The 144,179-nt window shown below is 43.0% G+C and overlaps 3 protein-coding genes and 1 pseudogene across 5 annotated transcripts; 3 read left to right on the top strand and 1 right to left on the bottom strand.

Moving 5' to 3' along the window:
- Nucleotides 1–60,307: 60,307 nt before the first annotated feature.
- LOC114709679 lies at nt 60,308–60,777 on the top strand (annotated as a pseudogene).
- Nucleotides 60,778–91,804: 31,027 nt separating this feature from the next.
- On the top strand, nt 91,805–100,778 carry Sox17 (SRY-box transcription factor 17). 3 transcript variants are annotated; one of them, XM_028893662.2, is made up of 4 exons: nt 91,805–95,460; nt 95,702–96,587; nt 96,794–98,529; nt 98,996–100,778. In XM_028893662.2, the coding sequence occupies exons 3-4, from the start codon at nt 98,223–98,225 to the stop codon at nt 99,943–99,945; spliced, it is 1,257 nt and encodes a 418-aa protein (XP_028749495.1). In that variant the 5' UTR covers nt 91,805–95,460; nt 95,702–96,587; nt 96,794–98,222; the 3' UTR covers nt 99,946–100,778. The 3 variants fall into 3 exon arrangements, with proteins under 3 accessions (XP_028749495.1, XP_037058344.1, XP_037058345.1); XM_037202449.1 differs by having other exon boundaries at nt 95,702–98,529; XM_037202450.1 differs by lacking the exon at nt 91,805–95,460 and having other exon boundaries at nt 95,468–98,529.
- Nucleotides 100,779–109,620: 8,842 nt separating this feature from the next.
- Nucleotides 109,621–110,123, bottom strand: Rps12 (ribosomal protein S12). The gene has a single exon (XM_028893647.2). It carries the CDS (start codon nt 110,038–110,040, stop codon nt 109,642–109,644), a length of 399 nt encoding a protein of 132 aa, XP_028749480.1. The 5' UTR covers nt 110,041–110,123; the 3' UTR covers nt 109,621–109,641.
- On the top strand, nt 110,039–143,792 carry LOC114709685 (probable UDP-sugar transporter protein SLC35A4). The gene is given in 5 exon segments (XM_028893651.2): nt 110,039–110,055; nt 114,672–114,858; nt 142,113–142,384; nt 142,689–142,900; nt 142,903–143,792. Coding segments are annotated over 5 exon segments (1,488 nt in total). The 3' UTR covers nt 143,703–143,792.
- Nucleotides 143,793–144,179: the final 387 nt, after the last annotated feature.

Here is a 144,179-nt window from a genome sequence, read left to right as displayed (position 1 = left end):
AATCATGCATCTCAATCTCTAACTGAGGAGCTTCTGAGAACTGAAAGGTGTCATTAGTTGTTGTTGTTTTTAAGGCATGGCCTCTCATAGACTGACCACACTTCAGTGAATGGTGCCATGCTCATGAGAATATGAACAGCACAGTTTGGATTCACTAGGTTATTCGGCGGGGGTTGGGGGTGGGGGTGGGGGAACCTAACATGAAGTTGGAAACAAGTAGGACTGGGTCTGGGAGGAGTTGGGGAGCAAATGTGATCAAAATATACTGTAAGAAGTTCTTAAGGAATTAAGAAAATGTTACTTAAAAACAGTTTTAAGTACATTTCCCTTTAAAATTTTATTTTGCACAGTGGACAGAGATGGAAGAGATGAAACCCTGTCATCGTTCTGATGCAGCCCATGTGCTGATGCAGTTTTAAACACTCACGGGGCGAGGTTTGGTATTGTTTCTTAAAGACATTGTTTTGTATACCTCAAAATCCTCCTGTGAGGAAGTTAAGTTTTATTCATTTTCTATTTTAAACTAACAAGGGACCACTGACTGTATATTCAATGTGAGAAGTAAAATAGGAGTGGTCTGATCCTGGCAGAAACACTCTGAATTAATGTCTTAGTTGGACTGAACTCTTTGGGCCAATGTAAAGGGCAGTCTCCTCTCACCTATAAAATTATTTCAGGCATCGCTAAGTTACTAATCTTAATCCTTTACTCATCTTTTTCCCCAATCCTTGTCCAAAAGGAAAAACAGGATCATTGATTAGACAAGCTGAACATCAAAGGACCAATCTTCCCCATAAATCAAGCGGTTTGTTCTCTGAACTGCTTTGTTGATTTCACCCAAACTTCCCCATTTATCTACTGAGCTGTTCATTCCTAAAGCTTCAGGTCTGTTGTCTAAATTCTCCCTTTTATGTCTCCTACCTCAGGTTATTGTCCAACTAGGGGTGCTTGGGAGTAAATCAAGTGATTCTACCTGGTGACCAGCAGAGAGCATGTGACGACTCAGTGGGCCTCAGCACCTCAGTACCTCAGTGTGGGTATCACTGAAACCATAGAAAACACAAAGGTGAAATTGATGTAGTGACAGCCTCTTCTACAGACATGACTATTGATTCTGCCTCATTTCCTGGCTCCTCTTTTCTATTCTGAAGACATTAGCAACAGGCACTATTGATCAACAAGCTGCCTGTCACTTCTTTGGGTGCAAAGGACAACAGCCCTGTCACCTCCATGCCCCAGAATAGACTGAGAGGTAAAGGGTCAGAGATGAAAGGCTTCTGATTAGCTCTTCTCTGTAGTCAGCCCCCCAGGAAGCTCCTGAGCTTCTGTTTACACATGTCCTTGGGGTGTAAGATGGAAAACTTTTACTCCCAGCACCTTGCCTGATGTAGGTGAGGCAGAACCCTTATCTTCCCCGGTGTGGTGCACATGGGAGGGACAGCTTGTTTGTGGTTAGGGCTGGTTTTAGGGAAGAGCTCGTGTGTCCCCAGGCTCTTCATTTACTGTGGACAGGGCTAGAGCCTAATCTGTCTGGGAAGTGCAGTGCTGTTTGGCATTGACTGAAGAATACCCAAATCAATTTCCTCTGAGAAAAGAAATGGGACCCCTTTTTTTTCTCCTTTAAGATCGGATGACGCCATTGATTTCATTGTTGAACCAGAGCAGAGAGGGTCAGAGGGGTTCATGGAACCAAGAGAAAGAACACTGGAAAAAATGTGATTTCTTACCCTCCTCCACACAACTCTGAGGAGAGGTCAATGAGCCTTGGCTTAACCCAACCCTTCTATCTAACTCAATGAGTAACTTTAAAAACAAGGTCACACCATGAAAGCCTGTAACTTCTGTTAATACTGCATTCCTTTTTGAATTGTAGTTTATTTTGGTTCATTCCCTTGGTCCTAGCAATGCTCCTACAAAAATCCTCTAAGGGATCTCTATTACCTTTAGGAAATTTATATACCCAAGTCCCTGGCGTGGTTACAGTGGCCTTCACTCTGGGCCTCCGCACACAATGACACCAAGCCCAGCTTCTGCCCTCCTCACCAGAGTGCCGATTTGCTGTGAACTTGGTGTAGCTTTAATTTTAAGATGCCTTATTTCACGTACATTTCTCAAGTCCATCACCTAATGGATCTTCCTCTTCAGATCCTCTTTAAGTAAACCTTCTAAGTTACCCAAGCTTCAGGTCCTGCAATAGGAACCATGTAGCCCTAACTCAGGCCCTGGTTTGTACTGAGCCTGTGGTTTTCAGCATTCGGCATCCATGCTGTTTCAGTCTTTCTCATGCCTATGGTTGCCATTCCCCACAATGGACTTCAAGGTCTCCAAGATCAGAGATGGCTTTTGTCCTTTCTGTATCCTTTCTGTATCCCCAGTGCATATAGCTGGTGGAAATTGGGTGTGGGCAGGAGGCACAAACTAATGAAAGGCAGATGTCATCATTTAATTACATCATCCAATTTATCTAACAATAAAAGTGGCTGGTTGGGGAGATGGAAAAGTGCTTGCTTGCCTTAAGAGCAGGGAGAACTGAGATCTTCAAAATCCCCATAAAAAGCCAGGCATAATGGTGCATGCTTGTAACACCAGCACTGAGGAAGTGGAGACAGGCAAATCCATAGGGCTCACTGGCCAGCTAGCCTACTGGTGAATTCCTGGCCAATAAAAATCCTTCTCAAAAACAAGCAAACAAACAAAACAGGTAGATATGCCTAAGGAATGGCACTTGAGGTTGTTTACAGGCACCTAAGCACAAGTGTACCTTCTCACACATCAGCATGCCCACATATGCATGTATACACACAACATCTAACATTAACCAAATGGATATGATGTCTAAGTTAAGGAATTTGTGTATTATGTCTTATTAATCCTGTGGTTCTCGACCTGTTGGGCGTGACCCCTTTGGCAAACCTCTGTCTCCAAAAATATTTACATTACAATTCACAACTAGCAAAATTACAGTTACGAAATAGCAATGAAATAATTTTATGGTTGGGAGTCAGCACAACTTGAGGAACTGTATTACAGGGTTGTAGCATTAGAAAGGCTGAGAACTACTGACTTAATTCACTTAAATAGCTCCAGGAAACCCAGTATGAAGATGAGGAAGCCAGCACAGAGTAACCTAATTGCATGTGCAAGTCACTCACAGTATATATACAGTAGTGCTAGGATTTAAAATTAGACAGAACAGAACCAGATGTAGTGGCTTAAATCCCAGCACTCAGGAGGCAGAGGCAGGTGGATCTCTGAGTTCGAGGCCAGCCTGGTCTACAGGGCGAGTTCCAGGATTGTCAGAGTTACACAGAGAAATTCTGTCTCAAAAAGCCCCAAAAGAAATAAATAAAATGAGTCAGATTAATTCTCGAACACTAAATTATACTGCTTCAAAGAATAATGGTAGCCCTCTTGCACTCTGAGTTCACTTTCTTCTGACTTTTGGCTGGGAACTGGTACCCAAAAAAAGACCGCCCTGTGAAAACACAATCTAGACGGAAGCCGCAGGCATCAAGTAGGATGCACTGGTTTCAGACACGCGGGACTCAGAGACAGAGGAGGAAGTACTGTGTACTTTAGAACGTTCAGAGTCCCCCAGCTTTTAGTACTGTGAATGTATCAAGTAACTTGCTGAGAAGGAATAATGGAGCGTGCGGTCCCCTACTATGTGAGTCTTCATGTGTTCACTGCGGTGCTGCCGGGGAAGTGGCAGAGGGCTGGAAGTCAGGCTTTGGACAGCCTGCCTCTCCTGAGTTCCTTCCCTGTCCCCTCTGCTAGGCTTCGGACAGCCCGCCTCTCCTCAGTTCCTTCCCCGTCCTCTCTGCTACCCACTCTTCCGACAAGAAGAATTAAGCAGGCTTCTCTTATTACAGATTAGTAACTTCGTCTCCTGTTCCTTCTAGACCCTGCAAAACTGTCCCCCAATCCAGACCTGTGTATTTCCTGACTGTGGGGGTTTCTGTTCTGGCCTACATGCTCCCATGTGGATGCTGTGGGGATATGTTTGTGCTCGGATCTGCAGGCCAGCCCTGGAACGTCCACTAAAACCCGTGTGTAGGAAACTTAACTGGAAACCATTTCTACAGCCAGCTGAGAGTAACTAAGTTAAACCAAGGCACCCTGGTCGTGTGCTCAGACAGGACTAACTGCAGGCTGAGGTGGTGATCACGTCCCAGCATGAGATCACTTGGTGAGAAGCCAAGGGCACTGCTCTGCTCAGAAGCCAATGTCTATTTGATCTATATTCCCCAAATTTTCATTTATACGCCTGCACTTTCTTCTCTTTTTTTCAAGTACTAATTCATTTAGTAATAGAAATGCTATTTGACTATGTGGATATTTTAAACATAGAAATAGAGTGGCCACACGGAGCTGGGTCTCGGGTAGGCACTTTCCACTCTCCTTCCTCTCTCTCCTCCATTACAATCTCTCCAGTCTCTTGCCCTGATCTCTTGTAGAACTCCCTTTCTACCCCAAATGTAATCCCAGGGGACTCTGCTGAACCTTCCTAAGGACCCAGATTTCTCCCTGCCTGTGGACCCTCTCAGGCCGCTCTCTCTTCTAACCCATCCCCATTCATTTGTGTCAGCTGCTGAACCCAGAAGCACTCTCTACTTGGGACCCCCAGTGACCACACCTGGCAGGGACTCAGAGGGGTGAATCTTATTATCATCCTCTACTATAAGCTCTCCACTATCACCCTCAGCTCTGTAGCTTACAGGTGCGCTTCGTCCCACCTCACCTTCATTTACTGGAGACTCCAACTCTTGGTTCAGATACAGGATCTCCCTTTCACCCCTGTCTCTGCAGATTTTTCTTTAAACCTACTTGCAGGATCCCCTCTTACCAACACACTTCCAACTCCCTGGGACCCCCACCTCTTGTGTAGAAAGGATCCCCTTCGTTCTTTCCTGAAGCTGCTCTCAGTCTTTTTTCCTAGTCAACCTCTCTTCCTCTCTGCCACCCACAAAGCTGCAGATGCACTCTCTACTAGGCAACCCACAGCCACTATACTTTCCTAAGATCAAGACAGGGCATCAGAAACCAAGGAATGGAACACGCACCCAACAAAGACAAACCAGATATCAACTCTCTGAATTATCTCAGTCATCCTAACTTTAGATGCCTACATATCAGCTCATGGACTGGTAGAATTAATATAGTGAAAATCGCCATCCTACCAAAAGCCATCTACAGATTCAATGCAATTTCCATCAAAATTCCAACACAATTCTCCACAAAACTTGAAAGGACTGTTTTTTGTTTCATATGGAAACACAAAAAAGTCTGGATAGCTGAAACATTCCTTAACAATAAAAGAACTGCTGGAGGTATCACCACCCCAGATTTCAAGTTGTATTATAGTGCTATCATAATAAAAATAGCATGATATTGTCATAAAGTCAGACATGTTGATTAGTGGAATCAAACTGAAGACCCAGACATAAGGCCACACACCTATGGATACTTGATTTTTGACAAAGATGCCAAAAATATACATACACAAGAGAGAAAAGATAGTATCTTCAACAATTGGTGCTGGTCTCACTGGGTGGCTTACAGGTAAAATAATGCAAATAGACCCATACTTATCACCCTGCACAAAACTCAACTCCAAATGGATCTGAGACCTCAATGTAAGGCCAGGTACACTGAATCTGAGAGAAGAGAAAGTGGGGAATAGTTTTGACTCATTGGCACAGGAAAAGACTTTCTGAATAGAGCACCAGTAACATGAGCGCTAAGAACAACAATAAATAGGACTCCGTGAAACTGAAAAGCATCTGTAGAGCAAAGAACATCACCATTCAGACAAAATGGCAGACAAAAGGATGGGAAACAATCTTTAGCAATTATATACCTGATAGAGAGTTAATAAAGAACTAAAAACAAACAAACAAAAACCCCTGGACATCAAGAAAACAAATAACCCAATTAAAAGATGGGTTATTTTAACTAAATAAAGAGTTTTCAAAAGATGAAATACAAATGGTCACCAGGGAAATGCAAATCAAACTACTTTGAGATTTCATCTTATACCAGTTAGAGTGTCTAAGGTCAATAAAACAAATGACAGCTTATGCTGGTGAGGGCATGGGGAAAGGAGAACCTCATCTACCACTAGTGAGAGTGTGAAATTGGATAGCCCTATGAAAATCAGTACAGCAGTTCATCGGGAAGCTGGGGATAGGTCTATCTTAAGATCCAGCTACACCAGTATTGAGCACATACCCAAAGAACTTTCTATCCTACTATAAGACACTTGCTCAACCATTCATAATAGTCACAAATTGGAAGCAGCCTAGCTGTCCATCAACACATGAATGGATAATAAATATGTGGCATACTTAAACAACGAAATAGTGTTCAATTATTTTTTTTCCATCACAGGCAATTTATTTTGTTCTATTCATTCACAGTTAATACAGAAAATACTTGGAAACATTTCCATATAATGTTTGACACAGAAATCATCAAATAGAAGTATACAATGTTGACAGGAGGCAGTACATTTATAATTTATAACCCCAAATGTATTTATAAATTAGAAATGGAAAGATCTACAAATGAAATTATGAAGGTTCACCAAAGTCATTTAATCTGTCAGTTTCTCATTCATTTTTATGTCTTAATAATCTTCTATTGTATGAATAAGCCACATTTTATTTCTCTCCAGTATTTGATAGCTATTTGAGTTGTTTTAACTTTTTTACTATTAGCAACACACTGCTGTAAACCTTCATGTACATGTTTCATAGGTGCACATTTTCAGTAGTTTGAGGATATATTCCTAAGGGTAGAATTGTTGAGTAACAGAGTAACAATGTTTTGCATTTTGACCAACCACCAAACTATTTTGCCAAAGTGGCACACCATTTTACAATCTCACCAAATCCTTGTTTTTAAGACTCTGATTTTTGTACAAAAGCATTCAATCATTCTGTCAGACCAAACCAGGAAAAGCAAGCTATAGTTCAGAGCTGTTCTATTCCATTTACTATGCAAAGCCATTCTTGGCGTTTGCAACTCTCAGCCCTTTTGAGTATTCTTGCAGTGTTCACCTTTTCCTCCACCACTTTTTTTTTCTTCTTCTTCTTTCTGGTTTATTTCTATCTATTACAAATGTATAAAAAATCCTCCATCAACGCTGCTGATAGCAGCAGAACCTTGAGAAATATACCTTTGGTTTGCCTCAGAAAAGGAACACATATTGCACTGTAAAGTTTATAAAATTGGCGCAAAACATTGTGATAATGTTACAATACCAGTTTTAAGAGTTCAGTGACTAATGGGGAAGCCGATGGGATACATGCAGAACTGTGAAAGCGATCTCACTTAGCCAGCTGTACACGTAGACTGTAAATCTACATTCAGATCATTTCTGAACTAAGACTATCATCTCAGTTTATCTGTTGAGGTCAACCAGGAAACCCTAGAATATACCTTGATTTTTGCAAAAAAACAAAATAGGGGGAGGGGTTTCTTCAGCATTTCAGTCCACGAGTAACAGTATCCTAACAGGCAAAGTGTTCTCTCACTGTCAACATAGAATGAACTGCTGCTGGAGGTCAACTTGGGCTTTAATTTGCATTAGCACTTACATGCATAGTAGTCCAAGTTGTTGACCTGATGACTTTTAAAAGTAACTCTAAAAAAGTAAAATGGCCCTTCTTGGAAGACTAAAGAAAGACATCCAGCCACAGTTGTAAAAAGTCTCATCAAAACAATATACCCTTTTATGAATTACGCCTCAATTAAAAAAAAAAAAAGTAGCCCCAAATAAGAAGCAGCTCTGAAAAGAAAATATAACTTAAGATATTTGAAAAAAACAAGGTGAATACAGGTTCAAAAGTAATTAAGATACATTTTCTTGAGGCTATCTAGAATTAGGCTTTAAAGAATTCTACCATTTCAAGTTTACCACTAGTTACTAGATACCTATTTACAAACAAGATGTTCACCTTTTTTGTTCCTTTATCAAGAGAAAAATCTACCTTCAGACTATGAGCGTAGTGATGGGGAGGGACTAGAAAACAAGATTCAAACAATCCCATGCAAATATCACATTTTTCAAATGGAAGAACTCCAAACTTCACTAGAAGTTCCAATCACTAAGACACTTTCCACTGAAATGATTTAAGTACAACTACATGCCACCAAGGTTTAGGCCTAATGTAGGCCTGACAACCAAGTCCTTGTTTTCTGGAAGAAAGGCCTCAAAAGTCCCACTCAATTCCACATAACAATACTTCAAAGATCAATTAGGTTTTCCTTTCCTTAATATTTTTGTTTTTGACTTCTAATCTTTTTTTTTTTTTTTAACATTTCACATCAATTTATTTAAACAAAACTCTGTTTAAAGTAAAATAAATCCAGGGTCTTCTCTAGCATTGTTGTGAGTGTATTTCAGTTGAGGTGTACTATAATACACACAGATGTTCATGAATATGATGAGTTCAATTGAATTCTGGCTTGTTGATATATGTTTTTTTTTTCTTTTTTTTTTTCTTTTAAGTAAATTTATTTTACAACATCATTTAGTTCAACATAATAGCCACAGATTCCCCTGTTCTCCTACTCTCGCCCCCCTCCCCCTCCCCCCATCCCACCCCCCATTCCCACCTCCTCCAGATCAAGGTCTCCCCTGAGGACCGGGATCGACCTGGTAGACTCAGTCCAGCCAGGACCAGTCCACCCCTCCCAGACCGAGCCAAGTGTCCCTGCATATGTCCCAGGATTCAAACAGCCAACTCATGCAACAAGCCCAGGACCCGGCACCAACACACGGCTGCCTCCCAAACAGATCAAGCCAAATGACTGTCTCACCCGTTCAGGGGGCCTGATGCAGTTGGGGGATCAAGAAAAGAGAGGGAGAACAACGAATAGGAGACCATGGTAAATGAAGACCACATGAGAAGGGGAGGAAGCAGAGAGCTAGGGAGGCCCACGGAGATCCACAAAGATACCGCCAGAAAAGACTGCTGGCAATGGACAAGAGACGGCAGGAACTGACCTACCCCGGTGATGGGATGGCCAGACACCCTGTTAGTTGTGCCATAAACCCCATCCAAGGAAGGTCTGAGGAATCTGGATGCAGACATCCATGGCTGGGCCCCTGGTGGAGCACTGGGAGTCTAATTAGTGAGAAAGAAGAGGGTTTATATGAGCGAGAATTGTTGAAGCCAGGGTTGGATAAAGCACAGGGACAAATAGCCAAACGAATGGAAGCACAGGATCTTTGACTTCTAATCTTAGAGACTAGATTAAAACTTAGCTCATTTCCCAGAAGGCATTGCTTCCCTTTGCTCTATGAAAGAGTCCACCAAGACCTCTTCTCAAAACCATCTAGCCCCCAGCCTCCAGCCTGTGCTTGTGATGCATCTTTCTCAACATCCTGAAAAGGTAATGTAGGTAAAATATGCTCATAAACATTAAAACTAGTTGTTAGAAAGACGTAACTAGCTTTATAATTTAAGTTTTAAAGCATAAATACTTGCAGCTTAATCTGCACTGACAATGATTGTCAATGCCTAGAATTCAACATTTACAAATTCTCATTCACACACACAAAACACACTATTATCACACAACTTGTGTCTTGAGAGAATCTTCTGCTTTTTAAATCTTTGGCCTCCCAGTCAATTACAAGTTCAACCAACTTTTCCGAGTTCTGGTAGTTACCTGGACCACTGAGGCATTGCCACAAGACTTCTTCTCTTTTGAAACATCCTTTTTCTCTAGATATTAGGATAGCTACACCAGCTTGTTTCTTCTGTGGTGTATGTTGGTGTGGGATTATCTATTGCTTGATTTTTCATGGATGTGTTTAGCTTCTTTGGGTTGAATTTTCCCTTCTAGTGCTTTCTGTAGGGCTGGGTTTGTAGACAGGTATTGATTAAATCTGGTTTTATCCTGGAATATTTTGTTTACTCCGCCTATGGTAATTAAGAGTTTTGCTGGGTATAATAGTCTGGGTTGGCATCCGTGGTCTCTTAGTGTCTGCATGAGATTTGTCCATGATCTTCTAGCTTTCATAGTCTCTATTGAGTAGTCTGGTGTTATTCTGATGGGTTTACCTTTATATGTTACTTGGTCTTTTTCCTTTGCGGCTCTTAATATTTTTTCTTTGTTCTGTGTGTGTTTAGTGTTTTGATTATTATGTGGCGAGGGGACTTTTTTTTTGGATCCAGCCTATTCGGTGTTCTGTAAGCTTCTTGTATCTTCATATGTATTTCTTTCTTTAGGTTAGGAAAGTTTTCTTCTATGATTTTGTTGAATATATTTTCTGTGCCTTTGAATTGGTATTCTTCTCCTTCTTCTATCCCTATTATTCTTAGGTTTGGTCTTTTCATGGTGTCCCAAATTTCCTGGACGTTTTGTGTTACGACTTTTTTGTCTTTAGTGTTTTCTTTGACTGACGAATCTATTTTCTCTATCATGTCTTCAGTGTCAGAGATTCTCTGTTCCATCTCTTGCAATCGGTTGGTTATGCTTGTTTCTATAGTTCCTGTTCGTTTTGTCAGGATTTCTATTTCTAGCATTCCCTCAGCATGTGTTTTCTTTATTGTCTCAAATTCATTTTTCAGATCTTGGAATGTTTCTTTCATCTGTTTAATTGCTTTTTCTTGGCTTGATTTGATTTCTTCCCATTTTTTGTTCGTTTTTTCTTCCATTTCTTTAAGGGAGTTTTTAATTTCCTCTTTAATGGAGTTTTTCATTTCCTCTTTAAGGGAAGTTTTTATTTCCTCTTTAAGGGAAGTTTTTATTTCCTCTTTAGGAGAGTTTTTCATTTCCTCTTTAAGGAAAGTTTTTATTTCCTCTTTAAGGTAGTTTTTCATTTCCTCTTTAAGGAAAGTTCTTATTTCCTCATTGAGGGAATGTTTTATTTCTTCTTTAAGGGCCTCTATCATCTTCTTAAAGTCATTTTTAGGGTTGATCTCTTCTGTTTCTTCTGTCATGGTATGTTTAGGTCTTGCAGGTGTAGAATCACTAGGTTCTGATGTTGCCATATAGGTCTTTATGTTGTTGCCTGTATTTTTGCACTGGCGTCTACTCATCTTTTCCTCTGTGCAGTGCAGGTGGTGTCTGTGTCTGAGAGTGCCTCTCTTGTTCTAATTTTTAGTCTTGGTTTAGTAGGGGTTCTTGGTTAAATTGGTGCTATTGGGCTGTTTCTTCAGGGACAGCTGATTTCAGTCAGTGAATTATATACTCATGATTCTGGTGATCTGGTTTGGTGACTGGGTAGCGCCTTCTTCTGTGTTCCCAGGTCACGTTTTGTTCATTTGTCAACTCCTCAGCTGATCTTATTTCTTCAGACTTCAAACTGTAGGCATCTGAATCCTCTCCCAGATGGGTTTTAGCTGAGCAGGGTAGTCTCACCAACACCTCCAAGTTGTTGGGTTTCACAGGATCAGCAGTTGGGCCCTGGGTTGTCCCCAGACGGAGTGTCCAGACTCGCCCTGGTTCTGACCCACAGAGATAGCCTCTTCTCCAGGTGTTGGGGCTAGGGGCGTCCCCGTTCCAAGCTGCATCCGCCCCTCTCTGTCCCCGAGCCTGTCCACCCCTGTGGCCCGCCGCCACAGGCCCACCTGCCGTGTTCAGTTATTTTAAAAAAAGAAATTCATAGGTAAATAGATGGAGCTAGAAAAAAATCATCCTGGGTGAGGTAACCAAGACCCAAAAGATAAATATGGTATTGATTTCCTCATAGTGGATGTTAGCATTTAAGCCTTCAGTGCGCATGCTAAATCCATATAACCAAAGGGGTTAGGTAAGAGACTGGGGGTGGGGAAGATCTCCCAAGGAAGGGGAAATAGAATATATAGTTATGGAGAGACAGGGATAAGACTGGAGTGGGAGGATTAAATGGGGAGGGGAAGGAAAGGCGGTAAAGAAGGGAATACAGGGAGGGACATTTAACACTAAAGCCATTTGAGGTGTCATATGGAAACCTACTACTGTAAAAGCTCCTTAAAAGATACACACATATGAAAGAAATCTAAATGGAGTCACCAAATAATAGGGGAGATCATGTCTAAATAGACATCTTTGCCACCAAGTGAAGCTCCCAGTGCCAGGAATTGGTATATCTAATTGATTTGTTGGCCAACAGGCCCTCATGGAAACCTCCCAACAACTCAGGCTGTTGCCAAGACCATTGATTGCAGTCTACAAACTGATGAAAGAGTTCTATTATTGAAGACAACACTTACACACCTCAATGAACAGGGAGAAGTCAGGTTGGTGCCTACCGAGAGCCTTTACTCTTTCTGCCTCGTGTTCATGGTTCTGGAAGGCACTCTGCACACTACCAGAGGAGAAAGACCTATTCACCCAGCTACAAACCCTGCAATCTACAGGGGTGACCTGCCTGCATGCTATGCTGGTGATCGGGTCACAAACTTTGTGGGAGTGGCCAACCACCATCTGATTGGATTTAAGGCCCACTCCACAAGGTGGAACCCATGCCTGACACTGCTCAAGTGACCAAGAACCTGAGACTACATAGGCCATGGACCTAGGGGAAAACCAAACACCACTGTGCTGCTAAAAGAACTTAGCAATAAAATGGCTCCTAATGACATTCTGTCATGCTCAGCCACCATCAGAAAAGCTTCCTCTTATAATAGATGGAAACTAAGTAGAGACTCACAATTGGAGAATGTTCAGAAAGTGAGAGAGGTTGGAACTCAATCCTAAATGGAATGTCTTTATCAAAACCATCCTCTCCGGGCTCAAGGAACTATGTGGAAGAGCCACAGGGGATGGATAACACCAAGGACACAGCATCTTCCAGACACAGCAGGACTGACACATATCTGAATTCACAGAGACTGTAGCAGCATGCACCGGGTGTGCACAGGTTCAAGAAAGATCGGGTCCCAGTGCTGGGAGGGGAAAGTGGAGATGAACTCTCATCCCTAACCAAAAAGCTATCTCCAACTGACAAATGCTCGAAAAGAAAAAATTGATTTTCTCCAATGGAGTTTAACTGGTTATATGAAGTGCACTTAAAGGTAGGCTCCATACCCAGCAGCAGATAGCCAACACAGAACAAACTCAATGGTATTTTTGTATTTTTTTTCTAACCATGCTTTGTTTTTATGCTTATTTTTTATCTTACTGGTCTTTTGCTTATATATTTTGGTTTCTGGTTTTATGTTTTTATGGTGTGTGTGTGTGTGTGTGTGTGTGTTTCTTGTGCTTTTTCTTTGTTTTATTGTTTTCTGGAGAGAGAAAGAAAGAGAGAGAGAGGTGGACTTGGATCCCTGAGGAGATGGGGAGAATCTGGAAAGAGGGGGGAGGAGGAACCATGATCAGAATATATTCTATAAAATTATTTTCAATTTAAAAAGTGAAAATAAACCAGGTGGTGGTGCCACACACATTCAATCCCAGCACTTGGGAGGCAGAGACAGGCAGAACTCTGTGAGTTAGAGGCCAGTCTGGTCAGAGAGAGCTCTAGGCCAGTTAAGGTTACACAGAGAAGCCCTGTCTCAAACAAACAAACAAGTAAACAAACAAAAAGTATAAATATTATTTCAATTATAACTTGCTTTTTTCTACTTAATTATATAAGCTGTTGCCAAAACAACTACTATAGAGCTATATTGTCATGCACAGTACGTGTTTTCCAACATCTTTCATGTTTTTTAATACAATTTTTTCTTTTTTTTGAGACATGGTTTCTCTGTAGCTTTTGAGTCTGTCCTGGAAGAACTCACAGAGATCCTCCTGTCTCTGCCTCCCAAGTGCTAGGATCAAAGGTTAGCACCAACACCACCTGGATGAATGTAATTTTTTAATAATTAATTTTTAGAATATAATTTTCCTTGATTTCATACATGATATAATGTACTCTGATCACTTTCAACCACATGCCCTCTCCCATCTCCCTCCCATCTCATAGACCCCTTCCTTCACTACAAGATCCTTTTTCACATTAATCTATTTGTTTTGTCTTGTGACTCACTGAGTTTAACCAGGGCTGTCTGTGTGACTGTGGTTTTGAACTCTCTGTAGGAACCCGGTCAGTTCACCTATGGTGCACAAGTGAAGATAATGACTTCCTTTACCCCCGATTCCACCAATATCCGTGAGTTTGGCAAGGTGGGGTATGACCCCATGGGTACCTTCCTGGTCTGTGATTGAGTTATGATAGGCTGGGTCTCGTGCAGGCAGTAGTGGCTGCTGTGAGGTCATGAGTGCAATAGCTGTGCCATGCCCAGAAGACAGCATTTCACAGTGCTTTCCCCATTTTCTACTTCTTGTTTTTCCTGCCCTCCTTTCACATTGTCCCCTGAAACTTAGAGGGTAATATAAGTGTCCTGTTGAGGATTTAATTCTCTCAACTGCTACTTATTCTCAGAACCCTTGGGCATCATAGTCTTTGCATTCATTATGATTCATTGCAAAGAGAAGCTTCTCTGGCTAAGGCTGGATGTAGTATGAGTACAAACATAAATGTTTAAGAGGCAGTTTGGCACCACATCTCTTTAGCTAACAAACTATAGTAAGTTCTTCCAAAAGCCTAACACCCCCTCAGCCATGGAGTTTTTGATTGTATCTACACCACAAGGCATGGATTCCCTGTGGATTGACCCTCAAACTCAACCAGACACTGGTTAGTTATCACCCTAACAGTCATGCCACTATTTGCTCCAGGGGGTTCATCTTGCCTGGCAAATTGGTATAGTTCATAGAGTTCCCAGGCTGTTGGTGCCTTTTCTACTCCAGCAGTCTGAAAATCACCTTTTGCTACTATGAAAACTAGCTACGGAGAAGAAATTTCCTGCTCTACACAGGTGGGTGGTATCTTCAGCAATATGCTCTTATCAAGTGTCTGTAGTGGCCAACCAAGAGGAATGGTATTATTTTGGTGGCCTTATTGACCAAGAACTCATAAGGTGGTACCCCATTCTTGGAACTGAGATTTTTGTTTAATAACCCATAACATTAACAAAAAGTATTATTCAGACATGCATGAAAGTGTGCCATCTCTTAAAAAAACTTATTTTTTAATTGGCTTACAAAATAGTAAGTTTCCATGTGACCTTTTCAGGCTCCGTTCATTTTGAATAGTTCCCCACACCTTCATCTTCCTCATTCTCCCACCCCAGTTTTTCTTGAAACTTGATTCCCTAGCACTCTCTCTCTCCACTGTCATATTATAGCTGGAAAGTTTTCTCTCCGGGTCCTACCAAGCCCCGGCAGTCTGACAGCCCACTTATAAAATAAACACACAGATGCTTATATTATTTAAACTGTTTGGCCTAATGGCTCAGGCTTCTAGCTACCTAGTTCTTACATCTTAAATTAATCCATTTCTATAAATCTATACCTTGCCACGTGGCTTGTGGCTTACCAGCATCCTCACATGGTGCTTGTCATGGCTGCGGCTGGCAGTGTCTCCCTCCGCCTTCCTGTTCTCTCAATTCTCCTCTCTGTTAGTCCCGCCTATACTTCCTGCCTGGCTACTGGCCAATCAGTGTTTTACTTATTGACCAATCAGAGCAACACATTTGACATACAGACCAACCCACAGCATCATATAATCTATGTTCTGTTATTTCCCCCTCACTTACATCATTATCCACCCCAATAGCCCCTTTTTAGTTTCTTGGTTTCTACAGATGTTTCAATGCAAATCCAAAAATTCAAAACTAGGATTGACATGTGAAAGAGAACACATGGATCTGTGTTTCCATGCCTGTGTTGCTTCATCTGATTTTTTTCCTGATATCATTTTTCTTCACAACTGAACAAAATTTCTTTGTATCTTTATACTACATTTTCCTTACCAGTTCATGGACATCTAGGCCAACTGCATTTTTTAGCTAGAGCAGTGGTGAACATTGACGAACAAGTATCTCTGTAGCAGGATGTAGAGTCCTCTGGGTATGTGCCTAGGAGGCTGTAGCTGGTTCTTGTGGTAGTCCTATTTCTAGCTTTTAAATGAACCAGACTGATTTCTGTACAGGCTGTACCAGTTCACATTCCCACCAACAGTGAATAAGTGCTCTTCTTTCTTAGCAGCATGTATTGTCTTATTTCTTTACATTAGCCATTTTGAAAGGATGAGATGAATAAATGCTTAGTCATTAATACAGATGGGGTAAAACTGACATGTGGAGTTTAACAAGAAAGCTGTGTCTATGTTGTAGATGGTAACAAACTAAAGTAGCCTCACATAAGAGCAAAGGAACTCTTTCTCTGCTCCTCTGCATCAATTCCATGACAACATGGGAAAAATTGGGCTGTTTCAGGGACTAATCTGCAGATATTGTCTTTATCATGATAATCAAGGAATCTAAGTGATGTTTGCTTTCAAATATTTCTTATTAACATCAGGCTCATCTGGTGACCCACCTCAGGTCATAAAACAATTCTTGAAGATAGGAAGACTAAGAGAGCTTTGAAGACAGTATCAAACAAGATGTCATTTTGTACTCAAATGCTCTAAATCCTACTGAAGGTGGACTCTTCCAAGTTGTCACACAACTCTAAGGTCACTAATTAACCATGCTTGGGCATTCAAACACTCCTTGTCCAATGAGCACATGATGAACTCAAGCTAACTTCATTAGATCATGTCACCAGTTAGAAAAGGTTCGCTTTAGAATTCACCAGCAGTGGTTAGGCTAGGTCGATATGGTGTTTACTCCTCGATGGTTTCTCTTGTTTGTTCTTCACTACAGATGGCTTTGGGGTGGTTTTGCCAAGGAGTGAGAGCCCCAGTGTCCTTGGAAGGAAGATCATATTCCGCTTTCCTAAAGAACTTAGAACTTCCTCTCCTGTCCCCTTAACTGCACAGGTGACCTGGATGAGTCACCAAGACTCACTGGTCATATTTACTCTTCTATTTAATTAATCCCTTTATTTATTTTCTTGGAGACGAAACCTTGCACACACTAGGCAAATGCTCTTCATTGAGCTACCTCTGCATCCCAATTTACCTTATTTTTAATGACAACATTAAATATTGTCTTTAGGTCAGAAATCTTCTGCAGTCAGAAATCAATTGCCCTGTTGGCTGGTCCTCCAGCTTATATGCTAGTTTGGCCTGGTGGTACTGCTTTTACCATGCCTTGGCTAGGCACTCATGTCAGGGGCTTTTCACATCTGGTCCTTTTTATACCAAAAGGACTTTGCCTCATCCCATGGTGGCACATCTTGATTGCCTTCGGTGCTGGTGGATTTTTTTTTTTTTTTTTTTTTTTTTTTTTTTTTTTTTTTGGTCAACTTGACACAAGCTAGAATCATCTTAGAAGAGAGAACTTTATTTATTTTTATTTTATTTTATTTTATTAACTAACCAGAGTTTCCCCTCCCTCCCCTCTTCCCACTTCCCCCTACCTCTCCCCTCACCCCATCCATTCTTCAGAGAGGGTAAAGCCTCACATAGGGAGTCAACAAAGTGTGACATATCAAGTTGAGGCAAGACCGAGCCCCTCCCCTCTGTGTCAAGGCTGAGCAAGGTATTCCTCCATAGGGAATGGGCCAAAAAGCCAGTTCATACACTGGGTCCCACTGCCAGGGGCCCACCAACTGCCCAAGCCACACAATGTCTCCCACATTCAGAGGGCCTAGTTTGGTCCCATGCAGGTTCCCCAGCTGTCAGTCCAGAGTCTGGGAGCTTCCACTAGTTTGGGTCAGCTGTCTCTGTGTGTTTCCCTATCATGATCTTGACCTCCCACCCCCACCCCGCTCCTATAATCTCTCCTCCCTTTTTTCGACTGGACTCTAGGAGATTCTGCCCAATGTTTAGCTGTGGGTCTCTGGATCTGCTTCCATCAGTTACTGCATGAAGGTTCTATGACAACAATTAGGGTAGTCATCCATCTGATTAGAGGGGAAGGCCAGTTCAGGCACCCTCTCCACGATTGCTTGGAGTCTTAGCTGGGGTCATCCTTGTGGGTTCCTGGGAATTTCCCTAGCATCAGGTTTCTCCCTAACCCCATAATGACTCCCTCTATTGAGATATTGAAGAGAGAATTTTAACTGAGAGGATTTCTCCATCAGATGTCTGTGGGAACATTTTTTTGAATAATGATTGATGTGGGAGGGCCCAGTCCACTGGGACAAGTGCCACTCCTTGGCAGGGGGTCCTGGGTTGTATTAAAAAGCAAATTGAATGACTCTTAGAGCAAGCCAGTAAGCAGCTCTCCTCTGTGATTCTGCTTCAGTTCCTGCCTCAAGTTCCTGCCCTGACTCCCCTCAATGATGCTCTGTAACATGGAAGTGCAAGCCAAATGAATCCTGTCTTCCCCAAGATGCTTTTGGTTAGAATATTTTATCACAGCAATAGGAAGCAATCTGGACACCTTTAAAAGTCTCACCCTGTAGAATTTATCATTTCTTCCTTCTTGATTTTGAATGGCACCCAGCCCCAAGCACATGCTGAGTGAATCCTAACAGGAATCTTACAAACTTAGGTTTATCTCTCCCACTTGCTATGAGTCCATATGAGCAGAGGCTCTCTCCTTCATGGCCACATCTTTGGATCTGAGAGGCCATAAGCTTCCAGTGCAGCTCAGCAAGTACTGGTTGAATGAGTGTCCAGAGAATGTCATGTGATTGTCTCCCTGTGCTCTGGTCAGTTGAAGTCTGTCAGTGATCCTATCACTTAGAATGACTGGACTTATTTGAGTTTTGAGAACTCAGAAGTGAGTTTTGAAATACACATTTGTTTTGTTTTTGTTGTTTTGTAAACTCTTTAAATTACAAGACAATGTCAAACTGACATAAATTTGTAAGTTGGTTCAAGGAACCCTTGTATATGTTTAGTCTAAGTTTGCTACTGTTTATCATTTACTTTTTATTCCCTCTGTGTTCTATCTCTAAATGTGTCTGAACTTACTTATTTATAAATATTTTTCCTGAGTCTTTGAAAGTTGCTGCTTTTGTAATATCTATATGTATGTTCTACATGCAGATTAGCTGCTAATGTCTATGTGTATGATCTATATGCAGACTAGCCGCTGGTTACTATTCAGAGGATTTAAATTAGGTACTTCAAAACTTCAGTTATTCCTGAGTTGTTCTTTGTGGCAACTTCTTCTGAAGTAGGGTCTAACCTGGGGTCACTGCCACATTAGCTGATGTAGCTGAGTCTTGTAAGATGTAGAACAGCTCCTTCACCCGTCTGTTACCGCCTCTGAAGATGCAGGCCGGTTGTTGAGTGCCTCTCTACTTGGGCTTCTCTGGTGCTTTTCCTGGCTAGTGTCAGGGCAGGTGCTTTGGCTGGGAGCCTGCGTCCACGTCACTTCCCATCTGAGGACACCTGTTGTCCGTTCATTTGCCTATATTGGTGATATTACTTTTGATCACCAACCAGCTAAGGTATTATTTGCTTTTAGTAAAGTGTTGCTCTTGTTCGTCATTGCTAATCATTTTCTTTTTAAAAATTTACTTTCATTGCTTGTAATTAAGTTAGTTATGTGTGTCTGTGTGTGGATATGTGCATGTGAGCACAGACACCCATGACAGCCAAAAGAGGGTGTCATATTTCTAGGAACAGATGGTTGTGAGCCACCACGTAGGTGCTGAAAACTGAACTTGGCTTATTTGGAAAAGTAGCAAGTGCTCTTAACCACCGAGCCATCTCTCCAGACACACTAATCATTTTCTTAAATGATAATTTAAGACTAACTTTCTTTATTTAATTCCCTAACCACATTTTTTTGTTAATTGAGGATTCTTGTCCAGATCAGTTTTAATTGTGATAGTTGTAAAAACTCCATATTTCTTCTATTAGTTAGATTTCTGCCTAAGGAAGAACTTTTGTCATTTTTTCCTGTCTTCTTTCTTCTTTCGCTGATCCTTGGTCCTGTCTCCCTCTCTCCTTCTTTCCCTTCATCCCTCCCTCCCTCTCTCCTTCTCTCCCTCCCTCCCTCTCTCCTTCTCTCCCTCCCTCCCTCTCTCCTCTCCCTCCCTCCTCCCTCCCTCCCTCCTCCTTCCCTCCCTCCTCCTTCCCTCCCTCTCTCCCTCCCTCCCTCCCTCCCTCGTTGTACTGCTTATCAACTACCCACACAGACTCATGCAGACTCATGCATCTTCTTTTCTCCAATGGGTTATAGTTTATTAATATTATTTTATTTTAATAACAATATTACTGAATCTGTAGCCAGCAGGTGTCTTGACTGCTCTTCCAGAGAACCCAGGTTTGAGTCCAGCACTCACATGGCAGCTAAAACCCTCATTTGGCCTACTTGGCCACTATACACCTGTGATGCACAGACATATGCAGACAGAACTTAACATAAACTTGAAAAAAAAAAACCTCAAAAAAGATGAAAAAAAAAAAGTGGAGCCAGGCTTGGTGGTGCACACCTTTAATCCCAGCACCCAGGGGCTAGAGGCAGGCAGGTCTCTGTGAGTTCTAGGCCAACCTGGTCTACATAATGAGTTTCAGGATGGACAGCCAGGGCTACACAGAGATTCTGTCTCAAAAAACCCAAATTAATCAATTAATTAATTTTTTAAAAAATGGCAACCAATCGAAAAAGACACTCAGTGTCAATCTCTAGCCTATATGTGCTCACAGAGAGGACAGACACCTCTCACACACAGAAATAGTAATGATAATTATAATAACAGTAAATTCGTAGACTCAGAATCTATTTCAGATATTAAGCCACCATTTATCTTGCACTTTGATTTCCTTTTTCCTGTATTGAGGTGTTTATATCCTAGTTGACTGTCTTATAATAAGGGGTTCAGGACCTTCTATGGCACCCCACTCTTGTTGGAGTTATAGTTAACCCCTTTATTCAGAAGTTTATAGGGCTGGAGAGATGGCTCCGTGTTTAAGAGCATGTACTGCTCTTGCAGAGAATCCAAGTTTGGTTCCCAGCATCCACATCTGGCAGCTCACACCTGTAACTCCAGCGGACAGGGTACCTCTGACTTCTACAGGCACCCACACAAATACACTTATAATTAAAATAATATAATATAATAAAATAATTCCTTAAAAATTGGTGAATGTCTGTAATTAGAATGTATGTGACAGAAATGAGTGGCTTAATTCTGCAGATTGTTTTGCAATTCTAGCAAACCGTGGAATCGCAATTGGAGTTTATAGCCTGCAAAGTTTTATTTAATTTGAGGTTTTCAATTGTTTATTTCCTTCTATGCATACTTTTCTATTATAATTATTTATTTAGAATTGAGATTAAAACATACAAATGGTAAAAATAAAAATAAATACATAAATAAATTATAAGCTGAGATATTCAGAATACTACCCTTCCCCCAGTAGGCTGTGAGGCCAGAATAGATTCTGTCTGTCATGGGCGTGGGACTAAGACTTCACTCATCACATAGAAAATACTTGCTTGTGTCGACCTTCTCACTATGCAACATTTTATTCTAGTGAAATTTGACAGGGAAAGCAAACACAAAAAGCAGGCCACCGTGACCCAGCCCTGGTTAAAGTGGACTCGAATATGTGGCTTCATCTTGACTGTCTCTGGACTCTTGGCAACATCTAAAGGAAATCCCAGGAGCTCTTAGAGACAGTTTAAAAACTACCACTATTTAATGAAATATGGCATGTTAGGAAGAGTTATACCAAGCATTCTTAGTTCTCCTTGTAACTTAGAATTGCCCTATCATATATCAGTATATGTATTAAAAGTTTATCTATTCTAGAAAAAAGTTGGAATTTATCTAAACTTTCAGCCCATGTAACTACTTAGGCAATAAATTCTATTTTTCTTTAAAATTTAAAAAAAGCAGGAATGCCTCATTCAAATGCATGAATTCCTCTGCATGTTGCTGAATTTCTTCACAAAAAAGTCTATGATACTTTAGCTGATTCATAAATCCTAAAGTCTGGAGAGTTTTTAACCAACTGTCAACTATACTGACTCAGATGGGGTTCCAGAAACAGAGGCCTGTGGGCACCATCCTGTGGAACAGGCTGGTGGTGGCTAGGGTAAAGGGAGACAGGTAGACTAGCCTGTCTGTGTGTGAGGGGCTAGCTCCCCACGAGGGAGTTAACTGTCTTCTTGGTTGCTCCAGAAGGAAAGAGGAGGATATTACCTCTTGTGGCCACAGTAATAGAAAATCAGATTTGGCTCAAAAGAAAATAATTTTTCTGACAACTCTAAGCTAGTCAAAGAAACCAACCCTGCAGAGCTCTCTGCCTCCCTCCCTCCGCCTCCCCCTGCAAACCCTCTACCAGCCTGAGAGGGCATCTTTGACTGCTCTACTGAGTCTGCTTCAGTCCTCCCCACTTTTCTCCTGACTCTCCCTCATAGGTGTCCATGCTCCCCATGGTCTGTTCTTTCCAAAGTCATGTGGAAGTTCGGTCCTCATAGTTAGCTATGAGAAGGACCTTTCAGAGGCAAGTATACTCCAGCCTCCACAGTTAACTGCTGTGTCCGTGCAGTTCATGGGTTAATGGACCTTGAGAGTCTGTCCTAAGTCAGTTCACCTAATTTTCCCCTTGTTCCCTCTTCCCTCTGTGGGATGTCCCACATATGCAGCTCCTTGACCTTGGACAGAACCACGAATCCAAACAATCCTCTCCTCTTTACTTCTCACTCAAGCTGCTGTTGCCAGACTAACACAGACAAAGACAACCCAACACCTACTCACCTTCCTTCACACCATGTAGAGAGCCATTCCTGATTCATTTTCCAGGAAAGTGTGGCTACTGTCAAAGCGTGGCTGTTGCTACTCCTTCTTGTTCTTCTTTTTATAAGGAAGTATGTGCGTGTGCGTGTGCGTGTGCGTGTGTGTGTGTGTGTGATGAGTGTGCATGTATTTGTGTGTGTGTGTGAGTGTGTGTGTGTGATGAGTGTGCATGTATTTGTATGTACACATTTGTTTGTGTGTGTGCAGTACCACATGCCAGCACATGTGTGGAAGTCAGAGGACAGCCTCTAGTGTCAGGCCTCACCTTCCACCGTGTTTGCCACAGGTCTCTTTGTTTGTCCACCCTGTACACCTGGCTCGCTGGCCCAAAGCTTCTGGACATTCTCCTGCCTCCCCCTATCTCACTACAGGAACACTGGGCTTATAAACACATACTACCATACCTGGCTTTTCCTGGGTTCTGGGGAGTAAAGGGATTAAACTCATGTGTTCAAGTTTGCAATACAAGCACTTTACCCACCAGCTGTCTCCCCAGTTCCATTGCCTTGTCCAGCCCACTGCACACCCCAGAAATGCAGTTAGTTACTCTTCTCCACACTGCAGGAGGCAGTGCTGTGCAGCACCACAGCCGTTCAAGGTGGCCCAGCACTCAGGCATCACCTATGCATTGGAGGGTGCAGATAGAATACTTCCATCCTCTCAGAAAGTTCTTTTGGACAGGGCTGTCCGAGACCACACACTCCTTAAAGCCAGCGGCAGTATTTGGTCTGTCATTACCACAAATGGAGCTCAGGTTCATTGAAGACACTCAAGAAATATTTTTAAATAGATGAATTGGATCAATTAATGCAGTGCTAAACTGGGCTATATAATAAGAAGTGAGGCTCTTGTAGAAGGAACTCAAGAGGAAGATCAGTGTCAACTGCTCAGGTTTACAGTTAAAAGGACATTTACAGTCTCCATGATTTTTTAAGAAGCACTTAAGAAGAGAAGGAAGCTCCAGCACTAAGGGGTTTGCTCTTAGGACCAACTAATAGTCACAGACTGTGGATTCACTCCTGACTCAAAACATCACTTTGAGCCACAGAATTAAGAAATAGTACATTCAGACCCAGAGCTCCGATTGGGCCCAGAGCTCCAATTGGACCAAGAGCTCCCATTGGACCAAGAGTGCCAAATGGACCAAAAGAGGCTCCCTCAGATTCAGACACCATTTGCACTGATTGGAGGAAGAGATGGGTAGACGCCAGTGCAAAACTATATTCAACAACATGAAGAGCAATGTGGTACCACCAAAACCTGTGGTTCTACATCAGTAAGACCTGAACATCCCAATGTAGAAGAAGCAGAAGAAATTGACCTTAAAGATGATTTTAAGACGATGATAGAGGACTTTAAAGAGGAAATGAAAAATTTTCTTAAAGAAATCGAGGAAAAGACAAAAATGGAAGAAATAATGCATTCTATACATTAGAACTCATAAAGTTTATTCTACTTGAGGAACCCCTACCAGGACAGCAAATGAGATACAGTTAAAAATGTTCCCTTCATCTGAACACCCCGGCTGATCATTAACATGGCTTGAGGCCATGCTGAGGTTTTCAAAGAGCTCAACAATTGAATAGCTGGACGGGTGCTAGAATAACTGGAGAGCTGCCAGACAGCACCGGAAAGTGTGAGGAGCGCTGCAGGGGCAGCCACTGATTTTCCTTCTGCACATGCTGTGCCTCAAACCCCAGGCTTTATGCATGAGAGGCAGTCACCCCACCACAGTTCACACATTGGCCTTTCTGGAACATTCTTTTAACCAATAATTACTAGTCTCCACTGGAAGGCAGGCGTTTCTCTGGTATTGGGGATATGGCCATCGACTAGAAAGAACACGTGAACCACAAAGAATGTGCAATGCAATGCATCCAGTGTGGAGATGGTAATGCCTACTGTCCAAAGTCAGGCTGAGATGGCGTAGGGTCCCTTCTGCTGGTGTCCCACCACTGGAGGGCCTCTGAAAGGTGCTCTCAAAGCAATAGATCCTGCTTATGAGATGGACTAGACTTGAGAAGGTCAAGGTAGTGCTCAGTTGGTAGTATGGCTGTAGCCATGCTGAAGCATCTGAGGTAAGGAATCAGGGAGATCAGTGTATTCCAGCAGAATGAACCATGGGGAACAGAGCAGAGCATAGAAACCGGAGTTCTGTGGAAGATGGGGGCTAAGTACTACCTGGTGTGTGTGTGTGTGTGTGTGTGTGTGTGTGTGTGTGTGTGTGTGTGTGTGTGTGTTGAGGGGTACTGCTGAGAGAACTTTGAGCAAGGAATGAGTAGTGAGAAGGATAATTGATAGAGTTTGTGTTAAAACTGCAGCTTCTGGAAGTTGCGAGTGCCCTACCATGTGTGAGTTTCCGACTTCTACTCCTGGAACCACAAAAACAAATGTGGTCCTAGGGTGCTTGTATTAATGTGAATCCCTGCCTGGTTATATACAAGGTACTCTGTTTTGGTTAGTCAGGATCCAAACTCCTGTGGATCTTGCTTTCTTTGGTTATAAAAAGTGAATGGCTACCTCATGCGTCAGTGTTAAGGATTCAGTGAATATTGGTAAATAATAGGTGTCAGATTATTGACTGTTTTTTAAAAAACTATTCAAAACACAATAGCATATCCACACAATGGACTATCTTACTACCTCTAGAAAGAGTAAAATTATGACACATGTTGAGACATGAAAGAGCCTTGAAGACATCATGATTAGACATCATGTTGGTCACCAGTGAACATTATTGGGCATTGTGAACACTTTTACTATGAATACAGGTGTATTCATACTTCTTAGTGCCCCTGATCTCATATCTTTTGTGTGCTGGTTAGTTTTTGTCAAACTAGATACAAACTAGAGTCACTTGAGACGAAGGACCCTCAAGTGGGGAGAATTACCTCCTTCTGATTGGCCTATGGGAATGTCTGTGAGTGTGTGGGGGGAGGGATTAATGATTAATATGGGAGGGCCCAGGCCACTGTAGGTGGTGACAGCCCTCGCAAGGTAATCCTGGGTTGTACAGGAAAGTAAGCTGAGCAAGCCTTGTAGAGCAAGCCAGTAAGCAGCACCCCTCCACCATCCCTGCGTTTGCTCCTGCGTGAATTCCTGCCCTGATTTTTCTCCACGATGGACTGTGGTCAGGATGTGAGAGCCAAATAAACACTTTCCTCCCCAAAACCCTTTTTGCTGTAGTGTTTATCACAGCAACAGAGAATGAAAGTAGATCATTTTGTAAGTATACTCAGAAGTGTAATTTCTGGGTAATATGGCAATTCTGTTTAACGTTTTGGAAGCACGCTTTATTTATTTATTCATACTTTTAATACAAATATTCTAGATGTCTTTATTTCTCAGAACCCTGGAGTTTCTTTAGATATGACAGCAAATGCTATTCATAATGACTGTAAGCGTAGGTGGCACACATATAAAATTCTATACTATAAATTACTTTAATTTAGATGACTTTCATTTAATAACATAATTATTCACCTTTCCTATCTTCTATATAACAAGAACCATGACTAAGAACTGGCCTGATATGCTGTCCTTCATTTGGGGGGTACCGTGTCAAGGAGGTGTGGGCTGATGTGCTGTCCTTCATTTGTGGGTTACTGTGTGAAGGAGGTGTGGGCTGATATGTTGTCCTTCATTTGGGGGGTACCATGTGAAGGAGGTGTGGGCTGATATGTTGTCCTTCATTTGGGGGGTACCATGTGAAGGAGGTGTGGGCTGATATGTTGTCCTTCATTTGGGGGGTACTGTGTGAAGGAGGTGTGGACTGATATGCTGTCCTTCATTTGGGGGGTACTGTGTGAAGGAGGTGTGGGCTGATATGCTGTCCTTCATTTGGGGGGTACCATGTGAAGGAGGTGTGGACTGATATGTTGTCCTTCATTTGGGGGGTACCATGTGAAGGAGGTGTGGGCTGATATGCTGTCCTTCATTTGGGGGGTACTGTGTAAAGGAGGTGTGGACTGATATGCTGTCCTTCATTTGGGGGTACCGTGTGAAGGAGGTGTTATTACTCACTCCACCTTGAACATGTGGAAACAGAGAATCAAGGAGAACAAGTGACTTGCACTTCACACAGCTAAGAAGTGGTAAAGGGGCAGAGCCAGTTTCCGGAGTCCACAACCCACAGACCTTGTCACTGTTCTGAACATTTCCCTGCCAACCCATCTTCTGAGACATGTCAGGTTGGATATTAGAAACACTTCGTAAATCATTAAAGCCACCACGTCTTGAGCTTATGACAAGGTGGTGGCACACGCCTTTAATCCCAGCACTCGGGAGGCAGAAGCAGGCAGATCTCTGTGAGTTTGAGGCCAACCTGGTCTACAAAGCGAGTTCCAGGAAAGGCACAAAGCTACACAGAGAACCCCTGTCTCAAAAAACCAAACCAAACAAACAAAAAAACCCAAACAAACAAGGTCTTCATTGGATCCAACTTTGGCAAGTCAACTCTTATATTTTCCACACCCTTCCATTCTTCCTTCTTCAGATCTGAATTTCAAAGGGAGCTCACTCTTGCAATTGATAATTATGAAACAACCACATCTGTCCTGTATTGTAACACCGTGATTTGGACAACACATGGTCGTGGATTTCCGTATCATCACAGTAATGCTACTTGTTCTGTCCTTTTCATCAGATGTTTGTTTATTACAAATTGATATGGCATTCTGGAACATGTGAATGATACCTGGATATGCTGAGAGTCCAGTGTGTTGATTCCTTTTAAATTTGAGGTGCTGTTTACTTCTGACAGGGATAGCTAACCCATGATGTCTTGTGGCATTACTTGGAGCCATAATGGTTTTCCTTGTATTTAGTAGAAAAGTTACCCTGTTCACACAGTTTGCGGTGGCTTCCTACACACCGCATGGGACACTCTGGATGTTCTCAGCAGTCCAGTGCCACTTCCTGTGAACATCACTTCATGATCTGTTCATCTGAGTGTCTATCTCTTCTGCCCCACTCCTCTTTCCTTTTGGGGAAAATTTAACAGAGCTGGTTGAGAATATGTTGAGAGAGCACTGAACACATTTAATTTTAAGCCCTCTGGGAAGAAGTCAAAGGTGACACCAGAGCAGTAAGAGCTTGCTCTGAGGGGGCTACTCCAAAAGTCATAAGATAGAACCTGGCGGTCATGGCCATTGGCAGTCCTTTTTCTGACCCTAACTGACACTGTGTTATCATCGCACATCTCCACTTTTCTACCATTGACCCAGAGAGATTCACTGTCTGTTCACCTACCCTGTACAAAAAGCAATGGTGCTTCCCTTCTGCCCAGGCAAATATTGACCAGTTCTCTGCATGTCCAAGAGTGTCAGTATTAAGGCTGCTAAGTCATTCTGGAGTCAGACCAAAGGGACCCAATAGCAAAGAGGAGGAAGACAGGGTTAACTCCAAGTCTATTTCAATAGAAGGTGAAATGTCATTTCTGGATGCCCTGGACCCTCCAGGTAATCGATCTAGGGAAACAAGCTTGGTCTCATGGATGAGTTCATAGACATAAAATTTTCTTCCTTGTCAGCATCAGGCCTAGCAGAGTGAGAAGTGGGTGGAGAAAGGGAGGAAAGAAGAAAAAGCAATGGTGGGAAGGAGCTCCTGCGGTGGCTGACTGGAGTGGACAGTTCTTACTGTGACATTTCTGGACCTTTGGTGTTCACCAAACTGTATCATGGAAATGGCAGGGGGCCATGGGAAAATTTTTTTTAAAAAGCATATTTTTATTAGTAGGCATATTTAAAGAAGCATCCCTTGCAATAAGGATCTAGGAGCAGGTTAAAGTCAAGACTAGAGAAGATGTGTGCTCATAGCAACAATGAAAGGATAGTATTTTGATCCCACTTGATAAGAGGAGATATCAAAGTCAGCAAGAGTCAGGACCGCCATGTCAGTAAATAACACAGCCAGGTATTTTTCATTGCTCTGACTCCAGCTCCTTCCCATATTTCCCACACAGAAAGCAACTTGTGTGGCTTAGGAAATAAATGCGAATGCAAAGGTCAGGCCAGCAGGGTTGGGGACTAGCAGCCACCACGGCAGATGGGCAGGGAGAAGGCCTGGCCTGAGAAAGCTGACAAGGAAGTTCCTAGGCCCTGGCCCTGGGAGCACATTCCACATCCATTGTTCTGCCTTTATTGCACAGCTCGCGTCTATCATAGATGGAAGTGTAATTGGTCTGCAGTGGCTTCCTCTTCCCACAGTCTTGGCTGTGGACTGATAGATGGCTTTTAATTATAATATCCGTACAGATATGAAAATTAAGCTGGTCTGTCCACTTGCTATCCAAAGCTGACATTTAAAATTTCTGTTCTAAGTTGAGTGATAATGCACTTGCCTTTTGTGGATGGCTAAGACTTTCTGGCTTCATCATCGCCAGAGAAAAGACGAATTCATTTCTCTGGCCATCTGGTCATGCTTTAGGCGTGGGGCATCTATCTGTATTCTCTGCACTGCAGGAGTTCATTTTTCCTGTCTTCCCCATTAAAGGCTTTTAGTTAACTGATCCCAGCTCACTGCTTTTTAAGCTTAAACTTCTATTGACATGTAGTGATTGTGTGTTTATGGGTTCAGTGTTCATGTTTCAATACCTGTGTACAACCTTCAGTCACGCAGTGATTGTGTGTGTTTATGGGTTCAGTGTTGACTTTTAAACACCTGTGTACAACCTTCAGTGATCTGGTCAGGGTGATGGGTACGTCTCTCACTGGGACATTTGTCATTTCTTTGTGTTGAGACCACTCAAAACCCATCTTCCTGTAGTTCACAGTTTATGAAGCAGGCCCAGGGAAGACTGTCTGAGGCTGCTCTGCCTTGGTTGCAGTTTTCCTGGGCTTCCATAATTCCCACATCTTTTCCCCTGTTGCTATCTGCATCTGATGAACAATATATCAGCTTAAATAAACATGACATCGGGATCATATACTTTTTCTTTGTGTTGTCCTTATTTATCTAGAGCCAGCCTGGTGTGTTGTTCAGATCCTGCACAGCCTGGTGACACCCTGCACCTGTCATGTCTTTCTGTTAGCATCTTTTCTGTCACCTTTGATCCCCTCCACTTTCCTTGTTAGACTCAATCCCTAAGTTTCCCCCCACACACACACACACAGGTTCTTTCTGCTAATGCTTACAGCATGTTGAAATTGTCTTTTGGAAGCTCATGCTCACTGCGTTTATTTTCCTCGGCAAACCTTGATTAAGCGCCTTCATCCAATGGATGTTTTCCTGTTGGTAGAGGAACTGCATTAAGAAACATCTCCAAAAACCCAAAAGGTAGGTGCAAGTCACCACCCCACCCTTTATAGATGAGAAAGCAGACTAAAACCTGAGGATGTGGTTCAGTGGTCCAATGCTGGTATAGTGTTCACAAGGCTCTGGGTTCAACCTCCAGCATTTCAAATAGACTTTTGGACACAGTAAATAATTTTTCATTTGTTTGTACCTTATTTTCCCATTTGTAAAATTAAATCAAGAAACAAATCTGAGGGCCTGAAGAGATGGTTCAACTGTTAAGAGCACTGGCTGCTCTTCCAGAGGACCTGGGTTCAATTCCCAGCACCCACACAGCAGCTCACAACTGTCTGCAACTCCTGTTCCAGGGAATCTGACACCTCACATAGTGACACATGCAGACAAAACACCAGTGCACATAAAATAAAAGTAATTTTTTAAAAAAAGAAACAAACCTGAGATGATGAGATGATTGCCTTCTACACCATGAAATCATGTATATGCTTCTACTCTTTTCACTGAGAGGAACTTTCTGAAGGAAATGCCGTGCACCCCATCTTATTGGGAACATTTGACTAGGAACAGAATTCTTAGATGGCTTGTCCATCTTTTGAAGGTCTTAAGGGGAAACTGTCAACATAAACCTGACTTCTGTACATTTGAGCTATAATCTGGACGTGACTAGACAGGAAGTCATAATATATAAATATTCAGTAGTATTTCATATATACGATATATATGCAAGTGTTTTATTGTGGAAATGTCACCAAACATTTTGATCTTATTTTCCCAGAGAAACTTGACAGCCTGAAGAATAGGGAAGTCGGAAGGAGGGAGAACAAAACCCAGAGCCACATCCTTGAACTCTTTTGTGTGTTTAGAACAATGTCGAGTTGAAATCAAACAATATTGCGGCTAAGTATGTCTAGAACAGTCCTTGGTGAGGGCTCAGGCTTGATGGAAGGATGCACCAGAAGAGACAAGTGATGAGAGGGCCCAGCGCTGTGGAGTAGGCAGCAGGGCGCACCAAGATATTGTATCTTTGCAATAACCCTGTCATCGCTTCTGCAGGCCTGCGGCTTTAAAATTCCGCTCCAGCACCCAGTGAGCTGAGAACAAAAGCCCGGCCAGGCCGGGTGGGCGCAGCTCGTAAAGGAGAAGTCACGAAGTCTGGTGCTGTGGCCAGGTTTCCTGCGGAGGCCGAGGCGTGGCTGCGCCTCCGGGAGGGGACCGGAGGGGACGGGAGGGGACGCGCGCCGCTCGGCAGGCTGCAGCGCTGCCTGGCCCGCGTCCAGGGAGCCCGACGCCAGTGCGGCCCGGCGGTGGGAGCGGTCGCTGCGCCGGGACACAATGGCATTATCTTGGGCCAGCCGCGGCTGCAGAAACGCGCGCTTCCTGTCCTTGCCCCCGTGGCACAAACTGTCCGCCGGCGCTCGCCGCCCCGCGGGGCAGAGACGGCTGTAGCACTTTTTCCCTGGGAACTGCAGACGCTGCAGCACCGCGTTCCATTGTGCTCACCCCACCCTGGAAGGAGCACAGTTCCATTCTCAGGGAGAGGGGGATCCTGGCTCTCAGAGCAGCAGGCGCGGCTAGCCTGAGTGCTGCAGCTTCACGTGCTGTGGCTTTGCCTGGCAGGGAGAGCTGAGCCAAGGTGCTTTAAATCCTTAGATACCTTCCGCAGGCCCAGCATCTTGAATTATCCTTCTCACCCCTGAGCGTTTGTTCGAAGCAAGGTCTTTTTGTGTTGCCCGCACTGGTCTGGAATGTGTGATCATCTAGCCTTGTCCTCGCTTCTGCAGGAAAAGTGGGCGAATGTGACCCAATGATGGTTCGAGTTAACCATCAGCTTTCAGAGCCTTTATTTTACTGTGCTTGGAATGGATCCCAAGGCCTTGCACTTGTTAGTCCTCCATCACCAAAAGGTTAGGACATTCCTAGCCCACCCACCTTTATCATCTTTGATTGAATTATTTTCAAACTTTATGATACTCTTTAGCAAAGCCATGGATTAAATTATAAACATTTTTAAAGACATTAAATCTTCTTAGTAGTAATGGGTCAAAAAGGGCAAGGGACTAAGGAGGGATTTTTCTGTTTGTTTTTTAATTTTAAAAAGTATTTGATGTTCTCAGGCTTGGCATATTTCAGTTAGGTTATAAGCATCCAGAACTGGCCTATGCCAGAAAGTTTAAAACTTTGAGCTGCTTGCTCTCAGAATTCCAGAGTTGAATCCAACAGTTACCAGAAAAGCTCTCAAGCCTCTGCCTCCGGGTCAGCAGGTTATTGGCAGGCTGACATTCACCAGAGCGTCAACTTGGCAGAAGACAGGGTTCATCAAAAGAGGTTTGGGAAGCACAGCTTGAGGGTGAAACCAGAACACGCTAGGCTAAGATATTTGCTTTGTGCTTCTGAGGAGTCCTAAACCCAATTCTAGACAGAGTTGAGAGTAACAACTTCTCCATACAATGTGGCCTTGAGTGTAGTGATGCAAAGAGAATTAATTGTTGGGTCATAGGAGTTTGAGGCCTGCCTGGGCAAAATGGCAGACCTCAGCACAAAAATAAGCAGTCCTGGGGTGGAACTCTACAGTGATGCTCACCACCCAGGGTGGTGTCCTGTGTTCCTGTCTCAGCAGTCCAGATGGCCCCTGAATGTGCCTCAGTCGATGTATTCTCTCATATTTAAGCCTGAAACATCTCTGGTCCTTCTTGTTGTTGAACAGAGGAGGCTTTCTGAGCCACAATGGAAGGTATGCTGGCAAGTGTTTAAACACCAGCAATCTGCTTCACACAGGCCTGTGGTTCATAAGCTAGGACTATAGCAAGGCAGAAATGTTTTAATGATGAAAAATCTAAAGCACACAGAAAAATACAAAGGGTAATACAGTGTTAGTGCACTCACTAAACAACTGAGTGGCATTGGAACATGGTATGGTATCACCTTTCTCTTTTAAAAACTATGCTTATTTTCTTTTATGTGTATGAATGTTTGCCTTCATGTATGTCTATGCACTGGATACATGCTTTGTAATGGTGGAGGTCAGAAGAGGGCATCAGACTTCCTGAAACTAGAGTTATAGATGGTTGTAAGCAACCATGTGGGTGCCGGGAACCAAACCTGGGTCCTCGGCAAGAGCAACACATGCTCTTAGCTGCTGAGCCATCTCTCCAGCCTGATACTATTTTCTTTTGAAGAAACAGTTTAGACTTGCCTTCTCTTACTTCTCGGCACAGGAATTTTCACTGTAGGACTTTCGATGTTTTGTCTTTTCCCTGCCTAGAGGTCACATAACTTTAAATCTTTCAGCACTGTGTGAAGCCGTGCATCAGAGCAAGATTTCAACACATCATGTTCAACCCCTGCTTGCATGTTTCCAAACATGTCTTCACGTGCAGTAGAGTATTATTTCATGTATTTTTACATCTTACTAGAAATTATATTGTAATCATATATCATATTATAGTCACGTTACAAGTCTTTTTCATTTTATTGAGATAGTTCATATGGCATACATACTTCATGTCTTTAAATTGTACAAGTAGGGGCTTCTACGGTCACATAACTATCACACTGGGCATTTTCATCATCATCTGCCTCTGAAAAAACAAAACCAAAAAACTATGTACCTCTACCAATAATGGACACTTCACATCCCTACCTGAGTCTCCGGCCCAGGAAACACCAATCAGCCTTCTCTCTCTAGAGGACTGCACAGTCTCATCATTTCATACAAATGGACTCATACATCGTGGTCTTTTGAGTCTGGCTTCTTACACCTAGCATAGACATTTTGCAGTTCTCCACGGTGAGCTTGTTTTGATAGTCCAGCATATGGAAGTTTCACTTTTTTTCTTTCTTCCTTCCTACCTTCCTACCTTCCTTCCTTCCTTCCTCCCTTCCTCCCTTCCTTCCTTCCCTCCTTCCTTTCTTCCATTCTTTCTCTCTCTCTCTCTTTCTTTCTTTCTTTTTTTTGGTTTTAGTTTGAGAGGGTTTCTCTGTATAGTCCTGGCTGTGCTGGAACTCCCTCTGTTGACTAGGCTGGCCTTGAACTCACAGAGATCCACCTACCTCTGCCTCCTGAGTGTTGGGATTAATGGCATGAGCCACCATCATCTGGTTCATTTTTCATTTCTTTATATTTTTGTATTTATTTATTTATTCATTCATTCATTCATTCATTCACTCATCCATCTACCAATGGATATGGAGCTTGTTTCCGCTTTGAACTAATTATGAACAATGTTGCTACTAATATATCTTTGGTTTTTTATTTGTTTTAAGACAGGCTTTCAATGTGTAACAGCTCTGGCTTTCCAGGAAATAACTCTGTAGACCAGGCTGTCCCGAACTCAGAGATTTGCCTAGCTCTGCCTCCTGAGAGCTGGGATAAGAGGTGTATGCCACCACTACATAGCTATTATTTATTTAAACTTTCATATGAACACATTTCAATTCTTTTGGAGATATATATTCACATGTATATTCAGGGGTGTGACTTGTGGATTATATGTAACACTGTACTTAACTTTTAAGAACTTGCTGGACTGTTTCCGAACAAACAGCTTCTTTTTCAAGTCCCATTTGGATTTATCCACATCCTCACTAGCATTTCTCACCAGGCATGTTTATTGCATTTGACTCTTGATTTGTTACTATAACCTGCTTGCAAAATCTTTAGCTCCTGAAGTCCTGTAAAAGCTGGATATGGTCCTGTTTCTAGTCTCTGTCCCTGGCCTTCACTTAGGCTAGGTACTAATAGCCCAGTTCCTTCAACACTTTCTCTTACATTCCACCCAGCTCCTTAAAGACCAACCTTGAAGAATGGGAAAAAGCATTTGAAAACCAATTCATTCAACTAGAGCTAATGTCTAGAATACATAAGAACTGAAGAACTCAACAGCAAAGAATAATAATAATAACAATGGTAGGTTTTAAAGTAGACAAAGGATCTGAATATGCATTCCTGAAAAAGAAAATATACAAATGATAAAAAATATGAGAAATTCTCAGTTGACCAATCATCAAGGAGATGCATAACAAAGGTTACCATAGAGTTCATCTCATCTGTGTTACAACGGCTATGAGTTAAACAGATAGAAAGAAAGAGTTGCTTCTGGGGGTGCAAGAAAGAGAACTCCTACTTCACTTGTGTAAGTTACTTTTGTCATTAAGGAAAATACTACAAAAAAGTGTGCAAAGAAGTAAACCTCATTTACTATACGATCCATCAATGCCAAACCATTTCCCCAAAAGGATCTGAGGTCAACATATCAAAGATGTAGTCTGCAACAGACATGGGCAAGAGCAGATATCTGTTTGATGTGCTATATGGAACACAATAATGGAAAGGTGTGTCCCTTCCTGTTTATGTAGTGCTTTGGGCCGAACTAAGGGCCTTGGGCATGCTAAGCACATGCTTCAACTACCTCATGTGTATGGCCAAGATACAGAATCAATTGAACTGTATCTTAATGGATTTTTAAATGTGCTATATGCACAATGGAATAATTTCAGTCACAAGAAGTTACTATGTCATTTGTGGCAATCATGGATGGAAATCATAATGTTAAGCAAAACAAGCCAGACATAGAAATACAAATGGTATGTTTTACTCATCTGTGAAATCTAAAAACATTCAACTCATAGAACAAGCAAACAGAATAGTAGTTACTAAGGGCCCGAGAGGGGATGGAGAAAAGCTGATTAATGGGCACAAGGTTAGCCACAGCCAGAGGAGGGGCAATGCTGGTGTTATTTTACGCAGGGATTATCACCGTTTGAAATACAGTGTCACTTTATATCCACAACACCTGCAAAAAGATTCCAAATATGCCGGGCAGTGGTGGCGCTCGCCTTTAATCCCAGCACTTAGGAGGCAGAGGCAGGCGGATCTCTGTGAGTTCGAGGCCAGCCTGGGCTACCAAGTGAGTTCCAGGAAAGGCACAAAGCTACACAGAGAAACCCTGTCTCGAAAAACAAAACAAAACAAAACAAACAAAAAAAAAAAAAACCAAAACAAAACAAAAAAAAGATTCCAAATGTTCTTATCACAAAGAAATGTGAAATGTTTTCATGTAAGTTAAACTGAGTTGATTATTATGCATTGTATGACTGCCAAAACATTGCATCATAGCCTATAAAATGCACTTTCATCTGCTAATAAAATTATTTTTTAAAAGATAAGGTTTTCTGCACTGTATCTGTAACAGATACACAATATTATAAATCTTCCAAAATTCCACTTTTATGACAATAACCTAGATCACAGAGGTATTTTTATCTGACATTTTTAGTAGAATGGATTGAATTTATCAGAATTCCTGTACTTTAGGATCTCATTAAAATTATAAAATTATAGTTAACATAGCTGGGTGTGGTGGTGAATACCTTTAATTCCAGTACTCAGGAGGCAGAGGTAGGAGATTTGTGTGAGGTTAAGGCCAGCCTGGTCTGCATAGTGAGTTCTAGAATAGCCAGAGGTATGTAGAGAGACCCTGTCTCAAAAGACAAAAGAAAACAAAATCATACCTAACCTAATATTTTATAGTGTGTAGGAAAGAACTTTCAATTGGGAATAAGGTTTTTGTTTTCATGTGTAGAATTTAATTCAGAAGGAGACACAAGGTCTAAAATTGAGTTATGAAGTCTCTAAAATTTGAAATGATCCTGGGGTTCAGGGCTTAATTTCTCACGAGTTTACTCACCTGCTGTTTTCATATGTATAGTTTTAAACATAATTTATTAAAACTTCATCATAAAGAATTTGGGAATGTATCAGGCAGTAAAAAGATAGCGACTAAACCAAGAGAACCTCCAGGGCATCTTGCTTTAGAAGCAATACAGGGAGAATGTTTTCCTAGGTTCAGCTTCAAAGGTATAGAGACTGTTAAAACTGTGGTCCAAGCCGGGAGGTGGTGGTGCATGCCTTTAATCCCAGCACTTGGTAGGCAGAGCCAGGCAGATCTCTGTGAGATTGAGGCCAGCCTGGTCTACAGAGTAGATCCTGGACAGGCTACACAGAGAAACTCCACAGAGAAACCCTGTCTTGGAAAACAAAACAAAACTGTGGTCCAAGAAGACCAGCCAGTATCTTGAGCTGGCAGGAAAATTTGGTGTTGTCTAAGTGGTATTGGTTTCTTGGGCACTCAAACTACAAGAGTTATGGACTAGTGTAGGACTGTGCCAAGGTTCCAGAAATCTGTTAGCTCCAGATGGTGTACAGAAGAGTTGTACTATTTGCATGGTGCTCCTGAGTGAGCTGAGCATGAAGCTGGGAAAGGGAAGACTGAGTTTCTAAGGAAGTGCCAGGATACTGGGAGTTGTGGAACATCCAGTGAGGATGCAGGCACTAGCTGAAGCTGGACCAAGGAAAAGTCCATAGTCATCATAGCTGGAAGATCAGGGCTCCTCAAGTCCATAGGAGCCCAGATGTTAAACATGGAACTGTAGCACTTGGCGTCTTTCCTGCTGGGTTTCAGTCTTGCCTCTGGTGTTACCCTTCCTTTGTGTGCCCTGTTTCTTCCTTTAGGAATGAAAATGTCTGCTCCATGCCATTGTTTATCAGAAGTGTTTAATGTGCTGGTTTTGTTGTTGTTTTGTTTTACTTTTTATTTTATAGCTAAGAGATCTTTAACTTCTGAGCTGAATTGAGACTTAAAACTTTGGGACTTTTGAACTTGTACTAATTTTGTATCTTGGAGTCCAAGGGTGGAGTATTATAGCCTGGATCTGAGATTTGAATCTGAGTTCTGAGCTGGTAGCATTGTGTTGTGAGCTTGCTGGATATGTCAAGACCTAGTTAGAGGAAATAGGTCATGGGGTAGGTCTAGAGACATACAGCATGCCTGTCCTTTCCCTGTTTCCTGATCTGTTAAGACCCAAGGGGTCCTGGTGGTATGCTTTGGCCACAATGAAGCCACTTGCCTTCCTGGCTCCAATAATAGATTGTATACCCTCAAATCATGAGTCAAAACAAACTTTCCCCAAAAGGCTGGAGAGACAGCTCCAGTTAAACACCCTTGCTGGTCCTCTAGAGGACCAGAGTTCAGTTCTGAGAACCCAAGTCAAGCAGCTCACAAATGTCTGTAACTCCAGCTGCAGGGGATCTGACTTCTGATCTCTGCAGGGACCCACACTTGACATAGACTCACACAGACCCAAATATACATAAATAAAAATAAGTCTTAAAAACTTCCTCCCTTACGTTGCTCTATCAGTTACTTGATCATAGTAATAATAATGCCTCAGTGGTTAAAAGCATTGACTGTTCTCATGGAGGACCAGTTTCTGGCACCTGCATGCTGGCTCACAACTGTCTGTAGCTCCAGTTCCAGGGGATCCAACACTTTCTTCTAACCTCTCTGGGCACCAAGCATACATGTGATGCACAGAAATACATGCAGGCAAAACACTCATATGCAAAAAAGTAAACACATCTAAAAATATTTTAAAAAAAATTTAATTCACCTACATTGTTCAAGCACAAGAGATGCTTTTGCATAATGTTCCTAAGTGCTTGTAGGGCTTGGTGGTACACTCCTGTGATTTCAGCCTTCAGGGGCTGAAGAAGGGAATCTCAAGTTCAAATCCAAGTTGAGAAATTATATTTTAGAAAATTTGGGGGAAAGTATGATGATTAGTCAGGCATAGTTGCACACACCTTAATCCCAGCACTCAGGAGACAGAGACAGGAGAATCTCTGTGAGTTTAATGCCAGCCTGATCTACATAGTGTGATCCAAGACTGCCAGAGCTACATAGTGAGACCCTATCTTGAAAACCAAAACTGAAACAAAACAAACAAACAAATAAAAAATTTAAAAAAAAGAATGTTTACTCAAATTCAGTATTTCAAGAAGTCATTTTCCTTTTCAATTAGAAGCAGGCTCAGTAATGTTTTCTTAAGTAAATCAGAATGATGAATGAGCAAGAATATCTTGAATAAATGTCTTTTAACATTTTCTTGCCCAAAGTAAACAATTTGTTTCAGAAGTATTATCTCTGCTGTCAGAGAAATTTAAAAAAAAAATCATTCAGCTGCAGAGGTTCGCTGGTGATGAGGGAGGCCTCTGTGTGTCTTTGGTAGGTCAAGCTTGAGCAGAGGAAGCTTGGGTGAGAATGGGGTTACCCAGTCAGCACGGCCACAGTGACAGCCTCAGATACTCCGGAAACAGCAGGGAGGGTAGCCACCAGGCTGTCCTCTCCGTGTGTCTGCTCTCGGAGAGGTGAATGAACGGGAGCCGTCCTCGGACCTGCAGCAGAGTGACAGTCACACACCAAACCGCAGCGTGTCCTTTATTTACTCCTGCTCGTGTGCACACTTGGTCGGCGTGCATTCACACGCTTACACAGCACCTGCCACCCACCCACTCAGAACTGTTCCTTTTCCCAAATGAAAGCTGTTTCTGTTAAACGGCCACTCTTTATTGTGGTGCCCCCATCCCACCCGTCTTCATGAAGGCCTGTGACTCCCCTAGGTACCTCCTATAAGCAGATTCATCACTTGTGTTTATTTATTTTACTTAGTGCAATGTCTGCAAAGCACAGTTTGATGGATTTTATCAATTTGAACTCATCTTGCAACTAGAGCCCCAATAACTTGACATTGCAGGGACAGGCAGGACGGTTCAATAGGTAAAGGAGCTTGCCACAAACCCTAATGACCTGGAAGGAGAGAACTCACGCCCTCAAGTTGCCCTCCGACCTTCACTTGCACTCTGCAGCAGTGTGACAATACAGCTTCACAGAAGTCCTAAGATCCTGCATTTTGGTTAGCTTCTACCGTGCTAGGAAGGCTACAGGGACAGCCTTGGCCGCGCTCGAGGAGGGAAAGGCTGAGCTTTTTACCCTTCTTCTTTCTAATGCAAGAAGCTGTACATTCTGAGGTTTTCATGTTAGACTTTCCCTGGCTGTCAGTGAAAAGCCCACAGATCGATGTAGCCTTCCTAGTGCAGGGCTGAACTGAATTGAACAAAGGCCCAGAGACAGTCTGCATGCTGTGTTAAAGTGTAGCTGAGGCAGCGGCCTTACGAAGCTGAGCCATCTTCCATGTTTCAGACATACCCATGGGCGCACAAAGAGCCTGCAGAGTCATTTGAATTGTTCTGGGAAATGCACCTGTTACACTTCTAGGTTACTGGGTAAACGTCCTAGTCTAAACTCTTTCTTTTGTGACTCAGCGGAGGAAGCCTGTGCACAAGAAGCCTTCATGTCATGTGTCTGCACATTCTGGACACAAATTTGACTGTGAGTCAGTGCCAGACACTTAGCCCTTGGTCCTTCTACTTACCGTCTGCCACCTTCTGTAAACGCCTGTTGAATGGACATAAATAAATTACTGCCCCCCCCCAGGGACCCCTAGTGCTTTAGAAGCTGGACTTCCTGATTTGAAAACTTTTTGTCCTTGGGTAAATCACTTCATTTCTTTGTCTGAGACACTGGCAAACAAGGGATTTGTCCCAATATTAACCCGATGGGGAGGATTCCTTTAACCAAGTGTCAAGGCAACTTCTGATTAAATAGAAGCCTGTTGTCATCATGAGAGATGATGTTCACACTTGACTTAGATACAAATGACCTCCCAGTTCTGCTAGGAAAAAAAAATCTAACATTGAATGCTTGTAATCTCAGCACTCAGGAGGAAGAGGCAGGAGGATTGCCAGAAGTTTGAGGTCATTCTGGTCTACAAGGCTAGTTTCCAGCTAGCCAGGGTTACATAGTGAAATCCTGTAGCGGGAAGGTTTCTCTGGTCCCGCCAGGCCCTGCGGTCCCAAAGCCACTTATAAAATAATCATTCAGAGGCTTATATTTATTACCAATTGCATGGTTTATGGCAGGCCTCTTGCTACTTAGTTCTTATATCTTAAATTAACCCATTTCTATTCATCAATGTTTTGCTACATGTTCTGTGGCTTACTGTTCTGCTGACTTGTTGTTCCTTGGGTGGCAGGCTGGCGTCTCTCTCCAGACTCTGCCACTCTGCCTTTCTCTTTCCTGTCTATCTCCTTGGATTTCCCACCTGCCTCTAAGCTGCCTTGCCATAGGTCAAAACAACTTTATTTATAGCCAATGGGAGCAACACATATTCACAGCATACTGAAAGACATCCCACAGCAAGATTCTGATTCAAAATGCCAAAAAATGACAAATATTAATACACATATATATGTACTCAAATATATATGTAGACATATATAATATTACATGAAACAAACACATCATCCTTCTTCCTTCCTTCTTTTCATCCTTTCTGAGGTCTCTGGTCCAGAACTCACAAAGATCCAGTTACCTCTGTCTCCCAAATGCCAGATCAAAGGCATGTGAACCATGTCAAGAAATTTTTCTTTTATAAATTCGAAGTGGGGTCGGAAAAGATGGTCTAGTGGTTAAGAGAGCTTACTGATCCTGCAGAAGGCTAGTTCTACTCCTAGCTCAAAAAGGCTGCAACTCTAGCTCTGGGAAATCTAGCACCTCTGGACTGTATACACACACACACACACACATGCATGCACGCACGCACGCGCGCACGCGCACACACACACACACACACACACACACACACACACGCACGCGCACGCGCGCGCGCACACACACACATGCACACAAGCATGCACATGCACACACACAGTATTAAATTATATATTATTTATTTGGATGCCATCATTTTTGGAGAATTCAGAACATGCTCTTTCAGTGTTGGTTGCAAGGTAACGTTAAAACAGAATCCAGCAGTAGATGAAGTCATCCTTTGCAATTTTCCAAATACCCTTTCTGAGTTATTCACCACCTGTGTCCTCACAGCTAACAAAGTGAGCACCCTACAATCGGTCATGTAAGAAGCTGTCCACACAACCAAGGCAGCGTTTCAACACCCCAAATATGCCTGCTATTTAACCTTAGGTTGAGAACAACAGAAAAAGCGTTAAGTTGACATGACTAGGCAAAACTATGGACTATTAATGGATATGCTTGTGGTGATAAAAATGGGAGATTTCAGACCAGGCATGCTAATGCACAACTTTAATCCTAGTACTTAGTAGGCAGAGGCAGGTGGACTTGGGAGTTTGAAGTTAGTCTGGTCTATGTAGAGAGTTCTAGGTCAGCCAGGGATGTATAGGGAGACCTTGTCTAGCGGTTGAGATATAAAATAAAATATTAAGTGAAAATTAAAAATGAAGATTACCAATTTGAATAAAATAATTTGGGGCCTATGAAATCACAAATTACTTAAAATCTTTAACTAGAACTAGGAGCCATTTTATTTTCCTATTTGTGTTTGTCAGATCTTTTTCACTTTTTATTTTATGTTTATGGGTGTGTTGCCTGCATGTGTGTCTGTACCATGAGCATGCAGTGCCCACAGAGGCCTGCAAAGTAGTAGGTTTCATAATAAAACCCATTTTCATACAAGTGTATGATGTGCTCTGATTGTTGCCAGCTCTTTCTCTTCCTGTATTTGCTCTCAGTACCTTCTGCCCTTTACCCAGTGTACCACTGTGATGCCAAGAGGATATTGTAAGAATTTTTCTTTTCCTGTATCTTTAGGACCTTGAAGAAGTCTAATTTGTCCCACTGGGTCCTATTAGTGCCTCACTGGGTAACTTAGTGAAGTCACTTTCCACACATGACTGTGTTTCCCGGCCATGAAGCAGAAGCTGAAAACAGACTATCTCCATGTGTTATGGTAAGACCCAGCTAAGTAATCTTTACTAAAAAATTGCAACTTTTTCTGACTGAGAAAAAGTCAGGGAAACACCTATTTTATTATGTAAGAAATGTGTCTAGGAGTCATGTGACTCTAAAGCGGAAAAATAGACTTCTTCAACCTCTTTTATTGGACCAAAAGCATAACTGACTGAATTCAGATATTTTTTGAACTTGGCTGAGAAATTCATCCCCTCTGGCCCCTGAACCAATTTCTCCTGGACAAAAAGAGCCCAGGGCAGAGTGCCCCTGTTCTGTCCTGGGCTGCCATGGAGCCGGCCAGCTTGCCCTGCACGCTCTCCCTCACCCAGAGGTAAGATTATTGCTGGATTTTTTCTTACCAATCTAGTTTATAGGTGCCGAATCTTCTGACTTTAAACAGAAAACATCTAACCTATTTACATTAAAGAAACAATTTGTTCTTGGATGTGAGTGGCCAGTTCTCATAGCCAGGACTGTTACGCAGCATCTCACCACAGTAGAAAAATGCAGGGTTCTAAGGTGGCATGGAACCTGTCTTTGTCTACTGTTTTAGAGCCTCATACACTTCCTTTCAGGTTTTTATATTTTGAAAACTATTTTCTTCTCTTGATTGCCTCATGAGAGGGAAGCAGAAATCGTAGGGTGGTTGGTTGTGGTGTCTATATGAGAAGTTTCCTCATTAGGCTGGGTGAGAATGTCAATACTTGGTTCCCAGTTGGTGGAACTGTTTAGGGAGGTTTGGGTGGTTCAGCCTTCCTTGGAGGGGGCCGGATGGGCTCTGAGATTATACAACCTCACTGTCTGTGTGATAGAGTTCCCCACTTCCTGCCCCTGCTGCCAGGCCCACCACTGGCTGCTGTGATGGACTCTACCCTCTGGACTGTAAGCAAAACAAGCTTTCTCTTCCTGAAGCTGTCTTTGGCCACGGCATTTTATTACAGCAATAGAAAAATAACTAATACAGAAGTTGTCAGGATTAAAGATGTTTTACTTACTTCTTATTTGTTTCATGGAGTACATATATTTTAAGAATCAAGTTCCTTGCCTGGTGATGGGCTGTAAACAGCAAGCTCTGCTCTGGTGGAGTAAAAGTGTGAACACAGAGTGGGGTCTAGAAAACACTAGAGCTAGAGCAAGTCAGGAACTCAAATCACTGTGATCATCATCCTCTCAGTGTTTGATGAGTTCTTCATTTACCCAAAGACAAGACAAATGGCATTTTGAAGGATTATTTGGTCCAATACACTTTGAGGAGCTGTTGGTCTTATACACTCTGGGCTGTCATTGGGTCATGCATATTTTGGGGATGTCCTTGGGTGTTATACACCTTCAGGGATCATTGAATCCCACACATTTGATACACTTCAGGGGCTCATTTGTTTTAATTCACTTTGGGGGTCACTCGGTTTCAAAGACTTGGAAGAGTCACCAGGTCTCATATACTTTGAGGGGATGGGTTTATACGCTTTGTGAAGTTACTTGTGTTTATGTACTTTGGGAGTCGCTGGGTCTCATGTACTTTGTGGGAGCTCAGTTTCAAATATTTTGGAGGATCATTAGGTCCTATGTACTTGTGGAGTGTGGGTATATATATTTGGAGGGATCACTTGGTTTCCCACACTTTGGGAGGTTGCTGGGTCTCATGTTGTAAATGGAGGCAGAGTTTCTGGGCCCTGCCTGTTCCCAAATACCTGACATTCACTTCCCAAATTACCACACAAAGGCTTATATTAATTATAAATGTTTGGCTAGTGGCTCAGGCTTATTATTTACTAGCTTTTATATTTAAATTGACCCATCCCCATTAATCTGTTTATTGCCACGTGGTCCATGGTTTACCAGTCCTCCAGCATCCTGCTTCTCGGGCAGCTCTCGGCATCTGTCTCCTTCCACCCTTCTCTTCCTTTCCTTCGTTTGGCTGTCCCACCCACACTTCCTGCCTGGCTACCAGCCAGTCAGCTTCATTATTAACAATGAGAGCAATACATATTCATAGTGCACAAAAAGATTGTTCCACAGCATCAGTACTTGGAGGGTGATTCGGATCACATTGTTTCCGTTTTTCACTGCTTATTCCAACCAATATTACACAAATGCCAGGATCATGGCACTGACAGCACCCTGTCTTCTGGGGCTAATAGTCAGATGGATGGGAGACACTGAAGCTGGAGTGTGGTGAGTGTTATGTGGAAATAGAGAATGCTTCCTACACTGAATCCTGATGCGGTGACAGAGGCTGGAGTTGTGGGTCAGGGAATGGAAAAGGCCTGACGTGATGAATGCTTAATGTCTATGGCAGATATAAAACATTCGGTTCCAGCTGATGTAGGGAGGTGTTGGGAGATGCAGATAAGGGGAGTGAGGAATATCAGGGAAGTACAAAGGATCAATCTCATATATCCTGTTCTACGGAGAACTCATCTCGGACTGAGACCAGCAGAGGCTGGAGCCTGGAGGACAGTGTCAAGACTAGCAACAGTCAAGGGCTTTGTCCCACGGAGAGTGCACAAGACTGTGGCTCGTAACTGATGAGGGCAATGAGGAGAGGAGGAGATTGAGACTAGGCCTGAAGTCCCCTCTAGGATGTCCTGGTGTCATTAATATAAAGCCTTTGGCATTGACTCTTACCTCTAATGCCTGCTGACCGTGGTCCTGGGAGCATTGTCTATTTTCTGTGTCTCAGAGTCTACCTGTAAGGGTGAGCCCGACAATAACAGGACCTCACAGTGTCACTGCACTGCATGGGTTAGGTATGTTGATCCACATAAGTGCCAGGTCAGCACATAGTTCATACCAAAACCCCAGTCAGCTCTGTGGCTCTTAAGAAACACAGAAAGACAGAAACAGAGGACAGTCTTGGCTTTGGGCCACTTAATTTTGCTTAAACAACACAAAGCTACATTTAATACATTCTGATATTAAAAACACATTATCTGGAGCATGGAAAGATGCTTCAGTGGTTAAGGGCACTGACCGTTCTTCCAGAGGACCTGGGTTCAATTCCCAGCACCCACATGAGGTCTACAACCACGTGTAACTCCAGTTCTAGAGGATCCAACACCCTCTTCTGGCATCCTTGGGCTCTAGCCATGCTTGTACTATGTACATGCAGGCAAAAACATCCACACACTAAAGTAAACAGACAGCCTTGTCCACAGAAGATTGACCCATGGAGTGCTGCTACAAAAACTGAGTGACATCTTTAAGTAGAACCTTGGACTTCCAGCATGTGGAAGCATGAGTGAAATAGACTGCTTTGCTTATAAATTGCCTACTCTTCTGTCTTCTCTTGTAGCAACAGAAAATAAACCAAATCAGTTCCTGTTGACATTGTGAAAATTATCCTTTTTTAATTGCTGCCTACTTTTCTGTTTTTCTAAAATTCTATTATTCTTTTGTTTTGCTTTGCTTGTTTGGCTATCCTGGAACTCTCTCTGTAGACCAGGGTGGCCTCCAACTCAGAGATCCACCTGCCTCTGCCTCTTGAGTGCTGGGATTAAAAATGTGCATCACCACTGCCCAGCAGAAAATTCTATTATCTTTAACTTCCTTTGAAAAAAATTTCGAGTAGTTTTAGGTACATGTATTTGCTGCTTTCCTGCTGTTACAACTGTTGAATCTACTGTGACACATTATTATCACTCAAAAGCCACCATATACTTTAGTGTTCTCTGTCTCTTCACGGCACTGACTAATAACATACATTTAGCTCACAACTGCTGTGGGATGTCCTGTATGTTGTGCATAAATAAAATGCTGATTGACCAGTAGCCAGGCAGGAAGTATAGGATAGATGGGACAAACATAGAGGAGAGGCTATGAGGTGGAAGTCTGGAGGAGACTTCATGCCTTTTTTAATTGATGCTAACTCTTCTGTTAGCATCAATTTCATGGCAGCATGAAAAAGCCTGCCATCCAGGGAGTATCACGTAAAGGCAGCAGGTAAAGCCACGGAACACATGGCGACATATAGATTAACAGAAATGGGCTGAGTGTAAGAGTAAGAGCTAGACAGTGGTAGCCCTGAGCTAATGGCCGAGCAGTTTAAATAATATAAGCATCTGTATGTTTATTTTATAAGTGGGCTACAGGACTGCCGAGCCTTGGCGGAACCCAGAAAGAAAAACTCTAGCTACACATGACTTTAAAGCATATGCACCATAACTGGGAAATTGAACACTATTGTATTTCAAGGTCATCCTCCTCTTGTCTCTCCTTCATCAGTGAAGCTTGAAGAGCTGCTCTGCTGTGCCCACTGTCAGGCACTCACCACCGCTCCTGTAAAACGTGGAATCTCTTTCGCCTTTATTCTGGGCACACATGACCCTGTGATCTCTTAGCTCTTGGCCGAATGACCTTTTTCTCTGCTTAGCCTTGGCTTCCTGTTCTCACGGTGGAGACTGTGAAGTCTGAAGCACATTATCTCTTGAAATGGCTCCACCTCCATCCTCAGATTCAGACATCCTCCTCTCTGACACAGAGCCTGTCCCTGCAGATTGATCAGATCGGCCACAGTCACCCTTCCTCTCTCTAGGCCATTTTCACTCTCCCTCCCAATCACTCTTTCCCATTTATGGGCCCTTCCCTATGATGTGTTCTGATGTGCAGGTTGCATTCTGTGACCCACGATGTGAACCTTGCACATATTCCAAGCTCCATGCTCTTGCTGTACCTGGCAAACTTAAATCCAAATGATCCAATACACTCTTCATCTTGTCAAGTACCAGGCAGCTGAGGCCTGCTGAGGAACAGCCCAGCCAGCCAGACTGGGATTATTGCTGATGCTCTAACACCAGTACAAAATACTGCAGGCAATCTGACCACGCTCCTCTAATCTCCTCCCCTTTGGCAAAGCTTTAAACGTCTGTGGAATTCATCTTCGTATATCTCACCTCCACCTGTGGCTTGTCTTCATATGTCATAAGAAAATAGAAATGCCAGCCAAAACTTCTCCAAATTGTGCCACCAAATCTACAACAGAACTACCTTCCTATTTTTCTTCTCCCTCTTCTTTTACCAAACATCTGTTTGTCCTCTAAATCAGGCTTTGTTCCTAACATAGTGAGAAGTAGCCTTATAGTTCCAGCAATATGGAAGTCGTTGGTGAAAAAAATCCATACTAAAGTGAGATTAGAGGGAGCTCTAGAACATGAATAAAGAAACAACCCATAGACTACATTTGAGAAATCTGATTCTGAAGGGAGTCACCCCCACAATCTCCATCATTCCTTCTCCCATCTCTGCTGACCTTCGCCCTTTCTTTCCAGGCCATAAACATTCACAGGTCTCTATCATTTTAACTACAGCAACAGCAGGAAAACAGTAACAAAACCGTCCTTCCAGCCCAGTCCCCTGGCTATTGGCCTGTCAATCCCCACTCCTTAAATACAACTATCAAGTGAATTGTCTCATCACTTTTTCATCATCTAATCCATTCACATCCTGTTTTGAGATGGTTTTATTAAAGTTATCAGTGACTTCTAAACTGCTAGAACTATATACCAGCACTTCCCAGTTTCCAAGGGTGCTGTCCCTGAGGTGGCTGCTGTTTGGGGAAAGTGACCTCTTAAAGGAAATTGCCAAATCCATTCTACAGATAGACGGCATGTTTGGAGATTGCACATGGCGACTGGGCTTAAGGGATGAGAAGTCACCACAGCAGCACAAGCCCATCACTCCTCAGAGACCTGCATGCTGGCCTGTGGGATGAGCCAGGCACACTTGTACCCCACGTGGTACAACTCCGTCGGAGAACACACAGGGAAGAAGAGAGTGGCTCCTCTGGATTGTCAGCAGAGATCACAGACCAGACATGGTCCCAGCTGAGAGGCTGGGAGACGGTTATGAGCACTGAAGACAATACGTACGATGCACGGAGGCCTCACGCCATGTGGTAGAGTGCAAGTCTGGTTAAGAGCTGTGCTTTAAAGGAATACTACTTTTCACCAGTGGAGAGTAACATCAGAATCTCCACATATGGTCCTAGGTGTCAGAGGGACGATTGAAAGTTCACTGTAGTGTGTGTTTGTGGTGTGTGTGTGTGTGTGTGTGTGTGGTCATGTGCACACACATGTGGAAGCTAGAGGAAAACCTTGGGTATTTTTCCACAGGTGAAGACAGGATCTCTTTGGTCACCAATTAGCTTAGGCTGTCCTGCCATCCAGCCTGGTGATGTGTTTTTCTCTAGCTGTGGGATTACAGCACATGCCTCCATGCCTGGCTTTTTACAGGGTGCTGGGGACTGAGCTCGGGTCCTTACGTTTGTGGGGTCAGCACATTGCCAACTAAGCTGTCTTCTCAGCCCCTCAAAGACTATTTCAGTTCACCAAGCTGTCACATGACTTGTGTTTTTTTATGTTTAAAATGTGAATGCATTTCAAATGTTTAGAATGCAAAAGGTCACAGAGTACAAGTGGAAGTGAAATAAAATGTCCGGGGCACTGGTGGCTGACTGCCTAGGGTTCCTATCCCAGTATCACTATTTTTCATGACTTTGAATAAATTCTTTAACATGTTAGTGCAGTGTGTATACTGGAAATTATAGTAACACTAAACTGACAAGGTTATCATGAAAGTAAAATGAGTTTGGCTGCGCAAAGTCCCTAACCCAGAGCACAGTAACAATTCCCAGTAACTGCGATTGCTATTAAATAACAAAAATTCTAGTAATTTATATTATGATTAAATAACATCGCCTATTATGAATGAGTTCTGATTCCTAGCCCCCCACCCTACGCAACACCCTTTTCCTGGACTGTCCCACACACTTGTGGTGTACATCACTCTCCACATATATCTCCAACAGATGGAGCAGAGCTTCCTAGCTAGATACCCAGATAGAAACTTAGAAGCAATCATCCATAGATCCGAAGGTCGTGATATTCCAGAGTTTACATTGTACTTCCTTCTTATCCAAAGCACCACTGAGTTGACATACAGGTGTGATCCTCTGGCATTGTGCTCCAGAAGGCTAACAAAATAGCTATTTGGGGCTAGAGAGATGGCCCAGCTGATGAAGAAAGGCACTTGCTAATCCAGACTGATGATCTTGATCAGCAGAACTCCTGGTAGAGAGAATGGACTATATAAAAGTTGTCCTCTGACCTCCACAGTAGCACCATGCCTGTGTATATGCTCCTATATCCATGCACTATTAAAAACATAAAAAAAAAAATAAATGTGGAGTGTGACTGAGGAAAGATACCTGATGTCTACCTGTGGCCTCTACAGCTAAGAAAACAAAACAAAACAAGCAAGCAAACAAACAAACAAATAAAACCCCAGTGATTTGGCCTGAGTGTGTAGTGTTGAGAGTTCCCATGACATTCTCTTCGTATTTTCTGCTTATTCATTGTTGGTTTTCAGATGTTCTGTTCAGCCTATCCCCACAGCCTGAGCGTCTATGTACAGAAAAACTGTATCTAGCCAAAGCTCAGAACAACGGACAGCAGCCTTGAGGCTTTCACTTTTAAAGAGTTTCCAAGCACCCAGCCCTTTTCCTAAATGGCTCTTTTCCCTTTTATGGATGAGCACCTGGCTCCAAGACAGTGTAAACAGAACTTCCTGCCCCAGGGACGGGCTGGCTCCTGCAGAAGCCCAGGGATCCTTTGGGAAAAGTTGATAGGAACTGTGAGCTGTGTGTGACCTAAGGCTCAGGAGCCAGCTGAGCCCAAGGGGAGGAAAGAACATTTAACAGTCCCTTTGTGTGGACGCTGGTCCCAGAAGCACTTCTGGGAAAGTAAATCTGATGCTGTACACACAGTTCTTGCAAAGAATGGCAGGGAAGCTGGCCTGGCGAGCGCCAGACCCACATTAGGCGCCTGAATCCTGGACCCGAGTAATTGGAATTCAGAGATTCTGGAATTCCCACAGTTCAGAGGTCCTGTGCTTCAGTGTGTGGGGCATAACTTGAGTGGAGCTCAGTGGTAGCCTAGCATGTGCAAAGCCCCGGGGTTGAAAAAGGAAAAGACAGAAAAAAACCAAATGGGTTCTGTACAACTTAATGTTCAAATGCTTTTCGGATTGCTTACTGCTTACCACTCTTCTTTGCCTTGGACTTTAATATTCCCCACACTTTTAAATGATAATAGTAAATGGCACTGCTCTGTGGCAGGCTTGATGGTTTTGGTTCACTCTTATAATTTTGACTTTTAACTCTAGTCTACTCCATAATCTCATTAACAGCAGGAAAAAAAAAAGAAACAAAAAGCTGTATAATACTTTGGGATTTATTATAGTGATATTGTGCCTAGTATGTAAGTGTGTAAACCTTTTATAAAACATAGGCTCTACCATCAAGCTTCACTCTCAACTCCACAAATATCATTTTGATGGCAACTAACAATCCCTGAGAAGCTAATATTTCTCTGTACCAAGCGATGAATTTATCTAATAGCCTTCATCAGTTAGAGACTGTGAGATGTCTCTGTGGGTAGAGACACCACCTAGAGAGTTGATTTTGATCCCAGGAACCCACGTAAAGGTAGAGAAAAAAAAAACCCAGCTCTATGGAGTCATCCTATAACCTCCTCATGTGTGCCATAGAACAATGCTAAATCCTCTCATTTCATGCATACATGCATGCACATACAAGCAAAATAATAATACAATAAAATAAGTTGTTCCAACACAAACCAAGAAGTTGTGATTGCTAATTTAATATACAGTATTCAAATATGCTACTATATTATTATAGCATGATACTTATAAAGCATAAACAAAAGCAAAATTTGAAATGTGGCATAATTAAATATAGCTGAGTTTCGTAGATTTTATTTTCTTTTGTTCTGACAGGGCTGGAGATTGGATTAGGGCCTTTTGCACACGAGCATGTTCTCATCCACTGACCCTATCTTCAGCCCAAAAGTTTTTATATTTTCTTTTGTGTGACAGTAGATTGAGTGCTGTTGGAGTGTGGGCACCCTAGCCTGTGGTCCAATCTGCATTTCCTTTACAGATGGTTATTGTTTTCATTTTGAAGATGAGCAAATGGAAGCACGCAGATAAGTAGTAGCCTTTGCCCGAGATGGCGGGGCCAATCCTGTGGGCAGTGCATTAGTTGCAATGTTGCCTATGGCCTCATGACCTTGCTGGCTTCTGTCGCTTTTCCATAAGCACTTCCAGGAAGCTGCCAGCATGCTAGTGTGTTCCTGTTTCTGCATCTGCTAATATTAGATTCAGGGACTTCTAGCAGGGAAGGGGAAGAAAACTAGGGGTACCACAATGGGGTATAGTCATTTGTATGAAAATGTCTTTATAAAATCCAGTACTATGTCCAATGAGAATGTGCCAAAAGGGTGTGTCCAAATGTGTTCTAGACTGATCTGAGGTCTTCAGAAGAATTCGAGTCAAATTTGTAGCTTTAGTCTTCAGCCAGACATAAGAGCCTCAGAATGAACTCAGATTTGCTCTTTCCTTCTTAAGCTAGAAATGAAGCTCATATATTGAGATTGCCACTGTTAAAAATAAACATGGACTCACAAATAAAATTAAGATAATGATTCCATTTAGAATTACAAACTCTCGGGTATAATAAAAACTTTAAAACACTGTTGGAAGAAAATTCTAAATAATTGAAAAGACAACTGTTGATGAGTTTGGAGGCCTAATGTTAAGATGAGAGTGTCTTCTAATCTATCTGTAGCTTCAGGGACTTTCCTACCCAAGTCACAAGGGCCTTGTGCTCATTGATGGATAAACACAATGTGGCATATGTACGCTTTGCATTTAATTATAATTGCTTGCATGAGCATGAGTTGGGGCTCGCTTACCGAACACAGGCAATTTATTGGTGGCTACACAAAGAAAAGCTCGAGCCTCCTTTCTCCAGTACCATTAACTGCTCATGGACTCTCAGTGAGAAATGGAGCCTCAATAGCCCCTCCCTTGTACATGGTAAAATGGTGGTGGGCTCTGTCTTTCAGATCCTGTGTAGGTAACCACATCTTTAGTGAGTTTATGAGAACAATGACTATGCCATGACCAGGAGATACTGTTTCCCAGCGATCCTCCCTGATGTCTGCCTCTTACATTCTTTCTGTATATTCTCCCCTAGTGACACCCAAGCTTTAGGGGAGATAATATGTAAAACTGACATCCCATTTAGGGTCAATCACTCCACAGTAACTTACTCTTCTCATTTTGATCAACTGTGAACCATACTTCCTACTGCCCATCACAAAAAAAAAGTTTCTCTGACAAACACTGAAGAGTAGCAATAATTTATGGTGTAAAGATTCAATTTAGAGGGAAGTTTGACACCATGTGCACTTAGCAATGTGACAGTAGCAAGTTCTCCCCTAAGATTTTAGACTTCCTCACTTACCTGTTCTTGACTAGGTTTACAGTACAAAGGCATAAGTTCCCTTCTGCAGAACCAGCTTCAAACCCATAAAGAGAGCTGTTGGTTACCCCCAAAACAGTCATGCTACTGTTGCATGGGTGGGCATATCTTGTCAAGCAGGATATTAATGTAGCTTATGGTATGCACAGCTTGGGAAGAGCTTTGATGACTTATCTGTCCAGCATCCTGCATAGCATTGCAAAAGCTAGGCAGCAGGAAGGAAACCTCCAACTCAAAGGTTTCAGTGCTCTATAACCCAGGTGTGTGGTGTCTTCAGCAATGAGGTCTTATGATCTTATTTTGGTGGACAGCCAAGAGCATCAGCAGTAGCTTGGTACATTTGAGGGGCCTCTGGGGCCTCCCCAGTCAACAGCTCATAGGGAGGTACCCTAAATTGTGTGTGTGTGTGTGTGTGTGTGTGTGTGTGTGTGTGTGTTTCTGGGGCTGGAGAGATGGCTCAGTGTACAGGAACATTTGCCACTCTTCCAGAAGACATGAGTTTAGCTCCCAGCACCCTCATGTAAATTCACAACTGTCTGTAAATACCATTCTAGCAATCCACAACCTCTTGAGGTCTCATCAGGCACTGAATACATGTGACACACTTATATACATACAGAGGGAAAATACATGTAAAAGAAAAATAAAAGCTGAGAAATTGTTTTCCAAAGTGGCTATACCATTTTCCATTTCCGTCACAAATGTATCAAGATTTATTTCTCTGTGTTCTTGCCAACACTTTTCCCTGTCACCCTGTCAGTCTGATTTTAACCATTAGAGTAGGTGTATGATGATGTATTTTTTTTTTGTTTTTTGTTTTTTTGTTTTTTGTTTTGTTTTTGTTTTTTGTTTTCTGAGACAGGGTTTCTCTGTGTAGCTTTGCGCCTTTCCTGGAACTCACTTGGTAGTCCAGGCTGGCCTCGAACTCACAGAGATCCGCCTGTCTCTGCCTCCCGAGTGCTGGGATTAAAGGCGTGCACCACCACCGCCCGGCGATGATGTATTATTTTAAAATCTCCCAATAGATCCCTCTGGTTTCCGTTTTCTAGGAGAGAATGCTGAGTATGAGAGGACCCAGGAATGGTCTTGACTTCTCTCTCTCTTTATCCTGGCGTCATCAGACACCTGACAGCCTGGGAATTGAACCTGGGTCCTCTGGACCATCAGATGGTGCTCTTAACCACTGAGCCACCTCTTTTTCCCGGTCTTGACTTCTCTACTGAGGTGACTGTGGGTGAGAAGCACTGATGGGAAGCAGGAGGAAGACTTGATGATCCTCTCACTGTCTTTTCTCATAATTTCAGGAAGAAAGAGAAAGCTGATGTGTGATGGGATCAGTTCAGCTGATACCCAGTAGTGAAATGAACCTTGTTATCATTTCTGGACCTCAGCTTTCTTTACAGAGACAGAACTTTAAATATTATACTGAAGTATCCCTTTAACTCTGCCTAGAAAGTTCAAGACTATGTCTGATGCTGGGCTCAAGATGTAGCTAGGTTAGTAGACTGCTTGCCTATACTCACAAGGCTCTGGTTCAACCCCCTGGATTTCACAAACTGGCTGACTTGGCTCAACTTTTAAACCTCACACTCCTGGAGGTTACAGAGGAAATTCAGGGCCATCCTCAACTATATAGTGAGTTTGAGACTGACTGGGGCCATGTGAAATCCTGTCATACTTGACAGCTGTAAGACCAGAGATTGTAGCCGAGCGGTGGTGACACATGCCTTTAATCCCAGCACTCGGGAGGCAGAGCCAGGCGGATCTCAAGTGAGTCCCAGGAAAGGCGCAAAGCTACACAGAGAAACCCTGTCTCGAAAAAAAAAAAAAAAGACCAGAGATTGCTGAAAAATGAAAATGGCCAGTTTCCATCTTCGCCCTTATGCTGTAGTGAGAAGATGGAGCTAATATTCTGGTAATAGATTGAAAATAATGTACTTACACTGATCTCCTAACTTCTGCTATGTGGCAGCATAATTTCTACTTTCTATTATAAATTACATACAAACTATGATGTTACTGTGTGCTGTGGACCAGGATGCTTACTTCAATAGTTTTCCTATGAAAAGACAGACAGTGATATCTGGATTCCTGAATTTTCACAGCAGGAGAAAGGCTGATGCACAATTGCTTTAAATAGGTTGGCAATTTTAAGAGTTATAGATTTGACTGTGGAATCTTTTTTTTTTTTTTTTTTGTGTGTGTGTGTGTGTGTGTGTGTGTGTGTGTGTGTGGTTTTTCGAGACAGGGTTTCTCTGTGTAGCTTTGCGCCTTTCCTGGAACTCGCTTTGGAGACCAGGCTGGCCTCGAACTCACAGAGATCTGCCTGCTTCTGCCTCCTGAATGCTGGGATTAAAGGTGTGCGTCACCACCGCCTGGCTTGACTGTGGAATCTTAAGTACTAATTTAGCTTGAGAAATAATTACGTTTTACTTAAAAATGGTATTTGTGCATCTGGAGAGGAGGCTCAGAGGTTAAGAACACTGACTGCTCTTCCAGAGGTCCTGAGTTCAATTCCCAGCAACTACATGATGGATCACAACCATCTCTAATGAGATCTGGTGCTATCTTTTGGCATGCAAGTGTGCATGCAGGCAAGACACTATATACATAATATATAAATAAAATCTTTATTTTTTTCTGAGATAGGGTTTCTCTGTGTAGCTTTGGTGCCTGTCCTGGATCTCTCTCTGTAGACCAGGTTAGTCTCAAACTCACAGAGATCCTCCTGGCTCTGACTCCCAAGTGCTGAGATTAAAGGCATGTGCCACCATTGCCTGGTCTCATAAATAAAATCTTTAAAAAAATTAAAAATAATATTTATGTTGACTAAAATGTATTTGCTATTTGTATGTGTGTATGTAAGTGTAAGTGTGGTATATGTGCACACATCTGTATGGGTTTCATGCTTTTATGTGCTCTCACAGAGGAGACGTGTCCTGACCTAGCAACCATGCTCATCTTTATTCCTTGAACAAGGTCTCTTGTTGAACATGGACATGGGCTGGTGGCCAGCAAGACTCAGCAACCCTCCTGAGGGACAAAAGTGTGAAGTCACACACAGCTTTCCTGTGCGTTCTGGAGATTTGAACTTTGTCCTTGTGCTTTTCCATAAAGAACTTCAACATGTGCAGATTTTCTGTTTTAAAGACTTTATTATTTTTAATTGTGTGTATATGAGTGTGTATGGGGGTACTGGAGTTATAGGCAGGTGTGAGCCAGTGGCCATGGGAGTTGGGAAACAAACTCTCCAAAAGCAGTAAGTGCTCTTAACTTCTGAGCCATCTCTTCAGACCCCGATTTGTTACTTTAATAGATAGTTATTTTTAAAACATACTATTTTAATTTCTAATGTTGTTAATATGAATAGTTTGGACACAAATACGTAAAATATCTGGGGTTCCCGATAATTTTTAGGGTGTAGAGGGCTCCAAAGATCTCATTCTTTTGGTAATACAGCTGCCTCCTACCTGAAGATTGTACTATGCTTGCCTACAGATTCCAGAGTCCTCCTCACATTTACATTCCTTATCTTACTCAGCCACCCTTAAGCCTCTGACATTGTCCACTCCCGTTCCTTTGATGTGATGACACCAGCCCTCTCCGGATCTTGCGACTTTCATGTCTTTTCAGTCCTCTGCTTACTCCTTCCCCTCACAAGGTTCCAACCTCGGTTTTCTTTTTACCTTACGTGTGTCCCTGGGCCCTCCAGTCTTTGGCTCTAGCTGTGACCAGTACTCAGTGTTTCTAAGTCTGGCTTTCTCTCATTGGCTTTGTGTCACCATTTCCAACGCAGATTGACGCCCAGCAAGCATCCCAAAGGCAAAGTGCCAACTGAACACGTGAAATTTCCCCTGCTAAATTCACTCTTTGACTTACACGCATGCTATGGTCAGTGATATTGTTACGAATTTATTTGGAAACTCAAGACAATAGCTCTTGAAGACAAGCTTGTGAAGTTATCTTTAGTGCCTTTTTTCCAATGTCCCTAATCCCAATATGCAGTGGAGCTCTGGAACCGAGCGCAGCTTCCAGATGGCCCTCGTGTTTGTTCCTGGCTTTTCCTTCTCTTATTTATGCTCACTTCATCCTTTTCCTGGACTGCTAATCAGCTCACCTCCAATTTTCCTCCTAATTGCCCACTAGAGTTTCCTTTCAAGTCCACACAATTGCCATTGCACTTTGGGTATTTATAACTCTTCCAGTCCCCCTCCTGACCTGCAAGATAGCACCCATACTGCTAAACAGCTAGATGCACTTGGGGTCCTTTGATTTGCTGGGCTTTCAAGCTGTGTCTCCTGCCACCCTTAATTACATTGTTTCTCAGACATGCCTTTTGGCTCTGCTTTGCTAGATGGTTTCTGAATGCCTGTTCTCACTGTCAGATGATTCACCTCGAGTGTCTTTACCGTGCCTATTTGTTCCAAATCTCTTGTTAAAGTTCAGCTCCTTTCTGAGGCCTCCACCCTCTCAGCACAATGCTATTTGCTTGCCTACCCAGCCCCCAAAACTCAGTTCACATCAGTTCCCATCAACCCTTATCATATCTCACTGTAATGTGGGTACTTGTTTGCCTGTCTAATTCCCCTCTGGACTCTCAGCATTGGACTGTCTCCTCGATAATCACCTCTGGCCACACCCTCTGATAGGCATACAACTTGATTAGTTGGGTGGGGCGTTCCTTTGCTTTCTCTCTGAGCCAGTTATAGACAGTCATCTCACTCCATTTCAGACATGAAGAATGATAGCCCTATCACAGAGTCCAAAGAACATCAAATAAGGATGCTAGTGATGCAGGTGAAATGAACTTTCCCTCTCACAGACAGCAGAGATTGTTGCTTAGACTCTTCTCATTTGCTTCCTGTCATAGATTAGCAGTGTGACCCAAGATTTAGGTGTGTGTGGGTGTGTGTGGGTGTGGAGATTCTGGGTGAAGAATTCATGGGGGAAAACGGAAAATCAGATTCGAGAACTGGAAAGAAAGCACCTAAGATGTGGGAAAATGTACAGAAATGGGACCAATGAATAGTGGCTTTGCTGCCAATTGGGAGTTCTGGAAAAAGAAGCATAGCAGCATGCAGCTTTCAATTCTTTTCAGAATTCAAGCTCAGGCAGGCACTTGACGTTGTCTCTAAAGTGTGTGTGCCCAGTGCACATGTTCACTTATGCCTTCCCTGGAAGGAGCTTGGAGGTAGAAAGGCCTAGACCCCACATTAGAAGAGGAATGTGGAACACATACAGCTGATAACCCAGTTGAGGTGAAGCCACTCCAATAACAACAGGTCTGGTTGCATATATTGGTGATATGTCCATAGGCCTCATTATAATATTTGTTTTCATCACCCAGGATATTGATATGGATTTTAACAACTCACAAATTCTTATTCTCACTCATGTCCAAGATCATAAACAACTCTCTCCCAAAGAAAACATGAAAGAACAATTCTGCTGGATATGGCAGCTTGTGCTTGGGACCTGAGTCCTTGGAGAATGAAGGAGGATGATTGGGAGCTTGAGGCCAATGGGATACATAGTGAGATCCTGTCTGGAAAGACAGAAATCAGATAAAGAAGACAGAGCTATGCATTCAATCAGGGTTTTGTTTGTTTGTTTGTTTTGTTGTTTGTTTGTTTTTTAGCAGAGGGTGGCAAGATGATTCATCCACTAAAGGCGCTTACTACAAAGCCCTGAGTTTAATCCCCAGGACCCACATGGTGGGAGGAGGTGTCCTCTGACCTCCACACACAGGCACTCACACACATGTGCGCCCATTTCTCTCTCTCTCTCCCTCTCTCCCTCCCTCCCTCCCTCTCTCTCTCTCTCTCTTACACACACACACACACACACACACACACACACACACACACACAAAGTGAAAAGAATTGCAGCAAACATAGCTTACAAATCCCTTCATTTAAAAAAAATGCCAGGCAGTGGTGGTACACACCTTTGATCTCAGGCAGAAGCAGGCTGATCTCTGTGAGTTTGAGGCCAGCCTGGTCTACTGAGTGGTTCCAGAACAGCCAGGGCCACACCAAGAAACCCTGTCTCCAAAAACCAAAACCAAACAACCAACAAAACAAACAAACAAAAACACCCTTCATTTTTATGATGGCTTTTCCAGAACTGTAAGTTTTATATTGAATAAAATGGATTCAAAAACTGAAGACTGTTATGTGATAACACTTAAATGACATGCATTACTGCTTCGCCTCTCCCTATACTTACCCACTGTTAGAAGATTACCCATGCCTCATCATTTGAAAGTCAAAGGAACACAAAAAAGCTGTGTATTTTGCAAAGACATAAACTAATAATCCCTGATTCAACGTTCTCTCCCATCTGTTGTTAATGCCTGTAGGAAAATCCTGTTCATCTAGATATCATCAAGTCAGAATTGCTTCTTTCTTGTTTTCCAGTTGTCTGTAAATACCAGACTATCCTTTGGGTATCTGGAACCAAGAAGTTTCTATTATTCAAATAAGATTTTGTCAGCTCTGTACAACTCTTCTTCAGCAGGGAGATGGATTTATGGGCAGAAAATAGAGGTAAAAACATTTTGGCCAAATGTAGTGCTTGTTTATCATTTTCCCATCATTTGTTGTCTTTAACACTCTGTCCAAATCTCTCAAATCTTTTGCCATGTAAATGCAGAGTTCCCCAGCGTGAAAGTAAAGGAGACTTCTGGGCTGGTTCCAGTTTGCAGCTCAAGACACCCGAAGGCCAGAGAGCTGTCCTCAGCACTCCCAGAGAAGAGCACCAGTGGAACTCAGTGTCCCAGCTCCAGCCTGCCTGTCACATCCACCCCACACTTCCTGTACATTGCAGGCCAAACTACACGTGCTTAAGAAAAAGTGGTGTTGGTGGCCATAGCAGAAGGACACACTCAACGGTCCTCTCTCTAACACGTACTTGCATGCAATGAAAGCGAGAAGACAGCTGGGCAGGGTAAAACAGCCTCACAGGTACACAGTTCCACCTCTCCGTGAGAATCAGACCTCACCTCATACTGCCTGCTTGGCTTCCTCTTCCAGTGGAGACTTTGAGAAAGTTGTAGAATGGGGCAGTGATTGGACCTCTCTGATCTTTGCAATGGGATTTCTATGACAATTAAGTGAGCTTAAGCATTCATTGACCCTGGGGCTTGGCACATAGGCAGCATATGTGTGTTAACTGTTCCAGAAAGATCTTCACACAATTTGGCAGCACCTGATATGTCAGATGAAGTTATTGGTCCTTAAAGACACTTTCTTGTCATGAGCTCTTTCTAGAGGATACTCACTTTTCAGATTCTAACTAGGTCACATGTCACTTAGACACCATCAAATTGTCATTTCAGTACAACTGTAAGAGGTCCATAAAGAAACCAAATCAACAGTACATCTTTCCTGAGGCTGCTGGAAGGATGACAGACACTCAGACCAAGCGTGCTTACCAAAAGCAGTCCATGATCTTTCAAAAACAATAAGTGGGTTCTACTTGGGAGAAACCAGCAAAGGAGAAGCTCCTCTGGTACTACAAAAACATCAGTCTAGGCTTCATGATGCCCAAGGAGGCCCCTGAGGGCACCTACATAGACAAGAAATGCCCTTCACTAATAATGTCTCCATCCAAGGTCAAATCTTGTCTGGTGCTGTGACCAAGATGCAAGACCATTGTCATCTACTGGGACCATCTGCACTATGTCCAGAAGTACAATCGCTTTGAGAAGTGCCACAAGAGCATGTCTGTGTACCTTTCCCCTGTTTCAGGGATGTACAGATTGGCTACATTGTCACTGTGGGAGAGTGCAGGCCCCTGAGCAAGACACTGTGCTTCAATATGCTGAAGGTCACCAAGGCTGCCAGCACTGAGATGCAGTTCCAGAAGTTCTGAGAGGACATGGGTGACTCCCCAGAACAAATAAAGTTCTTTTCCAACTTAAATAAAGTAACAATAACAACAACTACTACTACTTTTTAGGACTGTAGGGAGTCAACTCAAGGAACTCCAGAATTTTTCAAGTACAAGACACATCTGCTGTCTAGAAACAAGGGAAAGGAGTTACTCCACCCCCATCAGTATTCTGGCCTCCATTAACTGAACCTGAGAAGAGACCAACCTTTGAATCAGTTTGAAAGAAAAAGACTCAGAAGTCAAGGAGAACTCTCAAAATTATCCAAAGACCTTCCTGTGCTCTTTATCTCCTAAGGCAGCATTCAGGGGGTCCGAAGGGTTTGTTTATCAGTGCTGCTATTCCTAATCAACCTGGGTGTGTGCCTTTTAGAGAAGCATGCAAATCAACAAGGCTATACATAGAACAGAGTGATTTGCTCAGCAGTCCCCACAGAGAACAGGCACACAGATTGACCAAAGAAAGGAAGTGCCATGTTTCCCTGTTTTCTTACTTGTAGGCATGCAATGCATATGCTCTATACAGCTGGTTGGCTATTCAAATAAACACTGACAAACCTTAATGCTCATTACAAGGGCTTGGTATTCCACTATTAGTGAGAATGCCGTATTACACATGTTATGCTAAATGTTATTTAGAAATGGAATGTTTAAGGGAATCACAAATTTAAACTAAAAAAGAATTAGCAAAAATAAAATATAATTCCTATATAATTTGAAAACCATACATTAACTACTGAATTCACTTGAACAATGTCCCAAACCATGGATTAGCAGGTATTTGTGAAATGCTAATGGCTTTCTCATATTTCCTTAATGATGTTATAATTGCCTGTGGAAATACAGAAAGCCACTTCCCATCTGCCCAACACAAACATGTCACCTCCTGTTTTTCATTTCCTCACAGTACCAATTACCGCTTCTCAATATTTTCTAGACAGGTTCAGTCCTAAAGTCAGAGTTGTTGATTATTAAGTTTCTGTCTTCAGGATTATCTCATAGGCTGGTATCTGTGTGTAAGGAAACAAGGCAAGTTGCCCTGCTGTCTGTCGAGGAGAGCCTCCACTGCGCAGTCCCAAGGACGCTCGCTCGCTCGTGTGCCTTGGCTTTTTCTGATTCCCTCTCAAGTACCTTTGAAATGGGTCATGCAGAGTCCAGGTGAAGGTCTGCCCAGTTTCTCTGCCAACCAGGGACCATCTTCTCCCTTTCTCCCTTTCTTAAATCTATACACAAATCTGCAGGGAGACAAAGGACTTTCTTTGCAGGGAAACTTTAGGAGAGACCCCCTTCTGGCTTACTACTGAGATAACCCTATGCAAAAGTCCATTAGATCATTATCTGGCTCTTAAAGTGAATTGATAGTAAGCACATGACATTCCTGAGATGCAAAATTTCAGGCATTACTGCTGTGAGCCATGTCTCTAGATACTGTCCCCATCTCTGGTGGAGACAGACCACTTGCTGGCTTGTCCTGGTTCCCAGTTCCCACTATAATACTTACTTTTTGAGTAGAGAAATTTCACAAGAGCATAGATTTCCAGATACCATTATGATTTAGGCAGTTCAATTATTCTCATCATCTTCTGGCACATTTTGATTCTATCTCATTCTACAAAACAATTCTGAGTCTCACCTTGAGCAAAGCCCTTTCTGAAATAACTCCAGGGTGATCCAGGAAGAGACGCCGAACACACGCACACTTCTGCTCCGCTGCTGCGTGTCATGGATGTACAGACTTAGTCCCTTGGAACTTACAAACTCTTAAGAGGACTGGGAACAGGTCTTCTCATCTCTTCCATTCAGCAGGGACCCTTCTGAAATGAATGTGTGCCTGGTGACAGGGACACACTCTGGTCTTCTCCTGAGCGTCTAAGTAGGAGGTCCAGCTAGACACTAAGCAGATAGTGTGTAAGAGCAGGCTGAGCTCTTAATCCGAGGATCAAAATCCAAATATTCCACAATCCAAACCTGCTTGAGCACTGGGAAGAAGCTACAAGTGGAAAATTCCTTCCACATATGATCTCATGTGAGAGGTTGCAGTTAAGGTGCACTACACTGTAAGTACTACATAAAATTACCTTCTGGCTACATATGTATGTGGTACATATGTATATGAATGTTGTGTTTAGAATGAATTCACATACTGAATACATCTTACTATATATATGCCATTATTTCAAAATCTGGACTCTGAAATACATCTAGTTCCAAGCATTTAGATAAAGAATCCTTAATATTAGATTACAATCTTCTCAGAGTTGTTCTTGCTCCCTGGACTCTGGCAAATAGGTCTCTATTCATTAGGTTGCCCATAGCCTGAAACTAGAGGTGGAACTTAGCTCTCCTCTCACTGGAGTATCCTTCCCCACACATACCTTCTAAATCCTGCCATTCCCATCCCTCAGATTTATCCATTATTCTTTATTTGTCCTGGTGCTGTGAATTGTCAGCAATTATAATGCTTCCTGGATTAGACTAAGAACTCCAGTGACCTTTCTCCTGGTGCCACTTAGTGCCTACTGCCAATGTCTCCACAAGGCATCGTCTCCCGATTACCCCAGGAGTCACTTGATTATTGAGTTGGTTTGGCTAGGGCTGGGAGAGGAGAAAATGTAATCCCTCTTGTACAGGGATTGTCTCAGTTTGTGGTCTAAATTGCCCCATGAAATATCAGTCATGTGGAAAACTGGCCAGGAACACAGCTCTGTCTACTGGTTTGCCAGCCGGTGGAATCCAGCCTGGAGCAACTGGTGACCACGTGGCCACAGCAAACTTCTGGCCTGCTGGAGATGGGCAGAGAGGACATGGACACTTGAATCCAGGTTTCTTCCAACCAGCTCTCCTCTAGTCTTTTCAAAACCCCAACTCTTTGTTCCTTGAATCAATTTGAGGTTTGTTTGCTTTAACCTTCCAAACTGGAGACTTTATTGTCTACAGCAGCGTAGAAACTTTGGTGGCCAGGCTTCTCCCTGACCTTTGAAGACTATAACCTTCTCTAACCTCTGGATGAGAACATTGCACCAAGTGCCTCTTTTTCTGGAATTCTTTCCCACTGCTTTGTTGAATAACTTTGATTCATTCTTCAAGAGCAACACCTGAAAATGCACCCTGGCTTCTATTGACCCTCATACCACATATATCACACACTAGCTGTCTGCATACTTGTTGGGGACTCCCCCATCAGACTGCAGTCCCTCTGACATTGGAGTCACACCTTTTGTTGTTACAACTCAAGACCTTGTATCCATCCATTCTTGTACATTAAGAAGCAACTCAAGTCTTATAAATATAAGATAAGCGATTGTCTCAATTTACTTTAAAATGTGATTTCTATGTGTCTTAGTTAGGGCTACTATTTGCTGTGATAAAACACCATGACCGAAAGCACCTTGGGGAGGAAAGGGTTTATTTCACTCACAGTTTGATATAACAGTTCATCAAAAGCAGTGAGAGCAGGAACTCAGGGAACAGGGAAGGAACCTAGAGGCAGGAGCTGATGCAGAGGCTATGGAGGAATGATGCTTAATGGTTTGCTCCTTGTGGCTTGTTCAGTCTGCTTTCTTACGGAATTCAGGACCACCAGCCCAGGGATGACACCACTCACAATGGACTGGGCCCTCCCCCATTGGTCACTAATTAAGAAAATGTCTTACTAAACATGGTATGTACTCACTCATAAGTGGATATTAGCTGTAAAGTAAAGGATAGTTAGGCTACAATCCACAGCCCCAGAGAAGCTAGGTAACAAGGAGGGCCCAAAGAGGGATGCATGGATTTCTCTGGGAAGGGAAGATAGAAGAGATCTCCTGGGTAAACTGGGGGTGAAGAGAGGGGGATGGAGGTGTGAGAACATGAAGGATCAGGTTGAGTGGATTGGGGGCAGGAAGAATGGGGAGAATAATGAAAGAGGTATCTTGGTTGAGAGAGGCATTTTGGGGTTAGGGGAAAATCTGGTGCCAGGGAAACTCCCAGGAATCCACAAGGATTATCCCAGCTAAGACTCCTAACAATAGTGGAGAGGGTACCTGAACTGGCCTTTTCTTATAATCAGATTGGTGACTACCTTAATTGTCATCAGAGAGCATTCATCCAGTAACTGATGGAAGCAGATGCAGAGATCCACAGGCAAGCACTGGGCCGAGCTCTGTGAGACCTGTTGAAGAGAGGAAGGAGGGATTGTATGAGCCAAGAGAACCCACAAAGGAGCTCACCAACCCTGGACTCACAGCTAGGGAGCCTGCATGGGACTGACCTAGCCCTCTGCATGTAGCTTGGTCTGTTTGGAGGACTCCTAGCAGTGAGATCAGGACCTATCCCTGTCGCTTTTGGGAATCCATTCCCTATACTGGGTTGGCTCGCCAGCCTTGATACAGGGGGAGGAGCTCAGTCCTGCCTCAACTTGATGTGCTTGCTTTGTTGACTCTTGTGGGAGGCCTTATCTTTTCTGAATGGATATGGAGGAGAAGTGAATGGGAGGGGGTAGAAGAGAGGCGAGGAGGGAGAGGAAAGTGTGGTTGGTATGTAAAATAAGTGAAAAAAATGTAATAAAAAAAAGCCTTACAGGCTTGCCTACAGCCCATCTTATGAAGGCATTTTCCTCACCAAGGTTCCCTCTCAGATGACTTCATTTTTCATTTTGTCAATGATTTCTGAAGACCTCCCATCAGCCTTAGTCACTCTTGTTAGGGACTCTTGTTTTGACTGTGAGTCATTCTAGTGAGTCTGAAACCTGCTTCACCATGGTTTAGTTTGCATTTCCCTGGCCAGTTATAAGGATGTGCATTTATTTCCCTGTGTTTTGATGATTCTTGCATCTTCTTTAGAGAAATATCTTTTCTGATTGTGTGTGTGTGTGTGTGTGTGTGTGTGTGTGTGTGTGTGTGTGTGTGTGTGCATATGGAAACCAGGGGACCACTCCTCTATCACTCTCCACCTTAGTTTCTGAAATGGTCTTTCACTGAACCTGGAGTTCACTAACTCACCCAGACTGGCAGCCATTGAGCTCTAGGGGTCCTCCTGGCTGTGTACCCCCAGCCCCAGCATGACAGATGTGTGCTGCCATACGTGGATTTTTATGTGAAGAATGAGGATATTGCTTATTTGGCTGAGAAAGGATAATTTCTCCTGGCATTGTCTTAGCACCCTCACATAAAAACAATTGGCCATAAATGTATTTCTCTTGTCTGTTTTACTTCACAGTCCTCATTTCTGTAGCCAGTTAGTAAATTCTGAAAGTTTTGGAATTCAAACATATAAGTCCTCCAATTTTTTCATTGTTTCTAAGATCATTCTGGCTTCTCTGGGTCCCATGAATTTGCACATAAATTTTAGGTTCTCCTTGTACACTTGTATAAATGAATTAGCTGAGATTTTAGGAGGGTGTCTCAGTTCCTTTTCATGTTGCTGTGATATAATACTCTGACAAAAAGTAACTTAAGAGAGAAAGGGATATTTTAGCTCACAACTCAAGGTCCAGTCCATCACGGCAGAGAAATGTGTGTCAGGAGCTTGAAGCAGCTGCTCACATCTCCCCACTGTCAAGCAGCAAAGAGGGCTGGGTCCTCACTCGCCGGTCCTCTCCATTGTGTGCAGTCAGCATCCTTGCCCCAGAATGCTCTTGACCACATTAACGTGAATCTTTCCGTATCAGTAACTGTAGCAAAGATGATCTCCCCATGCACATGTTCAGGTGATTCTAGAGCTGTCAAATTGACAGTTAACACAAATCGTCAGAGGTTCATGAATCCGTAGACCCCTTTACCTAACATTTCCATCTATAGTACTGAATATTTTGACTAAAAGACCTGAGCTATGTTTTCCTTGTTTAGCTGATCTCAGACAGCAATGTTTTACAGTCTCCACTGTATTTTCACTTATTTACTAAATGCATTTGTAAATGTTTTCCTATCACTGGTGTTTTAGTGTTGTAATAGCTGTTTTATAATTTCTTTTCAGGATTCTGTATTGCTGTTATAGAGAAATATAATCTTTTTTAAAAAAATCTTATACCTTGTAATTTTATAAACTCACTTACTATCTGGTAGATTTTGAAGATGTACTAATTCTGTTTTTGAAATAATAAATTTTAGGTATTTAATGTGCTATTGAACAAGGTCTTGGGACTCAGAGAAGAGCCTGGGATGGCCTTGGGAGGTTCCACCATTAATGTTTTGTTTTAAATATCTAAAGTCCTCTTTTTTTTAGGGAATGAGAAACTAAAAATGCAGTTTTAGAATTGTTTCTGAGGCCAGCTAAAAATATCTAGGTCCACTAGTGGCATGCAGACAAAGGAGGAGAGGAATTTGGAAGTGTCTATCTCCATTTCCTCCTGATTTTTTCATTGCTGACATTCCTTCTGCTCCTGCAGAGCAGGCTCCAAGGCTGCACACTGTATTGTAGCTTGCTCTCAACTATGGGGGTGCTCCAAAGTCATCAGGTATGTTCTGATGTCAGAGGTCTTTCTTGTTTCCTTTGGATGCAGTCCAACACTGGATAAGGATGTGTCTGCCCAAAGTGACTTCCCTCCTCCTGGGATTGGCCAGCTACTGAATTTCACAGATAACACAGATCTTTATACTCTAGTCTTGTGGTCCAAATGGTATGTGTTGTACAATGCACACTGTGCCAGTGTCTGTGTGGAAACCAATCAAAACATTTTGATTAAAACTTGTGGGCTCCAGAAACAACTAAGAATTGTTTTTATAGGAAGTAGGTACATAGTGAAATTTCTTTCTTCCTTTAAAAAAAATGACCCTTCTTTCTTGATTTCTTACTAAGAATCAATCAAGAATTGTAATTCTAAATATATGTAGCTACCTTTAAGTCTCTATATATGAGAAAGCGTGATTTTCATATTATAAAGAGCCATTTTAGTGGTCAGCAATTGATCTATGTCTTCTGTCAGTGAGTCATATGGAAAGAAAAACATTCTTAGACCTATTGGAAAAATAATTAAAATAATTATATTAGTAACAGTGGTGTATTCACTAAAGCCATTTCATGTACCCACCTACCAAGTCATCTAAAAATATGTTGACTTTTCTCTAGATGAAGCTTGATTGCCCTAAGTCCTTAATTTAAGTCGTGGCATAAACCATTCTTTCTGTCAGTCATTGTTCCAAGAGCTGAAGGGTTGGCCCAGCGGTTAAGAGCACTAGTGGCTCTTCCAGAGGACCAGGGCTCAATTCCCAGCACCCACATGATGGTTCAGAACCATCTGTAGCTCGGGCTTCAGGGGATCCACCATCCTCTTCTGGCCTCCACAGGCACTGCATACATGTAGTGTACAGACATACTTGCAGGCAAAACACCCATACACATAAAAATAAAATAATTTTTAACTAAAAAAAGAATATACTATTTTGGCCAGCCAGTGGTGATGCATGCTTTTAATCCCAGTACTCAGAAGACAGAGGCAGGAGGATCTCTGTGAATTTGATGCCAGCCTGATCTACAGAGCAAGTTCCAGTACAGCCAAGGCTAGTTCACAGAGAAACCCTGTCTTGAAAAACAACAACAAAATACTATTTTGAAACAGAAAAGGACTTTGGTTGTATTGTTAAAACCAACAAAGGCCTATAGAACAAACCAATTGTGGGAGCATTTTTCTGATGCTCTACCTCATCATCAGGACCTTGAGTGCCCTTTTCATAATAGGGATCTTTTTATTACACCATTCACTGGAAATCAACATGATTTCCTCTCACAACTATAAACCTTAAACTAACTGACTAAATATGAAAATTATTAGTTATTCAAAGACCTAACTTTATAGGCTGTGACCTGTGCTTTGAGAGAACATGAAGTTGTCCCTTCTCTGACTATTTAAGTCAAGCCGAGGCAAGGCACTCATGTTATGTAGATGGACTGTTGTGGGGAGCAGGACCCACACAATGGGACACCAACACTTGAGGTGGTCACAGAGCATCACAGCTGGGAGAGATGCTCTTGAAAACCTTTTAAGTTCTAGAACTCTGCACACATCTCTGAGAGGCAGGCATCCTGATTGCTGCTTTATTTGGGGGCATGACAAACTGTCTTGTGCAGGGCTGTCCCTGTTTAGGCTGGTCTAGGAAGCTCAGCAGAGCAGATATCCCACCCAGCACCCAGTGCTTGCTCCACTCCATGCTAGCTTCTGCCTGCTTGTCATCTTGGCAGGCTCTCTCTATAGCAACAGTCCTCCTCCCTGTGGCTTTCCAGATTTCTCAGTGCTTTCAGGGAAGCGGAATGTGATCTCCATAGGAACCTCTCTTTTGAGAGGTAGAACTACCTTCTGACTAGTGTCCTCCCCCATGAGTATCAGACTTCCCACCTCATCTGTGTTCCTCCCTGCTTCTGACCCCTGTCGCACTTCTGTGGCCCTGACATCTCTTAATCCCCGCTGCTGTCACCACCTTAGCCAAAGTAGCCCCATTTAAACCTCCTGGACACATAGACATTGCTCCATGTTACTGGGCTCAAGGGAGGTCTCTGGTAGCAGGAATCTTATCACCTGGCATGCTGAGAGTGCACTTTGGCTTGGTCAGGCAGGCAATGATCTGAGACTTACTAAGAGAAAATAGCTAACACAGTAGAGAATGCACACCGAGGGTGGAAATTGGTCACATTCTCTCTGTCCCTGATTGACAACAAAGCCATCACTAATGTATTTGAAACATACTTCTTTTTAGAGGTATTTTAAATATATTTTATTTATCCTTTGAGAATTCCATACATGCATATTACAGTTTTATTCACCTCCCATTCTTCTCTTAATTCACAAGCCTTCCCAACCTGCATGAGTTTGCCCAGCCTCAGAAGTTAGGGCCTGGATGAATGAAGGCTTCAAGGAAGCAAAGGAGGCAGGTAAGCCAGTTGTGTCCCGGGTCAACCTCTACAGGCTTTCTATGCACCTGTGCTGGCCCTGCCTGCGCGGGCTCCAGGTGGAATTACTCATTCTCCTGCTGATATGTCTGCTTTTTTTAAGGCATCCCCTCCAAAGGATGGCTGAGGGTAACAGAATTATTTGAAAATTTTCTGGGTTGGGTTAGATGCCGGGGTTTACACAAGTACATAGGAAGGCCAGTGCTGGCTTTACAAGATCTCGATAGAGAGACAACAACTTTAAAGATGAGAGGCTCAGAGTGATTTCCCCTGGGCCACTTGTAATAAGCAGCAGGACCAAGATGTGGTACTCTACAAGTTCAAACCTTATGCTCTCATTACCAGTGTAATGATATGCAACCTCTTTTGCTGGCTCCTCTACCCTGATCAATTCCATTTTTGCATAAATTAACCAGAGTTGATTGCTGTAGCTGCCACTCTAAGAATGTGTATTATACTCATAACAGTGGAGGCATTGTATGTAGATAAAGCACTCCACAGTTCATAGAGGACTATACCCTGAGCAATCAAGAAGCAACTGTTTTAGAACATAACTAGTGGTAGAACATGTACAAGTCTACTATCCCTTATCTACAATTCCAAAATCCAGTCAGCTCTAAAACTATAGGTAAAACCCAGCCTGACTGTGTGGTGGTATTCTAATTGTACTGAAATGTGATTTTGATTGTATGTTAATAAATAAAGTTGCCCGGCAGCTTAACAGGCAGAGGGCCAATGGCTTCTGTTGTGCAATGGAACAGCAGCTGAAAGCTCATGCCTCTCGAAAGTAGACTGGCATTTAATAGAGGGATGTGGACAAGAAGGGGATGCTGAGATGAAGCCATATATACACACCAAGAAGAATGAACAGCTGAATTAAAAAACTGTCAACAATTTCCAGAATTTAAAATCCTGAATCATGACAGGACACTAGTGGAATTCAGGTGTTTCTGGTACATGGACTGCTCTCACCCAATGTGAGGTTGAACTGTTGACCTTGTGTACATCCTACTTCACAAATGAGTCTGTCAGATACACTAAGCCTATAGGCAGAAGATGATGCCCCAACACTGCGGAGAAACCTCAGGTGACTGCCCAGGCAGCTGGCTGTTTCTGTCAACTCACAAATTTTTTGGAAGTTGCTTGCATGCACTTCCTGTTTTTATTTTTGTTAGCTAATATTATTTCCTTCTTGGGTCTCTGAGGGAGTTGAAGATTAGTTAGTTATGGTTGAAAATTAGTTAGTTATAGTTGAAAATTAATTAGGATAGAAAGTGCATTAGATACATCTTGGATTTACCAAAATAGGATAGATAATGGAATTATTTTCTCTGATTTGTCAAATACCTGTTTAGGTATTTAATACTTGTATATATTGTATATAGTTATTGTACTTTTGTATATAGTTTTTCTTTTGTTAGTTATAACCTTTTGCTTTTTTTTCTTTTTATTAAAATAGAAAAGGGGAAATGTGGTGGTATACTAATTGTACTGATTTTGATTAATGTTAATAAATGTGATTTTGATTGTATGTTAATAAATAAAGTTGCCTGGGGGTCAGAGCTATTAGAACCATAGACAGAGTGTGGCGGTAGTGGTACATGCCTTTAATCTCATAGATCTCTGTGTGTTCAGGGATACAGCCAGCATTGGAGACATATGCCTTTAAGACCTAGGGGGCTGTACATTCAGACAGTGATGAGGCAGTCACGTGTTTGGGTTTACAACCAATGAGAAGGCAGAACAAAATGCTATAAAAAAAAACGAACAGACAGGATATAGCTCTCTTTCGGGAAGCTGGAACACTGCAGGTGGAAGGGTGAGATTTTGGCTCTGAGCTCTGACCTCTTGGCTTTCTCTTTTACATTGTTTCTGTGTTTCTTATTTAATAAGACTGTTGGTTACATCTACATGACTGGAGTCGTGGCTACTCAGAATCTGTTAGTCCAGACTGTATATTGCTTTTGCAAGATTCAATGAGATGTGACTCCTGCAGTGTCATGATCGGCCCAGAGTAACAGGCTTGGAGCTTTGTCCATTTGCCTGAGCCTACTGACCTGTACCCATGGTTACCCACCGTGGGTGTCCCTGTTCCTAAGCAACAGTATCTTTTATTGATTGGCAGTAGGTGGAAGCTATGTTCTTTCCCTCAGGCAGGCTCATACATCTTGGGCTAAGTCCTGCTAAATGCAGATGCACATAGTAAGAAAATGAAAAGTCATACCTTCTGTTCCAACATGCTATGGAAAACTTCCTCTCTGCACTCCAAAGAGCATTTATTCAACAGGCAGTCTACTTTTGATGAAGACCATGTGCACTAAATGGATGCTTTGGTAGGTCCATGATCCCTCAAGTAAAATTCTAAAACAACAAAAATCAGGGACTGCAAATTACAGCAATTTTACAATCTACCAGACAGTGGGAAATGGATGTTAAGGTCTCTTCAATTTCACTTATTTTCTTCGTGAAAATAATCACATTTGTGCTCACATTTCAATGTCTGCTTGCAGGGTACTTTACCAAAGACCTCTCTAAGATATGAACATGCAGTTCATTGTTTCTATAATAGGCCTAAAGGCTTTGAAATAAGAATTTGAATCCTGTAATATGCCAGTTATCTTGGCATATGGCTGCACTCTGGAGCCTGAGACAAGAGGATCTCAGGCTTGAAAGTCAGCCTGGGCTGCACAGCAAGACCTTGTCTCAAAACAGTAATGCAACACCACCACCAAGTTCTTGTAACTTATTTATTTAGGTGCTTGAGGTACACTTATTAGTGTATGGAGAGCATGACTTTCACTAACAAAAACATTGTTTGTGGAGGCTAGAGGTGTAGCTTAGCTGTTAGAGTGCTGCAGCATGTTTGAAGCCCTGGGTTTAAGCCTCAGTACTTCTAAACCAGGCCCAGCAGTACATGTAGATCTCAGGATATACAGGCAGGAGGATCAGCAGTTCAAAGCCATCCTTGGCCAGCTGAGCTCAAGGCAAGCCTGAGATACAAGTGACCCTGTGACAAAAAACAAAATAGTATTCAAGGAGTGAGGAAGAAGCTCCATGGTGAACACTTGCCTAATGTGTGAGGCTCTGGGTACTCATTCCAGCAGTACTCACACACAGTTATTTAACATACTTTATTCTAAACAGTAAGTATATCTGGTGTATATATTATTGATACAGTACTTTCTAGTCATTTCAAAAGTGAATTTTCTGACACCTGGAGTGGCTAACCAACCACCTTGGCTTTGTAGATATATGTAATTTAAACATAAATAATCATTTACAAACATTTTTACAACACCATATATTCAGTGTAGAGTCGTTTTAAATTTTACTTTAAACTTGCCTATATTTTAAAATGAAAAGATTCATTCAAGCATAACAGTGATGACTAAACCCCACTCACAGAGAAAGAATTCAGGCAGCAGGATTGAGAATTGGCTTACCTGAGCTATGTAGGGAGACCCTATCTAAAAAGAAAGACGCAAAGACACAAAGAGACAAAGAAAGATATTAGAAAACCCTAAACATCATCTAAACTGCATTTGAAAACGTTTTTCAATAGTGAAGAAGCATTGCTAACTCCCTCTCCAGTTTCCTTTCCTTGTCCCTTGGCTGTTAAGGTGGTTTAGCTGTGGCCACTGTGCACAAACACCACGCCAGCAGGGCCACTCAGTATTGTGACCGAGACGATGTCTATGTTGAGTTTTTTAAACTGACACCCCCAAAGTATGAAATGATATAAAAATCCACACACATTTCAGGAACATATTTGAGTTTTCTGAAGTTCTAAGAACTCTGCTTTGGAAACTGTGAGGCAGTTCTGTCATATGTGAAAGCCCAAAGGAGCCTCAGGTCTAACGCCAAGGTATGTATCTTAAGATCTCCAAGCGGATGGACTTGGTCTAACCACAGTGGGGGAAGAATCAAATTATACTTGTTATTCCATGGATGCTCAATAAATTGCCAGAGATGAGTGGAAGTGAATTCAGGTGACATTTTAAAGCAATCCAATCAGTGTGTTTGCTTGGAATTGAGTTTATCTGAAATGAGAAACACCACCTTTTGTTGATTGAGGGGAAATCTCTGAAGATAATGTCTTTATTGTATTCCATGGATTTATGTAAAACATTTTGCTTATCACATCCACTTATTTCTGATTTAGTGACATAAAGCTCTGGTGCACTTTTTTTTAATTAAGAAATTTTTTATTCATTTTACATAGCAACCACAGATCCCCTTCTTTTCCTCCTCTCACTCCCCCCCCCTGAGCCTTTCCCCCTACCCACACCCCATTCCCTCTTCCGACAAGGTAAGGCCTCCCATGGGGAGTCAGCAGAGCCTAGTATGGTCAGTGGAGGCAGATCCCGGCCCCTCCCCCTGGATCAAGGCTGTGCGAGGTGCCCCCCCATAGGTAGTGGGCTCCCAAAAGCCGGCTCCTGCGTATGATGCACTTTATGTCATAGGATGCTCTGCCTGGCGCTGTTTCAAAAGTGGGGAGGCAACGGTTCTTTTGGAGAAACTGCACTTGAAAGGTGGACAGGAGAGGACAGCAGCCTCTTTCTGTCACCACAGACTCTGAAAGTAGGTGAAGAACTTGTCTCTGCTTCTAAGAAACCTGAAAGTTTCTTGCAATCTACATTCACAAAAGTGGGTGTAGGAATAAGGTAAGGCTTCAGAGACCCCTGGGGTCAGTGTTGGGCTCGGTACTCTGGGACATTTCTCACACTATCCTAAGTGCATCAAAGCTGTGAAGAGCTGAGTGCACACATGAGATGAGGAGGGTCACTGGCTTCACGGCTTCTCGACAGCCCCCAACTGTTCACCCTGAGAACATTATGAAAGACAACAAAATTAAACCACGTTTAATGGAATTCCTTAGAAGACTCAGTTGCTCTGCAGCAAGTCAAGTCACTGAGGAGTGAGTGTTCAGTGTTCTGTGGAGAGGAAGTAGGGGGCTTTCTAAATGTTGCCAATTATTGAGATTTCTTTTACCTTTTATTATATAATAAAACTTGGAGACAAATATAAAGATAAAAACCTGAGACAGTTACAACAACTTCGATACACATTGTCACCGTCAGCTTCCCAGCTTGAAAGGGGCCATGAAACTTGAGCATCCATTCGCACTGGTAATTCTGGTTGTACATGTTAACTTTCACCACCACTATCTTTTTGTTTTGTTTTTGTTTTTTCGAGACAGTGTTTCTCTGTGTAGCTTTGTGCCTTTCCTGGAACTCACTCTGTAAACCAGGCTGGCCTTGAACTCACAGAGATCCACCTGCTTCTGCCTCCCGAGTGCTGGGATTAAAGGTGTGTGCCACCACCGGCCGGCTCACCACCACTATCTTAAGTACATGGTACCACAAACAATTTAAGGATTTTTATATAGCATGAAACCATTCTAGTTTGAACTAATATAAAAAATCATATTATTACAAGTCCCAATTTTGTCTTCCAAATTGGATTTCTGTTTCTTTGCTTGCACTAAATAATGGCATTGTGTTTATTTGCCTAATTACAATCTCTCTGTGGTATCATACCACATATAAAAATAAAGCAGAGTCAAGCCATTATGTTCAATATATAATATTACTTTAATGTGTAAATTATGAAAGTAAATCAGTTTTGAAATTATCCCAGTTCTCAACATAACAATCAATTATGTACACACACACACACTTATATAATTTAATTTACCATGGATTGAGACTGACTGACACCTGTGTTACGGTAACACAAGAGATACACATATTATGCATTTCTGTCTCATCATTCACCTTATGTTTTGTCAACAGCAACCTACCTGGAGCCAGTAGATCCTCCTGTAATTCCATTTCCTTTTAAGAATTAATGAAAACACTAAGAATCCTCCAGTGTTCCCAGATACTTTTTTTCCTTAGGTAGATTCAAGAGGGAAGTGATGCATCTGTGACCACGAGGGACAACACGGACAGGACAGACAGACAGCAGGGACAGGACAGAGAGACAGCATGGACAGGACAGACAGACAACACGGACGGGGAAGATAGACAGTATGGACAGGACAGACGGAAAGCATGGACAGGACAGACAGAGAGCACAGACAGGACAGACGGACAGGATAGACAGACAGATAGCATGGACAGGACAGACAGACAGGACGGACAGGACAGAGAGACAATATGGACAGGACAGACAGACAGCACGGACAGGACAGATAGACAGCACAGACAGGACAGAGAGAGAGGGACAGCAGGGACAGGACAGACAATACGGACAGGATAGACAGACAGCATGGGCAGGACAGAGGGTTCTCTCTCCAATGTTGGGACAATTCCATCCTGGAACCATGTCCCTGCTGAGGTCAGCTGAACTGTCTTGTGGACTGTCTATTTGAATCTAACTGAATTGGGATGAGGGAAGAGGTCATTTTAGCTCATCTGTGTTTTTCTAAAGGTGGTTTGTCTTTCCAGTGAGAGAGTTTTATAGTTATTATTCTGAGGACACTGGAAACAAATGCTATGCTGACTAAATGGCTAGCGCCACCTATTGGCAACTCAGAAGCTCACGTGTGTTCACAATCCTTTTTATGGGCTGTGTGTGCTTTATGAAGCTAGTTGAAGGCTGGTAATGATGATGGTAAACACAGAAATCTTCTGAGTTGCAGCTCCTGTTAGTGCCCACTGCCTCTGTGTGCAGTGAGAACGGAAAACTACCAATCATAAGAAAGACACTTATGTGTCTTTTTTACATGGTATTTTTTTAACTGTTTACCTTGAGTACATATGGTCACCTACAACACAAATCTTTTGAAACAGCATTTTGGAATATTATTCAGCCTTTAAAGGAAAGGAATCCTGACACTGATGCACCCTGCACGAGTCTGGGGAATGCTGTGCTAAAAGAAACTAGCCATTCATAAAGGGTGAATATTATGTGATTCCATTCATATGTGGTAATCCAGTTCACAGAGACAGAAAGCAGAGAGCGGCTTGCTCCAGCTGGGAAGCAGGGGCTGGGAGATGCTGTCGGAATAGCAGAGACTAACAGCCACTCCGCATGGGAAGCCCATCTAAGGCTGTCGGACTTACTGGTTAAACGCTAGACAGTTGGGTGTGGTGGCACATGCCTTTCATCTCAGGGCCAGAGGCCAGCCCAGTCTGTAGTGAGTTCCAGGACAGAACCATGTGAAAGACCCCCTCTCAAAAACAAAACAAACAGGCAAAAACAAAACAAGGAATAAGCACAGGCATGAACAAAACAAGTAGCAGTACATACCAATGAGGATTTGGAGAACCCAAACCCAAATGTATGGCTAGTACATTTACAATACTGCAGCTGCTTTGAAACACAGTCTAGATGCTGCTTAGATGGTTACAGAGTCATTATATGGCCGAGCGTTTCCACCCTAAGGAACTTGAAAGTTTAATGTGTACAAGAAACTTGTGCATAAATGTTCAAAGTAGCTTTATCTGTAGTAGCCTCAACTAGAGACAACTGAACTGTTTGCTGAATGGTATACCCATTGATGAAAAGTAAATAAAGTGTGCCATATTCATACGAAGGAATATTATTGAATCATTGACAATATGAAGTAGGTCCATGTTAACAACGTCTTGGAAACACTGCTGAGAAAACGCAGCCACAAAGGATCAGGGATGGTCTCGTTTATGTGAAGTGTTGACAGTAGACAAAACCAGAGGTCAGAAGTCAGTTCAACGGTAAGGTTTAAGATAACTTTGAGCGACTATAAACATCTTTGGCAGATGATGAAATAGTTTATCACTTATGGTGGTGACAGATGTACATGTGGGAATACAATGGAAGCCACTGAAGTGGACACTTTAAAAGGAATTCTATAAAATGTGAACTAAATCTCAATAAGAACTGTTCCAGGGACCTAGGAGGATGGCTCTGTAGTTAAGAGCACTTGCTGCTCTTGCAGAGGGCCCAGGTTCAATTCCTAGCACCCACATGGCAGATCACAACCATCTGTAACTCCAGTTCCAGGGTATCTGATGACCTCTGAGGGCACCGAGCACTCACATAGTGCACAGACATACAGGCAGGCAAAACACCCCTCTCACACACACAAATAACAAAATAAGTCTATAAAAACATTTTAAAAAAGAAAAATGACTCACCATCATTAAATTGTAACTTCAATTAAAAATAGCTATAGAGCAGGGCAGCTGTGATGATACGCTTTTAATCCCAGTACTCAGTAGGCAGAGGCAGGCATATTTCTGGGTCTGAGTTCAGTCTGGTCTACAGAGCGAGTTCCAGGGCAGGCAGGGCTACACAAAGAAACCCTGTCTGGAAAAACCAAAACAGGAAAGAAAAAGAAAGAAAGAAAGCAAGGAAAGAAAAGGTAAAAAGGCACAATCAGAAAGGAGGCATATTCAGTGCTCCATGGTGTTAGAGCATATGCAATTATTCATGTTTAGGTTGAATAAATGTCAGGTTATTATGGTACTTACAGTTGAAATGCTTAGTGGCTATAAAATTTCCCAGTAAAGTTAAGGAGAGAAACGTCACTCCTTCTTTTATGGAAGAGCATGAAGGAGTGACTAAGTTGTGGAAATTCTCCTCAACTCTGACCCTCATTCCTCCTAAATAGATTGTCTGTTATATTTGTTAATTTACTCAATGCAAAAGCTTTGATTTTCATGCTGAATAGTAACAATACCCTCAGTAAACTCATTCACAGAGTCTTAGGCTGGGATTGTAGCTCCGTGCATACACAGGACCCTCACTTCTAGTCTCAATGCTGCCAAATAAATAAATAATGCAGATATAAATACATTATGCAGATAGATACGCAAATACATGCATGATTTTGTTAGTGGAAAGTCCAGGGTCAGGCTTTCCCATGACTGGTCTATTGAGCTATCTGGGGAAAAATTCCTTGCATGCTAGGTAAAAATGAAGATACCAGGACATAATATTGAGCCTAGTACTAGACAACTTTAAAATATGTTCTTCATTTACTTTTGAAAAATGAGAATGTTTGAAATGTACTTGCCATGCAGAGATTGATAAGAGCACACAAAAGCTGAACGGTACTTAAGAGTCATCTAGGACTGGACTGGACTGAGTGGTAGAGGGCTTGCCATGTACTTAGGCGCCTACCTACAGCACTGGACCCCCCAAAAAAACACATATAATGCACACCTATTTTATACAGGAAGAAGCAAGTGGATTACCCCAATGTCATACAAGCAACTGAGCTATAGGTGCAAGACAGATCTGGGCAGGCAGGAGGACCCACTTTTGACACCCGAAACAGCATCTTCAGTGGCCTTGGGCAGAATTTGGTTGACTAACCTCTCTGAAGTACATGATATGACTCACCATTACCTCCAATTTCAGATCATAATATAAATAACATCATCCAGAGAAAAGAAAAATAAGCCAGGATGAGGGAGGGTCTGCTACTCTCCTTGGCTACAGCTTTTCTCCACTTACCACAGATGACAGGTTTAGTGCTTGGTCTTCAGAAAACATCTTAATGTGCATATGCAAGCCTGGGGTCCATGTCTGGGTTCGTGGAGCTGTTTCCCCATTTCTCACTGGGCACTTGCTGGCACTATTAAAGATTCTCCAGATGTTGTGGCACAACTTCAGAAGATGCTTTCTCCCCTCCTTTTCTGCATTGCTGGCCCTGGAAACTGGCCAGCAGAATTACTTGCGGTTCTTAGTTGACAGCACATCTTCATGGTAGGCAGAAGCCATTTCCCTTTGTTTTTAGTTCTCAGCAGTGTGGTAGTTAAAAATTGGCTCCCATCAGCAAACTCTAAGCCTCATGTGCTATGCCTCGTACATACATGATTAACCAGCACAGCGTGTACAGCACAAGCCAGGCGAGAGATTTATCGATTCTGGCTGAGTGACTGGAAAAGCAACCTTGAACACTTTGTAAAGTCCATAATGGGCTCCACAAATCAGTGCTGGAGCCAGCTTAGCATGTCCACGTAGATGGGCAAGGAGCCTGTGTTTGATCTGATTCAATAAAGCAGCCCAAACTGACTACATTCTACAATTCAAAGTTCTTTCTTTACTGAGATAAATCATCTTTATTTCAAATGGAATTAATATTTGGTAAAATACAATATTTTATTAGATATGTTAGGGGAATACTTTCTACTGATCAATACTTTGAAACAAATTCATGGGATAAACAAATGCTTTCAATTTCAGAACCCACTCAAGGTAAAGTTCAATGATCTGGCAATGATAGAAAATTCTGATTCCCAATTCAAATTGGGCTATAAATAAGAATATGCTGGTATTTAATGAGCTGATATTATTTATCATAGACATTTGTTTTGCAGACACTCAATCCTCTTGATTCAAATATATTATCAGACAGTATTATGAGGCAATGTCTTCTGCAGTTAGTATAACCTTTCTTAAGAAGTTTAAATAACATCAGAATAGAAGACAAGAACTGTTAAACTATCTTCTACTAATTAACTTTCTGAAATCAGGAAAGGAAATACAGAGTGTAATAATGTACACATTTTTGTTTGTTTGTTTGTTTGTTTTTTTTTTGGTTTTTCGAGACAGGGTTTCTCTGCGTAGCTTTGTACCTTTCCTGGAGCTCACTTGTTAGCCCAGGCTGGCCTCAAACTCACAGAGATCCACCTGCCTCTGCCTCCCGAGTGCTGGGATTAAAGGCGTGCGCCACCCCTGCCTGGCTTGTACACATGTTTTACAGCAGTACTAAACACTGCAGGCCAGGTGTTTATGATGACCTGTTTGTTGGTTTGGGAACTATACAGGTGGTCTGTCTTTGGGTTTTAAATCTCACTCATAATGGTGTTCTGTTTAGAGTAGCGATTCTATAGCCCAATGAAAGCGGAGAATTCTTTTTATATTATCTTATTTTAGAGAAATAAGTTAAAGTGGAAAAATATAAACTATTCACCAAGAGATCTGGTGATGCATGCTATTAGTTCCAGCACTCGGGAGGCAGAGGCAGGCAGATGTCTGAGTTTGAGGTCAATCTGGTGAACAGAGCAAGTTCCGGGAGAGCCAGGGCCATATTAGAAATATTGTCTCCAAAAGAAAAGGGGGGGGGGAGGGATGGAGAGAGGAAGGAAGGAAGGGAGGGAGGGAGGGAGGGAGGGAGGGAGGAAGGGAGGAAGACGATTTTTTTCTTACTTTTTTTTCCTTTTATTTTATTTTACAATACCATTCAGTTCTACATATCAGCCACGGTTCCCCTGTTCTCCCTCCTCCCACCCCCTTCCCTTACCCCCAGCCCACCCCCCTCATTCCCACCTCCTCCAGGGCAAATCCTCCCCCGAGGACTGAGATCAACCTGGTAGACTCAGTCCAGGCAGGTCCAGTCCCCTCCTCCTAGACTGAGTCAAGGGACCCTGCATAAGCCCCAGGTTTCAAACAGCCAACTCATGCAATGAGCACAGGACTGGTCCCACTGCTAGTTGCCTCCCAAACAGATTAAGCCAATCAACTGTCTCACCTATTCAGAGGGCCTGATCCAGCTGGGGGCCGGAGGCGATTTTTTTCAGGCAGCTAGATTTTTTCCTCCTGGACCAAATTAAAAATGGCTAAGTTCTGCAAAATGGATGCCCATATAAAAAACAAGATGAGTGAAAATTCTTCATTCTGATTCTGACATACTACTATGTAGTAGTAGGAGGAGGATGGCAACTTTCATATTTCAAAATGAATGGTAAGGCTTATTACTTAATGTTACAGGGAGTCTCATTTTATCTTCTAACAAATGTTTCCAAACAGAAAATTTAGCACAATTAACTTTAGGGATATCCCTCCTTTTGAGGAAGAAAAGACAAGTTAGGTGTTTACAGGCAGCTGGCAAACATTCAATACGCCTCAGTGCTGTGGAACGTCTCAGAGCCCATACCTGTGAAACCTCGCTTGACAATGAGATGGCCACCACCTAGAACATTAGCAATTTCTACTTTTTTGCTTCTTTTGTTTTTGCGGTGCTGGCACCTTAACCCAGAACCACGAGCATGTTAGGCTGGTGACCTACCACTAAGTTACATCTTCAGATCTGATTTCCACATGTTCGTTTATTGTCACATACACTCTTAAATAAAGCCAATCTGGCTAGCATAGTAAAGCCCTTACTCCTCAGGCTCCTGCAAAAGCATTTCCCACAGAACGTGGCCAAGGCTCACTTGCCTATAAGCCTGTTCATAAGGTTGTCTATCTCAGGTGACGAGAAGATAAATATCCACTACCGATGAAAATTTTCTCCTACACAAATATTTTTCAGGCTACTTCAGCTCCTTTTCTTATATAAAATCACTCAACAGTGGTTGAAGTTCTTCTGAGCCTTGAGCCTCAGAGTGAAGAAAGGAGGGAATGTTTGATAAAAACAGCCTGGCCAGCCCGTTCATATCGAGACAAAGAGAACATGCTAAGTAGATTTCCGCCATCCTTGCAGTTACCCACACCATGTTGAACTTGATTGACTGAAGGTAAGCTTATCCATTGTTTCAGTTCCTCAGAATTCCTGAAGCCTACCTGCCACTTGATCTTAATAAAATGAGAAAATGAGCACGAGCTGCCGAAAATGCATTTCCTCACTGCAGGCAGGAAGACAGAGAGGAGAAATCTCATTTAGGACTCTAAAATATATTTGCACAATGCTTTAGGCAAACTAAAATAAAATAAAAAACCTCCTTTAGAACTATCTGTGAATTCGTTTCCAGTAAACCTTGATGTTTACAGTTTTATCTGTTGGTCTAACAGTTTATACACAGAATGTTTGTCTGTAAAATACTCGGGAGGCGGGGATCTGTTTACTCCTGGGGTGGACCATGCTGGTGGGAAGAAATCCTGACTCTGTTATCACAGCTAAGCTGGTTTTCAGCTCCAAACCAAATCTTCAATATTTGTGTTTTTTCTATATTGCCTCTCAATTCTAATTTTTAAGGTAATTGCCTTATTGAGATAAAAATGACTATGGACTGGAGTTCACTTGCTTTAAGAATACAGGTCAGTGGGCTTCAGTATATTCTGCTCTGCAATAATGACTGCTATCATATTATAGCATTTTTACCACTCCCAAATAACCCCAGTTCTTATCCCCCAGCTCTGAGTAGCCCATAGCCTTTCCCCTACCATTCAGTGCCTATTAGGGACATTTAATACCAACAGAATCAAGGATTGTGTGGTCCTCTATGATAGATTCTTTAGTCATTCATGATGTTTCTAAGATTAAATGTCTAATTTTAATAATTAACTTGGGAGCACTTTCAAACTTACAAAGAAGAATTGCTAATCTCAGAATTGGACAGCCTACTGGGTATCAATTATGTATACTCATTATCAGAAATGCAGCCCAGTCTGCATCTATTTTATAGAAATGTGACAGATGAAATTAACAAGATTCCTTCTTAGAAGCTCCCATAATTTTACAAATAGCCAGGGATTAAGAACCAAAGCCAGCAGCCCTCCTCCCAGCAGTGTTGGTGACTAGATCAGGCCCTTTAGATGCGACCACCTCCAGCCCATTTTAAAACTTTCAACACGGACCTGGGGAGCTTGCTCAGTGGGGAAAGCCCCTTCTGTACATGCACAAGCACCAACACCATCAACACCCACAAAAACCCAGAGGGAGAAACAGAAAGGTTCCAGAGCTCATGACTCAGCTAGAGTAGACAATCAATGAGCTCCAGGTTCAGTTAGAGATCCTATCTCAAAAGATAAAGTGGAGAAGCAACTCAAAAAGACACCCCAGGGTCAAATGCTGGCCTCCTCATGCACCCAGGCATGCACACACATATTTGACCTTCCCAACTCCCTCACAATAAACAAGCAAACAAATATATAAATAAATAAATAAATAAATAAATAAATAAATAAATAAATAAATAAATAATAGTCCTTATAACACAATAAAATAGCACATCCTTTGGCTAGGGAACAGAACTCCAGGATGCTTGGCATACAGACTCAAGGACCTCTGCAGATCCACTGAGAATCTCCTTTGGAAGACACTGGAAAACAGCTTGAAGCATGTGCGCTCATCAGAGTTTATAGGCCAAATCTAGTACACTCGATGTTCTTATCTTTGTTATTGGCATTTTGTCATAGTACTATTGCAAAAATATTTCATTTGAAGTATATTGTGGAGGAAGTTATATAAAATATAACTTAGTGGTCGAATATTTGCCTAACATGTATAGAAATCAATCTCCAGAACACACAGGATCACATGCTCACACTCATGCACACACACTCACAGATGCTTACACACTTGCCTGCTCACAGACTCACACACATGCACACTCACAAGAAGCATGCTGCACCACATCTTCAACCCCCGCTGGAGTGCCCTTGAAATCTAAGTCAAAGTCCTTCAGGCAATTGAGAAGGATACACAGGCTCATAGAAAGATAGTGAGGCACTCCTTTGCATGGGTAAAGCCCAATTAATGGTGTGGACTGCAGAGAAAGCACAGTCTATCAAATAAAACTGAAATTCTTGTTTGTGACTCTAGCTGAGTCACCCATCACTTGAACTCCATTTCCTTTTGAAAAAAACGGAAGCAGTAGGAACACCTATTGACGAGATTATTTCTAAATTAAATTGAAGTACATGTACAAAAAATATCTGCAAAGTATTATATAATGTTATTATATTTCTCAAAATATAATAAATAAAAATTCCCAAACCCATGTCCTTTAAGAAGCTATACTATAACAACTTTTCACAAAGCAGTAAACTATTTTAAATATATTTTGTAAACCCATTATATCAAAAAATGAATCTAGAAGAAAATTCACTTTTCTCCTTTGTGCAGTCCTCCATGCTATATCAATTATGATAACATTACAGTTTTATGCCCTGTGTCGCCACTCAAAATTCCCACTCAAAAATATGGGAAGGCAACCATGTTCAGTTTTGAGGAAATGTGTAGATATGTAAAGTAGGTAGTAAAATTCATGGATCATATGAATTCCAGAAATGCTACACAGGAGTTTTGAATGACTAGTTACATTATTCAAGAACTTTGATAGCACAGCTGATTGCAATTTCAAGTGAGGCAACTGCAGACAAATCATTCAAGCATCTGTCTGTGTACCAAATCTCATATCAAATGACAGCTATAAACTCTGACGTTTATAATAACTGTCTGGCTTAGAATGGCCATGTTTGGTGCAGAGCACTGATGTTTGTGTACTTTCCTGTGTGTGGGAATTCGTCACCACGACTGTTTGCCTGAGGTGGAGGCAAGAGAAGAGGGAACCCATCGTCATCGTAACCAAGATTTCAAGGTCACTGAGAAAGGTCGACACTGAATGTTTGTGAAGGTGGAAAGCATGTCTTTAAGCATGGCCACCTAGCCGATTCCACAAGAAGGACAAACAGCACCTCCCTGAAGTGGATGTGTCTGTGAGCCTATGTCTCTCAGGCTGAGACACAGGGGACTGATGTCACCAAAGTTGCCAGGGCAACAGATGACTGGCTTCTGATGCCAGTGCCCCAATGACCCCAGATCAGACCACCCTTCAGTCTCTCATCAGTAGAACAGAAAGAGAAATACTTTGTGTGTAGGAGTAGCTTTGGTTAATAAAATGGGTTTAAATATTTGGCAGCTGAAGAAAGAATTCAGCCATGTGGTTGAGAAGCAGGTCACTGGAAGGTTATGTTAACCTGAAAGCTCCCATTCTCCCTTTCCTCCAGCCCTTTTACCCCAGACACACCTAAACTCCATCCCAGCAGAGATGCCATAAGATCCACGCTTGCACTCCTGGGGGTGGTGATCTGACTGTCCAAGCAAAGAGCCCAGTTTTTCCACAGTGACTGTCACTTGTGCTCAGGAGGGATACAGGTTTTCCTGTTACTGTTTTGGTTGCATATCCTTTTTTTCCCTTTTAAATGTAGGGCTAGTGACAAAATTAAAATGTAAAATCCAAAATGTAAAAATGGGAGGCTGCTTCTTTAAGACCCCGTGGCCCGCTGATGAGGAGACCTCTGCCTATACGGGACCTGTAGGGGTAGCACAGAACACCCCCCAGGCAAGCATGGGGCATCTTGGGAGCAATTCCAGTTCCTGTCATTTGACTTCAACCTCCTGTCATAAACAATGTGTATTTTGTGCACTTTCATTGTTTGCGTAAAAGTATCCTTGCGAAGCAAGTTGAAAGTAAAGGACCATTTGGTATTTGTGAACAAATATACTCTTAAAAACCCTGCTTTAATGAACTTTTAATACTAAATTGTGGCTCATACTGAAAATGAGTGAGTCATTTTCTCCCTAGAAATAGTAATCAAGGCACATAGCAAAGGGGTGGAAAGGGAGGCTGGTCTTCAGATCTCCTTGTTTGCCATGGGTGTAGGAATCTTTCTTAGTGAACCTGCAGGTGGCTTCACAGAAATTCCTTCTTCCCAGCTCCTGGCTCCAGGTGATAACTCTGCTCTCATCCCCTCTGCAAACACCTTCAAAGAGGACACTGCAGATATCAGGACGGGAGATTGGCTTTCTCCAAACACAGGGAGACTGTGCTGGGCAAGCAGGTGAAAATCATATTCTCAGTCGTAAACAAACACAATTAACTGGCAACTAGATTAAGATATCAAATCAGCCAAAATTACTGAGAGACTCTTAGGAGCAGCACTCATCTTTGGAGAGTTCTTAGTTACCCTTAGAGATAACACTCTGTTAATGAAACACATGTTCATGGGGGGTGCCCCTCTTAGAGGCTTCAGTTAAATCCATAAAGGCTCTAAGAGTGAAGAGCATTTTCAAGAAAAAAAGGAGATATGAGAAAGCGCAGTCAAACCTTCCCCGGCTTCAGTCCCACTGAAGGCCACAGGGAAAATGTTGGTGATCCTTTACTCACTCAATAATCTTGGTGGCATTGTACACTGCAGCACTGAGCACAATGCATGCTGAGGCCACGGCCAACACAGTGAGTACTGAGGGAGCTGGCACTGAGGGGCCAAAGTTAGAGGGAAAGCAAGTCAATGTGAGGACGGGCGGTGGTAAGCAGAGAAAATATAACGCAGGAGGGAGAGCGGTGGCAGAAGCTTGAGGAAGAGAAAGGAGCCCGACCACTACCGGTGGGGTGGTCTCTAAGCGGATAGTGAGAATTCGCCACAGAAAATGATCTGTGGCCTTAATAACGTACACAGGGAAGAGGACACGGGCTCTGAGGGATCTCATCAAGTTCTAGAGGCCAGGGCTAGAACTCTGTAATAGGAGATGGGAGAAGAAGGCTAGAGAGCACACATGCTCCTGGAAGACAGTGAGGCTACCGTTGCTGATATGATGCTTGAATAGGGTTGGGCCAGAACTGGAGACTATGATGATACAATGTGCCCTGACTGTCCTCTTGCTCATAAGTGATGCTCAAGTCAAGCTGTGAATGTAGCCTGGTGGTGTGAAGATAGAAGGAATGCTCATCCCCTGCACTGAAAAACAAGCAAAACCAAAACCAAGGAAAGCAGTAAATGTATTCTTATTAGTCATCTTTATAAATAAACTATTATAATTTATTTGCTAAACAGAATAAGTATTGGCAAAAGCAGATTCACAGAGACCTTCCAGTTACTAACTGCTGGAGAATTATAACTGAGGTGGCATGGAAGACACATTTTGCAAGACAAGCTAAATCCTACTATGGCCATACCAGTTACTACACGCACATTTGACTACTATCTGTCAGCTCGTTTATGCATACAGTCTTTGCTTCAGCAGAGATTGCCCCTTCTGCTCTGGGGCATTTTACCAGACATGGCTGAGTCTCCTGTGCACTGGGAAAGTGAGAGACTTGTTCAGAAGGAAGAGCCTAGGTAAGTGTCTGTCTTAGTTTGGATTACTAATGCTGTGATGAAACACCATGACCAAAGCAGCCTGGAGAAAACAGGTTTATTTCACTGACAGTTTCATACAGCAGGTCATCAAAAGCAGTGAGGGTTGGAACCTGGAGACAGGAGTGCAGTGGTAAAGTTTCTCCAGTCCCACCCGGCCCCATGGTCCTGCAGCCCCGCTTATAAAATAACCATTCAGAGGCTTAATATTATTTACAAATTGTATGGCCTACGGCAGGCTTCTTGTTAGCTAGCTCTTTCATCTTAAATTAACCCATTTCTATTAGTCTATGTTTTGTCTTGTAGCCATGGCGTTACTGGTCTGCTGGCTTCTTGTTCCTTGGGTGGTAGCCAGGTGTCTCTTCCTACTCTCTTTTCTTTTCTACATATCTCTGCTTGGATTTCTTGCCTGTCTCTAAGCTGCCTTGCCATAGACCAAAACAGCTTTATTTACTAGCCAATGAGAGCAACACATATTCACAGTATATAGAAAAAATATCCCACATTGTTTCCCCTTTTCTATCTAATTAAAAAGGAAGGTTTTAACTTCAACATAGTAAAATTACATATAATAGAACCGTTATTAAGCAGGATTATAGTTACAATATCTAGTCTATTAGTATTTGGCAAAATTAATGAGAATATTTTATCTATTCTATATTTGAGAGTCTAAGGTTTCATATCTAATTTATCTTTTATCATAACCAAAGAAAATTATGATTATAATTATTTAGTTTTTAACTATATCAAAGACCCCAGAAAGATATAATATTACCTAAGTAAATAGAAAGTGCATTGTAAGCAACTTCTAAAAATCTGGAATGACAGAGACAACTGGCTGCCTGGACAGTCACCTAAAGTTTCTCAGCACTGTTAGAGCATTCGATTTGGCTCCAGGCCTAGATTATCTGACAGACTATTCTTAGAAGCAGGAATTTTGAAAGACTATCTTACTCTGTCTTGGCAGAGTTCAGTAGTCTCTTTTCCTTGTATCCCTCTCATACAGAAAGGACAGTGTGCATACTGTCAGCAGTCAAGTAAGCTCATTTTTTACGATTTCCTTGACTTATTGCCAAGTGATGGAGAAATCCTTCTTCAAACCCTTGCTATTTACATGTTTTTTTCTTATGAAACTCTGAGGCTTCTAGCACATTACCTATTAATAACTGATCAATCTCATCATTACGTTGTGCTAGAGGAACTGGAAGACCCGCATGGGATCCGATGTGATATATATATATATATATATATATATATATATATATATATATATATATATGATGTTCCCTATTTCTGATGATTTCCTGTACTTGTATGAATAATGGAATCAATTCTGTATTATCAGGAATAAATTCAGCAGTTTCAATATGTAAAACAACTCTCTCTGTGTATTGAGAGTCAATGACTATATTGAGGGGCTCCATGAAGTCCATTAGTACCATAAGAATGGCCTTTTGTACAGAATTATAGGGGCTTTGAACCATTTTGCTTAAGTCTCCTGATTTATATCCTGCTTTTCCTGATTTGTTTACATCAGTGTAGAATTTGGGGGCTCCAGAGATTGGCTTTTGCTGTACAATGTGAGGAAAGATCCGTTCAGTTTTTCATGAATATTCACAGCATATAGGAAGACATCCCACAACACAGGAGCCGATGCAGAGGCCATGGAAGGGTTGCTTCCCATCTTAGTCTCACAGCTTGCTCAGCTTGCTTTCTTACAGAACCCAGGACCAGCCCAGGGATGGCTCCTCCCACAATGGGCTGCCCCTACCCCACTGATCACTGATTAAGAAAATGCCTTACTGCTGGGTCTTATGGAAGCATTTTCTCAATTGAGTCTCCTTGCTCTCTGATGACTCTAGCTTGTGTCAGGTTGACATAAAACTGCATAGTAGAGTGTCCTTGCTGATCATGTGACTGAAGCTGAACCTGTGCACTGTTTTCAGCCTCTGATCTCTCTGAGGGACAGCAGCACACAAACAAATGCAGATTTTAGAAGTGGTTGAATACGTTTTGGAGACATGGTAGTTGGTCTTCATTTTATTTTCTTCGGTTGAACTTTCTCCTGCTGAGGATGGAAGTGACTCATGGGAATTCAATCACGCATAGAAGCAGTATAAATTAGATGGGCCAATCCTTACTCTTGGGACAAGTCAGGAAATCTGACTTGTTACACATTATGTTCTTTATGGAAGGTAATTGAGAGTGCTGGGCAGGGGGACAGGGCAGAATGGTGACAATCTAAGGTATTTCTTCAAAGATGTCTATAAATAATTCTGGAAACCTCTTTGAATGTTTGTTCTTCTTTCTTGCTATATTTTTGTTTTGCTCTTTAACTATTTATTTATTGGGTTATTTATTTATTTATTCATCTGCTGTGGTGCTGGGGGTGGAAACTAGGGCTTTGCCTATCCTAGACAAGCATTCTGCCATTGAGCTTTGATAGTTTTGAGTGAGGAAAGCCTATGAGGTCAAGCTAACCTCTAGTCTCTCATTATCCAGGACTGCAAGCCCAAGAATTTTTATTTTTGGTTTTTCTTGGTACAGTGTTATAACTTCAAAACTGTAAGGGATCATCTTCAAGCCAAACAGAAATAATGCTCTCTGATTTAATTTTTAACTAACTCCAAAAGAATTTGGTAGCCAAAATAGACACTGAACAAGAAAATGGTTTTTGTTTATGGCTACATTTGCTACTTTAATTTAAATGAGAAAATTGGGGATAAGGAAACTTGTGTATAATCACAGAATCTGTGAGGTGAGGCAAACGGAGAAGGGCCACCCAGAATTTCTGGCAGACCTGGAGGGGTGTATATTGGGAGATGGCATGGATGGGGGATGGTGTGGTTGGGGGATGATTACTGTGAGAAAGTGCACAGGCATGGAGGGACATGTGTGTCTCTCGATTTTTATTGTGAGAAATGGATTCTGTGTTCCTGCACACATACCTTGAAGGAACCTTAGGATGGGATTGGAACTGGATGTATTCTCAACTCAAGGCATATATGTGAACATATACATGTAGGCATGTATATAGGAATAGTTATATATGTGTATGTATGGACTTGCATATACAAAATTCCTTATCCGTGAGGCATATGCCTTAAGATCCTCCAGTGTACAACTAAAGTCAAGGATAATACTGAACTCTGTATTTGTTTGTCCTATACATACATTTCAATGATAGTTTAATTTATAAATTAAGACACATTGTAAGAGGTTAATAATCATAGCAATATACTATAGTAAGTTATTTAAAACTTTGAATTTTTCATTTTTAGAATTTTCCATCTAAAATTTCTAGTCTAAGACCCTTGGCCATTGAAACCATGCAAAAGAAAGGTGCTATTAATGATGTGGTGTGGAGATATGTGTATGTTTCTGTCTGCTCAGTGTGCCTAGAAATAGTGGTGCCTCAGGATCCACAAAAGCCAGGCCTTCCTCTCTAAATGCTTTCTTCCAGAAACAGACGCCTCTGACTCCGGAGACAGGGATGAGACAAGGAGAGTCCAGAATGAATCTGGAATGTCTGGTTTTGCAGGATGCATGGAAATGGCCAGAAATGACCAGGAATCAGAGGGCGAGGGGGAAGGCTCAAAGGGGGCTCTGAAGGTCAAATCTGAGGCAACAGGAGACTGTGTAATGACAGCAACTAAAGTCGGCGAACTGTTCAACACCTAACATGAGCATACAAGGAATAGCAGAGTAGAAAACCAGTCCTTCCTGACACTTGTCATGGTCAAGTGCAGGTCCAGGCCAGCAAGTGGATGTCAGAGAAGGAGCAAGATTTATCATAACAGTAGAATTTCCCCCGAAGGGGAAAAAAAAACAAGTATTAATGGGGAAATGGCGACTTCCAGGTGGAGACACTGAACAGACACTAACTTGACCAAGTGACTGAGGTGAACATCACCAGTGCTTTTCCCGCCCAGGCAGGACGTGTGGGCCATCATCTGCCTGACTAGGCTGTGGGTATTCTTGCAGAGTAAGACTCTGAAAGTTAATAGAGATTTGGGGAAAGATTGATAAGACTTGACAACAAAATATTCTATATAATTCTGTAATGCAGACCCAGAAAAAATACAGTATTGGGGCAGTTTGCAAAATATGCTAGATATGAGACTTAGATGACAGTGACATAAGAGTGTCCTGCACAGGTTTTTGTCAGAAAACACACAGTAGTTATAGAAGCTTCCCTAAAAACTTTGCAATAAACTTTGATAAACGCACGGCAATAAGATGCTTCTATCAGAATGTTAACTTGCTATGAAACACGCTTATTCTGCGGCTGCATTCACTTATGCCCTACACAATGGCAGCTTCTATTTTTCTCTCAGTTTAAATGTACACATATTAACTATGTGCCTGGCCCTATTTTACTCCCAGGAGTTCGTGAACAATGAACTTCTTCATCTTCATAAAAACCTAAGGAGTCATTGATATTGTCACTGTGCTCCACTTCTCAGGTGAGCTTTACAGAGATTTCACAGCATTCCAAACATACACAACTAGTGTGTTGCCGAAGCAGAACTCAGTCCTAAGTAGCTCATTCCCCATGTTTTTGCTCACTACCAGACAATTCGGGATGCTGAGCCATACACTTAATGGAACCAGATAATTATTTGTTGATTAAGTGAACAGTATTATCTCTTGGGATTATTGGAAGCATCAAGCAAATCACTAAATTGCTTTGTATCTTAACTTTCTGTTTCATGACAAAATAATTGAAATTTTTTCTTAAGATCAATTAGAGCACAGAGAATTTATCTAACTGCTATGACTTTTTTGCCTTTAAAACAGTTTTGATAATGTATATTGAAGGCTAGTGGTTGAAGTAGGTGATGAATGAGAGATTACAACAGTTCATGATAGACAACAAAGTCTTTTACAGCCTGAGAACATGGCACACAATGATAAAACTTGCTTTCCTTCTATGTGAACTTTAGCTCAGTCTTTGACCTCATGTAGCTCAGTGAATTAGAATTTGTCTATAGGAAACAAGAGTCAAAATAAATGAAACATTATGCAAGGCTTAGACTGTCTCTTTAAAAACTTAGATGTTCCAAATATGTTTTCCTTTTGCATTGCTGTATTTCTGATACCAAAATCATCACAACCCAGTTAATAAGAACATTGCATTGTGTTCCCAGGATCCTTAATCCCTCGCTGCCAACTTCCTTCTCTATTTCGACCTTGTAAATTCCAATTTGTCTCTCGTTATTAATAAACATGGCACAGAAATTAATTCAAAATAAGATCTGTTACTGTTTACAGTTAGGGAAATTAGATGGTCCAAGAACCCTTGTCATGTGGCTTTAAGTCTCTGATCCTCTCTACCTTAGTCTCCTCGGCCAAAGGAGACTGTGGTACTGTGGGTTCACAAAGCTCCAGGGCAGTTGTAAGGGTTAGACAAGCTAGGGAAACTGCTTTGTAAACAATACCATGTTTTTGAAGAAATTAATTTCAAAGATTACTTCCAAAATGCCCCAAAGATAGACATTTACTTTTGTGTCATAGCTATGTGTAAAATTATCCAACACTGATAGCCTCAGGACTTAAATGCTCAGTAATGTGTGATTTCAGTTGCAAACTGAATTACTGAAGAAGGGAAAAGGATATTGTTCTCCAGAAGCCTTGTGACCACGGGCCTATACAGATGAGCTGCTAAGGCCTATGGAGGTGGTTTTTAGTTTTTCAAATAGAAGTAAGACACTGGGACTGATCGGGACAGCCATTCTATTGTCTGTAAGTATTTATTAAAGACTGATGAACTGTGTGATCTAGGGTGAAAGATGAAGGGAACATAAGGGCCTGTGTTCCTATGAATAAACCAAAGAGAAAGTTGTTGGCAAGTCGAACAAATGGATAGAGAAGAGCATCCAGGTAACCGACAGTTGAAAGCAGCTGCGGAACCCACAAAGGTTTTCTAACGTTCTCCTTTCTGCTTTTAAGCTTTGGAAGATAAATTAGGGTCCAGTGAGGTGCACACAGGAGGTAATGAAGGCTGTCGGGAGTGGCAGTTCCTCCAACCTATTTAACTGGGATCTTTCTATGATCACAGAATGCACACCTTTCCCTAACCAACCATCTGGCACCATGTGGTCAGTCCTCCTAGTGGATCTTGGAAGCAGGGTTTTCAGAGTGAAAAGATGCGTATTACTTCTGCTACAAAAACAAAACAAAAGAAAACACAGTGTGCTCGACTCTCTGTGGTCAGCATCATTTTCACATGCCAAGACCAGATTATTATAGGAGCATAGACTGAGAACGTGCAGCTGGATCTTAATAAATCAGAGCAAAGACACCACACTAGACATTCCTAGGAAGCATGCCCTGTCCTTCTGCTCTCCTTTGGGTGAGAGTGCAAATGCTCTGCTCACCGTGGATCTGTTGCTAAGAATGTCACTGAGAATTATATTTCTCCAAGGAAGCGCTGGTCTCTTCTAGCGTGTGGGTGGCCACAATGGTGACAGGCTGCAGTAACCACCACCTAAAAAGGCCAAGGAAGACTCCAGAGAAATGTGAGCAAAGCTGTATTCCTCGCTCTCAGATCACCTTTCCAAGAGAACCTGAAGTTCCACAGACCAGGCAATAAAGCGAGAGTCCATACTTCATCTGGGGATCGCAGTTGGGGGTGTGGGTTCTAAGAAACATTCCTCAGACCAGTTTCTGAGCTGGGAAGTCAAGCGGGAACCGCGCATTTCCTGCTTCGCTGCTCAAACCTCAGGCAGGGCCAAGCAGCAAGGAGGGCTCGGACTTGGGAGTCGCCCGCTGCTAGAGTGGGGTTTAGCGGTTTAGGAGAGGAGCCACGAGTTAGAGGGATTCGAACAGAGTTACATGAGATCCCGCCCACTTAGGGTGCAGAATTGTGGAGAATGAGTCCCCGAAGTTAATCTTGGGGAAAACTTTCTGAGGTCCTGTGGGAGAGCTGGGTGTAGCCAAGACTGCAGGGTCTGGCCTGAAGGTCCTGTAAAATCGCCGAGGGGTCCTATATCTTTCTCTCCACTCTTTTCTTCGCTTTCTCTCCCCTCCTGGTCGCGAATTTAGATCTCCATCCCGGACCCAAAGGGGACTGACCAAGGACCGGGGATGGACGTGAAAGGTAGACAGGGGAGGAGTGACGGTGCCGGTTTAGTGCCCGGGTGCGACTTGCCAATCCACGGCGTCGCTCTGCGTGGCCCTACCTGGGAGGTGCGGAGCCCTGGTCACGACGCTCCGCGCCGTGCACTTCCCTCGTGGCTCCTAGAGGCGGCCTCTGAAGCCCTGTTTTTAGGTGGAACAGGAGTACTATTGTCTCTTTATCTTAGAGCCTGCGGGGGTGCGGGCGGTGGGGGTGTCCCCAGGGTGACAGCCAGCGCTCTCCTTTCCGCCTCCATGAACTTGTTCTCCAGAGACCATGGACCTGCCTGGGTGCCCACAGGATCCTGCGCAATGAACTTGAGTGTCCTTTTACAAGCCCAGGCCATCCAACACCAAAAAACCTCCCACAAAACCTGCGAAAAATCACCGCTCACTCAGAGGCCTGCGGTAGAGCACTGCTTTGACTCTTCCTTTACCAGTTGATCACCTACCCGCTTGCTACAGGCACCAAGCGGCCGCAGGCTCAGCTTCTTGTTACATTAGTCGCTTCCTTGCCCAGCAATTCGACCCTCGCGTTCTGCATGGGGATGTGGCTCCGTCAGTAGCCGCCCAGAATTCCTGCAGTGTGCAAGCTGCAGCACACAGGCGCGCCAGGCTCATACTCCAGATACCCACCCCCACCCCAGTAAATCTCTAGAGTTGAGAGAAGCAAGGCTTGCAGGAAGCCGCTCCGGATGTTTGCTTCTTTACATGTGGCATTTGTGGCTGGCTTTGATAACGTCGTGAGCTCCGTTTTCAACACTCATTTAGTGAAGAAACTGAAATATGGTCTACACACACTGCGGGGCGGGTCTGCGGGGCGGTCGCCCCCAACACTCCTCTAAAATATCTGTCAAGAGAATGGTCAGCAGAACTTAGATCTAGGTAAGAGGATGGGAAGGGGACCAGTCTCGGGAAAGCGCCACATTTACTGAAAGATTTGCTAAGTAAAGTGCTACCTTGGGACTCCAAGGGAGGTAATGGGGAAGAAAAGCCAAAATGTGGACGCTCCGACTCCTAGTGCCTTGGGCTTTCTCTCAGACAGATGAGTAATCGCTAGGAACGAGCGCAAATAACGGTGGGGCGCCCTTGGCCTTTCTTTTCCACCACTTTCTCGGTATTCTAGGTTCCCTTCACCGAGCAAGAACAGGAGGGACCCAGGTAAATTTGTGCAAATACATTTTCTAGACTTACGCCTGAATTACCTTTCGGAGAAATCAGTCAACAGAGAAGACAGAGAAATGCATTCTGGATCCGGTACTGCTTTCAATCTTCATTCCAAACAAAACCCTTGGTTTATAAAAGATTTCACAGAAAGGGAAAATTCAGTCCTGAGATCTTTGAAAAGATGTCTGTTAAGAGTCCACTGTGGAGGTCAGGGACTGTGATACTGTGGATGGGAGGCAGGAGGATTACATAGGGAGACCCTCTTCAAAACAAATAACAAAAAAAAAATTTTTTAAAGAGCACCTGGCTAGGGGATTAATTTGTAATATTGTTCTCTACCCCTATGGTTCCCTTACTTACACATTTGCAATGCAATTTTTGTTTTACTTTCAAGCCAATATGCTTTTCAGAAAAACATAAAGCCTTAAGGAAAAGCACATCATCAGTTAAATTTAAGATCAATGACTTTCAGATCACCAATTAAAAATAACGTTTTCTCTAATATCTTGAAGCCGATTGGCCCCCTCCCCTTTCGTATGAACCTTCCAGACCTGGAGCTTCAAGGACTGCCACTGTTGCTGCAGCACAGCTACCAGCTGTAAACGGGATGGAGATTCACCATTGCTTTACAACATAACACATTAAAGAAAAACTGGCTTTCATACCCAGAGTTCTTTGTAGAAAAAGTAATTCCAGAAACTGCAGGCCAAGAGTTAGCAAAAGCTCTGTGCTTTTTGGAATCTGCAGTAAGCCAGACTTGCTCTCTGAAACAACACACAAGAAAGCCTCAACCAGTTGTCCCCACGGACACACGGACACACGCAGGACCACCCCCAGGCAGAGGAGTAAGTGATCCTTTTCAATCAGCCCTTCATAGCAAACAAAATCTGTTTTGGAAACTACTATGTTGAGTCCCCTTCCTCCCGCCCTCGCTCCCTCTTTTCCTTCCTCTCTCTTTCAAGAGAGAATTGCATTTAGCTCAGGCTGGCCTCTGACTCCACATGTAGCTGAGGGTGATATTGAACTTATCTTTCTGCCTCCACTTCTCAAGTGCTCGATTTGCAGAATCACAGCCATCACATAGACTTTCTCCAGCTTGGTGAGTGGTTTGAGCTATGTCCCCAGTCCTTCAATTTTCCTCCCTTGAAATTATGCAAGTATGACTATGTTGGTTCTCTTAGAAAACAACACCAATATGCAAACTAACACGCATGCAACTATGAATTGCATACTTTTGGACTTCTGGTCTGAAGGTCGGCTGCTAGCTGTGAGTAACATCCTCCCAATGCATGTACTAGCCTCCAGTCTATTTCCTCTCCTGGTAACTATAGCCCTACCTACTAGAGACTGGTTGGGGGCTAAATTAATTTGCTAAGGTTCGGAGGGTGCTGAGTGAGTAGCTGCTGGGATAATCACTCTAGACCGGCATGTTTAGAAGCCCAGAGAAAAGTGCTTTCAGGTCTGGAGTAAATTTAAGGGCACTGGTGGTTTTCTTTCCAGGGTTAAGAAATATATAGAAATGCTGTAACCATCTGTCAGGGTATGGATTTTGCTGCTTAAATGGGCTGACCCTTTTCCTCCAACGAACATCACAGTGCTGCTGTTTTTGCATTTTATTTTATATTTTATTTTTGTGGTGTTTGGGATGGAACCATGGCCTCTTACAAGTCTTTAGAAATAATACCAAATCTTGCCTCTTTTACTGAACACACGCCAGCAGTTTTTGTTATATGTATTTTATGTTTAATACAGAAATTCCCAAGGGTTGACTTGAACTTTTAACTCATTGAGTAGTGAAATGTCGGTGACGTACATTTTATATTAAACTTTGGTTTTAAAAAATACAATTTACCTTCGACATTTTTAATATAATGTAAGCATGATGAGTTCTTGGGAGAACAACAGTATTTTTTTTTCTCTGAAAAACCATATGAAGGTAATTGCCTCCGGTAATTTTTTTTTATTGGAATGGATACCTAGTATGTTAATGTGAACTACCTTGTGGCTAGTACTTCAATATTCCGGTACAGTGAGCACCCCTAGACAGCTGAATTTCAGCACTCCTATTTCCCAAGACGGAGAGGACTTGGCGCCAGAGCCTGGCTCCAGCCAGTTTCTCCCCCCGGCAGGTGTAGTCCTAGTGCTCCTTCTCCGGGGGAGGGGAAAAGGGCGGGTGCGGGGCTGAACTGGGACTTGGGACTCGGACCACCGGCTGGGCGGGGGCCTAAGGACTAGGGTCCGGCCCGCCCCCGCCGCGCCATTGGCCGCATCTATAAAGAAAAGGGCCGGCGGCTGGGGGACACCCTCAGTGTCACCGGTGAGTTAGGCATAGCCCGGAGAGCAGCGGGAGGTTCGAGCCCGCGCGGACTCCGCGCGTTCCTCTGGGCGTCTCTAGGCTAGCTCCCCATTCCTGCCTCGAAGTCGGGGGAAGCGGCGTGTCCGGTGGCAGGTAGCGGAGCTCGGGGTCGGTCTGGAGCGCCATGAGCAGCCCGGATGCGGGATACGCCAGTGACGACCAGAGCCAGCCCCGGAGCGCGCTGCCCGCGGTGATGGCCGGGTTGGGCCCCTGCCCCTGGGCCGAGTCCCTGAGCCCCGTCGGGGACGTAAAGGTGAAAGGCGAAGTGGTGGCGAGTAGCGGGGCGCCAGCCGGGACCTCGAGTCGAGCCAAGACTGAGTCTCGCATCCGGCGGCCGATGAACGCCTTTATGGTGTGGGCCAAAGACGAGCGCAAGCGTCTGGCACAACAGAACCCGGATCTGCACAACGCAGAGCTGAGCAAGATGCTAGGTGAGTCGGAGCGGGGGTGGGATCCAGGCCACCCTGCGCGCACCAGCGAATCGGGTACCCACTTTCTAAAGCCAAAAGGTGTTTTTTCCCTTGTCTTGCGCCCGACAGAATCGGTGTGCTGTAGACTCTGTCCCTTCAGCTCCCGGTCTCACCAAAGCACCATTTGGCTTTGGTCTTTGGGCCCCACGAGCAAATACAAGGGTTTCTCAGCGCTTCGGAGAGGCGACCAGGACACGCCTGGTCCGACCCCTTCACAGCCCAGGGGTCTTTGCTAGTTTTTCGAATTAAGGGGAGATAAGTAAGGGAGGAAGCCCCTTCTAGGAGGCCTTTAAGGAGACCTGAGACTTTCATCTCGAGATTTTCATCCTAATTCGACTCTGCTCCTGGCCGGCTCGCCCAGTTGAAGGTTGCAGAGAGAGGGGCCTGGGCGCTAGGACTCAGGCGGGTAACTCCACTTTCCCTGCAGGCAAGTCCTGGAAGGCACTGACGTTGGCGGAGAAGCGGCCCTTCGTGGAGGAGGCCGAGCGGCTGCGCGTGCAGCACATGCAGGATCACCCCAACTACAAGTACCGGCCGAGGCGGCGCAAGCAGGTGAAGCGCATGAAGCGGGTGGAGGGAGGCTTCCTGCACGCTCTGGCCGAGCCTCAGGCCGGCGCGCTGGGCCCCGAGGGCGGTCGCGTGGCCATGGACGGCCTGGGCCTTCCTTTCCCGGAGCCGGGGTTCGCGGCCGGCCCGCCGCTGCTGCCCCCGCACATGGGCGCCCACTACCGCGACTGCCAGGGCCTAGGCGCTCCTGCGCTCGACGGCTACACTCTGCCCACTCCGGACACATCCCCGCTGGATGGCGTGGAGCAGGACCCGGCCTTCTTCGCTGCCCCGCTGCCGGGAGACTGCCCGGGGGCCAGCGCTTACACTTACGCGCAGGTCTCGGACTACACGGTGCCCGCCGAGCCGCCCGCTGGCTCCATGCGAGTGGGGCCAGAACCCTCGGGTCCTGCGATGCCGGGGATTCTGGCGCCCCCCAGTGCCCTGCACCTGTACTACGGCGCCATGGGCTCCCCCGCCGCAAGCGCGGGGCGCGGTTTCCATGCGCAGCCCCAGCAGCAGCTGCAACCCCAAGCACCTCCGCAGCCGCCGCCGCAGCACCCGGCGCACGGCCCGGGGCAGCCTTCGCCTCCTCCTGAGGCTCTGCCCTGCCGGGATGGCACGGACCCCAGCCAGACCACCGAGCTCCTAGGGGAGGTGGACCGCACGGAATTCGAACAGTATCTGCACTTTGTGTACAAGCCCGAGATGGGTCTTCCCTACCAGGGACACGACTGCAGCGTGAACCTCTCGGACAGCCACGGAGCCATTTCCTCAGTGGTGTCCGACGCTAGCTCGGCTGTCTACTACTGCAACTACCCTGACATGTGACGGTTGCCCACCAGGCCTGCGGGCCAGAAGCAGTGTTACACACTTCCTGGAAGCGCTAAGGAAATCCTTAGCGTCAAGCTGTTTTGTTTTTAAGTTGCCTTGGCATATAATTTATGGTAATTTATTTTGTCTGCCACTTGAACAGTTGAGGGGCTATATGAGATTTTTTAAAAAGTGTATCGAGGGACTTGTTCCCCCATACCACTGGTCCAGTTTCAACCAGTTTCTTAATGTCTCACCAACTTATTCCATTTCTCGAAAGTGTTTTGATCCAAAGAAATTTTGTTCTTCATTTTTTTTCAATCTTCGAAAATGTTTTGATGCAAAGAATTTTTGTCCTTACTGGTTTTTTTTCAATTTTAAGAAAATTAAAATCTAGAATCTTTTTAAAAATCAATCTATCACATTGGTTTTATAGGAAATTAATTTAAAGATACAGTGAACATTCTACAATTAGAAGTGTATAGCTAATTGTAAAATTTTCATTTTCTTATAATGGTACACCTAAATACTTTCAATAAGCCCTAAATATACAATTGAAATGTTCAGATGTGATATAATTGTTCAACTACAAAAAGATTTCTCACAGAATGAACTTGCTTTGTACACTCCAAATGATATTGATTCCTAAAAATAATGTTGTAAATGTTTATAATTCTGTTTTTTTTTTTCAGTCATAGTCTTGAGACCTGCCTAAAGGAACTTTTCAGATATATATGTTTGTCTTTTCTTCCAAAAGTCTTGGTCCCTCCTTTCACAAAATTTGCCTTTAATCCCCACATTTTTAAGAGTCACAGGAACTAATCAAAATAAAATTTGTTTTGTGACTGTTAGTGATCTTCAGTATGTATTTCAACAGTGGATTTTACTATAGCTAACAAATGTGGATAGTTGCATTCCAGCATTTTGTAGGTTTCAAATTCAGGATTCCCAGGAGTTATTTGTGTGCGGTGCACTTGCCCTGCATGCCTCCTTTACCCTCCATTGTGAAGAAATAGGTGCAAGGCTTCAACTATTAGCCCCTGCAAATCTGTGCTGATTGCTGCAGTACAGATGGAGACCATGGGAACTGATGGCCTGTAGTGGGCATTTCCTGTACCAGGTGTTTCCTCAGTGTCCTTCTGCACAATCGCCTGAGCAAGCCAGTTGGGCAATATTCTCTCGTTTTCCAAGTGATTAAAAAAAAAAAAAAAAAAGAACACATTGCTGCCACGTTTACAAAGGTTTGGCAAAGTGGATCTCTCCTCCACCCTCCATGCTAGGGACTGAAGCCGTGGCCTCTGATCAAGCAGGTAAAGCACCCGCCACCGCCGCCGCTGCCACCGCCATGGCCACTGCCACCGCTGCAGCCCAGCCCCCCCCCCCTTACTAGCTCTTAATGTAGTTACAGTCCCTTTGTGTAGGGGCATAGGTGGGCACTGGAATTAACATTCTGGTCAGCATGTAAAGCATATGGTGGAGAGCTTGAAGCTGATGGATTAGACTGGGTTCTCTTGGAAATGGCAATGCACATTTTTAAAGGGGGTTTCTGATTACCAGGCATGGAAGGGTAGACAATTCCAGTGACAAGGTTGAGCCTATTTTGTTGGACATACTAGAAGTGACTGTAATCATTAAAGAATTTCTACTTAGAAATTTAAAGTTCACTTCAGGGTGGTTCTCTAACCTATTTTCTTTTCCTTTCTCCCTCTCAGTCCCTGCCATAAACCATGGAAACCAGAGTCTTGTGCCTGTTAGGCAAGTGCCCTACAACCAAGCCAAGCCGCATCCCCCAGGCTGATTTTTTTTTTTTTTTTTTTTTTTTATACAGAGTCTTAATATGTAGCTCCCACTGTCCTGGAACTCACTATGTAGACTGCCTCCGCCTCCCAAGTGCTGTGACTAAAGGTGTGTGTACAGAGTCTTAATATGTAGCTCCCACTGTCCTGGAACTCACTATGTAGACTGCCTCCGCCTCCCAAGTGCTGTGACTAAAGGTGTGTGCACTATGCCTGGCTTCCAGGCTGATTTCTCTTTCAGTGCTCTTCCTTGTCCTATATTGTTTTCTTTCTGTGGTCCCAGAGAGAAGGACCTTAGGCTGGTCTGCTTCCAGCCTAAGGTCATTTGCAGGATTTCCCAGGAGTTCTCAGTGGACTATGTAATAAGCAGAAGGGTTGCCCAGGCTCACTTTCAAGGCCACATGGCCAGTTCAGATTTCTCTATAGACATTTTAGTGCCTTAGTTCAAAGAATCAGTGCTGAAAGCTTGGCTGCTATCTCTTAACAGAATAGTAGGAAACGGGAAAGGGAGCAAGGGAGATAGAGTGCTTAGGGCAAAGTCCAAAATCTGGTTAAGTTACATTTCTAACCACTGCTAAGGAAGACAAGACAGCAAAAATGATTAAGGCAATGTTATTATCTGGATGGAGGTCCCTTCACCCTCATGGACAACTCTTGTAGGCAGACTTCAGGCCAATTCCTTTTCTTTCTGCAAGCACTCAAGTAAAGTTAACAAAGTATCTGCTAATGATTGCCTTGCCACTGACAGTGGTCTCATTTTCCTTTCACTGTTTTATGTAGGAAACACACACATAAAGGACACCCCCTCCCCCGCCAAGACCCTTTAAAAATAGAGGTGAGCAGTCAGGGCAGCTTTTCTTTGGGGTTCTAAGCAGCCTTAGGCATTTGCAAATTTGGATTCACCTTAAGATGATTGGCTGAGACAGAAGCCTTGGTGTTAACCAGCAAACAGCACAGACATCTCAAGCATCCAAAACAAATGACAGGCTTCATATATTTGAAATTAAAGAATTGTTTCTATGAGGAGTTCCTTCTTATGACATGATTCAAGGAAAGAGAAATGGATATTATTCTCTTGTGTTTAAAAGAAACCTATAATGTATGTGCAAGATGAAGATGTGAACTTTTCTTGGTGATGCTGTGATGGTGATTGCTAAGTTCCAAGACTGGTCTCAAATGCCCACGCAGGTCATTTATACTTGTGCATCATTCCTTTCCACCCTTTATTGGGGTGGGAAGGAAGTGAAGCTATGTCCGTTCTAGGACTGACATATAGGAGGGATTTTCAGATGTTTTGTGTGTTCCTGGAATTCCTGGGCAATTGTGTAAAAAGCCTAGTTACCACTTCACCAACATGGGGACCACAAAGAGACAGAGAGGACAAGCCTTGGGGCTTCTCCAGCTCATTCCCACCTGACTGGAAGTGAAGCGACTGAATAGGCAAATACCCAGAATAAGGGAGCTAGGACTATAGTTCAGTGTCAAAGTGCTTGCCAAGCATGTACCAAGATAGATTTGATTCACATCACTGAACAAAACAATTGCAACAATAAATAAAAATCAAGCAGAAAAGTCCAGGCATACTACAAATGGGAATGAATTTTTTTTTTTTTTTTTTTTGCAACATCTGTTGTCCTTAAATTCTTGTTTTTAATTAAAGGAATAGAGGCCTTGGTGGCAAAATCAGGAAAAGGCTTTGGGGCTCTTCAGAGGCATCATTATTAAAATGAAGAAGAGTGTCTTTGGGTTACTTCGCTGTGATGAAATGCATTGCAAAAAGCAAGTTGGGGAGGAAAGGGTTTATTTGGTTTAAACTTCCACATCACTGTCCATATCAAGGGGACTCAAACAGGGCAGAAACCCAGAGGCAGAAGCTGATGCAGAGGTCATAGAGGGGTGCTGCTTAGATTGCTCCCTGTCTTTTTTGATCAGCCTGATTTCAAATAGGACAAGGTGACCCCACCCACAAAGGGCTGGACCTTCCCACAACAATAACAGATTTAAAAAACACTCTAGGGGCTTGCCTACATCCTGATCTTATGGAGACATTGTCTCAGTTGAAGCTTTCTCCTCTCTGATAACTTTAGCTGGCGTTGAGTTGACATAAAACTAGCCAGCACAAATAGGATGTAAAATGTGAACAAAAATTGAAAATTTAATTGTGACATCCTCACATTTGTAGATTGCTACGTTCAGATGAAGGGATCCAGGCACAGGCCAGTGATCAGTCATGGAGGTGGAGCTCAGCCGCCCATGCTGAACAGAAGCTCTGCCACCTGATATACTCCAGACACTAGCTAATCATTTTTATTAAAAAGTATATAAAATTAGTTCAGCTATTATTGTTTATCTTTGAAATAAATTCATTATGGGTAAATTGTTTTTCCTCATCTCTATTTTTAAGTTCTTTAGAAGTGTCCTGATGTGAGAATACAACCTCTTCCTGTCCAGATATATTCAGACTTCAGACTGATATGGCATCTACACAACTCTGAAAACAGTAATGATAAAGCTGTTTTCCTGTGAGGACCTAGAGTAATCTTTTTAAAGCTACCAGGTGCTAAACCTGAAGTAAATTTGTAAATTGGCTGTACACGTGGCTAAGGGATGATATCACAAGGAAGTTATTTCACTTACCTTCATCTCACTCTGCAAACAGCACCCATGTGGTCTTTAAGTCTGTGGTGGGCTTAGGAAAAGCACATACAAACAAAGGCATTCAGGGAAAGTGGAACGGAGAGCTAGGAACCAAATATATTTACTTAATCTTAAGTTTTTACATGTTTCATTTTGTTTTAAATACTCAGAACTGTGTCTGTCACATTCAACGTCACCCCCACCCCCCACCCACACCACGTTCCTCTGATTTGTTTTGACAGGGGGAGGTATTTTACAACCATTATTTCAGCACAAATTTATTCTTCCTGCTTACAAGGTGCTTCCTTCTGGGTCCAAAAGATTCCTCTGAAGAAAAACCGGCTTGAATGTCCTGGCTTGGAGAAGGATGAGGGATGGGTTCCTCCCACGTAATGAGCCTGTGACCCACTTGGTATTTCATTAGATCTCTGCCCTAAAGTCTAGCTGTATTTCCTCCATGTTTCACTATAGTATTTTTTCCTGCTCTTATAAATAAGAAGGTTGCTGTGTGTCCTTTCCTTCCCCCTGGATAACCAATCAGCTTTGATTTCAACTACATGGTGTCTCATACATAAAGCGTTCCCACCTTCTAACTTCATTAAAAATATTAAAAATTATCATGTCCAAGTGTTTAGTATATAGTAGATCCAAACATAATGTGATTAATAACGGTGCTCCTTATTGTACAGAGCTCTTAGTTGCTCCAAGCAAAATCAATTTGATTGAATACAAGAATAAAAGTTTATTCTTGGGCATTAAAATGGCCCAATAGGTAATGATCTTGTCACCAATGCTGACAACCCGAGCTCAGTCTCTGCAACCCATATGGTGAAAGGAAAGAACTGACTCCTGCAGGTTGTTCTTTGATCTCCATAGACACTTTGTGCCTGGCACACACACACACACACACACACACACATGCACACGCACACACACAAACATGCACACCAGAGAGATTGAGTGAGAGAGAATAATAAATAATTATAATAATAAAACAAAATTAAATTATTCTTGCTTAAGAAGCTACCTTTGGGACAGCTAGGGCTGTTACACAGAGAAACCTTGTCTCGAAACCCTCTCCCCTCCCCAAAAAAAGAAGCTACCTTTGAAGATTTTATTTCTACTTTAACTGATGTCTTATTAAACATTTTACCAAAATGATTTCAGAAGGAACATTCAGCAGATCAATGCTACTGAAGATGATGGTCTGCATGAAGAGTCACAGAAAGCCAGCGGGAAGGCAGTGAGGTCATTATTACTCAGCTGCCTTGCAAAGCAGTGGAGAAACCCCGAGAAAAGCACACTAGTGGATGTAGTTTCCCATTCAGTGGGCAGTATAAACCTGACAACTTGTTAGAGGAAGAATTGTGGCATGTGTGCCCGTCAGACTCCTCTCGCTGTCCTGAGAAGTGAGGCCGACTGAATTGTGCTCTTTGAATTCCTGCCCTGGCTCCTGCTGAACACACAGGAAGCTCGGTGTTCTGTTGGGGCATCTCAGAGACTTCAAGAAGTCTTGCTTTGCCTGTCTTTTCTACTTAGGCGCTGGTGGCTATAATCCTTTCCCTTATATAATATGTTGGGACATAAAAGTTCAACATTAGACAACAAGCTACTGGAGCTAAGAGCTGCTGAGGAGGCTGAGTTAAGGAAAGCTGGGAGGGTTCCCAGCAAGAAAAAAATCTGCATCTTCAGTCAGAGGGTTAGTTTACCTGGCTCAGGAGCATAGCTTTGTAGGTTTGGGGTAGTTACTTTTTCTGAGTTCTCATCTTGTCTTTTATTTAAAACAAACAAACAAAACAAGGAGAGGCAGGTATGGTGGTACATGCCTTAATCCCAGGAGGCAAAGGAGTTAGACTTTATGGCTAACAATAGAAGTCTTTCCAGATCTACTCAGGGATCCTAGGAAATTGTACAGACAGGAATTTATGGGTGTCTCAGAAGGTGCTCCTTGGTTCCCTGGCTCATCATTTGAACTTGGTGTACCTCTATGTATCCCTGAAGACTTGGGCTCAAACTTAATTTAAATATTCCATTGCAAAAGAGAAAGACATCTCCATCCATTTGCTCCTTAGCAAAAGTAGGGTCTTGGCTCCCTACTCGGGAAAGCTAGGGTGACGCCTCTCCCCAAGCGGTTTTTCTGCGAAGTCGGATTTTACAGTGTAATTTTTTTTCTGGAAGGGGTATGGTATGTACAGCACGCGGAACATTGGCTTATCCTTTTAATAATAATAAACGCATTTACTTTTTACAGCATTTCCCAGAAAATCAAGAGTCTCATCTTCGTAAGGAGTTGTAGATTTGCTCACTGTCCTGACGCTCAAGTAGGAACCGTGTTTGCCTAAAGCGTTACACAAAGAAAGAAATACAGTCACATGGAAAGGACAAAACCCAGGTTCACTGGTGGCGGCGTGTGGACTGGGACCCTGTGCAGGCTGTCGCAGCACACCCTAGGGGTGCCGGCTCCCTTCTGGAGTCCGCACTCAGGCAGCGGTTGATCAGAGGACATTTAAACAAGTCTCTGGGATGACATTAACTAAGAAGGTCAAAGAGCAAAGATCTGATAGTGGAGGCACAAGCGAGGAGTGTGGGCTGAGGAGGACAGCCCGGCTCGCGCTCCAGACATTTCCTGCTCGGCTTTACCGCGTGGTGCGGGGCGGTCTTCTGAGCTAGGGACGGCGAATTTGGCCCACCCGGAATCGCGGTTGCGCCAGTTCAGAAACCTGCCTGCTGAGCGCAGGCTTCCAAAGGTCCCGAAGTGACTTCTCGGACTGACCTTCCTGCTAGCAGGAGGAAATCTTTTTGTCTAAATTTCTACCCCTCCCTCCCTCCCTCCCTCCGTCCCTCCCTCCCTCCCTCCCTCCCTCCCTCCGTGTGTGTGTGTGTGTGTGTGTGTGTGTGTGTGTGTGTGTGTGTGTGTGTGTGTGAAGAGAGGTGACTTACTTTGTATGTATAGCCCAGGTTGGCCCTGTACTTACAACCCCCCTCTTCAGTGCAGGTTTACAGGGATGCTCTGATAAAGCCTGCTCAAAACGCCTCTTTAGTGAACTCAGTAGGTGGTCGGTTCAGACAAGAACCCGACTCATTCATTACCCATTCTTTTTCCTGAGAGTGAATGGGTGTGTTGCGTAGTTGCTGCAGAGTCCTAGCCAGGAGGGATGAAATGCGCTGGCGGTGATCAGAACAAGTCACCTAGAAAGCTGCGCAGGGGTGATGGTGGAGCTTCAACCCTTGGCCTGTGTCAGGGAGCCGCTTTAGGAACCCGAAAATGAATGAAGTGTACAGCAGAGACCAGTTGCTCAGGTTTCCTGTCGCATCCCTGGACTTCAAGGTTTCGAGGCATCAAGGTGTGGCTAAAGCCAAGTGGCCAGAGTCTGGGCGGAGACCTTATGGAGAGCAGAATTGGAGGAGGCGTTGTGAATGGCCTGGAACATGGGAACAGTGCGGTTATGGAGGAAAGATTGTGAGTCCTCCTAAAGTCTACACTAGTGGGAACTCGTCTGTGAGGCTGTTTTACCTTTGGGAGAATGGTGATTAAATTTAGAGTCGTGGGGGCAGGAGAGGAAACTGGAAGTGTCGGGACCACATTACCAACTCTTATCAAGGACAGCCAGGTGTTGTTGGTCTTGGGAAATGTTTTAGGGCACCTTTTAATGAGGTGGGGTTCTCCAAAGAAAACAGAATGACTTTGTTTCTAAGTTTTAGTTTTACTTAGCCTTTCAGAGATGCATTCCTTCTTCCTTTTTCAAGTGAGGAATCGTTAGTTGGGGAGTGGACAGAAAACGGCTGGTGATCAATGTCTCCAGACAGGTGTTCATGAACACTGCTCAGAAAAAAGCCAAGAGCATTAGAACATCAAGCCAGCACCCTGCAGCCTGGAGTTTTGGAGGGCTGGTGTTGCTTAAGTTTGTGTTAGAAAACTTTAGAGAAAGTGGCCTCTATTTGTGAACAGTTCAAGTTTCCAAAATCCTTGATGATAAGCGGTAGAAAAACGTTTGTAAAGAAAAAGAATGAAACATCCAGGCTTAACTTCATCACACAAATGTAAGGTCATTGCTCTTTTGCATAGTATGCTTTACCCCGAAACAGTTTAAACAGCACAGGAAAACAGTCATTAGTGCCTTGGAAGTAACTTGTCCATCACTGTATCTGCCCGGTGTTCCCTGGCACATATTTTCTCTGTATCCACAATCACGGAGATGTACAGGATCGCATTCCCCTTCTACTCCAAGGCTCGCTTTTCCAGTTAGTGGTATCTGCTGGCATCTATGGGTTCCTACAAAAAAGACCTACACTTTTTCACTCAGCTGATTCAGTACGGTCAGTGACTTCTGCCTCAACAATCGTAAGTCCGTGAAGTTTCTGATATCGCTCTGTCATGGTGGTTATTAATGTTAACTTACCCCGTATCTGTCTTCATTTGCGTGATGATGTGTGGCAGGAGCCTCTCTAAGACGCCTGCGCCCTCCTGTTGGGACAAGGTTCGGTGCCCAGCCAGGCAGGCATATGGGCAGGGGCTGCTTCGTAGATGGAGGCGGGCACTTGGCGGGGCTTACAGTGGGGCCAAATCAGAGATTAGGACTCTCTCCCCTGTCGCCAAAATCTGGAGGCCCTGAACGGTTTAGGCCAGCCTTTCGGCTAAGCCTTAGCCGGGCTTACCCCGCTCCTGCCTCGACACTACCACAAACCGCTAGGGGCTGAACATGCCTGTCTAAGCTGGTACTCTCTGCTAGCTCTAGAACATACACCCTCGGGATGGCCTGGATCCTACCTCCTGGGGAATCGGATTTGGAATGCTACAAGGTGGGCTGGTACCAAAAGCCCGCCTGATCTTCACGGCCAGACCTCTAAGCGTCCCCCAGTTCCCAGGACCTGTATATGGTGTGGCAGGTTTGCCTGCTGGGAATGTGGCTTCCAGATGCAGCCACAAAACCATCATCGGCATTGTATTTCAGCTCAGCACAGCGGCTGCAGTAGCAGCAGCAGCATGCTCGGCTCTCGACCCAACATGACCTGCTGCCCACGAGTTTTCCTGTTGGGATGGCGGGGCTGGGAGAAGCTCCTCTGCTCAGTCCTCTAAGTTCCACCGCTTGTTTACTGTGTATTATTATTGCGACTGTTAGAATATGGAAAGCGCCTATCCTTCTCAGAGGAAACATCCAGTAAGGACAGTGTTTGACTTTGTTAAATCGCCAAGGAGGCCGCGCAGAAGTGCATATGCGGAATCTATTTCTTTTTTTTTTTTTTTTTTTTTTTTTTAAAATGAGGCAAAATTTTTATTTATTCATTTCTTGCACTTGAAGTACTCCTCGATGACATCCTTGGCCTGAGATTCTTTGCCATAGTCCTTAACCACCACACAACTGCAACCAACCACTTTCCGTGGTTTCCCCTCTCGATCGATTTTACAGAGGCCTACCCATTCCCCTAGTTTCTTGTTGTCATCAACCTTAATTAGGTTGATTTGGTGTTCAGCACAAAGTGCCTCCACCAACTTGACATACATAGGCTCATCACAATTGGATGCGAGTACACAGAGATGGGCTTGGCGCTTGTCTAAGGCTTTGGCAGCTTCGCGGATGCCACGTGCGAGGCCATCGTGGATGAGGGCGGTCTTCAGCACCTCTTGCAGCGCAGTGTTGACGTCCATTACACCTCCAGCAGCAATGCCTTCCTCGGCCATGGCGGTGGATTACGGGTGAGGCCGAATCTTGAGCGCACCCGAGCCTCCGCCTCCGCGCAACTCGGCGGCGGCAGGGGAAAAGCGCGGAATCTATTTCTATTTACAGAATCTATTTCTACATTACGCCTGCATTAAGCATAGATTACATTTAGAAAGTGGAAAATAAATGTGCCATAGAAGGAAGCACTGTTTTCTTAAAAAATGGGCCTTTTAGGCTGTTTTAAAACAATATTTATTAGCCTCTATGTCAAGTTTTTATTGACATATTTATAAATTTGAAAATAAAGCTTTTTGAAAAGCCAGTGGCATCTGAAATATTGAAATCCCAGCACCTGGGAAGTTGAGGAAAGTCAGGTGGATCTTTGTTAGTTAGAGGCCAGTCTGGTCTACATAAAAGGCCCAGGCTAGCCAAGGCTACATAGTGAGACCCTCATTTGAAAAAGAAAAAAAAAGTCTGTGTAGGGGCTGGGGAGATGGCTTATGGGTAAAGGGCCTGCTGTACAACCCTAAGGCACTGAGTTCTGATCCCCGCACCCATCTGAACAGCTGGGCTGCAGATGTGGTATCTGTAACCCAGCACTACGGTTATAGTGATGAGACAAGAGGATCCCTGGAGCTCACTGGCCAACCAGCATAGCTGAATCAGAGAGACCATGTCATAAAAAACAGTGGAGAGTTATCGAGGAAGCACTTGAAGTTGACCTCTGGCCTTAAAACATACACTTATGCACACACCACACAACTTACATATGTATACACACACACAGGGAAATCAGTACATATGTACAGTTTATAGTTTTCAAAAATTACACGAAGCTTGTCTGTATCAGGGTCTCATGGGAAACAGTTGATGTATTTAGTGGGTGTTGGAAGGAAAATCAATGAAATCCTCTAACTGGCTAACTTGGCAAGGCTGGAGGGTCACAGATGCTTAGTGACCAGTCCAGACTGGTAGGATAGAGAAGCTGATACTAAAGCCAAGGGTCGGCTAGGGGGCCTGGCCAAAGGAGCTGTGGCCTTGGGAAACAGAATGAACTGACTGTGGACTATGGCCCATAAAGATGGGTACAGGAAATAAATCCGGAGTGGGAGAATCCTGTGTCCTCACTTCTTGGCCAAACCATAAGGGGAGTGAAGCATCTAGACAGGGCTGGGTTTTTGCATGCCTGTGGGGCCCAGGAGCAACTCTGCAGAACTTAGCCAGAATGAGTTTAAACAGATTGGTTCTTCCTTGGCTTCTTTCTTTTCTTTCCTTTCTTTTCTTTCCTTTCTTTTCTTTCCTTTCTTTCCTTTCCTTTCTTTCCTTTCCTTTCTTTTCTTTCCTTTCTTTTCTTTCCTTTCTTTTCTTTCCTTCTTTCCTTCTTTCTTTCTTCCTTTCTTCCTTCCTTTCTCTCCCTTCCTTCCTTCCTTCCTTTCTCTCCCTTCCTTCCTTTCTTCCTTCCTTCCTTTCTTTCTTTCTTTCTTTCTTTCTTTCTTTCTTTCTTTCTCTCTCTCTCTCTTTCTTTCGGTAGCCTCTCACATGCCAGGTCTGTATTCTACTCACAAACTACACCTCCAGCCCTAAAAAAAACAGTAGTTAGTTAAAGTCTTCCTGCTAACCACACAGCTCACATTTTGCTGCTTACAAGGCTACTTCATATTTTGTATGCTCTTGGACATTTTCAGGCCAAAATGCAGTTATGGGTTTGAAAAGATTTGGGTGTTTGCCCCCATATCCATGTTGTAGATGTAGGTGAATAGATTCCTACATTGGTTTTTCAGAAAGAGTGTTTATGGTCAAAATGCAATATTTTAACACTCACCTAATGAGCACTAAGAATTGGGGAAAGCTGAGCATAGTGGCACATGCCTGTAATTGCAGTGCTTGGGAGGCAGAGGCAGGCAGATCTCTGAGTTCCAGGCCAGCCTGATCTACTGGGTGAGTTCTAGCACCAGCCAGGGTGTACACAGAGAGGTCTGTCTTGAAAAACCAAAATACAAACAAACAAACATAAAAAGGAATTGGGGATGGAGCTCCTCATGTTGCCCAGAAGTGATGTGATGTTGGCATTTGCTGGTGTCTCCCCAGTCTGTGTTCCTTCCATGAGGCCTTCTGTCTGGCATCCAGCCACAGGACTGGTGAACATCACTTTACTCAGTTATACCTGCACGCTGAACTGTTGTTATCAAGTTGAAGGATGGGCATGTGACCAAATTCAGGCCCAAAGGAGGGGTGTAGCCAGAAGATCCCTGGGCACAGCTGTGTAACGGGCTGTGACTGCTGCCATTTTGTTTACTAGAGAACTGTAGGGTACTGGCGGAATTTGAAGTTGGAAAGTATCAGTGTGGGAGAGGACAGGTACATTCGAGAATCTAGTAGGCACATGGGAGATGAATCCCAGTTCTGAGTGCTTCAGTGAGCAACTTTAGCTAGTTAATTTATGGTTTGCCACTCTCTTCCCTTCCAGGGGCAGGACACGGGCCAGTAACTATAGCACTAGGGACGTCCGAGAAAGAAACATTTCCTGGGTCCAGGCCAGCCTGGGCTACCAGTGAGACTCTAACGAAATAAAACCAAGCAAAGCTACCAGCACCATCAGAAAAAACCCACAAGTTGGGTTTCCTTTTGGAAAGAAAAGGATTCATGACACAGGACCAGGAGATAGGCAGGCTGGGGATGTGGGATTACTCACTGCTCTGGAAATGCCTGTATGAGATAACACAGACCAGCAATCGGCATTTGCACTGTCTGAGAAACTGATAGCAATGCTGTGTTGGATTCTGGTGTAGATGGGTGTGTTTCAAATTGGAACATGTATGCAGATGTCCCAGGGAACTTGCTGAAGTGCCCATGCTGACTGAGTAAATCACACTCTTCTAAAATGTTCCCAGGCATGACGGATGGCAGAGGGGTGTAAGGCCTGAGAACTGTGAGCCACACTGAGTTTTAGGGACTGCTCCTCACTAAAACACAACAAGCACAGGAGCAGACTTAAGCGTCACTACAGAAAAGCCTTTCAGTTAGACAGTGGTGGTGATTTCTTGGTTAGGCCATGTCTTTCTGCTTTCATCATTCTAATCTTCTGTGGTCATCTTTCTTTTCTCCAAAGTCAGTCCTGCTCTTTCCTTCACTCTTGCCATTACCTGTAACACCCCCTCGCCCCCAGGTCTCACTGTGTAGCTCAGCTTAAGCAGGACTGCAGCTTGCTATGTAGTCCGGGTAGGCACTTCCAGCATGGCTCTGAGTGGCAGGACTGTAGGCCGGCACCACTACACTGAACCTCTCTGAAGTCTTACTGATAGGAGACCAGGACACTGGATGGTGAGGAGTGGAGTCCCATCCCCGCCCCATGGAGTCTTTGCATTGACCTCACCATCAACTGCATTATTGTTTAACGTCACAACAACCTCTTGCTTGTTTGCCTGTCTCTCCCATTAGATTAGAGCCAGGCCCATCCTGTAACACAGCTTGTTAGAACTAGATACAGAGCTTCACTGTCTTCTACCAGCCTGAGGTTCTCAGATGAGGCTGCACAGTGGCATCAATGAAGGGTTTTTGTTAGTTTTGTTTCTTTTTCTTTTCCTTTCTTTCTTTCTTCCTTTTTTTTTTTTTTTTTAACCTCTGGGGGTTTGAAAAGCCACATAGGAACCTATTATTTTAAAACTTTCCTAAGAATATACTCATATAATAGTTTAATTATGATTACCTCACACAGGAGATGGTGCTCATCCCAGAAGTTCAGTACCAGTTGTGGGATACCTTCCCTTGTATTGTTTATCAGGGGTGTCCAGAACCAACCAAACAAACAAACACTCAGGTTGCAAACAGGAACTTGATAAAAGCCTAATTGCTGAAGACACCACACATTTTGGTCATGGAATCAGAGAAATTTAGTTGGACCTGACTGGGAAGCCAGCTAACTCTCCCTGCTGGCTAACTACCATAGTAGCAATGGTGCCATGCAGACTGTTGAATGTGTGTGGCTTATCAACAGTGTTACTCAGCTATGAAACCTGTGAATTGCAATAATGACCAATGCTGCAAGATACACCCATGCAACAGTGGGACAAATGTTGTGGGGATGTGACCAACTGTTTTCTGGTTGAATTTAAGGCTTGCACCAGAGGAGGAAACATGTGCCGGTACTGTAAGTATTGCCAATAACTCATGGTTGGAGAGAGCTCACAGGCCACAATGAGGACTCTACTATTATTATTTTGCTAAATGGGCATAGCATTAAACTCCCTTCTAAATCCATGCATCTGTACCTGTGAATTGGTGGAGCTCTCAGGCCTCATCACGAAAATCCACTCAGACTGTCGAAAGTGGGAAAAAGTAGTAATTCTTAGGTTCATGGGAAGCTCATACATCTCTCTGGACACCTCGGCATGGATTCTTTTCAGGTTAGAATAAAAGATAGGATAAAAAAAAAAAAAAGATTACGGAAAGCTTGTCAGGAGAGACAAGCAGGAGGGGTCTCTTATCAGCTTCCGCAATTGATGGCTGACTTGCAGATGAGTCCATTAGCAATGCGTTGTTCCTGGGGATTTCCTGCTAGAACTAATTGTACCTGAACACTAGGAACCAGATTTTATAAACCATGGAACGGCCTTTTCCCTATAATCAGCTCACTAATGATTCCTTGAGGCAGCGTCCCAGTCAGTGGCCTCAGTGTTCTCTTTAGCATGTTAAAGGCTCCTGGCTCAGACCTTGCCCCTCCCCCACGTCTAAAACCTTTATTCCACACAAGCTCTTTATCCGAGGAGGAGGAGCGCCAGGGCAACACCCTGTGTCAAAAGGCTCACTATCTGACCTGCGGTATACTGAAAGTCCTGAAGGTGGGCTGGCTTTCCCAAAATTATCTTGGAGTTCGGGAGGGAGCTGGACAGGAAGCATGCATGCTGCAGTCTCCTAGAATTCTCTCCTCTAGAGGCCCAGCAAGAGGTGCCCTCTACTCAGAGATAGCGCCACCCTGCCAAAGATCTGAAGGACCCACACTGAGCTGCCCGACTTGGAATAACTGGAGCGGCAGGGCCTCCGGGCCCAGAGGCTTTCCTCCTCCCAAGTGGGCCCAGTGTTCTCAGACCACCATTATAGGAATGGGACAAGGGGAGGCATGCTCCTTGTCCTGCTGCAGCGTGTGCTAGTGGCTGTGGAATTGTGGACCCAAGACTGATGAACTCCAGGGCTCTGACAGGGGTGGGGCCTGAGGTGCAGGTATTTATAGCCAGGCCTACACGCCCTCTGTTACTCACAAGATTTGGCTGGGCTTGAAAGCATGAACAATCTCTTCCGGGCACTCCCTGTGTCCACTTCCTTCGGATCACAGGGCCCCCTCCTCTGGCCGACCTGTGGGGTCAGCATCCTCTCTAGCTGATCCACCCCTCCTTCTCTCTGAGACTGGAGGCTCTGTTTTAGCATGAGGCGCTCCTGGAGAAGTGTTTCACTGTGTACCCCTCAACCACCCCATCAGGATCCTAGGATATTGCAGTTTTGAAAGCAGATTAATGTGATTTGTGAGTATGTGGGAGGAAACCTGGAAAAGGTTTGAAAATTTCATTTGTGAAAACGGGCAAAGGATCACCAGGAATAGACAGGGGATCCTTGGGTGCCTTAGGGAGTGCTACCAAGTGCCTCGTGGGGGAGAGAATTAGGCAAGTAGCCTGTTTGAGCTGGCTGGCCATGGGCTCTGAAGAAACATGGTTCTAGGTTCACATTCCAGAGAGATCACTTGGGTGGCCATCTTGGGCCAGGTCCTTATTCACTCAGAATGTCTTTAGAAAGCAAGCAATATACAGGCAGAGCCGCTGTAGGGATGAGCATTGTTTGCATAGTGTCTGGGCAATCCTATTAGAGGTCTATGTATCTAGGTTCCTTGGACTTGGTGTTTCTATAGGAGGAGCTGCTGGAGGGGAGGGCACAGTAGGACATGGCTGCTCTTTCTCCTGGCAGGCCCTGTCCCCAAGTAAGCAACAGGAACCTCTAGAGTAACTGAACAGTTTACTGAGCAAGTAGTAGATGTGAAAGGGTTTTATTTCACTCCGAGCAGGCTTTCACTACGCTCTCTTGAACCTCCCATACCAGAGATCTTGGAGAGATTTTATACATTTACAAAATCTAACTACTTTGAAAATTAAGAATTCCAAGAATCAACTTAGAGAAAAATCTCAACCCTATTTTAAATCTTATCCCTTCTGTCTACTCCTGAATGGCTTAAGCAGGGACTCTATTTTCTAGTCACTGAGGATGGACAACTGTGCCTGCCTGACAGCAGGTATCACCCTGCCTGACCCCTCATGATTGTGGATAAGGTGTTGGTTTTTGGAGGAGTTTGGAAAGGAGAAATAAAGGCTACACATGTGACTTTTGCTAGAGTTCTGTCTGGTGCTGCTGCACAGATCATTTACTGATTAACAGGACAGGTGTGGAGGGCTGCAGCTGTAGCCTTGCTTTATTGGAATGTGAAATGGACTGTAGTTGCCTCCCATATCTGGACAGTGAGCAGCCCACAGTTTCTGTGTTGAAGCCCCCTCACCTAGAAGAAAGCTTTTATCTCCTAGCTCAGCAGCCAGATGGTTCAGCAGCTGGATGGCCAAGGCCTGGCCACTTAGCATGGTATTCTGGTGATCGCAGGGAAACCAATACTCTGGAGCTAGAGAAATCATACCTGATGGCTCCTTCTCTGCCACTCAGTCTTGAATTCTTTGTTGTTTTTCTTCCTTAAACCATTTTTTTTATGTGTGTGAATGTTTCGCCTGTGTATCTGTATGTGCATTGTACATATGTAGTACTCTAGAAAGCTGGAAGATGGCACCAGATACTCTGGAGCTAGAGTAACAGGCAGCTGTGAGCTGCCTTGCTGGTGCTGGGAACCAAGTCCAGGTCCTTTGTAAGAACAGCAAGTGCTCGTAACTGCTAAGCTATCTCTACAGCCTCTTAAGCCTGTGTCTTTCTTCTCTTTGTTTAGTTTGATCCCTAGGCATTAAACTTAGAACTAACCTTCTTTGTATCTCCTATGAACAACTGACTTCCTGAAAGAAAAAAAAAAGCATTTAAGAGAGTTTACTACATAATACAGAAGACATTTCAAATCACACATTGTAATAACATATACTTGTGGTGATTGTTTTGTTCATACTCTTAACAGGTAAAGTTTGCCTGAAGATCAGAAGGTAAAGGCAGCCACTAGATTAACCATAGAGGCCAGGCAGTGGTGGCACACACCTTTAATCCCAGTACTTGGGAGTTACAAACCTTTAATCTCAGCACTAGGAAGGTTGAGACAGGAAGAGATATGGCTGGGCAGAGAAAGGAATATAAGGAGGGAGGAGACAGGAATTCACTCTCTTGAAGAGGCTCTGTCAGGCTGAGGAGTTGGTGAGGTAACTGGAGGTGGTGGCTGTGGCTTGCTCTGCTTCTCTGATCTTAGAGCTTTTACCCTGATATCTGGCTCCGGGTTTTTATTAAGACCATTTAGGATTCATGCATCATACACTTGCTTAGCCTCTGATTGTCATAGTGCAGTCCTTCAGACAAATTTAACTTAGCACTTCTTCTGAGCTGTTTGTCACACTTTATTTGTCCTTGAAAGCAAAGGGGATAGTGCAGACCACACAGACACATGGAAAGGGCGGGTGGCCTTCTCCCCCCTTTTCTCTGAGTCTCTCCTGCCTGTTGGTTTCAATCTTTCTGACCTCCAGAAGACTGCAACCACAGTAAGAGTTCTACATAGCCTCATTTCTAGACAGGGGATGTGTTTCTGCCAACTCTGACCAGAAATTTCAGAGACAGTCAATTAATGACTGTGCCTTGGGGCACTGAGCCTTATGTTAGGCTGGACCTGGTTTGTCAAGGATATGTATTATATTTCTAGAAAATCTTGAGGGTGCTCAGCACTATTTAATAACCCACTGTATAGGTTCATCCTATTCTTTAAAATGTATGTCATGGGGATCAAGTAAAGGCCAAGAGCATGGATATGTCAGCAGCATATCAAATTTGCACATTTTCATAGGTTTTATTTAGGTCTTCTGTTTTGGTTTGCCTTTTCTTTATTTTTAAAACATTTTAAAAATGATTTATTTATTCTTGTTTTATGTGCATTGAGGTGTTTTGTTTGTATGCACATCAGTATGGGAGTGTCAGAAATCCTGGAACTGAAGTTACAGACAGTTGAGAACTGCTGTGTGGGTGCTGAGAATTGAACTCAGGTCTTCTACAAGAGCAGCCAGTGCTCTTAACTGCTGAACCATCTCTCCATTATTGGCTTGCTTTTTCTGACATGACTCCAAGGAGTAAAAGAAGGGTGCTTCCCCCTGTCAGAGCCAGGTGGGGTGTAAGCCCAGGTTCTACAGTTGTCTTTCCCTGGTACTTACTTGGAAGAGACTCCTTTACACTGTTGGTGAAGGTTGGTGTTCTGGCACTCACTGTGGTCTCCATGACATCTCAGTGGTGAGGAAGATGGTCTTATTTCTTCTGGGCAATCGTGAAAGTCTTAACTCTCTGCTAGACTTCTTCGGACACCAGCCCCATCAGAGAGGGGTGATGCATTACTGCCCAGGAGCTGGATAAATACCTCCCCCATGCTGTCTCTAAAGATACTGGTGAATTCTAGTTATGCTGGAGAGGACAACCATGTCTTCTTACCAGCCATTTTGACCCCGCCAAAGTGCTATAGTCTTCATATGGGAGGATCTTGCATTCCTTGTATTGAGTTGGGGTTAGGCCAGGTTTGTGTGCTGTTGTGGTTGACTGAAAGTAGTCTTTGTCTGTGGGTGAGAAAGACAGACATCAGTGTTTGCAGTTGTTACTCACTCTGTGCTGTTGACATTTCTATGTTGTTGGACTCCTGTACTAACATCTGAGACAGAGGAAATGAAAAGAGGACCCATGGAACTCATGGCACATCATTTCCTGGGTCTGCTCTCTAGGTATATTTTAGAATTGGGAGTTTATAAGATGATGGTGATGATGATATCATTTGTTCTTGAAATGAAGAGGGAAAATTTTGTTTACTAGGAGGATCAGAAAAGTAACCAAAGTCTCCCAGAGACTCACTAGTAGGGCTGGATCAATACCAGGAAGTTGACTTCAGAATCTACGGTATAAAATAAAAAAATTTAAAGAATATCTTTTAATTCCTTGATAGTTTAAAGTATGTATACAATGTGTACTTGTCTCCCTCACACTCCAACACATCCCCTCTGATCTTCAATCTTACAAAATGTTACAACTGTTATTTTTTTACATTCTACAGAAACACAACCTCTAATAGCATCCTGAGAGATAAAAGAACAAACCCCAGGTTGACTCAGCCAAAGAACACTGCCCTCCAAACCTCCAGACGTTTGAAGGGGATATTCGGTGAGGTCTGTTTCCTTTGTCTCTCAGTGGCCATGAGGTCAACAGTCTTCCTCCTAGGATTCCCCTGTGATGCCTTGTCCCGCCACAGGCCCAAGTCACAGGACCCAGTGTGCATGGGCTGAAACCATCAGCCACATACATTTTGTTTCTTCTTATAGTTAGTTTTTTTTCACAGTACTGGAAAACTAACAGTCCACCAATTTTTCTTCCATTTTTGCTCTGTGATGCAACCATTTATCATATTTGAGTTTCCTTGTAGGTAGATAGCTTTTAAGTTCTATATTTTTCATTAACACAGTTTTCTAATTTTGTTCCTACCACAGAGGCAAGCAAGCATAGGGTATAGCTTAACAACCTGGGACTCCACTTAACTTGGACTATGCATACACCCCTCTTTCCAACAATGACCTTGGCAGCCTGAGATCCTTGCCTGAAGGTACTATGCACACACACCCTTCTCTGAACAACACACTCAGCAACCTATTAGCAACTTAGAATCCCCACCTGCTAGAGCTGCAACCACAGTCATCTCACAACAGTGGAGTGAGTTTCTCTTCCCCATTAGGACCATCAGACTTTGGGAGTTTCTCTTGAAACATATTTCCAACACATCCGGCAATAAGCTGATATGGGGCTGGAGAGATGGCTCAGAGGTTAAGAGCACTGGCTGCTCTTCCAGAGGTCCTGAGTTCAATTCCCAGCAACCACATGGTGGCTCACAAGCATCTGTAATGGGATCTGATGCCCTCTTCTGACCTGCAGGGATACTGTATACATAATAAATAAATCTTAAAAAGAAAAAAAAAAGCTGATATGGCCTAGAGTGAGTTTGAGAGAAGGCATGATAAGGCAAGCTATGTCCTCAAAGTGAACTTTTAGGGAGAATCCCCTATATACCATTTTATGCCTATGCAAAATTATACATATGATTAATGTCAAGGGCATTATGAGAAGAGATATGTGGAGAAATGATTATATGATTTAATATGTCAATCAAAACAAAGAGCTGCCCTTGCAATGCCTCTTTGCAAACAAACTTCTCCTTCTGTTGGATCCCATAAAAGAAAGATCCAAGAATCCTTACTCATATGGCCCACTGTTACCCTGTGCAGTGCATTTATTTCTAATGTGTACCATTGCTTTGCTTTTGAATAGTGTTCTGGCTGCTTAGCAAATCTGTGCTTTTTTTCCCCCTTGATGCTTTGAATAAGGTACCCAGAACCTGGACTGGAAACACCTGGCCCAGAGAGCAGCCTGGACTACTGGTAACACTACTATCATATGATCCTAGTTAGCCTTCCTTTCTCATATTTTTTTCTGGCCTGGAACTTGCTATGTAGACCAGGCTGGCCTCTAGCTCATAGAGATCCACCTGTCTTTGTCTCCCAAATGCTGGGGTTAAAGGTGAAACTACTATGCGTGGCTCCCTTTCTAATAATTCTTCATACCCAGAGAGCAATTTCCCCCATATTGTTCTTTTCAAAATTATTTTGGTCATTTTAGTCCTTTTATATTACATACAAATTTCAAGATTTATTTGTCAAATTCCCAACAACTTTTGTTGGGATTAATTTTTTTTTCAAGTTTGTTAATAAGTTGATTAGTATACAAAAGTTTATCCACATTACAGTTTGGTGAAGTATTTTAAGATTTAAGTTTTTATTCTTATGTGTGTGTGTGTGTGTGTGTGTGTGTGTGTGTGTGTGTGTATCTGTCTGCGCATATGTTAACACATGTGCAGTTACCCTTGAAGGTCAGAAGAAGGCATAAAATCTCTAGCTGGGACTGAACTGTAGTCTGCTGTAGGAGCAGCAAACATTCTTTTTATTTATTTAAATATATTATTTTTTATTTATATCTATTCTTTGTGTCTTTCACATTATGTCTCCAGATACTATCACTCTCCTGTCCCACCCCAAAATAAAATAAAATAAAATTTAAGATAAAGAGAGGGGGAAAAAAAGGAAGGGGAAGAACTTGTTATGGAAGCTGCAGCGTGACAGAGTGAGTCACGCAGCAAACCTCTTTATCCATATATTTTTACATGCAGACATTTATCAAAAAGAATCATTGGTCTGGTTTGAGGCCTGGGTAGTTGCAGTTGATCAGCCTGCCCGCTCTCCCGTCTTCAGCACCAGGGTGCGCTCTCCAGCACGGCCCTGGCCAGTTTACCCCTTGCAGCAAGGGGCAAGACATGGGGCCAGTTCCCCTGCTTTCACTTCCTCAGGGTCGGCTCTCTCACACCTACACCTTCAGGGCCAGCTCTAGTGTGTTGCCCAGGTGAGGTGTAGGGGTCACTCTCCTGAGTGCTGCAGCTAATGAGAGCCAAGGACAACTCTCCTGCTCTTATGACCTCAGGGCAAGGTCTGCTACCTGCCTCAGGCATTGGAGGAGGGGCCACCTCAAGACGGATGAGTAATGGACAGCTCTCCCACAGCAAACATTCTTAACCACTGAACCATCTCACCAGCTCCCAGTTTGACCAGTTTTGACACGTAAATTTCCATCAACTATCAACATGTATATCAATTCAAGATAATTTTATGTCCCTTCTTAGTTCACACCTATGTCAGTCCATGCAGCCATTGATCTGGCTTTCCAGTTTATATTTCAGGCTTTGTTTTTTTTCTACCATTTTTGTTTGTTTATGGAATAATGTTAAATTTGCTATTTATGTGCAACTTCTTTTGCTCATCTTAATGTTCATGAGGCTCAACAATGCCAAGGATCTATTAGTTATTTCCACTACTATGCCAAGAAATGATCTAGAATATAGTTATACAACAATTTATTCATTCATCTATCAGGTGGATGGACATCAGGGCTCGCAGATCTTAAGTAGTCTGGAGAAATGTGTTATTAACATCCTGGAAAAAAATCACCATATCCACTTATGGTTTCATCTATCTAGGTAAGTAATAGTGGGGAATTGAATGAATCACATGTAAATATGCATTTAATATATTGAGAAACTGCCAAGTAACCTATTGAGTATCTGTGCAATAGCACAGCCCCATCAAGAGTGACACCTCCAGTCGTTTCTTGTTCTCAGCTACAGCTGTTATGTAATGGCTGGTTTTGTGTGTCAACTTGACACAAGCTAGAGTCATCAGAGAGGAAAGAGCCTCAGTTGAGGAAATGCCTCCATGAGATCCAGCTGCAAGGCATTTTCTCAATTAGTGATCAAAGGGGGAGGGTCCAGCCCATGGTGGGTGGTATCATTCCTGGGCTGGTAGTCCTGGGTTCTATAAGAAAGTAGGTTGAGTGAGCCAGGAGAAGCAGACAAGTAAGCAGCACTTCTCCATGGTCTCTGCATCAGCTCCTGCCTCCAGGATCCTGCCCTGTTTGAGTCCCTGTCCTGACTTCCTTCAGTGGTGAACAGCAATGTGGAAGTGTAAGCCAAATAAATCCTTTCCTCCCTAACTTGCTTTTTGGTCATGGTGTCTCTTCACAGCAACACTAAGAACTAATAACTAAGAAATAGGGTTTCTATTGCTGTGAAGAGACACCAAGACCATGGCAACTCATATAAAAAAACATTTAATTGGGGTGGCTTGTTTACAGCTTCAGAGGTTCAGTCCATTATCATCATGGTGGGAAGCATGGCGGTGTGCAGGCAGACACACTGCTGGCTACATCTTGGCTTGCATGGAACAAGAAGTCAACTGACTCATTGGGCTGTATCCTGAGCATATGAGACCTCAAAGCCCACCCCCACAGTGACATACTTCCTCCAACAAGGCCACACCTCCTAACAGTGCCACTCCTAATGAGATTATGGGAGACAATTACATTCAAACTACCACAACAGGTGTCTTTAAACCATAGATTTCTAAAAGACACATAAAAAGTGGTTCTTTACTGTGATGTAAATGCTATTCCTTTAATGGCTAAATACTCTGAGCATTGTCCATGAGCTCATTTTAAAAATAGATGTATTCAATTTCTTACTGCTTTTCAGGTGAATTTTTTTAATTAATGAATTAAATTTTTATATATTTCTAAAATACAAGTGTTTTGCCAAATATTAGTGTTGTGAATCTTTCCTTCTAGCCTGTGGCTCACTTTTTTTTTCCACTTTTTTTAGATTTATTTATTTTATTTTCTGTGTATGAGAGTTTTGCTTGCATGTGTACACTTGCACCACATACATGTCTGGTGCCCATGGACATAGGAAGAGGGCATCAGATCTCCTGGAAACTGGAGTTACAAATAATTGTACCATATGGGTGCTGAGAATTGAACCCAGTTCTTCTGCAAGAGCAACAAGAGCTCTTAATGACCAAGCCATCCTTCCAGCCCCTGATCTTTGTTTTTTAAGTAAAATGACAGGAAACCATTGTTCATTTACTTGAAAACTTTCTGTTTTCTGTAACACAGAAGATTTTTTTGTTTTGTTTTGTATTTTTTTCCTTTTATTTTATTTTAAAATACCATTCAGTTCTACATATCAGCCACATATTCCCCTGTTCTCCCCCCTCCCACGCTCTCCCCTTACTCCTAACCCACCCCCCATTCCCACCTCCTCCAGGGCAAAGCCTCCCCTGAGGACTGAGATCAACCTGGTAGACTCAGTCCAGGCAGGTCCAGTCCCCTCCTCCCAGACTGAGCCAAGCGCTGTGGCTCACTTTTTTAATTTCTTAAGATATCTATTGAAGAAAAAAATTTAAAATTTTGATGCTGTCTAATTTATGATTTAAGAAAGAATTTAATTTTTTTTTGCTAAGAAATCTTCGTTTATCAAAGTTCGTATTTTAAATTTTCTTCTAAAAGTTTTATAAGTTGAAGTTTTATATTTGCTCTATTATTATTTGAATTTGCATGTGAGCCAAGCATCACTGCTTTTGTGTATGGATGCTCAGTTGCCAGCATTATTTGTTAAAATGATTCTTTTCTTCATTTACTTTTATTGGCATGATTGCTAAATTATCAATGGCTAATACATCTGCGAGTCTATTTCTGGACTTTATGTTCAGTGTAAGAATAAATGACATATGGAATCAATAGCATGCTGTCCAGAATACTGTAGAATTATAATAATTTGTTGACTAAATAATAATGTTGAATTTAGATAGTATAAATTATCTATCCCTGTTCCTTTTCAATAAAAAATTATGTTGATGCTAGCAAGATGGCTCAGCAGTAAGAGCATTTTCTGCTTTTGCAGAGGATCTGGGCTCAGTTCACAGCACCTACATGATAACCCACAACCATCTGTAAATCCAACTTTGGGGCATCCAATGTCCTCTTCTGGCCACTGCAAATACTAGGCACACATATACACATGCAAGTAAGACACTCACATGTAAAATTAAAAAAAGTCTTTAAAAAATAACATTGGCAACTTTAAGTATTTCACTTTTTTTCATACACACACACACATACATACACACACACACATTATTTTATCACTTGGTAAATTTCTCTAAAATGTATATAGGAACTAGATACTGAATGAAATATATAACTCAATTTGAAAAGGCTTAACCCTAATAACATTTGACATTTCCAACAATAAATTATATCTCTTTATTTGTTTAGGGTTTCTTTGGCTTCTCTTACCAATGTTTGGTATATTTCACTATCTAAATATTGCATATATTTTATATATTTTATTAGATTTAACTCCAAAATGGGTTCTTATACCATTACAAATTATGTTTAAATTTCTAATTGTTTGGAAATGCATTTGGTTTTAAAAAATGATCTCTTGACTTTGATAGCTCACTTATTCTAGTACTTTTCTGTAGACTATTAGAGATTTTCTTTGTAGATGATTATGTTATTATCTTAGTCCATGTTCTATTGATGTGAAGAGACACCATGACTAAGGCAACTCTTACAAAAGAAAACATTTAATTGGAGATGACTCACATTCATAGGTCTAGTCCATTACGGCAGCATGCATGCTGACATGATGGAGAGGTAGCTGAGAGTTCTATATCCAGATAGGAAGGTAGCAGGAAGAGACAGAGATACCGGGCCTGGCTTAGACCCTTGAAACCTCAAAGCCCATTTCCAGTGACACACTTCCTCCAAGGCCACATCTCCTAATAGTGCCAGTCTAGGCTGATCAAGCATTCAAATCTATGAGCCCATGGGGATCATTCCTATTCAAACCACCATAGTTATCTATGAACCAAGAGAGTTTTAATTAATATTTTCAAGTTTGTAAGGGACTTTGCTTCTTTCTCTTGTCATATTGCATGGGCTGAGCTCCTGTAGTGTTAAAAAGAAGAAGCAGCCAAGACTTCCTTCCCATTCTCATGATTCAACCTTGGACAAGTCACTTGCCAAAAAGGCAAATTCATGTACATTTTCTACTTCTGGAGTTTCCTTCTCTACACACACTTTAGAGACAATGAAGTACCAATCTTGAGAGGGAGGCAGGATGAGTTTTGGTGGTTTTGGGAGCAGAAAAGGTGAATGTGTTAACATTTATGGAAGTTCCTCTCCTGGGAATTAATGTCCCATTCCATCTCCCAATATGATTATGAATCCTTGATTGATATAGTTCAATTTTAATTTTGTATTTTATAGACAAGATGTCACTATGTACTCTAGACTGGCCCTGAACTTATAGTGATCCTCCTGTCTCATCCCCCACATTTTTGGAATTGCAGGTGTACATCTCTACCCCTATCTCAACAGGATGTGTTTTTGGGGCAGCTGAGCTCAGAGAAGAATGGTCATTCATTTAACTGAAATGTTAGCCATTTAGGCTATAACATGGCCCATGAAGTAAGAAAGTATGAATTAAGTGTAGCTATGAGGACATGGAGGCTTACAAGGCAGCGTAATAACCAGTGGTAGGATTTGGGGCAGGTCAACTTTCACTTTGGATAAAAGGAAGACCATGATTAATAGCATTTATAAATGACAGGAATATGTGATCACTATAGTCATGATGTGAGACATCAGGGCTACTAGAGTCTTGTATGCAGTTGGGAGAGGTTGTTATAAAGATCTCTGACTTAAATGAATGCTGACATTCTTAGATGGTTCAGAAGATGGAAAGAGAAAGCCATGGAGGGCAAAAGTATGTTTCTCACAAATCAAGACCTGAGGGTAAAGCTGGGTGTTTCTTGTGTTTTTTTGTATTACTGGACATTGACCCCAGGCCTTTGTGTATGCCAGACAGGCTTTCTAGCATTAGCCACATCCCTGGCCTTTAAACATTTTTTTTTTTTTTTTTTTTGAGTTTCCCAGGCTGGCCTTATTCAGCATGTAGTCTAGGCAGGTCTTGACTGTGTGACTCTCTTGATTTATTTTCCTGAGTAGCCGGGGCTGTAAACACACACCTCTACAACTCTGCCTTCAATTTTAATCTGAATATACGAAATACAATAAATGAAAACATTGAAGTGGAAGGGGTTGTGTTCATGGCAGTGAGTTGAGGTTAGATTATAGACTCTTAAAACTAGGTCGAAGGGTTAGTATTCTAACTCTAGACAGAATCATTGATGTTTAGACAACACGGTAAGCCCACTGTTACTGAGTGCACTGTTGCAGCTGTTCCAGTATCCTCACAAGTGTAAGCAATGGGATGTGTGCAGAAGCACAGGGCTGGCCAGGTGAAGCCTAACTGGTAGAGAAGTCTACTAGCCTGTCTGGTGGGGTGGATCTCAGGGTACAGAGCAGTACTGGGTTGGAATAGAGATGGGCAACACTTACTAACAACTTACCTGTAATGGGTTAAAAAGGAGGTGACTATCTGAATGTATTCCCACTTTTTCTTATCAGACCAACATCCATGTCAGTAGGTATTTCTTAGAGATATCAAGGGAATACTTATTGTTCGTGCAGAGGGTGGCAGCTCCATTCAGCAGGGAGAAGCTATTTAAGAACCCATGGTCTTGGGCTCTTTCCAAGGCATTGTAAGATTATTTTATGGTGTCTGATTTACTTTAAAGTTTCTTGTTATTGCAGTTTAAGAACAAAATTTATCCTGCACACATCCTGTTTAAAACAGAATTTTTTCCTCTGTTAGGTAGAGATAAAAATGTAAGAAAGTACACTCTATCACATTGGTTACACCTTGGTGCTGGATGAAAACGGGCCATAGTATTTTTAATGGCCAGATTGGTGGTCAAGGGAACATGAGTCAAATACATGTTTGGATGGTAATTTTGTTATGCCTGGAATAATTTAAAGATACTGGCTGGTGTGTGTGTGTGTGTGTGTATGTGTGTGTGTGTGTGTGTGTGTGTGTGTGTGTGTGTGTGTGTGTGTTACTGGGGATATAATTCAGGGCTTCACAGATGCTAGACAAAGCCTCTACTTAGAAGTTATACCCTCAGCGCCAGGGTGGCAGTTCTAACAATCATAAGCAGAAGGAAAATCATTTTTTTCCTTCTTCCTCTTCCTTCTTCATTTCTTTTCCTTCCCTGTATAAGTATACATTTTCATATTTACCATAACAATACTACTTCAACATTTGGACAGAGAGATTGACTCTCTGTGATGGTTTGAATGAGAATAGCCTCCATAGGTCCATGTTTGAATGCTTGGTCCCCAGCTAGTGGAATTATGTGGGGAGGATTAGGAAATATGCCCCAATGGAGGACAGTCCACTGGCAGAGGAAGTGTGTTGCTGGGAGTGGGCTTTGAGGTTCCAAAAGCCCACATAAGGCCCTGTCTGTCTGTCTGTCTGTCTCTCTCTCTCTCTGCCTGTTGCCTGGGGATCAGGATGTAACATTCTTAGCTACAGTTCTGATGTTCTACTTGTCAGCTTTCCACCATGATGGTAATGGACTAACCCTTAACTGTATGTAAGCCTCCCATTAAATGCTTTCTTCTAGAAGAGTTGCCCTGGTTAATGTGTCTCCTCATAGCAGGAGAACAGTAACTATGACAGTCTCTGTGTTGTAGCTAGAGTTTTCCTGCCTTGCCCACAGTCAGGACAAATCTTTGTCACCCGCCAGTCCCACAGCCGCTCAGACCCAACCAAGTAAACACAGAGACTTATATTGCTTACAAACTGTATGGCCGTGGCAGGCTTCTTGCTAACTGTTCTTTTATCTCAAATTAATCCATTTCCATAAATCTATACCTTGCCACGTGGCTGGTGGCTCACCGGCGACTTCACATGCTGCTGGTCATGGCGGCGGCTGCAGTGTCTCTCCGCCTCAGCCTTCTGCTTTCCTGTTCTTTTATCCCTCCTCTCTGTTAGTCCCGCCTAAACATCCTGCCTAGCCATGACCAATCAGGTTTTATTTATTGACCAATCAGAGCAACTTGACATACAGACCATCCCCCAGTACAGCCAAGTGCAGACCATCTCAGACACCTGCACTCAGGCCCATGGTCCTAATCATCCTCTATGCGGACCTGCTGGGTAAAGCCACGAGGAACCCAAGAAGGGCTCCCACAGGACATACAGAACATCCCACAGCACTGTGTCTCTCTCTTTTTTTCTAAGATGAGGTCTAGGTACATTTCTTAGAGTAGCCGTGAACTAAGGATGATCCTTTTCTCTCACCTTCTTAAGTAGCCAGCACTAAAAGCAGGTACCCTATGTTCAAAGTAAGGCTGACCATCTTAACCCTAGAATATCAGATCCAAATTCTCCCAAATCCAAAGCTTTTAAGGAGCAACCCTCATGCCACCAGTAGAAAATTCACAGTCAAAGCACAGGCACACTAAAAATGTTGTATAACATTAGATTCAGGCAATGCATATACGACATAGCCAAAATGTAAATAGATTTCATGTTTGTTTAGACTTAGACTGAACCCCACAGACAGCTAACTGTGTGTATACAAGAATTCAAGATGACCAACAGATTCAGTCCTCAAATTTTTTTTCAGATATGGCATCTTCAACTTTTGCTGTTTTCTCTCTAAAGTCAGCAGCTTACAGCTGAGGCTGGTGGCACATTGTCTGTCACAGAGACATGAGCATGCAGCCCAGTATCCCTTAAACATGAGGTTCTCTGTCTTGGACAATAATTTTTTCCTTTACAACCTTGTAGGAGCTTTATATCTTTCTCAAGGAAAAAAAAATAGAGAGCTTATATTGACCAAGGACCACAGGAGTATTGTTTGCTGCCAATTCTGATGTCATGGGAGACCATAGAAGGCCTCATTCTCTGGGCATGTGGGCATCTGGACCATGCCTTTACTTTCCAAGTGGTTGCAGAAGAGAAGTCAGGCCTTTTAGATGAGATTGTTTGAAAGAGATGCAGTTTGTATATTCTTGCTCTGGCGGATTACTCAGCAATAGCTGATAGTGAGGAAAAGTAAAAACATGAAGAATTAAATCATTATTTTTCTAGGAGTCTCCAGGAATTAAAAAAAAAAAGTGGTTCTGGAGATCAAACCCAGGCCTAGTGCATGCCAGGCAAGCACTCTACTCTGAGCTCACTCTCAGCTCACACAGGGAGTTCACTTGATTGTGGTCCACTGTGGTGTGACTAGTTTTTGCCTCCCTTTTGGGTCTTTCCTTGAAGCACTTTCACGGTAGATGATCCAAGGAAGATGTTGATGTGGGTAGAATGATGCATATTGTTTGTTCTGATAGCAGGACTTCTATCTGACATTACTGAGTTCTCATTTGCCCTGCTGGTTTCCCCTGGTGCCTATGTGCCTCCTATGGAGCATCCATGTCTTCTTCTCCAGGCTGCTGTGCTTTGACCTGAGAGAGCCTCTCTATGCCCTAGGCCTCTACCTTTGCTGGTCATCACCAGCTCTGGTCAGTGGCTATGAATGGCTTTGACTCACATAAACTTTGAAATACATCTGGTCTTCTGTTGCAGAGGCTCCCTTTCCCACGTCAGTTCCTTTTAAAACCACCAACTGTAGTGTGTAACTAGGAATGCAACTACGTCCTAGTGTGAACGCTTTATATTTCTAGCAAAATGACTGACACTCTATTGACAACTGGCCACATCTCCTTTGCTAGTTTTACTGTAAACCATGCTCATTCCTCTTCTTTCTAACTCATCAGTTGAGTTTTCCCTATATCCAGAAAGTAAAAAATTTTAAAAAGATTTACTTATTTATTTCTTATGCTAATTGCCTGCATGTATTCCTGCATCAGGAGACAGTGTCAGATCTTATTATAGATGGTTGTGAGCCACCATGTGGTTGCTGGGAATTGAACTATGGACCTCTGGAAGAGTAGCCAATGCTCTTAACCTCTGAGCCATCTCTCCAGCTCCAGCAACTCAAATGTAATATTCTAGTATATTGAATTGTGCATACTTTCATAGTTTTAGTGACATGTTTGAAGCTGTGCAATAGATAACTCAGCCCAATTTTTTTTTTTTTTTTTTTATTCACACAACTAAAATGTTTTGAAGGAAGGCCAGTTTTTGGCATGGCTGGATCTGGGCTAGGGAATTTTTCAGGGTTATATTTTTCTCTTTCCATTTTACTAGCTTTGTTTCCTGGACAGTAGTCCATTAAAAAAATTCTTACAGAAGTCAAGATGACTGAGATGGCTCCAGTACTTATCTGGCAAGTCCAGGACAAAGATTGCTGGAACCCAGCAAGATCCTCAAAGTACTTTATGGACTTTCGTCAAAAGTGAGGTGGTCACTGAACCCAGCATTGAGCAGAGGAATGGATTTTCTGCCAGGCCTGAGTCTCATGAAGGAGGATGGAGGCTGACTTTTGGAGATAGAGGATGTGTCTCTTAGAGTAAGTGAGAATCTGAAACAGACTTAAAACACTTGTTCTAGCTCTACCTCAGCCTTGCAGTGTGTTCTCACTTAGAGGACTAAGATGTTAACCCTGATTCTTTCTAAATCTCACCCAGATCCAAATTTCTATAAATCAGAGAAATAGATCAAAATAGAGAATGGGAATAGGGAGGAAAAACAGAGCAAAACAAAAAAGCAAAAAACCAAGTAGGCATCAATTGAAAAATACAAATTTCAAGAAGAGAAGTGCTTTCTAAAAGGTTTTACTTTTATTTATTTTTCTTTTTAAATTTATACTTTTCTAATATATTACATTCCAGCAGTTTCCCCTCCCTCCTCTCCTCCTATCCCCCACCCCCAGATCCACTTCTTCCAGGAATATCTCCTCTGCCTCCCAAGAACAGCCATCTAAGGCAGCATCCCAAGTTACAAAGCAGACAAGGCAACCCAGAAGGAGGAAAGGATTCCAAAAGCAGGCAAAAGAGTCAGAGGCACCCCCACTCCCACTGTCAGGGAAGTCACAGGAACACCAAGCTAACACAACAATAACAGGTATGCAGAGGGCCTAGGTCAGTCCCACAAGGCTCCCTGAAGATTGCTTCACTCTCTATGAGTCCCTGTGAGCCCTGCTTAGTTGTTTCTGTGGGTTTTCTTGTGGTGTCCTTGACCTCTCTGGCTCCTACAATCCTTCCTCCCCCTTTTCCACAGGGTTCTGTGAGCTCCGCCTAATGTTTGGCTGTGTGTCTCTGCACCTGCTCCCATTAGTTGTCATCCATAATGCCCGTGTTGGCCCTGCACTGCGTGAGCTGAGTGTCACAATCTGGCTTCTATCAGAGCAGAGAGCCCTGCTCAGATACTGAATGGTATACCCAGCTTCAGATTCCGTCCCTGATCAATTACAAAGGCTCTCTTCATTTGATTTACCACTCTACTGCCATTGATGTGCGTCATCCAGAAATGATGACGTCAGAGATACATAACGACCTTTCCTGTCAGTGGGGCGGATTTCCCATCTTACATCCCACACCACTCAGCAGTGCAGAATTGGGACGTTGTTTATTTCTGAGCTGAACTTAGCTCACAGTCGCCATTTCCACGGGTGGCATCTTTATAACAAGCTGCTTCTTGTGCCAAATCGTATTTCTGCCTAGAGAAGGCTGTGGGCTTGTGGTTTGTCCTTGCCCCTCTTTCTGGGCTCAGGAAATCACAGAGCACTATGGGAGGTGGGACGTCTCTGTGGTGCCTTCTGGGGCTTTTCTGGCTATGCATCCTCTGAATCCTCACCTCCATCTCCAGGAGAGGTCTGCTCTTTTGCATCCTAGCCTCAAGGAGTTGGGAGTTGACTCAGCTCCTTTCTTCTTTGCTGGGTTTGGTGCTTTTGGTCACCTTGAAGTGTCTTCTGGGGACTGTGTGGGATGTCGAGTTTCTATCTAAATCATAAATATACTTGTCACTTCTAGCGTCATAGTAAAAATCAAATAGATCAGAAGTTCATCCTAGTCATGCATCTCCAGCCCTGAGGTATCTTAATCTTCCTTTGGTGTGGTGATGTTGACAAGGTTGTGAGCACCAGTAAAGTGGAAGTGCTAGTTATTTGCATTTTAAGTTTCCTCCTATTACTAGTTTTATTCTTTATGAGCCCTTACACATGCTAGGCAAATGCTCTACAACTGACCTACATTCTCAGCCCTTAGATTAGTTCTTAAATTATTTATTGCTACCTCCCCCCCCCAAACCAGTAGCATTCCTTCTGTTCCCTTTCTAACTCTACAAAGGCTTCCATGCTGGTGTCTCCTAAGCTTTTTCCTGCTGGCTAGAGTCCTGGGTGTGTGGAATTCGACTATAACTAGAATTTGAATATAACCTACATCAAACAATCAAGATAGTTACTGAACGCTGTTTTCTTTGTCTGTGAGTCTTTGACTCTATGCTTGTCTACCTGTCTGCTTTCTCTGTTTTTTTTCTTTCATTTTTGCTTGATTTTGCAATGCTAGAAATCAATCCTAGAACCTTGCACATACCAGATAAGTGCTCTGTCACTGAGCTATATCCTCAGCCCAGCCTCCTGCCCTCACAAGTCTCTAGTAATCTGTGGCATTCTGGATATTTGTCTATTACAGATTAAAAAGTTCAGTTAGGCTTAGAGAAGCTAAGCATCCCCCCCCCCCCAACCTCTCTACTGAGATGGGAGAGAGAAGGGTTCTGTCAAGTCTGGCAGGTGGGGACATTGGGGAGAAGGACATGTTTTCTTTGGCTGCCATTAACATTTTTTCTTAATTCTGTTACTGCTGTTTTACCTTCATCACAGGGGCTGTGCTTTAAACTGCTAAAGGCCCAGCTACTCAGGCTATAGCCTGGGGGGAATTGTGTTCTCCCAGAGCTTTAACTAAATCTCTATAGTTCTAATAAAACTCAAGACTCAAAGGCTAGGGTGAAAACCTGGGAGCTCAGAGAGTCAGAGTAGCAATTGGCTAACTTTCTATCTTTGCTGACATCCCAGAAGCTTCTCTCCTTCCACAGTGCCCCAACTAAAAAACCCACACTACTCCTTCCTGCTACTTCTGTCAACCAGTTGCTAATCCTGCCTCTCTGGGGCCAGGTTAATTTTATTTGATTAACACAATTGCAACACATCTTTACAAAGTTAAACAATTGCATCATAGACAAATGTAGCATATCTTTGCCTAGTTAAACAAATATTCCACAACAGGTTACATATATGAGCCTTGAATTTTGAAACCAAATACAATTAGTCCTATTACATATTCTGGTTTAAGACATTTAAAAAAAAATTGAAAAATTACGACAGTCTTGAATATATCCAGACTACTTTCTTGTCATTATTCCCTAAACATTGTAACACAATGACTGTTTATATATAGCAGATCTACTGTATTAGGAAATGTAAGTAATAGAGATATGACTTAAAACATATGGGGTAGATTGTAGTAGGTTGTATGTAAATGCTATAATATTTTATAGGAGCATTCACAGACTTTAGTACCTCTGTCAGGGGCGCCTGGAATCAGTATCCCACACATACAGTGGGATGGCTACACACACACACACACACACACACACACACACACACACACACACAATTAGCTGATTTTTTAAAAAGATGAACACTGACAAAAGCTATAACATGAGTGAACCTTGAGGCCTTGTGCCAAATGAAATAGTGCACCCCCAAAGAGACAAATCCTGTGTGATTCCATTCCTATGTGCGATGACTGTGAAGAGACGTATGATACTCATCTCCACAGAGTGGCCTCTTTCTGACACAGGATGTAGTTAGTGGAGTTTATGTGCTTCCAGTGGTGAGAGAAGGGGGAGGAAATGCACATTTTCTATTGACATGTTAGCATAGATCACAAGGAAAGACTGGGAGTGAGTGAAGCATTTGGAATGTCACAAGTTGGCTTGACGATGAGGATGTTTGAGAAGCTAGACTTGATCATAGTTCTATACATGACTGTGTAAGGGATGTTTCTGTTGAAAGAGTTGTGAGAAATGGAGGTGTCGAAGGTTGCTTGGGAATGGTAAGTATATTAATTATTTTGTTGTTGCTGTGATAAAACCAAAAGTAACTTTAGGAGGAAGAGCTCATTTCTGCCTTTGACTCCAGAGGGAGAGTCTGTAATGGCAGAGGATGTGTGGCAGCAGACAACAGGAACAGGAAGATCACATTTTTGACCACATGTAGGAATTGGAAAACCCAAACTGGAAGTGGGAAGAGGCATAAATTCCCAAAGCCTACCCCTGGGATGTACTTCCTCTAGAAAGCTCTACTTCCTGAGACACAACCACCAGCTAAGGACCAGGGCTCAGATGCGTGGGGACGTGAGGACATGGGGACATGGGGACATTTCTCATTCAGACCACAGAAATAGGAAACACACAGATACAGTGGGGCAGTAGCTCCAATCCTGGCCCTACCTCTCAAGATGACAAATACAGATTCATGGGCTGCTGAATCAGAGTCCCTCCAGGTTAGGCAAAGAAGCTTCCATGATTTCATGGTAACTAGCTCAGTACCAGTGTTAGTAAGTCATAGAAAAAACTGTGCTAGATAGAATTCATAGAGGAGCCAAAAGAAATAATACAAACACAGAAAAGCATCTGGCAAGCTAGGAGTTGCTACAGATGGACTGACATGAATAGCCCATGGCTAGAGTGAACATTGAGCAGAAGATCATTTTTAATAATTTGTATGGTGAGGAAAAGATGTCTTCTTTGTAATGTGGTCAAAACAACCATATTTGGAACTTTTTCTAAAACTGAGAAACAGCACTGATATAGGAGAAAACATTAGAGAGGGTGCTATGCTGGTATTTTCCTCTGGAGTGAGCATAATTAAGTTATGCCAATATTAAAATATCTGCCAGTAGATACATAATGAGTGGTTTATCTAGACAGAGAAAGCTTAAGAATAGCTGATATCTAAGGCTGGGGCCTCATAAGCTATCTAGAAAGGAGAGGGCTATGGAGTTAGTCCTGCCTTCCAGAGACTGGTGCTCTGCTGCTGTGTGGAAGGTCAGAGTGGGCAGAGCACAGTGCACCCCAATGGGCCTGTCGTCAGGACGTCCTAGAACAGGGGGGTCCTGCTGGAAACGGGTGAGTTACGGCTTTCTCTTGGACAGTACTATAACTCCTTTTACCTGAAAGAATTATTTATTATTGTTGTTGTTGTTATTATTATTAGTCTTCCTTTATGATCCCGGATATGGTTTGAGAAAGCCTGTATTTTTTTTTTTTTTTTTTTTCCCAGACAGGGTTTCTCTGTGTAGCTTTGCGCCTTTCCTGGAGCTCACTTGATAGCCCAGGCTGGCCTCGAACTCACAGAGATCCGCCTGGCTCTGCCTCCCAAGTGCTGGGATTAAAGGCGTGCGCCACCACCGCCCGTCCGAAAGCCTGTATTTTAAGAGTTACACAGTGTCAGCTTTTCTGACTGAGGCCCTCTTAGCCTGAAATCTGCACACTGATGTAATCTGCATCTGCATTCTGATGTAAGCCAAGTTTTGTAAGCAAAGGCTTCTGGGGAGAGAAGAATCAGCTGTTTCCTCAGACATTTGAAGGAGCTGTTGCCTAAAGTGATAATTAGCAAAACCATAATGCCAAATTCCAGTTTTCCTTCAAAATCTGGCAGTGCCAGTCATTGTGGATGACAAAGCACTCCATGTCTGAACAATAAAACGTTCTAGAATGTCATCGAGTGACATTCATACAGAAGGGTAGACCTTCTGCTGTGGGTCTGGACTGATCCTTAATCTTGTTATTCAGACCTAGACATCTTGAGTGCACCGTGGATTAGCTTTTGCATTTCTGTTCTCAGCTTTGCCTTCGTTTAGTATTCCTTGTCTGAAAAAGAGAGGACAGCAGACTCATAGTGTGGTTTATTCACTTACTTATTCACTTACTTACCGCCCCAAACCCACTGTTTCTAATTGCTGCATTAACAGAAAGATGTAAACAGTTTTCACCATCCTGGGAGCAAGAGTACAGGCTCTGGTCCTGCGAGCTTAGCCACAGAGATGAACAGGTACTACCGGAGTGGAACACACATGGTGGAGGCAAAAATAAGATGCTGATCCACGTAGACAGTCCATTTACTGTATTCTCTTATGTCTCACCTTTCCTCACCCACTGTCCCTAGGATCTGAGGACCTCTCTTAGGCCTGTTATTCAGTACAGAAAGCTCCTGGTCGGTCTCCCTCCCTCCCTCCCTCCCTCCCTTCCTCCCTCCCTCCCTCCCTCCCTCTATTCTATCTTCCCTCCTTCCCTCCCTCTCTCTGTCCCCTTCTCCCTCCTTTTCTTTATTTTTCTTTCCTTCCCTCAATCCCTCCTTTCCTTCTGGTGCTTAGGTTTGAACCCAGGGCCTTGCTCACACTAAATGATTTTATACCACTGTATAGTACTCACCCTCGAGCCTTTCCTGGACACAGTTAATTGCCTCTGTCTTATATTTCTTCTCCAGTTGTTAATTGAATACTATAATATTTGCTGCTTATAGGATTCGTGTCCTGAGCTACCCATTTCTGTAGGTAAATCACAAGAACTGTGTTTATCACATAATAGGTCCTGAAAAAAAAAAATAGTCCATTTTCCTCAAGTGTTCCCGAGTGTCAGGCCCGAGGATGTATTTTAATGGTTGGTGACAGGGGCCCTGGTGGGGACTTTATGTATCAGTGCACAAGACTATTTTTTGAAATATCATTGAAAGGTCTGAGAATAGATGAGTATGCCTTTAGTCTTCTATGGATTTGGCCCATTGGCTTTGATAAGGGGCAACCCAAAGAGGGATAGTATCAAATTCTTACTTCTGTTTGAAGTCCTTTTATTGTCTGTTAGAGGCTTTTTCTGACTATTTTTTCTATCATCTATCTATCTGTCTGTCTGTCTGTCTATATATCTATCTTCTACATATAATCTATCTATCTATCTATCTATCTATCTATCTATCTATGTATCTATCTATGTATCTATCTATGTATCTGTGTATCTATCTATCTATCTATCTATCTATCTATCTATCTATCTATCTATCTATCTATCATCTATCTATCTATCTTTTAATCTCTCATATATTACATCCCAACAGAAGTTTCCCTTCTCTTCCCCCGAGTCTCCCCCCCAACTCCCCTCTCCCCCAGACCCATGTCTGTCTCCCCTCAGAAAAGAGAAGGCCTCCCAGGGACATCAACCAAACATGGAATAACAAGCTACAATATAACCAGGACCATACCATAATATCAAGGCTGGATGAGGCAACCCAATAGGAGGAAAAGGATCCCATAAGTAGGCAAGAGAGTCAGTGAGTGTTCCCACCCTAGCTCAAAGCCTAGATTTGACCTCGTTCAGAAGTTAGATCAGGCTCACATGATCTCTGTGAGCACCCATGAGGCCTGGGCAATTGATTCTGTGGGTGGCTAATTTTTCTAACTAAGATATTATAATATTTCAGTTTTTAAATATTCTTGCCTAGATTTATTAAACCCTAAAAGGAAAAGATCAAATGGTGTCACATAAAAGAATGTTTCACTGCATTACCAATTCTAATAGCAGCAACATAAAAAGTTTTGCTAGGTGTGGTGGCTCAAACCTCTAATCACAGTACTTAGGAGGCTGAGACAAGAGTTCAAGTCCATCTTGGCAACAGAGCCATAGGAGATCCTATAGCAAAACCAACATGAAAGTATTCTTATAAGTAGTCCTAAACCAATCTGAAAATCTAGTAAACAGGTCTCACCTATGGCAAAATTCCAAGCATTGTACAGGAATAACTTTATAGGAGACACACAGGGATTTAATGAAGAATATTGTAGAAACTGTTTGGAAGAGAAAAGTTACATGTTATTGTTGTAGGATATTATTTTAAGGTGTGTTACTTTGGTTTATGTTGCATTTGTTTAACTCTGTAAAGCTGTGTTACTGTGCTTGTGTAAAACACCTGATGGTCTAATAAAGAACTGAATGGCCAATAGTGAGTCAGGAGAAAGGATAGGCAGGGCTGACAGGCAGAGAGAATATATAAAAGGAGAAATCTGGGAGGGAAGGAGTAGCTAGAGAAGGAAGAGGACTCCAGGAGCCAGCCACCCAGCTACTCAGCAAGCCACAGAGTAAGATTTACAGAAGTAAAAGAATGGGAAAAGCCCAGAGGCAAAAGGGTGAAAGGAAAATTTAAAGTTAAAGAAAGCTGGCAAGAAACAAGCCAAGCTAAGACCAGGAATTTATAAGTAAAGGAAAGCCTATGTGTGTAATTTATTTGGGAGCTGGGTGGAGGGCCCCCAAGAGAGATGAAGAGTTAAAAACAAATAACATCATCTTATAGATTTTTAAATAGCTATAGTGAGGAACAATGGAAACATAGTTAATGGTATGCATTTAAATTCCTCACTGGGTAAGTTTAGAATATGTGCACTCCTATCATTCCCATAGCGAGATACTCCATACAGCCTGGATGTTTCCATGTGCTTCTTGTCAGTTCGTCCTTTTCACTCCTGACCTTTATCACCATGTAGCCAGAGATATGCTTTTCCTGTGGGTGAGTCTGTGACCTGATCTGGACAGTTGGAGATTTACACATGGAGTTGTTGGCATCAATCCTTTCTTATTGATGATTAGTATTTCATCATGCTGATGAAGAAGAAGTTAGTTATCTGTTCATCTACTGTTGGGAATTTGGGTTGATTTTAGTTTTTGGTTATTACCAATAATTATATATGTAATATAAAGTAGGCAATGATGTAAACTCTTTTAATAGAAATCAGTTTTCTTTTCTGTAGGGTAAGTATTTAGAAGTGAAGAGGCTGGATAGAAAATAGTATGTACTTCAGATTTAAGAAAAAATTTTCTGGGGTAGTTATGTCACTTACTGTCTCTTCCATCAGCATATGTAAGCTCTAGTCTTCTTCAGCCTTAATCAGTACTTGATAAGATTCAGTGATTTAATTTAACTTCTTCTATCCATTTGAATAGGCTTTCAGTTCTATCTTATTTTAAATTATAGTTGTATATGCCTATGGGGTGTAAAGGGAAGGTAGGATTTATGAATGCAAAGAAGAATAATTATATTCTATTATATAATACTACATTATATAATAATTATAAGCTAATTGACAAACTCTACACCAAATGTGTAACTTTCATTGTGAGAACATTTATGAGTTACTTTTTTTGTATCTTTGAGATGTACATTACATTATGACCTACTGCATGAAGTGTTGTAAATCCCAAAGATAAAGCTTTCATCCTGTCTTTTAAGACATTATATCTTTGATCATCATCTCTCCTTGACTCCTCTTTTGTGAGTTTGTTCAGATTCAACATGAGTGACACAAAAGGCAGAATTTCTTCTTTTTCAGAGCTGGATAGAGTAGCTATATAATCTATCTATCTATCTATCTATCTATCTATCTATCTATCTATCTATCTATCATCTATCTATCATCTATCTATCTAATCTATCATCTGTCTACCTACCTATCATCTATCTGTCTCTAGCCTTTCCTTTATCCACTCATCAGTTGATGAAGACTTAGGTTGAATACCAGTCTTAGCTATTGTGAATAATGTTACATTGAACATGGGAGTAATTTCTCTTGTCACTAGAGTCTAGTGTGTCAGTGTCGTGTCCTTTGGGTAAATACCCATGAGATGGCCAGATCATATGGTAACTCTATCTTTAATTTCTGAGAAACTTCATAAATTTTATATAATGATGTTAAAAATTTAACCAAAGATATTAACCAATTCCACCAATTATGATTTTTAAAAAATTATTTCTTTTATCTTTGATGCTATAATATAATTATATAATTTCCCCTTTTCTTTCCTCCTTCCAAGCCTTCCCATGTATTTCTCTTTGCTTTTCTTCAGTATTTGGTATTGGGTAACCAATTGGTGTGCTTTTCCTGGGGGAAGACTATTTTCCACACTCTCAACATTCCTTATTTTTGCCTGTAGTTCTTTGTGTAGGGTTGAGGCCTCATGGGCTTTTTTTTTTTTTTTTTTTTTTTTTTTTTTTTTTTTTTACCCCATCCACATTGGCATGTCTATTGGTATGATCCTAGTTCAGCTCATGTTTAGGCAGGCATGTTGGTAAGACTTCATGGGTGTAGTTTCTGACATTACAAGAAAACACAGTCTCACAGAGAACTCCCGGATCTTGGCTCTGACAATCTATCTGGTTCCTCTTCTGCAGTGTTCCCTCAGTTTTAAGTATGGGAGTTGTTTTATAGATTATCTGTTGGGGCTAGACTCCACAACTCTGTATTTTAACCAATCATGATTTAATATGCACTTCCCTACTGACTAATGATGCTGTATATCTTTTCATGTGTTTATATGTCATGTATACATTATCTTTGGGAAGATGTCTGCTCAAATATTTTCCCATTAAAAGAACATTTTCCCCCCATGTGACAGGATGTCCCTATGTAGTCCAAGCTGACACTATACTCAGGATCCTCCTGCCTCAGCATTCTGATTTATGGGATTACAATCATGCATCATGACTCCCAGGCCTTGATTTTTTTTTTTTTAGTTTTGTCAAGTTATATATATATATCTGTTAAAAATCCCTTATTAGCTTTTGTCTTAATTAAGGTTTCTATTGCTGTGAAGAGACACCATGAGCATGGCAACTCTTATAAAGGAAAAACATTTAATTGGGGTGGCTTACATTTTCAGAGGTTTAGACCATTATCATCGTGGTATAACATGGTGGTGTGCAGGCAGACATGGTGCTGGAGAAGTAGCCTGGTGTCCTACATTTTGACTTGCAGGCAACAGGAAGTGGTCCAAAAGTGGTCTAAAACACTAAGTGTGACTTAAGACCTCAAAGCCTGCCTCCACAGAGACACACTTCCTCCAACAAGACCACACCCACTCCAACAAGGCCACACCTCAGAATAGTGCCACTTCCTTTGGGAGCCATTTTCTTTCAAACCACCACAGCTCCATTCTTAACTTTTTTAATTTTATGTATACGAGTGTTTTGCCTGCATGTATGTCTGTGCACTGTATGCATTGCTTGTTGTTCACAGAGGCCAGAAAGGGTGTGAGTCCCCTGGAACTGGAATAAGAGATGGTTGTGAGCCACCATGTGGGTGCAGGAATCAAACTCAGGTCCTCTGGAAGAGCAGAAAGTGATCTTAACCACTGGGCCATCTCTATCAGCTATATTATTTACAAGGATAGTCTCATAGTTTAAATTATTTTTTCATTTTCTTAAAAGTGTTTAGAAGAACAAAAGTGCTAAAATTGGAAAAGTATGATTTTTTTAAAATAAAAATTTAAACTTTATTATTATAAAAATTTTGCAAATAAAAATATCATAAACCAAAATTAACCAAACTCAAAGATTATACAACTCAATGAACTTCAATTCACATTGAAATTTATACTTTCACTATTAAATATATTTTTATGTACTTATCTAACATCAAAAAATGAAAACTCAGCAACAAGTTTGGCAGGGAAAGATGGTGGATGACAAGCTCACCTAGTTCTTAGCCTCTGATAAAATTGAGCAGGGCATGGGACTGGTCAAGTCTGCTGGAGCCAGCCTCTCCCTTGTCCTAGGATTCTCTGCCCAAGCTTAAGGACCTGACATTTCACAAGAAGCAGCTGGAGTACCTACGGCAGCTTGTGGAGGATGAAGCCAACAGCACTGTAGGCCAGGATGGCTCACTCTTGTCCTCCGCATTCCTCAAGGGATTCCTGGCAGGCTGTGTGGTGGCCAGATTGAGGGCGTCAGCAGTGTTGGGCTTTGCGGTGGGCACTTGCACTGGCATCTACGCAGCTCAGTCCTACGCTGTACCCAACGTGGAGAAGACGCTGAAGAACTACATTAGGTCACCATGAAAGGGGCCTGACTAGACCCTCTGGGGAAGGCAGGATGAGCGCCTTGGGCCTGCAGGTAGAGGCCTTTGTATCACGGACTCTCTCTGGCTCCCCTGCTGTTGTTCATTTGCTGTCTCCACCTCTCCTGCCTCTTTCAACCTTGCTTTTCTCCCAGCAGAGCGTGGGCAGTGGTTTGTCAACCTGCACCCTGCACACTTTCCCTCCCTATTTCCGCGGGGCTAACCCCCAAACTGTGGACATGAGCCCTCTCTTCAAGTCCTAACTGTGGAGTGTGCAACTGCCTCTGATCCTCAGTGTTCTCTCTGGTGATGTCCCGCAGTTCTGCCCTCGGTTTCCTTCCAATGTGTCCCAGTTCCTCTGTCCCTTGCTAGCTACACAGGCCACCCAGGGTCTCGTGTGGGCCTTGAGTGTAGAAGATGGGGGTATGCCAGGCCTTGCCCGTCCAAGACAGGCTCTCTGGACCGTGATGCTATTCCTGTCCACGGCCATGTATGGTGCCCATGCACCATTCTTACCCTGTGCCACGCGGATGGCCGAGTGCCCTTCCGGCCCTCCTCAGCTGTGTTACTCACTGAGCTGACCAAACTACTCTTATGCACCTCCTCCTTCCTGGTGGGCTGGCAATCATGGCCCCAGGGCATACCACCCTGGCGCCAGGCTATACCTTTTGCACTATCAGCCATGCTCTATGGCGCCTACAACAATCTGGTGATCTACCTGCAGCGTAACATGGACCCAGCACCTGGAAGAACAGCTCTGTTGTACTGCCTCTGCCTTGGACATCGCCTCTCTGCATGTCAGGGTTTGGCACTGCTGCTGTTGCTGGCTACATCAGGAACACCCTTCCTGCCCCCACCCCCACCCCATCCCATGCCCTTGCATATCAATCCACTGGGACTTGTGCTCCTCATCTTGTACAGCCTTATCTCCGGCCTGTCATCGGTGTAAACAGAACTGGTCATGAAGCGACAGCGGCTGCCCTTGGCTCTTCAGAGCCTCTTCCTCTACACTTTCGGGGTGATCCTGAACCTTGGATTCTATGCTGGCAGTGGCCCGGGCCCAGGCTTCTTAGAGGGTTTCTCTGGATGGGCGGTGCTTGTAGTGCTGAATCAGGCAGTAAATGGACTGCTCATGTCAGCTGTCATGAAGCAGGGCAGCAGCATCACGCGCCTCTTCATCTTGTCCTGCTCCTTGGTGGTCAATGCCGTGCTCTCGGCTGCGCTGCTGCCACTCCAGCTCACAGCCGTCTTCTTCCTGGCCGCACTGCTCATCCGCCTGGCTGTGTGCTTGTACTATGGTAGCCCCTAAGGCCCTGACCGCCCCCACCCTCACTTGTGGCTGTGTAGATTAGATGCAACCACCAGAGCCACCTCCCACGTCATCACCACACCCCACCCCAGCAGCCCTGTACCAAGTGCCTTGTAAGGAAAGCTAAGGTGGCCATGTTAGCCTTTGGAAATTCAGGTGGCATAAAGAGTGGGCTTGGTTAAGGAAATACCTAACTGCACCCCTATATTCCTTCATACTGAAGAACTGGAAGGTCCAGACCCAGGCCTGGGCAGCCTGTCCCCGAGGAACCCTGCCTTGTCCTGCATGAACATGTCTACCTCAACTGAAGTTTCGCTCTTCTCGCCTGTGTGGTCACTCCTGAAGACTCCCTGCCCCGAGGCTTGGTGCTGGCTGCTCCAGCCCAGCATGACTTCCCCATCAGGTATACTTAGTTTGCCTGCTCCACAGCCTGTTCCTCTTACCCAGCCATTATTCTGGAAAGGTCAGAGGCAGCTG

Source organism: Peromyscus leucopus, chromosome 2 (assembly GCF_004664715.2).
Source record: "Peromyscus leucopus breed LL Stock chromosome 2, UCI_PerLeu_2.1, whole genome shotgun sequence".
NCBI classification, from domain to species: domain Eukaryota; kingdom Metazoa; phylum Chordata; class Mammalia; order Rodentia; family Cricetidae; genus Peromyscus; species Peromyscus leucopus.
Note: the sequence above shows the minus strand (reverse complement) of the source record. Positions and strands in the feature narration are given on the sequence as shown.

Excerpts from the sequence above, each read along its gene's own strand:
- Sox17 (XM_028893662.2), top strand. The coding sequence starts at position 98,223 with ATGAGCAGCCCGGATGCGGGATACGCCAGTGACGACCAGAGCCAGCCC. Across the intron at positions 98,530-98,995 it reads AGAGCTGAGCAAGATGCTAG|GCAAGTCCTGGAAGGCACTG; the intron begins GTGAGTCGGAGC and ends CTTTCCCTGCAG.
- Rps12 (XM_028893647.2), bottom strand. The coding sequence starts at position 110,040 with ATGGCCGAGGAAGGCATTGCTGCTGGAGGTGTAATGGACGTCAACACT.